This window comes from Eupeodes corollae, chromosome 1, assembly GCF_945859685.1.
Source record: "Eupeodes corollae chromosome 1, idEupCoro1.1, whole genome shotgun sequence".
Taxonomy (NCBI): Eukaryota; Metazoa; Arthropoda; class Insecta; order Diptera; family Syrphidae; genus Eupeodes; species Eupeodes corollae.
Genome location: NC_079147.1, coordinates 201432264 through 201560786, shown reverse-complemented (window position 1 = coordinate 201560786; position 128523 = coordinate 201432264). Strand labels below are relative to the sequence as shown.

General features: G+C 32.4%; 1 protein-coding gene across 1 annotated transcript; it reads left to right on the top strand.

Annotated features, from left to right (window-relative positions):
* Nucleotides 1–6926: 6926 nt before the first annotated feature.
* On the top strand, nt 6927–67915 carry LOC129948123 (protein madd-4-like). Its single transcript, XM_056058976.1, has 17 exons — nt 6927–7753; nt 34478–34512; nt 42934–43442; nt 43867–44056; nt 46559–46703; nt 50391–50520; nt 51206–51311; nt 51462–51560; nt 53492–53754; nt 54749–55917; nt 56182–56248; nt 56688–56799; nt 57340–57459; nt 66397–66702; nt 66817–67182; nt 67265–67415; nt 67555–67915. Exons 2-17 carry the CDS (start codon nt 34486–34488, stop codon nt 67578–67580), a joined length of 3786 nt encoding a protein of 1261 aa, XP_055914951.1. The 5' UTR covers nt 6927–7753; nt 34478–34485; the 3' UTR covers nt 67581–67915.
* The last annotated feature ends 60608 nt before the right edge of the window (nt 67916–128523 follow it).

Sequence of the window (128523 nt, the reverse complement as noted above, 5' to 3'; positions counted from 1 at the left end):
TTTTAAAAATAATATTTACATAGGTATGTATGTATGTATGTCATTATATCAATCATGATCAAAATTTTACCAGAAGTCCAAAGTGATACTTAATTTTGTGTCCAAAATTTTACGTCTTTGGTATCTCGTCACATTATATAAACTGGATTGAATTTAATTGAAGTCGCTAACATTATTTTTCGTGAGGTATTTGGGGTTAACCAAAATTTTCATTTTGTTTTAAGTTTGTAATTGGGAAATTACAATTTCAGTATCTATTGAAATTATTATCTTTAAAACAAATTCGGATTCGATATCTCTACTGGTTTTTGACATAGGGAAACGCTCACACAGATGGTTCTCTAAAAACCTTTAATTTTGATTTCATGGACCTAGAAATGTCAAAATTTCCAAATAGACAAATCGGGCCATTTACAATGGTCCTATGGGAAGGAAATAAATGAATCTACTAATAACACACCCAAAATCCATAATAAAAACGGTTTTTTGAAAGAAAGACCGAAGAAAAAAGGAGAAGATTCACTGCCTTCTAACAAAAGCCCAAGCATTTACAAGTGAGATGGTATCAACTTGATAGAGAACTAGCTATTGCAGTAAAATCGTGTGACTCTTAAGATAAAGACTGGTAAAGATTGTAGGTTGAGGACTTATTTGTGGCAAGTTGCAATTACTTTGTTCTTCTGCTACATTGATAGATGGCACCTAGCTTTCTTATAGGGGTAGGTCATTAAGGTTAAGACACCCACTCGTTGTTGGAAACCATGTATGTACCTACATAGATGGATACAATTTAAGCTTCAAAATCCATAGATATTCAGGCAAACAATCAGATCTAATTTTATCCGAACTATTGACGCAACCATATACATTCTATGACAACAATAAATTGAAATCGTCCGAAACCATTTTTGTTTAGAATATCAGTTCAAAGAGGGGGGTTTATCATCCCATGACTTGTCATCATAACAGTGGAGTAGTTACAGCTTCTTTGTCTAAAATGTCTTTTTCTTCTTTTCGCCCAACACAGCTTGCAAAGAATATGTTAAAAGGATTGTGCCATATTGTACAGAAATAGCAGTAGCATTAAGTCGATCCAAATTCAATTCATACGGTAAAACAAAGGATTTTCACTTTATTATGTTTCCCCAAAGTACAGTGAGGTGTTTGCCAAGAGGAACAAAGCTCTTTTAAGACGAACACACACAACAAAAACAACCAAAGCAAAAAAAAATAATCTTGAAAAATTTCAAAAACTGAGAAAAAAGACTCTCGTTGAAACAAATAAAAAAAAGTCTTGAAACTAGAAGGGCCAACTGAAGAGGCGAGACTGACGTTGAGTCAAGTCGAGACAATGAAAGTTACTTCTTGAGAATTTTTTTTCATTTTATTTATTTTAGTTTTTTTTTTTTTCATCGTAACTTAGAAATAGAATAAGAAGAAAGTAAGATGAAGAATAAGGTTTTACAACACTTTGTGATTGCGCGATGCTGATGTAACCATCAGGTTAGGTGTATAGGGGAGAAAAAGTTATAATATGGATCGCATGAATACTCCCGTGAGAGTTAATCTTTTTTGCACTGCCAATCATTAAGTTAACTATGTAGGACTCTGACGTTAACTTTGTTCTAAGTTTGCGAGATATGTATGGGGTCGGTCTCGGTATATTGGGTATAGTGATACAGCTATATAGATGCTAAAACAGGGAAAAATGTGGCCCAGTTGAAAATATTTCAAAAGAAAAAGTACTTTTAGGGAGGTTCTTTAAAACATTAAACATATACATACCAACTGTATTAAAAAGCTCAATTTTAAGTTTTGATTAAATATTTGTTTTCAAGAACCACTTCCTATTTATATGAAATCAGTCAAATTTTCTTAGAAACTTGCTGGTATAGGTATTAATTTATGGAATTGCTGGTTCATTCTGTTCATAAATATTTTAAGCTCAATAAATTATGTGATGGGTTTAATAATTTACACCAATTGATTATTTATTTCCTAAAATAGAAACACACAAGTAAATGAATACACACACTTAAAGATGTATCTACAAAAGCGATGAATTTAAATTCTAGGGATCTTGAAATTGTAAGAAATGTCAACAGTTTTAATTCGGTGAATACCGCATATTGCGTTATCATTAAATGGGAAGGTAGAAATAGAAATGTGTATTATAAAGTATACACTCAAGTTCATTGTATTTTTATCTGTAGTGTAGTGGCACGTATACAATAATTTAAACTCAAGCTAAAAAAGTTGAAGAGGTTTTAATCGATGGTTGCTCTTCTGGCTTAGCTATAACTGACACAAAACTTCAACTGAAAAAAGCGCTTTATCTCATCTTATTGTTTTACTCTTATTTCAAAATTTTATTCCTTCTAATAACACTTTCAGCAAAATTTACATTATTTTCTGTACCACAAACCAAACAATACTTTTTTAAACAATAAAGTTGACGTGAATTCAAGTTTCGCCTCATAATTGTTTTTAATCATATCAAGGTTTTGAAAATATTTCTCTTCAAACATTTTTTAGGACAACCAAAAACAGTGTTTTCAAGGCTGCGGTAAGACTTAACTAATAAATGAATTAAATAATAAATTGTATGATATTTTTGCAGAGTATAACACTTTGTGTTCTAAAAACGGTCTGAATCATTTTAGTATCTTCTACTTTATGAAAATTCTCTTTAGTTATCTATCATTCTTTATTTGACTCTTTATGATGTTTTGAGAAACCAATGCTGTGACTGTTTTAAAAAATACGGTTTGGAGTAAATGTTTAGTGTTAAACTGTTGCCTTAAATTTTAAAAATATCCCTTTTAACATTATTTTATATTTAAAAAATATTCAAATCATTTTGCCTTTGTAAGACAAATGAAGATTTTTCAAAAGTTTTTTAAAATCCAATAAGTATTTAAAGTGAATATTAAAGGTAGTAATCATATATTTGGAAATCCGTCACGAATTTTGTTGGAAAAAGAAACAAAAAAAAAAACAACTTAGATAACCTCAAAAAACCTAACGTATGTGTTTTTTAATTTTAAAAAGGGTTATCTGAAAAAAAAATTGACCTGATAGAGTGATTAAGGAATGAGTTTGAATTAAGAGCATCAAACCCAATCAGTAAAGAGCATGTGACAATGCAGTATTGAAAAAGTTCTTGACAACGATTAGTTAAAAGATGGAAATTGTTTTTTTAACTTAGCATGAGAGTTAATGTAATGGGTCTGATTTTAAAATTGAAAATGTTGACATTTCAAAAATGTCTGTGCGTGCGTGTGTACCTTAGATCGTACGTCCGTACATTTGCGACTTTTTTTTTCGTCGTCCAAGCTCAAGAACCAGGGTGTTTTTTTTACCATAGCAGTTTAAAAAAAAGGTGAACATTTGGGTTAACCCTTAATATCTTACGAACCAAAAATGCCAGAGATTTCAACGAAATTTTATATAATGAAAAAAATCCAACTAACGGTTTTTTTATAAACAAAAAAACTGAAAACAAATTGTCACCTCGAAAATTTTACGAATATAAAATGATTTTATCTCCAAAACAATTCTGTGCAACGGAAAATAACGTTTTGAACATTTGCTAAAATTTTGATAAAAATTGAATTGACATTTTTTTTTATAAAAATTAAAAACCTAAAAAAAACATTACTCAAAATTAGTAAAAAATGATTCTCGACTCAAATATCTTTTCAAAAATTTGAGAATATTGCTTTCAACTAATTTTAACTTATAAGAAATATTGTTTTCAACAATCAGAAAAATGTTGAGAAAAATCGAATTGACAGTGTTTTTAGAAAAAATAACCTAAACAATAAAAATAATAAAAGTTGGTAAAAATTGATTTTCGACTCAAATATCTTTTTAAAACTTTGAGATAATTTATTAAAACTACTTTTACCTTTTAAAAAATATTGTTGTTAACATTCAGTAAAATTTTGAGACAGTTTTTTCTACAAAAAATAAAAACTTAACAACAAACAAAAAACAATACTAAAACTTGGTTAAAATTTACTTTCGACTCAAATAGCTTTTCAAAAATTAAAAATATTATGTTCAAACTTTTTTATTTCATAGAAAATATTGTTTTCGATATTCAGTAGTTTTTTATTAAAATCCAACAATCCATTTTTTCATAAAAAATTAAATCTGCAAATTTGGAAAAATTGATGTTCGGTTCTTGATATCTCTTAAATTAATTTCATTCATTAAATTTGTAAAAAATTAAGAAATGCTAAATGCTAAAATTGATAAAAATTTGTTTTGGAACAAACTAAACTATTTCTTTGTAAGAAAAATATTGCTAGTTATTTTAAATTTTTTAAGAATAATTCAACTAACAACTTTTTTAACAAAACATGAAAACCTATAAACTTTTAAGCAAGGCAAATTGACAGAATGACTAGACATACTTGTAAAACGTTCTGAAAAAACTCCATAGTATCAAAAAACATAAGAATACCAGTTTTTAAACATCTAAAGAAATTAATCTCCTTAAGATGAGTACCCGTGGCATGATAATTAGTGCGTTGGACTATCGAGCGAGAGGTCTTGGTTTCGATCCCTGCCTGTGCACTGCCTCTTGCGAGGAATTAACAAATTCTCCAAGAATAATTCTTGTCATGAAAAAGTGCTTTCTCAAATACGCCGTTCGGATTTGGCATATAAACTGTAGGTCTCCTCCATCCCTGCAATTATCCGCAAACAGGAATGGTTGAGAGTTGCAAGTCAGTAGGCCCTAGTTCTCTACGGATTGTTGCTCCACCTATTTTATTTTTAAGATGAAATCATCGCTATTAACCTTAAACTTCTATATACTCATTTAACCTTAAAGTGTATCAGTTTTAATTCTTATCCATTTGATATTTAAAATGAATACCAAGTACCCAGGGCCGGATTTAGAGGTCTCGGGGCAATAAAGAAGCGGAGGCCTCCTCGCACCCATTTTTTTTTGTAAATAAAGTAAATCATTTTTTTTCACCCGAGTTTTTCAATAAATAATTTATTGTAAAACCAAGTAGATTCCTTTAGTATTGAACAAACACATACAAATATAAACGGAAAGAAGAATTATCTAAAATTAAATTTTAGGTTTAACGAACGGAACCATTCGTTGTATTTTTCCTTGGGTGACAGATTTACGTCTTGTGTTTTCCCGTAATCGAGCGGAGTCAACCTCACATTTCTCGTACTGGGTGCGGGTGTGTGATTGTACATATTCATTAGTATGGGATATTTTTTTGGGCTGCATCCTCGTATTTATCATAATCAATATGTTTGGATTCCACGAATAATTTCAATGATTCTAGTGCACGCATTGCCGATTGAAAAATCATTTTCGGGTCTTGTTGTATCGTTACAAAATGTTGCAAACAAAGCGGTTTCGACACCACTCATCTTCTGCAGAAGGTGCGTTGCTTCATTCCTCACGATGTCTTTTTGGTCTTTATTAGAAGATATGCTGGTAAGAGCTTCTTCGATTTCCGAATAGCCGTTGACTTAGGATTTCGTAGCTAAAGCTCGACAATTCCAACGAATGTCGCTGACCTTTTTCAAGACTAAAAACTGGCCGCTTTTCTTCTACGATAATTTCTCAATCGGAATTCGGTGCTGCTCTGTACTGGCTGTGAAAAACGTGAACAAATTCTGCACGAAGTCAAAGAATTGAACAGCCGATGGACTAATTACCAATTATACAATAATAATTGATTTTTCCAAGAATTGAAGAACACCGATAAACAGCAATTAATTTATATGTACATTGTACATACATATATATATATACATATGTATAAGAAACAAAATTTGGGACACGGAATCGAATACCCAACCTCCGAGGTTGCGGGCAAGTACCACCTAACTCAGCCGTTATGCGATTGGGATACTCCCTCAAGATGGGTAGTGAATTGGAGGTGCTTCTTATAAGGGAAATCTGAGATTTTGATATTTCAGATTGCCTGATTGGAGTGAACAAATAAAGATCAATGATTTCTGTTATTTAAGATTAATATAATTAAATAATCATGTACGAACAAAGTACTGTAGGCTGTAGGTAAAGGTAAAGAGCAAAAAAAAAAATATATATGAAAGGAAAAGATGTGTAGCTGTACTAGTGTTTATTAGTTCGAATTTTAAACAAAAAATTTCCGAAGTCTATTATGGGGGCCCCCGTTTGTGGAGGCCCGCCCGGTTGCCCTGACCTAAAGCCGGCCCAGCAAGTACCAACCATTAATACACAAACATTTAAAGCAACACAAAATAAAACTTAAATCTCGAATAGCCCTTGCGACACTCAAATTGACCACTCCTGCATGTTTTAGTGCATTTCTAATCACATTTCAACAAGACGTACATACGTAACCTTTCCTTACTAAATGCTTTTGTAGTCTAAGTTCTAAGAAGATTTTTGAACCAACAGTTTAAAAGTGACGATGAGAAATCCTTAATTTCTTCAGAAGATGGAAAAGTTTATAGGAGTGTAATTGAAAGATGTAGGACGTAGGTATTTAAGTGTTTCCTGATAAAATCAATTAAGACAAACTCTTTGATTGCGCCTGGCCAAGCAATATGTATCATCTTTTTGAAATTCAAAAAATTTTAAAGCTACACAACAATTGGATTCTTCATTTTTCATCCAGTTGACATAATATTCTAACTCAAAATGATTCTGGTATCAAATTTGAGTAAGTGAGAGCATATTTTTATTCAAATTGATTGTGGCCCAAAATTGTGGTGAGTAAGGTCAGTGAAACTCACTCACATAATTTAGCAACATGTTGCAAGAAACAAGTTGTGTTGATTTGTGTATTGAATCGCACTCAAAAAAATCTGTATTCACTCAGCAAAACCAACACTACACGGAACCGGCACGACGATATGTGTCGGAGAATTCATGTTCATTCTGCAACCGAGTTTTCGTTTGTAGACAAGTCTGGTTTGATTGTGGTGTTCTTTGGGAAAACCGATGTGTTTTTCCCATTATAAACGTGACGACCGTGGTGAATTTATTTGTAGTTATTATATTTGTATAAATACTTACCACCCACATACCTTGTACTTGAGTCGAAACTAGATAGGTGACTATACCGGCAGATTTGTCTGATTTTCCCCATTTTATTTTTGTTCGCGAAGTTTAAGCCATAAAGTGCGTATTGAGTGTTTGTCAGTGTTAAAAAGACTTTTAATCGGGTCGGGGCTGTCTTGTTGATTTTTACGGGTAAACGAGACTAAACTTAAACCGTTGTAGGATTTAAATATTGCATTTAATAAACTGAAAAAAAAAATACGACCTTCAATTTTTATAGTTCCACGCGTAACTGAACTTGAAACTAAATATTGGTCTTCAATTTATAAAATTTTAATATTCGAAAGTGACTTTAAACGTTATTGTTTATTTTTTTTGCATCCTATCCTCAATGTTATTCGTGTTGATGAAGAAGTCATTGAAAATCTAACAATTCTTATCGAAAACATATTGAAATATTGACAACAATTTTTTGTACGTAAGTTAGTTCTTAGCGTACAAAATTATTTGAGAAATAAGTTGTGGTTTTTGGGATCAAATGTGATAGAGTGTTGTAACATAGATTTAATTTGTTTTTAAAAAGTTATCTTATGAAATAATAGAGGAATATTTACTTTGTGGAAAAAACTGGCAACATTTATTTTTTCGATACAAGGATAATATTTAAATCTGGTTCTGCTGTACATATGGATACACAATTATTTTCAAGCCTACGATATTGTAAGTCTTTTTATTTAAATTTTTAATGTTAACTTTAATTACTTTTTTCTATCGACAAAACGATTCTGAATTGTATTTTAAAATTAGTGCTTAAGACGAAAAACCAGCAACACATTTCATTAAACATTTTAAATGTCCGTCATCGCAGTTCCTTCTGTGACATTGCTATAGGATGTCATTTTATCGCCATCATCGTCCTTGTTTATCATATTGAAGAACTAAAAATGTAGAATGCTCTTAGCTGAATGGCAAGGTAGGTTGCGCTACAAATGAAGGTCGTTTGCATCAGGAAAATATGATATGAAAGAAAATAAAAAAATATCAGGATACTCAAGCCTGATTGTTGCCTCTTGGTTTTTGCTTTGAGGCAAGAAGTGGATTTGGTATATGCGGAAACTTGAGCAAGCATAATATGCATGCGTTTTTGATCTGTGATCCATTACAACAGAGTGAATTGAGTGTTCATTAATTCCTACTTACACACTACAGTGACAACCTCTTTAAGAACTGTCAAAGTCAAAGGCAATTGAGAAATAATGTTTTTAGAAAGTATTTCCGATTACAGTTTTGAAATATTTTACAAGGCAATGAAAAAATCAAAAGATAGGCTGAAATCATAGTGATTAATTTAGATTTTTGCATATTTTGTACCAATTCATGTAATATAGCGCTTGAACATGTCTCTGGAGTGATCATCATGGATTGTAAAGTGAGCTTAATTTTTCGACATAAAAGAAAGACTTTGTCATTGTGGAACCATGCGAAATGATCAATTTTTTGATGGGGTGGTGCACTTTGAAATCCACTTTTTTATCGATGTTTCTATCTTTTTAAAACTTATTATTTGAAAACTGTTAAGGTTTTTAATACACAATCAAAATGTTCTGAAGGTTAATTTTGTGTTGAATAAAAGTTAAAATATAAATAAATACGGCACGAGTACGATAACTTTGGCGCCGAGATATAATAACGGTTTTTGGCAGAGGGGCTTAATACAAGCATTTTTTACTATGGGAGGGGGGGGTCTATCTCCCCCCGTTTAGGCGGTAGGGGCAATTTAAAAAAACATGTACTTTAAATGGAAAAAAAATAATTAAAAAATAACGGTAATACTTACAATTAAGTATTATACCTTTTTTTAAAGCCAACACTTGTGTCTAGTAGCTTGTTTTTAAATCAAGTCAAAACTATGCATAGTTTGCGAAAAACACTGTTTTAAACTCAAAATTTGGTAAAAAAAAAAAGTTAAAAATATGGTTTAGAGTGTAATATTTCGAAACTTTTAGATTATCTACAATTTTTTTTTTTAGAATACATTGCCCTTATTTATTTTTGATCGAAAACTGAAAACTAGATGATTTTATGTCTTTTAGTTTTTGAGAAAATTGAAAATAACCACAACTACTATTTTAATTTAATTCTTTTTTTTTGCTTCAAAAATCTTATTTTGATAGTAACAATGGTAGGTGCAAGTTTGGTTGTATGCAACAGTGGGATCCGTAACCCCCCTGCTTGGGCTCACTATAGGATTTGGGGTGGGTGCAAGTTGGAGTGCGTGCAAAGTGAGGAGGGAGCAAGGTTCGGTGAGTGCAAGATGAGGTGCATTCAAAGTTTCAAAGTATTTATATTTATAGTATATTTTTCAAAGTAGGTATATACGAAATTTCTAATGCAAACAGTAAGATGCCTAAGGGGGGGCATGCTGCCCCCCTGCTTGGGCTCACTATAGGATTTGGGGTGGGTGCGAGTTAGGGTGGGTGCAAGGTGGAGAGGGTGAAAGGTTCGGTGAGTGCATGCAAAATTTCATATGCATCTAAATAAACTGGATATAAAAAAAGTAATTTAATTGAAATATTTTGTTTTGGTAATTTTCAATTTTCTCAAAAACTAGAAGACATAGAAACATCTAGTTTTCAGTTTTCGTTAAAAAATAAATAAGGGCAATGTATTCTAAAAAAAAAAATTGTAGATAATCTAAAAGTTTCGAAATATTACACTCTAAACCATATTTTTCACTTTTTTTTGACCAAATTTTGAGTTTAAAACAGTGTTTTTCGCAAACTATGCATAGTTTTGACTTGATTTAAAAACAAGCTACTAGACACAAGTGTTGGCTTTAAAAAAAGGTATAATACTTAATTGTAAGTATTACCGTTATTTTTTAATTATTTTTTTTCCATTTAAAGTACATGTTTTTTTAAATTGCCCCTACCGCCTAAACGGGGGGAGATAGACCCCCCCCTCCCATAGTAAAAAATGCTTGTATTAAGCCCCTCTACCAAAAACCGTTATTATATCTCGGCGCCAAAGTTATCGTACTCTCCCCATAAATACCATAGAATTTCTACCGAAATTTCAGTTATTCTTAGACTCCATAATATTCTTTGTCGAGAAAACTTAAACCTTCTATGTTTCACCATAATACAACCAATTCGATACAATTTACTGTCTCTCCTCAATGAACTGTAAGACTTCATTATGTCAATATATGCATGTATCAGACGCAAGACGACCCAAAAAACCTCTTTAATTGTGTACATTCTGCAAGGATGTAGATGCCTTGAAGCTTCCAACTGTACTTCTATAAAGTATCACCACCACCACCGCCGTGGCTAACATAAACCCAACCCATGCACTAAATATCCTTCCCATACGATGTCATTATAGGAATGCAGACACAAAGTTACGAGCATATATGGAATGTAGTCAAAACTAAACGCACGAACAAACGAAAGTGTCTCTCAATCTCAGTTCCTCAGCCATGACAAAAGTTTCCGGTCATGTTTACACTTTAAGACGATAAGCTTTAGCATCTACATTTATAACAATATATAACAGAATAAAGCACAAGGACGACCAGAGGGAAGACCAAACTGTCTTACCTTTCTTTTGTGGGTGTACGGTTTTTGTGGACTACACTTTGCAAGCCTTTTGTGTTGAAAAATGTATCGGTTTCAGGGTAATTCCATTAGACTGAGATTCATAGATTTGAAGATCAGTTTTCAGTTGTGAAGAATACAACATTTTTCAAAAAAAAAAATCAAATCAAATGGGGTGGCGCAACAGTCCGTTGTGAACCAGGGCCTAGTGACTTACAACTCTCAACCATTCCTGTGTGCGAGTACTGTTGTCAGGAATGGAAGGGACCTACAATTTAATGCCGAATCCGAACGGCTAATTTGAGAAAGCACTTTTTCATGACAAGAATTACTCTTGAAGGAATTGTCAATTCCTCGCAAGAGGCAGTACCCGCGAAAATTAATTTTTTTTAAATTAAGGTGGCACAGGCAGGGATTGAACCCAAGACCCCTTGCATGACAGTCCAACGCACTAACCATCATGCCACGGGTACTACAACATTTTTATTGTTTATAAATGCTGATGGAAAATTGAATACATTTGTATTTATTCTATTGGTCATCCTTGTTAAGTTGGTTTAGCCCTGTATAAACTCTTTTCAGTCAGGATTTATATGTAAGTAGATGAAAGGTTGCATCTAGTAGACTTAACAACTTTTAATTTGTTTTAAAATATACATTGGGGAGAGGTAAATCTAAACATAAAGCTGTGTAAGCTATACCCAGTTGCCAGATATCCATGAGGACAACACTAAACAACTAAAGACAAACTTTTAACTTCAAAACTTCCGAATAAAGTTTTTCAATTAAATTTGTTCACAAATTAAATTCTCCTATAAACTCCTGCTAGGAAGGTTTTTCTCCATGATCGCACACACAACAAAACGTGTACTTAGCTCAAGTGCACTCTCTGTTTATCTTGTAGATTAATATATTATTTATCTGCAGGGTAAATCTAAGTTTCGAATAAAACATTGACTTGATTAATTAGGATCATGAAATGGGATAGAGCGAATGATGATGGAAACAGCGTTTACTTTCTTCAGAAGAAACATTCCCACAACAAGTCAAGTGTGTTGGCTGTAGACGAACTTAATGGAAAATAATAAAAAATAGGTAAAATCAATTGATCATAAAATAACGTGTGGTTTTATTCATACGAAGAGTAAGACAAACATAGGCTAGGCAGTCAAGTTCTGTTTCTAGGGCAAAAATAAAGGCAGAACTTTTTTCATATTAAATTTCTACACCCGTACAGGCGTACACTAAGCATAGGTATACCTCTTATACCCACTTTGAATTTTTAACAAGGAAAACATTTTCTCTCTCGTTTCCATTAAATAATTTGTTTTTCTTTTTTACGAGATGTAGGATGTGGCATGGATGTCCTAGAAGCTAGAAGCTTTTGCCCACACACAAATTAGTTTTGTTTTTCTTCATTTCCATACATATTCATAATGCGTACTTTCTACCTGTAAAAATAGTCTTTGGATGTGATTAGAATATTATTCAGTTTTTTGCTTTTATTTCGTGTTTTTGTTCTGATGATTACTTGAAGAAATATTCGTGCTTATAAAGGGTTTTTCAATAAGAGCGGGTAAATACTGAAATAAAATAAAACAAGCAAAACAAAATTATTTTTTTATTTAAAGTCGCATGTATGCCATTAAGTGTGGAATATGACATCATTCAAATGCCCGTCTCGGATTCTTAGAGCCCGTTCACACGATCCCGAATCGGGGGTTGTGCCATATCGACGATTTTACCGTACAAGCCAGTGTCAATATAATTTAAACGAGTATATTCAGATGATACGGAATTTAACAGTATACGGTAAAATTACCGATTAGGTCGGTTTTGTCTCTGCAAATCGTTGTCGGTAGTACAGTAAACAAAATTTCGGCTTATCGTAGCAATGTATTTATGGACAATGCGTTCAGACGATTCGATATTTTGACCGATAGTGCGTTATTTTTCGTCTGGGCTACTGTCGAACAATTTATTGCTAGTATATAGTCGTTTTTGTGTACGAGTACGAGTAGGATGTAGGGTTGAGAACGGTGTACGGTTAAATTACCGTACCGTCTGAACACTCCAACCGAAAGATACCGAATCGAGATCTGAATTTGGGCGATGGAATGTGTTATGTTCACCTTTAGGGCATCAGTCGCTTGTGGTTTATTTGCATAGACCTGCAACTTCAAGAAACCACACAGGGAAAAATCTAGTGGGGTCAAATCGCATGTCCTTGATGGTCAATTCACGTCATCATTGCGAGAGATAACGTTAAGATATAATATGATGAATCTTAACTTTTGGGTGGCATTCTTAATGGAATGCCAATACGTTAACTTGCATTATCCCCTGGTTAACCTGAGTGGGTCGGTGTCGTCCCATAAACGGCAATTTAGCTTGCTAACACTGCCATTCATCTGAAAATGCGCCTCGTCACTAAAGATGATTTTTCGGCCAAAATCCCCAGTCAGCGAACAAACGGCCGGCTTTGTCTAAGTTCATGAACTTTGAGGTCCTGGGTCAGTTGGATCTTGTACGGATAACGGCCAAAGTCACGACGTGAAATTCGCCAGTTTGAAGCATGTGAAAGGCTTAGTTCTTGTGCACGACATAGAATAGACAGTCTCGGGTTCTGCTGTACACTATCACGGACCGCGGCGATGTGCGTTCCTTGAACGTGCGGGTGTTGGCTGATTGTTTACTGAACCCGTCGTCTCAAATATGGTCACCAAACGTTGAAGAGTCGACTGTGAAGGGACACTCATTTTGATAATACAGTTTTATCATTTGTCATGATGATTTGGCATAAGAAACTGAATAATAAACAAAGGATTTGACGGATGTCACCACAACAAAACGGCCGCCATGGGGCGCCAAAATCTACCCGCGCCAATTTGTAAAACCCTTTACAACAAAGAAATACCGAGTTAGTATTCTTTAATAGTGGATTAAAAGTGGATTACAAATCTATAAAAACTGAGAGACAAATTATAATTTAACAACAGTCAGGGTATTATCTTTTTATAATTTCCAACTATAATGAATGAAAATTATTCTCTTAACAAACAAAAAAAATAGAAACAAGAAAAATATATGTTCTTGAAAATTGTGTCCATTTGATCTACAGCTTTTTCGTTCTTTTGAATAAATTATTTAATAATGTCCTGCGCATATAAATATCTAAAACACATAATTGAAACATACAAAATGCATGTTACAAGTTTACTTGCATTAATATAAGATAGGTATGTGTCAGAACAAAGACACAGCCATGGCTAAAATAACAGGAACACACCCTAATTTTGAGTACAACTTTCTTTGCACTTAAATTAAGGTAACAGGTCAACAAAACTGTATTGCACTGTAAAATGTGTCGCCAATATATTCAACGACAAATTTATGAGTAAGAAGTAGTTTGTTGTTATTTACTTTTAAACTGTTAAAAAAGTAGGTTTAATTAAAAAAAAATCAATATTCTTGCGTGGTTTAAAAGTCAAATTTGTGGTTAGAGTTTTTCATCTACTGGATTAATACTAACATCAAGTAGTTTTGACATTGAATTATAGATAATCATAATCATAACCATACTTAATTGGTTAAAGTAGTCCTTAGTTCTGTAAGAATGTTACACAAATAAAGTGCACGACTGAATCACACGAACTTGCTTGTGTATCCAAATGCTTAACAAATACTTATATTTAAATTTAATTTGCCATTCTATTTAAAGAAAATCATAATTTATCAATATTGTTTTTCGAAAATCTTTGTAGCAGTCCCTATTCAGTGATTTTGTGTTTATACATTTTTTTAGTATACAGTAATTAAGAGCCTATTAATATACGTTTTACACTTGATTTTCGTTCATTTTCGAGATATTGAGTTTTGAAAAAATAATAATAATTTTTAAAGAACAATAACATTTCTGGTTACTATAAAAACTTGTGCAAAAAAAAAATTGTTCAAATCGGTTAGCTGGTTCTTGAGAAAACTTAAGAACAAAATAATGGTCCTATATGGGGACTGCTGTTTTTTAAGTCCTAAGAAAAAAATCAAAAAACGTCTTGCACAAATCTGCTTAAAACCTTAATTTCCAAGTTTGAACTCAATTGAGCCAATTGTTTGGGCCTTAGGTTCGAAACAAAACAGACAAACAAAATACGCAATCGTTGGTTTAAAATTTAAGTAGTTTGTTATTATTATGTTGGTCACAACTGTAAGTGCCCAAAATAACGCTAGTCTTAATCTTCAATAACCATCGCAATGAAGAAATCAATTGGGTGGACGCGTTAATTATATTCTATCCATATACAAACCTACCCAACGTAAATACATGCGAACTCGAAAAACAACCCCTTCTAACTGCATTCTGTAACAGTTTTTGCAAACCACACTACACTACATCACCCTTATTCCACCCCCTTACAACCACATGTGTCAACATTTTCCTTAAGCCATTATTTTAAATTTACGCCGATATATTTCCATGATTTTCTTATAGAAGCTTCGAGTTCGGCTTTTGATTAAATCCAGGGAGTTTGTCTTGTGTTGTAATTGGCCTGTGAAGGTGAGTAGGATTTCAAATACCTTCTTCACTCTTTTGTCAGTCCTGAACCTTGATCAAATACGAACAATGAGTACTTTGCTGTAATAAGCCATTGTGTATGGTGGTGTTCTCATAATATGCAGTTCAAAGGACTTCACTTCAACTGAAGGCAACATTTATCGCAACTTAAGGTCCATCCCAGTGTGTCTCTAAACGACCAACTTTAACCCACATTTCTTTCACTCCATGCTCCCATTCGTTGTCATCATTATCGTTTACATTGTGCAAACATTTACTTCTCTTTATTGTATTTTTTTTCATTCAAGATGTACAAAAGAGAGAAAAAAGGAAAAAAGTTAAAATGTTTCTTTTCCCTTTTGACACATCTCCATTATTTCCCAAGTCTCCCATAAATCGACCGCATCATCATCATTATCATCATCAAGACCTCCTTGAGCCTTCACTCGGATCGTTTATGTTGCGGGTGTGTAATTTGATTACAAGCATTTTGCTATCAATGCAAATAATTATTAATATCAAAATACGAAAAGGGAATCCAATTAGTATACCAATGAAGTTAAAAAAGCGGAGGAAAAACTGAGATGAATAAAAATGAACGAGCGAAAAAAATCCCCCCCAAAAAAAAGAGGGTTTTCTTTTTTTTTAAGAAAATCAGCTTAATGATAAACGTGATGTTTTTTAGCTTTTTAACGAACATTTGAATGAGGTTGAGGCAGAGGTTATACAAAAGGTGTTGGTCTTTTGACAGCTTTCAATTAGCACCTCTCTTGTAACATAAAATTGAATGACTGAAAATTTTCAATTTTTGAAAGAAATTTGCTGTAATTATGGACTTGAATCGGAAAATCAACACACTGCTGCGCTTTAATTTTTGTACTTACAAAGAAGTTTGACTCTATAATAGTGTATTAGCGTTAACTTTAATTAAAAAAATTAATTATCGGGAAAATAGATATAGAAAACTATATGAAAGGCTGTCCTATAATTAACAAGTTTTTCATCGAATTTGTATTATTTGCTTCGAATAGGAAGTTATTGTAATCGGTCGAATCGAAAATTTTGACATTTCTCGACATTTCAAGGTCCATAGTGTCGAAATAAATTTTTTTTAGAGAGATGCCTGTGCGTGCGTATGTACTTGCGTTTATACGTCCTTACGTTCTCGACTTTTCTTCCGTCGTTAGCTCAAGAACCAGTAGATATCAAATACATTTTATTATACAGATATTAATGAGAAAGGACTATTAACAAAATTGAGTGGGTGGTTTATTTACCAAAGCAAGTTAAAAAAGAATAAAATATGATTTTATCTCAAAGACAATTTTACGCAACGAAAAATAACGTTTTTAACATTTGAGAAAAATCGAATTGACAATTTTTTTTTTAGAAAAAATTATTAATCTAAAAAAAAGTTAACAAAAGTTGGTAAAAATTAGTACGCAATTGCTACTTAAGCTACTAAAATACATTTTGAAATCAAACTATTTTATCATAAACAAAATATTGTTAGTTATTTTTAACTTTTTTTAACAAAACACGAAAACGTACAAACTTTTAAGCAAAATAAGTCAACAGACGGGATGGGAAGTTATCAGTGTGGGTCGCATGCCACCCATTTTTGAAATGTTGCTTGAAATTACTTTACTTTTGTATGTATATGTGCATACATATGTATATGCGATATTACGATCCAACTTCTCAAGCTCTGATAAGTTTCAGCTGTTTATGTACTGCAATTTTTTAGGCCTGCAAAAAATGTCAACGTTAAACTGGGATTGAACTTGTAAAAACATCACCATATTGCACAGCCTTTCTTTTATCATTATGTCCCGTTCAAAAACTAAAAATGAAAAGTCACTGTAATGAGAGCGTCTATATAAATTTACGTTACAGAAAGATCAATGCAAAAGTGTGGGTCCCTTTACTAATAAGCAACTATTCTATTGACTTTTAGATATTTACTCAATCAAGGCATCAGATAGCATTAAGAACAGAGATGTCTCTTTGTCTGATTAGAATGTGAGTTTTTTAATTATTATTCTTATAATTCTGGGTTCGTTTGTGTTTCATATATTTTTAACTTCCCATAGGAAGTTATTGTAATGGGTCCGATTTGTCAAATTGAAAATTTTGACATTTCTCGACGTTTCAAGGTCCTTAGAGTCGAAATAAAAGATTTTTAGAAAGATGTCTGTGCGTGCGTGTGTACGTACGTTCGTACGTCCGTACGTCTGTACGTCCGTACGTCCGTACGTTCGCGACGTTTTTTTCGTCGTCCATAGCTCAAGAACCAGAAGAGATATCGACTTCAAATAAATTTTGTTATACAGATAATAAGGCAGAAAGATGCAGAAAGGGCTCTCAAGAAAATTGCGTGGGTGGTTTTTTTACCATAGCAGTTTGAAAAAAAGGAGAAAATTTTGGTTAACCCTAAATATCTTACGAACCAAAAACGCTAGAGACTTGAATTAAATTTTATATAATATATTGTAACGTGATACCAAACAAATATATTTTTTGAAAAAAAATAATATAACGGCTTTTTTGATAAATCAATAAAACTGAAAAAAAAAAATTGTCACCTCCAAAATTTTACGACTGAAATATGATTTCATCTCCAAAACAATTTTGTGCAACGAAGAATAATGTTTTTGATATCTGATAAAATTTTGAGAAAAATCTAATTGACAGTTTTTTTTATAAAAAATAAAAATCTAAAAAAAAACATTACTCAAAGTTGGTAAAAATTGAATATCGATTCAAATATCTTTTCAAAAACTTAAAATTTAGGATTCAAACTTATTTTATGTTATGAGGAATATTGTTTTCAACATTTTGAAAAATTTTGAGCAAAATCGAATTGACAGTTTTTTTACAAAAAATAAAAACCTAAAAAAAGAATATATAAAAGTTGGTAAAAATTGATTTTCGACTCAAATATCTTTTCAAAACTTTAAGATATTGGCTTTAATTTACTTTAATCTTTCAAAAAATATAGTTGTCAACATTCAGTTAAAGTTTGAAAAAAATTGAATTAACAGTTTTTTTTACAAAAAATAAAAACCTAAACAAAATTTATAAAAGTTGGTAAAAATTGATTTTCGACTCAAATATCTTTTCAAATCTTTGAGATAATAGCTTTTAATTAATTTTTACTTATAAGAAATATTGTTTTGAACATTAGGACAAATTTTGAGAAACATCGAATTTACTGTTTTTTTTACAAAAAATGTATAAAAGTTGGTAAAAATTGATTTTCGACTCAAATATTTTTCCGAAAATTGTAGATATTGGCTTTTAACAACTTTTATCTTTCAACAAATATTGTTGTCAACATTCAATAAAATTTTGAAAAAAATCGAATTGACAGTTTTTGTGCAAAAAATTAAAAACCTAATAAAAATTTACCAAAAGTTGGTGAAATATCTCAAACTCAAATATCTTTTCAAAAACTTGAAATATTTTCTTCAAACTAATTTTATCTTATAAGAAATATTGTTTTCAATATTCGATAAAATTTTGAAAAAAATCGAATTGACAGTTTTTTTTACAAAAAATAAAACTCTAAAAAAAAACAATTCTAATACTTGGTAAAAATTTACTTTCAATTTAAATAGCTTTTCAAAAATTAAAAATATTGGCTTCAAACTTGTTTTATTTCACAGAAAATATTGTTTTCGATATTCAGTAATTTGTATATAAAAATCCAACAGTCCGTTTTTTCATTAAAAAAAATCTACAAAAAATAGTACGCAAATTTGGTAAAAATTGGTACGAGTACATTTATAGACAAACTTAGAAGCAAGACAAATCGACAGACGGGATGGGAAGTTATCAGTGTGGGTCGCATCCCAGCCTCTTTTTGTATCTCAAATCAAAGCATTAGAACGTATGAACGTATCTCTTTGAGTAGGTGTAAACATTAGATGTATGTTTATGACGGAAAATCTTTAAGAGGCAATCACTTTAATTGATTTAATAGCAAAATGCTTATTCATCAAATATTCCATATTATTCATTTATGCATATTCAGTATTCACATATCTTTTCTTTATCTATTATTCATTTATGCATATTCATTATGCACATATCTACACACGTAAGTTATAAGGGGTCGTAAGGTTTTTGTAGTTATCTTTCTGTCTATTAATAAATATTGAAACTTATAAAAGAAAAGCAAATTCATATAAATATATCAAACATACATACATCTGTATATTAAAATACAATTTCCTTAAATTTTGCTCTGATGTACAGTTGCAATGAATTTCATAATAAAAGAATCCTCAGGGAAGAAAGCCAACGTTTTACCCACAAATCGACTATTTTCTATATTTGTGTTTATATGGTCACTAGCTATGGTGACCATTTTATATACATTTTTGTAGGAGAATATAATTTTAGCCAAAAATGGAGTCATTTTTTAACTTGTAGCTTTAAAAACTTCAAGTTATTAGCTTTCTATATGTTGAGCTTTTAACAGGAAAAAATATGGAACTCAATCATTTTTACTAATGAAAGTACACGGAAAGAAGTGTAGAGTATTTATGACAATGCTTGTATGCCCTGGAGACCCATACTAAAAAAGTATCTGTGGAATTCCTAAACTTTCTTGCAACAACTCCTATAAGTATGGGACTATGTACTATACTGAATGGCCTCTTTCACACGAGACGGTTTCGTCCGTACGGTTAAAATTTGTACGGTTTTTATACGTGAGCCATTAATAGTAAACTAATAAAATTAACTACAGCTTTCACACTGGACGGAAATGGGTTTTTTCCGTACGGACGATTTAAAACAGCCGTCTCAACGACTGAAATATACGGCGACCGTGCCGTCGCGCTCCTTCTTATCATTGGCGTACGTGACTACGTAAACGCATTCACAAAAGACGATTTTTATTCGTCTGCCGTCCGTTTTTATGTTAACTTGTACTAAAGCCTTTTAATTTAAAATATAACCAAACGAAGACGTTTCACGCGAAAAATACGTTTTTGTGTGAAAACAAAGTCCGTACGGACGAAACCGTCTCGTGTGAAAGAGGTCTATGGTACCACAATCTTTGCTTGTAACACATGGGCGCATAGTACGTTTCACGAGACAGCATTACCTGCAGCCCCATACTGTATCGGAGATGTCGCAATGCTACTAGTTTTTACAGCAATAATTTATGGCGTGATAATCGATACCCTTATTGGATAAATGTCAATAGCGTATGGGTATAACTACTGTATCGATATATTTCTACAATTATAAGGGATATAACAATAATGGATAGACTTTTCCTGCTAAGAGCGTTGTACATGTCGCAAGCATGGGCCTGACTGTCATACTGACATTGATGTATCGGCTATAGCTATTGTCGACGTTATTATTCTCAGTATGGCCTAATTAACTATGCTTACAACTTTTTAGCCAATGGAAATCTTCTAAGCCATACAGTTGCGTTCACACCCATACAGACGTTGTAACAATCGCAATGTATTTCTTTCCGTGTACCCTAATGAATTGAGGAATATTTACTATTTTCAGAATTGTTAGGTTTCACAAACAGTACTTCTTCGAATGATTAATATGTCCTTTATTTATTCTATCATATGAGGTTTATAAAATATGCTCCTTCAAAATGTTACAACAAGACAGGGATTTCTTAAGTCAAAGTCAAAAATCAAAATATCCCTTAACAATAAATTGTTTTATGGTATTAAGTATCCCAAATCTTTCTCTTCTAAACATACAATTTAGATCATTTTAGTATCCAACTTAGTTTCTGAAAAATTTCATATTTGACTCTAAATGAAGTTTTAAGAGAAACTGAATTGAATTTTTGTCTTAATTTTTAGTGTTGGTTTTGAATCCAAACTTTTATTCTATCTATTTGCTTAAGTTGTAAAAATGCATTTTTTCAACATTATTTTTGTTTTTTGTTTTAACACACATATTTCAGAAAATTAATATGATAAGATCGCTTAGTAAATACTGATACGTTACCAAAAAAAAAAACTTATTTTTAAAGTGTTTTGCCCTTTTCTGTTGAAAACCTTTTAAGTGTTTTTACTTTTTACTTTAAAAATTTAGATAGCCTTAAAAAGACATATGTGTACGGTTTTCTCGAATTTTAAAAATGATTATCTCAAGATCCTGATGCATTAATTTTTAAGTGTAATTAGGAATTTGTGTATGCAAAATGTTCTGGAAATGTAGAAAGTTCCCCAAATTTAAAATAAGATTTCTGGTGAGCAGATAAATAGAAGTTTTGAAACGTAAATTTCAATAATAGAACTCGTCTTTTCCCATAGACACATTTCTTTCCCATATTATTTGGCCTAAACAAAAAATATGGTCAACCTATGGTTACGAAACTACTATACGTTATTGCAACTTATTTGCCGAAAATAGAAGAAAACTTTGAGGGTTTTCATTTTATTGTACTTTTGTTTATTTGTTTGCTTCCCCACAGAAAAAAGTTTTATCGACTGAGATAGACAGCACTTTTGTATATATGTATGTATGTACCTTACCTAAATGTATATAGAAAAGTGTTTGTTTTATAGATGATTTCAATTGATTGAATAAGCTGCCTAATTAGAGTAAAATGAACTTAATATAAAAGGATATCGCTTAGGTGTTTTACTATACAAGCTTATTGTAGTTAGTAATCCTATGTATAAACGAACCTAATATTAGGAAAATTAAAGTTGAGTATGAGATCAATAGTAAATACAGGAAGCCAAAGGATTTTCCGTCGACAATAGCTCAATAATGTTTGATCTTTTTGAAATGGCCTATTAATTGGAGAAATTAGCTTAGCATTTTCTTTCTTTTTATATTGTGCACACACAGAGCTATTAGGAAAGGAGGGTATTATTAGAAAGGAAAAAACTTAAGTTTTGAATGTCTGCACATTGTAAAGAGAGGGAAATATTGAGCCTAGTAAAGCATTGTAGTGCTGCTAAAGAAAGAATCTCTGTACTTAACAGTACGTCCGAAATTAGGCTCAAGAGTAAACTGATAGGCATTCCTATAGCAGCACGGGTAGTACGGTTAAATTGTTTAAGGGGAGGAATGCAACTGGCTATTTCAATGAAGCATTATTTATAAAAATAACGATAAAATAATGACAGATATAAGACCTTGCGGCAGTGTTCTTGAACTTTGAAGCAAATGTCTCGGTAAGAGAACGATCTCCAATCATTTTTAGAGCTTTTTTTTCAATTCTATCCAGAAGGCTCAAGTACGTTATTGGAGCACTAGATATATGAGTTATATTCAAGTTTGGGCTCAGCAAACTGTGCTGCAAGCAAATTGGCTTTATTAATCGAGCTTACAAAAGGAGTGTCATTGGAAACAAGCGTAGAAACTGACGATGAGGTAGTGTTGCACACATTTTTTACAAATGACCAGAAATTTGTACTACCTTTGGGACATATTATTATTTTGGCCGTAATTTCTGGTCATGCGAAAATTCAATACGTCGTATATGTCCGTTATAAGTCTTTTTAAATCCGGAAACTTATTATCTCTTTACAGCTCGAATCAAAACATGAGTTTTATTTAGGTTTGATAGATTTACACAACGAATTAAGTTTGTAACCATACCTGCGCTGGAATCCACGTCATGCCATGAATGTTACTGTCTTAACAGCATTTTAGCTTTGAGGGATGAATATTTTTTCAATATTCACGTTAACAGTTTGTTGGCCCTTATTTTTAGAGTTCTGTATTTTTTATTTCCAGAGTTTTATTTTGAAGTATACAAAAATCTTAAACAAGAGAGGGAGAGAGTAAACTTGAAATATGCAAGCGTCTTAAAAGCATTTTTATTAAAAGTGTGTGTATCGCTAATAACAATGAGATTGATATGAATGGAATTTTAATTTTTAATCTGCCATTGCCTTTAACCGACTACAACTGGACATATCTACACACGTAAACTCATAACACAAAGCCAAAACTACATTCACCCATTTTTCATTTTACTTTTTTACCTTCCACTATTTTTCAAATTTTAGTTCCTCGTTCAAATTTTGATATGGAATGACATGAAAACTTTTATATTATACCCAGACGATAAAAAATTGACAAATGACAGTTTTTATAGTTTCACTAGATTCTCCCGCACTTTATGCTGACGTAAATGTCACAGAAAACTTCACCCATGCAAAATCAATTTTTTAGTTTCCTTTTGTCATTAATAGAGTCAGAGTTAACATTGAACTAAACCTCACGATGTACAATCATATAAATACTTGGACGAAGCAGAGGCGACATCATTCGTTGTTTACGACTAACTTTTGTCAGAAATAGTATAAGGAAAAAAAATAATATATTTAGCAAAGGCCCAACCAGTCAATGTCATAATTTGTCTCCACAATGTCATGTTAATAAATTGAAAGTAACATAATCGTATAAACGTATCACTTTGGTGAATAAGCGTCTGCAAAGAAGACAAAAAGGAAGATATATTTCCCAATTGAATGAGTACATGTGGAATGTAGCATAAATCAACTTTAACCAATCTTCAAATGGGACGAAGAGATTGAAGAAAAACATTCTAAGATCTTATGCAACGAATTAAAAAAATAGCTAATTTATTTTTAATTATTTTTTGGAATTTATCGTATTCATCCCCTAAATCAAGCTGAAAAATTTTAAAGAAAAACAACGAAATGTTGATTCACATTATAAAGTCATCCTAAATTCAACAACCTAATTAATTATGGACCTACAAATCAAAATATGCTTCCCACTTTATGTATATTAAGTAAGGGTGGAGATATAAAAGAAAACTAAGCAGCGCTGTACACTTGCGTCATTTTAACGCGCTTTTGTTGTGAAGAGTGTTTTTCAACGCTGGCAACAAAACTGTGTAAGCTCTTCCATATCTCCTATTCTACAGGTCCGATCAGATGGAAAACATTATTTGTCCAGCCTGTCCCTAAAAAAGGCGAATACTTCTCACCCTCTAACTTTAACCTAAGTGTACTTACGTCCCTTCTCTTCTGATAACATTGATCAATTTTCATAGTAAGAAATATATTGAAGAACAAAAACTTCTTAATGATCGGCAGTGTGGCTGGTGATCTCATGGTTTATCTCATCAAATATTGGAACAAATCTTAACATCGTTTTCAGAAAGTAAAATTATTAAACTTGATGTTTCAAAGGCATTTCATAGAGTTTGGCATTAAACTCTTTTTTCAAAAATGTCGGACCGTTCAATTCAAGTAGTATTGAACGGGTTCTAGGCAGGTGCTCCAATAACCCACTTTAGTCTCTTGGACAGAATTCAAAAGATAGTTAAAAATCATAGTTGAACAATTCAACCATAATACCCGTACTGCTGGCAATTAAAGTCCGATTCGGGCACATTGTGAAATACAGAAATTCTTTTTTTAGTTGGACTAAACGGATATGGAATGCTTTACCACACTCAATAATTTTTACCATGTGCAGACATTCAAAATCAATGCACATCGATATCTCCTTTCCAATGCTATCCTACTTTCTTAATTGCTTGCACAATATAGGGTATAATATCAACTTGAGTGGGCGTTTAAATTAAAAAAAAATTCCAGGTTTGAAGTTTTGAGTTGTAACAAATACATTCAATATTTAAATTCGAACACTTTGCTAGGACATAATCTTTTGTGGCCTCATATTTTAGATCCAAAGGTACCAAATTTAGGACACGAATTTAGCACATTGAAAAGAGTACAAGTATTTTTCTACTTTTAATTCTTTATTACTAGCAAGTAACGGTTCATTTTTATGTTGTTACTATGACTACCTTATACGGTAATAAAACTGTGTAATTGATTGAAAAGTAAATTACCGTTTTGCGAAAAATGAAGATTGTTTGTGATTTGCGTTGTTTTTAGCTGGACATAAATTTAGCCCGTTTTGCAATCAAAGAGTGTATTTTTAATTTTCGTGTTTTTTTAAATGAAAATAATAATTTTTGAAGTACATAATTAAATATTCCTTTAATGATCTATATTTATAAAATAAAAAAAATGAATTAGTCATGGCAAAAGAAAAATAGTGCTTAAAGAAAAAACGGAGGCTGATCTTGAAAATGAAATCAAAAGGGTGGACGGTAACAGACATTTCTTAGTTGTTAGAATGCTCCAGGAAGCCGGTTTATAATGTCCTTCGTTATTTCAAAAAGTTTGGAGTGATTGTAAACGTTAAACAAAACCCCCGGGCCAGAAAGACAACTACAAATGAAGATAGAATTATTTATAGGTTATCGACCAAGGATTTGTTTAATACCTCCAGTGCCATTTGAAGCGACCTTTCAACGAACTATGGAGTAAATGTTTCCTCAAGGACCATAAGACGGCGATTAAATGAAAATGATTTACGTGGGTGCGCTGCTCAGAGAAAACCGCTTGTATCAAAAAAAATCTGAAATCTAGGTTACAGTTTGCCAAAGCTCACCCAGACAAACCAATTAGTTTTTGTAAAAACGTGTTCTGGAGCGATGAATCCAAATTCTGCCGGTTCGGATCGGATGGGAAAAATATGTATGTCGTCCAAAAAACAGGGAATATGATCCAAGGCACACCAATAAGACGGTGAAACACGGTGGAGGCAACTTTATGGTCTGGGATGCTTTTTCATGGCACGGCCGGCGGCGTTGGCCACATCGTAAAAATTGACTCCAAAATGGACCAGAACGATTACAGAGATATCCTGTTGGATCATATGATACCCTACGCAGAAGACCATTTGCCGTTATTATGGCGCTTCATGCACGACAACGACCCTAAACACACTTCAAAGTTAGTGAAGTGTGCCTTAGCGGTTTGAAGTGGCCAGCACAATCACCCGATCTTAACCCGATCGAGAATTTGTGGTATGATGTTGAACATCATCTTGAGCAAAAAAACACAACCAATTTAACAAAATTGTGGTACGAGTTTCAAAATGCTTGGTATGTAATTCCAAAGTCACGATGTGAGGCTTTGGTTGAAAGTTTGTCAAGAAGAATTGCTTCTGTACTGCAAAATAAAAGGTTCCCTATCAAATACTAAGAAAAATTGATAACGGCAATTAAAATTTTATAAAGGAATTGTTGAATGTGCTTAATTCGTGTCCAGGCAAAAAATTGATGTTTCTACATTCCATATTTTTTTCTTCTTACAGATGTTAAACATATTTGATGAAGTACTATGAAAACATAGTGCTATGTATATGTTATGTAAATAAAATATAATTAATTTCATAATAAGAAAACAAATTGAAAATTAAACGGTTTTTATTTTCTTTAACAAATGTGCTAAATTCTTGTCCACCACTGTATATTCAAAACAAAAATTGATTTTTCGAATTTTCTGGTGTGGCTTAAGGCCTTGAGAAAGTTTAAAAAGTGAATGAATTGTATTTCCCGTTTATGATTCTCGTACATATTTTTAACCATTTAATTTTAAAAATTGTAAATTTTTTTTGAATTTCGGCCCTTTCTTTTGAAATTTTTTACATAAAGGTTTACAAATTTGCAAATGTTCAACACAACAAACCTGGAACCACTTTCAATCAATGGAATTTTAAAGAAATGTTTTCAAGGGTCTAAAATATTTAAGAATGAAATGATTCTTGTCTTTCTTCGAACTTGTAATAAATAAAATCAAAATCAGCTATGAATTGTATATCGTGTTATTCTTGTATATTGGAATGGAAAGCAGAGAATATCTTTGTAAAAGTGTTAAACTATACATCGACATTCTTCATCTTCAAACCCTCAACAGTAATGTTCCAGTTAAATTTAATTTTTTTACCAGTCAAAATTAAATTCATTGTCATTAAACCAACGTCATTAACTAGGTTCTCAAACTTAAGAATACCGGTGTAGTTTGAAAATTGAAAGACATGACAACTACTCGCACTAAAGACAGAAGACATACTTTTTTTTGCTTTTAATTTAGTTGTTATTTCGAAATTGCGTGTAAGCTCTTACCGTGCGTCAAATAAATTAAATAAAAACAAAAAATGGAATTAGGGTTTTAGAGGAATGGGAGTTTTAATTTTACATGCGGAAAATAAATATAACGTGTTTTTAGGAAATGTTTTCTTTGTGAAAAGGAACTTCACAAAATATGATAAGGAGATAATTTAAGGTTTAAGAAGTTCCCACAAATTCTTAAAGGTTGAAAAATATCATTTCACCAATTATGAAAAGTATTTTTGACCATTTTTGTACGTAGAGGCTAATGTTAGTGGCTAACAAAATAAATATTTAAATATGTATGTATTTTAGAAAAAAAAATAGTGCAAGGATTTCGAAAAATTATTATACTGACATTTATCTTATAGTCAAAAAACAAATATGAACCAAAACATGGACTGCTTTTCATATACTAAATATACCAGCAATGTATCACTTGACGTGAACATGAACCGTCTTTTGCATAACTTTCTAACAAGCTGCTTTCCAGTGTTGGATACCTATGAAGTACGAAAGAATTACAACAAGTAACATCAAAAGACAATATTCTTCCTCATAAGCACTCTTCCCAACTGTTCCTTATGTGATTCCTTGTCATTCTCAAGAATAATGGCGTTTCCATATTTATACCTTTTTAGATATGGTTCTATGGACCATGCATGAAGAAACTTGGGTTGTCATTTATTCAAGTATATGGTACTTCTTATGGCTTTGTCTTCTCATTACATAGATACGTAAGTTTTTCTTTCATGCTAATATGTTTTAAGAATATGAGGGACATAATGTTTAAACCGTTCTTATAAATTCAAATAATTCAAAAGAGGCAACACTTTAACAAGAATATTTTTTATATGATTTTCTATATGTACAAATTATACGCTCCCAAACATCGTCATTACCAACAAATTCCCAATCCAAAGACGAAAAATAAAACATGAGTCATTAGAGAAAAATTGCAAAATGTTGTTTGTTTGTCTTTTGTAATTTTAATAAGTGAGAATTGACGACAAAAAAACTAATGTTTAACTAATAACTAGCCAAAGGATGTTATTGTAAACGGTCTCATTTTTCGAATTGAAATGTTTGACTTTTCTTACCGTTTAAAGGTTTCTACAATCTAAATCAAAGATTTTTAGAGAGATTAATGTGTGGGAAAGTACATTCGGGATTTTATTTTTCGGTAACCATATCTCAAGAACCAGAAGGGATATCGACTTAAATAAATTATGTCTTACAGATAATAATGTCGAAACATGCAAAAAGGACTTTCAAAGAAAATGAGTGGGTATTTTTGTATTTATTATTATTATTATTATTATTATTATTTATATTTATTAGTAAGAAAGTGAAAATGTTGCCTTCAAATTGTATCGTATACCAAATATTATTGAAAATGTATAGAAATATTTTGTTGTCAGATTTCTTATCAAAAATAAGAATCTGCAAAAAAAACTACGCAAAATTTGTAGGAACTAAGATGATGGTATTGACTTTAAAATATGAAGTTTCATTCTATGCAAAATTTTGTTTTTAAGAAAAATCCAAACAATGTTTTTTTTTTTTATAAGAAATACGAAATTTCAAAAAATTCTGATAAAATTTATAAACATTTTTAGTTTTTGAATAAAAATGTTGGGAACAAGGGCAAATATTGAAACCAAATTTATTTTATCATATAGAAAATATTGTTGCTTACTTTTAGTCACTGACTAGAACTGGTTTTCCAAGTATCATGAGAACAAAGAATGATTTATGTATCTCACACAAACATTGTAATTAATGTTTTGTTTAATCTTTAGGCAAATCAAAAGACCGGAACGGATGGGAAGTTATCAGTGTGGGTCACATCCCACCTTCTTTTTTAATTTTTTTCTTACGTCATATTATGTTATATTAATCCTTTGGTTGTAAATATTTAATTAATATAGTCAAAATAAAGTACTTGAGGAAACATTTTCCAAGTTGATTATATTCATTGAAACATTTAATTTTGAGCGATTAACTTAGAAATTTTAAGCGAAAATGAGTGAAAATTTATTGAAAAAAAAATTATTAAGTAAAAAAGATTTAAGCTGGACTTCAGATATTTGTAATAAGTTTTAATATTCTTGGAATTCAATTAATAACTTAAATTTAACGGTTTCCGAGAAAATCATAAATAAAGGCCAAAAAGAACGAATTAATGTTTACTCGTTTTAGGCTTATATCTTCTAAGTTCTTCGAATTTTCTCAACAACGAACCGATAGATTTTCATTAATTTTTTTGTAAAATGTTTTTTCTTCCCTTGGTACCCCCATAGAACCATTATTTTATTTTAAAGTTTTCTCAATAACTTATAAGCCGATTTCATTATTTCTTTTTCTGCATTGATATTTTTTGATTTCGAAGAAAATATTTAACTATTTATCTTTTCGATATCTCGAAAACAGGTAAACATTTTTAATCGAAATTTCAATGAAAAAATTATATTTATTAGCACAATAAAACTACTTAACAAAAATATTTTTAAAAAAGAATTGGAAAATTTTGTACGTACAAAAATTATTTGCAAAAGACGCACTCAAGATTTTCGAAAAAAAAAAAATAATTTTTTTTTGATTAATTAAATGGCAATTATATATTTGAAGAATAAATATTTGTATGTGTACATTTTTAAATTTTAGAATAGAACTATTTGTAAACAGTCTCTTTGGATACGAGAACAAGTTCGTGTGACCAAGTCGTGTATTTTATTTTAATTAATCCTACCCTCGTCTCCTAAGTATCAGGTGCTTCAACTAATGGTTTCCATCCTTTTTTGTTCTCATTTATTTAATATGTCTTACTGTTAATCATACTTTGGCTTGGCAAACAAAACTTTAGAAAAACAGAAGTATGACGAATTCAAACCTTTGTTTAAGGTAATTAAACCAAGAAGAAAGGTTTTGAAACAATGTCTACACTCAGCCCAAATTTGTGTACACACTAATTGTGAAAAGCAGTGAGAGATGAATTTAATTTATTTTAACCTGAATAGTATTTACCAACAAAATTATTATCGCATGAGTGCAGACAATAGTTGACAACTGTAAAACTAGACAGAAAAAAACATACATATACAAATTAAATTTGAGAAGCAAATCTATATGTATGTATGTATGTATGTGATTACTTAATGTGATTACGACTTTAAAATAAAAAAAGAGCCTAGAATGCGACCCACACTGATAAGTTCCCATCTCGTCTGTCGATTTGTCTTTCTTTAAAGGTTTGTAGATTTTCGTATTTTGTTAAAAAAATATTCTCCATAGTGATGAAATAGTTGGATATCAAAATCTGTTTTTGTGACGCCGGTCTAACGGACTGGGTTCTGCAACTGAAGATTTCTCGAAATGTGTTACTAATAGTTGTTTTTTTTTCAAATTCAAATCTTACAAAAAACAATAACGGAGAAGAAATTTATTCGAAACTTTTCGCACACCCTGTCTCACAGACCTGTAGGTCATCGTTGGCGAGAAAAGGAGATTTTTAGTCGAAAACCAATTTCTACCAATTTTTGAAGCAATTCTAAAGTCTAGTCTAGTCTAGTCTAGTCTAGTCTAGTCTAGTCTAGTCTAGTCTAGTCTAGTCTAGTCTAGTCTAGTCTAGTCTAGTCTAGTCTAGTCTAGTCTAGTCTAGTCTAGTCTAGTCTAGTCTAGTCTAGTCTAGTCTAGTCTAGTCTAGTCTAGTCTAGTCTAGTCTAGTCTAGTCTAGTCTAGTCTAGTCTAGTCTAGTCTAGTCTAGTCTAGTCTAGTCTAGTCTAGTCTAGTCTAGTCTAGTCTAGTCTAGTCTAGTCTAGTCTAGTCTAGTCTAGTCTAGTCTAGTCTAGTCTAGTCTAGTCTAGTCTAGTCTAGTCTAGTCTAGTCTAGTCTAGTCTAGTCTAGTCTAGTCTAGTCTAGTCTAGTCTAGTCTAGTCTAGTCTAGTCTAGTCTAGTCTAGTCTAGTCTAGTCTAGTCTAGTCTAGTCTAGTCTAGTCTAGTCTAGTCTAGTCTAGTCTAGTCTAGTCTAGTCTAGTCTAGTCTAGTCTAGTCTAGTCTAGTCTAGTCTAGTCTAGTCTAGTCTAGTCTAGTCTAGTCTAGTCTAGTCTAGTCTAGTCTAGTCTAGTCTAGTCTAGTCTAGTTAGTCTAGTCTAGTCTAGTCTAGTCTAGTCTAGTCTAGTCTAGTTAGTCTAGTCTAGTCTAGTCTAGTCTAGTCTAGTCTAGTCTAGTCTAGTCTAGTCTAGTCTAGTCTAGTCTAGTCTAGTCTAGTCTAGTCTAGTTAGTCTAGTCTTGTCTAGTCTTGTCTAGTCTTGTCTAGTCTTGTCTAGTCTTGTCTAGTCTTGTCTAGTCTTGTCTAGTCTTGTCTAGTCTTGTCTAGTCTTGTCTAGTCTTGTCTAGTCTTGTCTAGTCTTGTCTAGTCTTGTCTAGTCTTGTCTAGTCTTGTCTAGTCTTGTCTAGTCTTGTCTAGTCTTGTCTAGTCTTGTCTAGTCTTGTCTAGTCTTGTCTAGTCTTGTCTAGTCTTGTCTAGTCTTGTCTAGTCTTGTCTAGTCTTGTCTAATCTTGTCTAATCTTGTCTAATCTTGTCTAGTCTTAACTAGTCTTGTCTGGTTTGTTCTGGGTTTTGAATATTTTTTAATTTTTAACTGTGTTTTCGTTGTTTAAATTGGTCTGTTTAGATTTTTAGTAAGCATTTATAAAATTGCCAGTCTAGAGACACTTTCTTTCATAGTAAAAAATGCTATTATTAAATCCCTGGAGATCAAATTTGCTTCCGAAAATTTTGAAGTTATTCAAAAATTAAATATCCCCAATTTATTGAAAATATTACCATTGATATTAACAGAAAACGGTCCAAATTTTGAAATAGTGAACTATGAATTATATAGCCTACATTAAAGTTAATAATAAAACCAATATAAGTTGAAGTTAATAAATCCCTATCGCCCCTAACAATACAATTTTAATTAAGAATAATATAACGTAAAATAGCTTACCTTCCATTCTTTGACCTGCAATTTTTCTCCTTCTTGAATAACTGTGCCAAAAAATCACTTTATTGTATGTATAACACTAAACATAAACACTACACTTTTTACCGAGTACGAATGCAAAAACAAACAAACAAAAACACAAACACTTTATTATATTTTTAGAATTTTTAACTTTATCATTTAATTAAGATTTTTATATTTTTAATGTCGCGCACTTTATGTTAATATTTCTAACGATCCGAACGAAACAAACTCACTTTATGAACTGGACAAAGATCATGTTTAATCTTGCTTAAATTGCAATTGCAAACCAAAAACACTCTATTATTATTAGAGTGTTTTTTTTTCAAACAGTATCCCTTTCCTTATCCACCTGTTTGAATCTGTTGCCTTTCGCATTCGCACTGTTTCGTTTTTCTCTCTCTTTGTCAGTATTGGACATTGGTATCGATGGAATAGGATATGTTAAATGTACATAAGAATTCACTCATAACTCTTTTCTCGTCAACTAAAATTTTCAGAGTGGCGGAGAAGACGGAACGTTATGTTTATTTGGGTTCGGGTCAGGTGGGTGGTAAAATGGAATGGGGAATGCATTTCTTTTTTGAGTGGATTCTAGATCTTTTTTCTCTTCTTAAACCAATACCCAGCAAGTAAACTTCGGCGGGAATATTCAAATTCAAATTAAAACGAACTACTATTTTTTTTTGAGAATATGATCTCTGAAGGATACATATATGTACATATGTATGTAAAACTTACAGAGTTTAATTATCTTAGAATTAATATTAATATAATTTGGATCGACGAAATTTTGATCTTATCATATTTTTAAACTTGAAAAAATTAACATTACAGTTCTGTATAACTGCAACATTGTAAATTCTTAAAATGATATAAAGGGTTCTTAAATTTGCGGATTGAAAGGTAAACGTAAAAAAGAGGCTGAGATGCTTCTTCCCATCTAACTTCCCATACCGCCTGTAGATTTGTCTTTCTTACAAGGTTTGTAGGTTTTTCGTGTTTCGTTAAAAAAGGAGCCAGTTGAATTAGTTAAAAAAAAATTTTAAATTAACAACAATATTTTGCATATGATGAAATAGTTCGATTTCAAAATCCATTTTAGTTAACGAGATTTTAAGTCGAAAACCAATTTCTACCAATTTTAGTATCATTTCTTAAAAGTTCATATTTCCTTTATAAATAAATAAAAATTGGATGAAGGAAATTGATTTGAAGTCGATATCTTCTATTGTTCACGATACAGAGAATTTTTACGAAATTTGCATACTATTTTCTGTACATTTTATTTTTTATGAAAAAACTGACTTTTGGATTTTTATACAAAATTAAACAATATTCTCTGTGAGATAAAATAATTAAATAAAATTTGAAGTCGATATTTTTAATTTGTTGAAAAGATATTTGAGTCGAAAGTTAATTTTGATCAAGCTTTGGTATTGTTTGTTTTTAGTTTATAATTTTTTTTTTTAAATAAACAGTCTATTCGATTTTCTCAAAATTATACAGAATATTGAAAACAACATTTCTTATAAAATACAATCAGTTTGAAGCCAATATCTCAATGCTTTGGAAAGATATTTGAGTCGGAAATCTACTTTTACCAACTTTTTTTTGATATTTTATTTTTGGTAAAAAAAAATGTCAATTCGATGTAGCTCACAATTTTACTGAATGTTGAAAACAATATTTTTTGTAAGGTAAAAATTGCAATCATCTCAAATTTTTGAAAAGATATTTCAGTCGGAAAACAATTTTTACCAACTTTTATTATTTTAGTTTTTCTTTTTTTTGTAAAAAAAACTGTCAATTCGATTTTTCTCAAATTTTACCAGATGTCAAAAACGTTATTCTGCGTTGCACAAAATTATTTTGGAGAAAAAATCATTTTTTGTTCGTAAAATTTTCAAGATGACAAACATTTTTTTTCAGGTTTTTAAATTTAATTCAAGTCCCTAGTGTTATTGGTTCGTGAGATATTAAGTTTAACCTTTTTTTTAAATTGCTATAGTAAAAAAACACCCACGCAATTATTTTGAGGGTCCTTTCTGCATCTTTATGCATTATTATCTGTGGTATTGGAGACATCTCTCTAAAAATCTAACGTCGGAAAATGTCAACATTTTCAATTCGAAAAATATGACCGATTACAATTACTTCTTATGGAAAGTTAATAAAAAGGGAAACTTTTTGAAATTTTATTTGAAAACTGCAACAAATTCAAATTATTTAAATTTAGATTTTTCGTAGTATGCAATATTAAACAACATCTGTTTGTCACTTAAATTCTCTAAATCAATTTATTTTTTTAATATTTTCTTCCAGAGTAAATCATGATTCTCAGAACAGCGATCCTATTGGTAAGTCAAAACAAAACTAAACAAATTTTATTATGTAGTAAAGGTGGTTACTCAGCCCTATCATGAATTCCATCGTAATCGGAAATTTTTACGAATCCCGAAAAACTGTATCATGAAATCCGTTCGTAGTGGAAAATCTCATTCAATTATGCATTACGAACGGATTACATGATACAGTTTTTCGGGATTCGTAAAAATTTCCGATTACGATGGAATTCATGATAGGGCTGACTATAAACCTTTTAGAGTATAAATAATTAATTCGATGTACAACAATACAAAAATTGAGAAAGTTTGCTTAAGTGTGAAATTGTTTTTGCTTTGTGACGAAGATATAAAATTAATTATACGGTAAATACATAAAAGACTTAAGTTGATTTTTGAATAACAGCGGATTTTTATCGGATTGTTTATATTTTGAAGAGGAATTACGGTACCCTTATTATTGTGTACGCACTCACATCACAAAACATTCAAGTGCATACGCTCCGATTCGATTCGATCCGATTCTAATAAAGGCATTGACAGACTGTTCAACAATTAAACATGGTCGGACAAATTGAGGCACAACTATGATTATTGGCTGTTAACAAACTTGACGAATCCTTTTACGGACTGCACTCAAACAAACTACTTTCTTAGCCAAATCAACACATTTTTTTCAAATTAATAAAATAAGTCTGAAACGCAAGCTATATAACATTTTTATATACATGCATTAATAAAAGCAAGTGAAAAGGTTATAAACAAAAAAGACAATAAGTTTTTCATTTTTACTTGCGGCATAAAGCAACTATACGGCAACTATGGCATTCGTAAAAAATTTCGAACAAGGGATTTTTATCTTACATTGAGCTTGGTTTTGAACATATTTAGGACCTCAAACCTGTTAAGTTCGTTGGGAACCCCTTAAGTGACAAAGGGCCTCTACTACGCCTACGCGCCATCGTGTACGGTTTCGAGAGATGTGTTTCATTTCTCTCCAACTTTTGCCTAGCGACGCTGATTCCGCCTCGACTGTTCTGCGCCATGTGCTTCTCGGTCGTCCAGCTCTTCTTGATTCTTATGTGAGTGGATTCCACTGCATTGCTATTGGCTTGGCCAGCAAAGGAGTTGTTACCTTTTCGAAGCGTATGTCCAATCCATTGCCACTTACGTCTTCGGTTTATAAATTCTATAGGTTCCTGACCTGTCCTTCTATGAAGGACCTCATTTTAAATACGGTTTGGCCAGAAAATCCTTAGGATGTAACGAAGACATCTATTCACGAAGGCTTGCTGCTTTCTTGTAATGGCTGAAGTAACTTTCCAAATGCTGCACCCATTAAGAAGCACAGATTCGACATTTTGGCGAAACAGTCGTAGCTTTGTTTTTAAGCTAATGAAATTATTCATCCAAATTTTCGACAGCATACGGAACGCCGCTTTTGCTTTACGATGCGTCTTGTTTGGTTCTGCCTTCGGTGGAGATGATACTTCGAAGGTATTTAAAGCTCTCCACTTGTCGCACTTGTTGCTGGGAAATATTTAATTGAGAGGATGTTCTGGTTATAAGGCTGATCATTTTTGTTTTGCCGGAATTAATTTTCAGTCCCACAACTTCTGCTTCTTCCACACTTGTTGTCATTTGATGTTGATCCATGATTCTATGAGAGAGTAATCAAACATCGTCCGTGTAATCCAAGTGCTTTAAATAGGATGTCAAAGTCCATTGGATGCCTCCGCTACCTGACAAAGCTCAGCGCAGTACATCGCTTATCACCAACCAAAACAATATTGACTCCGCTACGGATTTCAAAATCATCATGACAACCTACCATCGCTTCGTGTAGAACGTGACACTTGGATCCATCGTATGTTGCTTTAATAATAGCAATTCGTTTTTTCTGGGATGCCTCTCCTCCGGAAAGCTAACAAGATATATTTCCTGTTAACGCTATCAAAGGCCTTCTCGAAGTCGATGAACATTAGGTGTAGTGATGATCGATATTTAACGCACTGTTCAATAATAATCCGCAGGGTGTTCATATCATCAATACAGGAGGATCCAGCGCCTCAAGTTGTTCTCTGATGCCTTCCAGTATGACTTTTGCTACTAATTTGGCAACGAAAATTCCTCTCTAGTTTTCGCACTTTGTAAGATCTCCTTTTTAAGGAGCTTGATGATAATTCCCACTCATCGGGGAAGCTTTCGGTGGTTCAGGCTTCTTTTATGAGCGGATGAAGCAGTTCGCGTTGGCTCTGCTTGTAAAAGCTCTGCGAGAATTCCATCAAGTCCTATTGATTTGTTTGTTCTTAAGTGATTTAATTGCGGCGACGATCTCATCTTTACTGGGAGGTGCTGTGCGGATTCGGGGATTAGTTTGTTCAGGCGCTTAGGATGGCCTTTTTTAAAATGAATCGGAGTTTATATACACAATTCATATAAGTCTTTCTGACACAACAAAACTCAAACACATTCACAAAATATTAAAGGTTGACGCATATATTTTTAACGTGAAAGCTTTTATGGCAATTGGACTATCACATTTGCTATACACTGTTTTTCTGACATAGGTACATAGAGGAAAGTATTATTCTGAACGTATTTCTTTCTCCTATGCTATCTGGTTCCATTCGTTAGCTAGCCCCCATTTCATCAACATCACTATCTATATTATTGACTATAGAAATTCAAACGGTATTTTGCTTAAAAGGTGTAAAGTTGGAAAAGAAACAGGGTTTGAAATAATGATATAGTGTCAAAGCGTGTTAGCCCGACAAAGAAGAGTAAAGAAGTATTTACCAGTAGTAAATGTCTACCAAACATTGGCATTTGTCACATAAACAATTTTTGGAAAGCCATGTGTATTCCAGGGAAGTTAGTGATTTAGTTTTAAACAATTTTCGAATAAACTCATCAAAGGGGGAGTAAAGAATTTTAAAGGCTAAGTTAAAAACAAATTTAATTATCTGTATGTGAAAAAAAAAGTTTGTATGCCTCAAGGAAAGCGTATTATGTTGATCATAAGTACATAAGAGATGGGCTTATTTTTAAATTTCGTCGCCTTGTTTAGTACCCCTGCAATTCATGTCATTACCTTTTCCGAGGTATTCAAACTCTTATTTTTAGGGAAGAATTTTGGTTGTGTAGATTGCAGAAGTATAAAGCTACTCTGTTTTAGGCCAGTGACAAATGCCAGGAGAGGCAATGAAAAGGACATTTTTAAATTAATATTTTGTTCCATATTCGCGTTATTGCTGACATACATATTTGCTGCTAAAAGAGGATTAAAATTGATCCTTTAGGCTGTAATTTATTCGAAATTGCCCAAATCATTTTCACAGATTAACTGCAAACCCTTATCTATATTAAATTCTAAATTCAAAGCCATATCATTAAATTGTATGCATTTTATTTGTTCCTGAAAACCACACATCTAAAAAAAAAGGCTTTATAATTATTATACATCTGCTTTGTAGTATTAGATTCATAAATATAGATAGGCACATAGATTTATTATTAAAAGGTTAAGTGCAGGCATATACATACATATTCATGAGATTCCAGACTTGTTTTTTTTTTTATAAATTACAGACAAAGTCAAGGATAAAGATTTTTCACTCCACACTTTCATATTTTCTTGTAAACGCTCATCCTTGAATACTATTTTTTGTGCTTAAATAAGCATCTACAGCATAAAATCGGATAAGAGTTGCATAATTCATTCAAGGTAGAAGAAAAAACGAGGATTCCAATTAAAGAACGATTATTTTTAATAAGAAGTATGTGTGTTTAGTATCAAGCTTAACAAAAATGCGACTTTAGTGTAATGTTTTTTTTTTTTGAAAGAATTAAGTTCTTAAGTCAATATTTATCTTTTGAAACGTGAAATTAATGTTCCTAAATGATAAATTTTGTATATTCATCTGACGGGTGAAAGAGACAATAGAAAAACCTTCTGAAATGTAAACTTTTAAGAAAGTTGAATTATCAGCGGTTTCAACCAAAATTATGATGATAGTTAAGATAACGAAGTTCAATTATTTAGCCAAAAAAAAATAAAGTAAATCAAATCAATTAATTTAGATTCGTGTTCGTTAAATTTGTCGTTGCGGTAAATTTTACCAAAACAAGTTTCACCTCCCTTTTTGCTAACCATACCTTTAACAAATTCTTACTGCGGCCCCAAAACTCTAGAAGAGTTTAGTAGAAACCTGGACCATCAGCCGGTGACCTGCTCTTCTTACTGTTTGGGAAAGCAAATTCCACACCAACGAACTGTGCGACGGTTGGTCAACATATTGGCCTAATAACATCGTCAAAGGCATACGCATTATACCCATGCCCAACAATGCGTGTAGGAAAGTCACGCCAACATAACTTAGTATGGCCGGAGGGTCCATCATGAAGTATTAACGATCACTCCAAGAATATTTTAATAACATTCATTTTAATTATAGGCTTGGCTATCGACTTTCTTCAACATGACACATGTAAGTAGTTTTTCCAAAACCAAAATCGAGCGCGTGTAGGTTCTCGGTAACGCGAGAAATTCCACACGATTTTCCAGAAAGTCTTGGCTGGTATGGGTTCGAAGGTAAAGAGTTGAACTCACTCACTGAGATACCTGGCTTCTCTTTTTCTTTTTGTTTGCCATACATTTATCAAGAATTGAACTTCTGTCAATCTCAATAATTCAATTTGTATCTTTCTTTTCTATAAAAGATTCTGGTTTTTAATCCCGGCTTCGGCCAAGGTTTTCCAGGCAATAAAACATTATTTAAAAATTCCTTTTGCAAAACAAAACCCTTCTTTTATTGCGTAACTTGATTTGAAGACTAATTATCAGCTCTTGGTTTTGGTAAACTTCCACTAAAAAGTTTCCTGGCCCATTGTAATCAATACGACTTGCCGAAATTCACCTCTTCGTATTTCGATATTATTTTCATATCAAATAATTGATCACTTCGATTAATAAAATTATTCACCTAATCAAAACCCCCCTTCCAATATTGCTTGAAATATATTCACATGAATTCAGTCGGGTTTTTTTTTAACTGCAATCATTCCTTCTGGGTTTCTGTATTTAAAACGAGGACATGTCTAAAAATGTAATAACTTTTTTGTTCACTCTGATGAGTGAAATGGAGTATGTTTTAAGTTGAGATTTTTAATAATGTGTTTTTTTCGTTGTATTCATATGATCCAGTGACGTGACAATCTTATTACATATAACAATCACATAAAACTTAAAGATAACGCTACTTGGGATTGTATACAAATTAAAACTTAACCATAAATAACGAAAACAAATAACCCTCTTTAAATGCCAAAAAAGAACAACCTTAAAATTATTTCCATTGTATATAGTGTCAAAAAATGACATGTCAACATTACAAGAAGTAAATGGTAATTGTAATTGACCACGTAAAGTTTCTTAAGGAATCAACAACACAACAAATCGTTCACCTACTATAAAACTCACCACTAAACTTATTTCAAGTCAAATCTTTATTTTTATATGTTTTCTTAAGTCACTCGTTAGCAATTAAACAAGAAACAATGGACGTTACCATAATAAAAGGTTGTTACAATACCCAATACAAAATATATCCATTAGTCTTACCAACTTAACCCATTTTTGATTAAAGGTGTTTCTTTCCAAAGTGACATGATTCCCATTACTCAGCGATAACAATTATCATCACAAAAATTCTGCTACCCTTCATGTACAAGAACAAGCTTAACTTTATTTTATCGCTATTCGTGCAGCTTCACGTCCTTAGAGAGTTTAGTATTTTCAAAAGTAAATATATCCCCTGTTTTGTGAACAATTTGATTCAACATTCAATTGACATTTATTTCAATTTCCTTGGAGCAAAACATAACGCCAGAACTTAATGACTCACAAACATGCAAAAGTTCGCTTCAAATAAATATTCATGCAAGGCAAGCCAACCGAAGAAACAAAATTGTTTATAGTTTTATCCAATCCTTGAACCGATTGAGCCAAATCGGTAAGATAATGTAGTTTGCATTGTTAAAGTAAGAAAGGAAATGTACAATATAGCTTAAATGGTTCCCGGGTGAAGTCTTCTTAGCATCAATGAGTATTAAAGAAATATAGAAGGAAAACCCCATGCTTAACATGTACCATTTATTTATGTGATATTGCGTAAAAGTACCGTTTAAATTTTTAGTGCCGATAGAAGGAATTTTATAATAAATTCGTAAAAGTTTATATTTTCGATTAAAAAGCGTTAACAAGCGAAAGAAAAAAGGTTTAAAAATATTAGAGATGAGTGATGGTGCAAATAAAAAAACCATCACCAACCATTAAAGCTGAACAGCTATTTCCGAGATTTTTGGTTTTATTTGCACACAGCATAGACGTGGATAGGGACTTACAATTTATAGAAAGAGGGGCCCTTAACATAAAGAGGAGTTTTTGGGGCACTGCTTAAAAATGTTTTATAAAGATGGCCGACAAAATAGAAATATCATAATATTTATCTTAAGGTAACATTTTTAGAGCACTGTCTTCGTGCCAGGTATGGTTTAACAATTTTTTAATTGGGACGACTCCCTACATATAAAAGCATTTCAAGATTCCAATAGTTTTACAACCATGCCCTACTTAAGAGTTAAAATACAATCAGTTCGAGATGTTTTGAATTCATTTCATGCAGAAATGTTGGAAGTTGTTGTGAAACGTAGCTTTTTTTCCAAAAAATTTATAATAAATGCCAAGAACGCTACTACATTTTATAAATGCAAAAGCAAGAAAATTTAAAATTTTACAAGAATCTTTTCCTGATAAAATAAAACAGAATTCAATACGAAAATTTTCTAGGTTTTTTGGTGTATTTTCTTCTGACGCAATTTCTTATTACTATCTTTTTCCGTCTGCTTACTCTTAAGTTGGAACTGATGCTAGGAGACAAATTCTAAAAAAATTACTGTTTTGTGTGAACGTTTTTCAAATATTTTGATTCAAAAGGAGTCAACAAAACTTTTAGAAAGAAAATATTCTTTTTTTTTTTAATTTGACGAAATAGGTGCATTTACGTAAACAATTTTTCTGAAAATTAAAAGCAAACATACTTACGTAACAAAATTGGGAAAGAAACAATAGTGTGGCACTTACAAAATACAGGTGGCAGAATTTCTCTTACTTCAATTCTCCATAGAGTCAAAGCTTTTATATTAAATTAATAGATATGAATCGTTTATTATGATTTTCATTAGCCATTAGTTTAGTGGAAATGTCTTTTTTGCTGTTAATGGGACATTTGCTTGAAATTCATGTTTGAATCTCAGTTCTAGGCATCCATTCTAGAGCATCCTCAAAAAGAAGTTATTTTGTGTGTTTATTAAGAACCTAAGAATATATTCTAACATGGGGGGGGGGATATAATGACTCCTACTACCCCACTATATAGGTTGGATTTGTTGAGGGGAAACTAGATCTTGATTTACACCTGTTTATCGTTCCAGAACTTTGGTCATAGCTTCAACTTCAGTTCTTAAAGAGGGTGAAGAATAAAAGTGGATGATAATGTGTTTTGATAACATTAAGCCGCTAGGCCTATATTTGCCTTAGCAGCTTGGCTATATGCATGTGTTCAAAATCATATAGATTAATGATAAAATAATGTCGGACCTGTTTTCATCCTCTATCGTAAGTAAATCATTTATTTCCTTATTCATTATTCTTGTCTAAGCGTCGGCTTTCACTATAGTATCCGCTGAACTTCAAAGAACCTTGCTTTATTTTTATAGTTGTAAAAAGTGAATTGTTGAAATGCTTTCATCTCATAAAAGAATACTTGGGGCAGGTATGCAGATTGGGGAGGATCTTTATTTTTTGCCTTGCGTACCAACAAAACCAGAATCCTTTCCTAACAGGATATTCAAGGCGAACAGACAAAAACACACGTTAAAGTTTTGACGATGTAGCATGCTGCTCATACTATGTCGTTTCTACGCGGGATGTACTAACATGTTGCTTTGACTTTAAGGTGATCTCATAGCTCTTTGTTTTAATTAACTTTTTTGGTCGGCCCCATATTCTTCACATATTTCGCCTACCTTGCTTTCGTATTCAAATAACACATTCATTTTTGATGAAATACCAGTGTGTTTCTATTAAAACAGAAGTTACTAACAACAATAGACATGAATCTCTTATTTAAATATTTTACTTAAAGAAAGTAAATATTTTAGAAGAAACACAGTGAGTGGTCGTATTTTTTTCTTGGACCATGTGCAAGAAGCGTGAAATTTAAAATCAAATCTGTTCAATAGCTAGCTTGGTGTTTAAGACAATCAATATATTTCTTGTATTCTCAATTTTTCATTTAACTCCATTTGATCCACTGCAAATTTACATTTCAGTTTATTAACATATCAATTTTATTCGTCATTTTAACTTTTCAGTTAGCAATCTTCCTCGAATACGGATCCATTGCAAAGAAACTCAAATCCAATAAAGCATTCAATAATACAGATGTCGAATTAGATCACGAACTAGAAGTAAGACGATGTCAGACATCATCATCGACGCCGAAGGTGATGACACCAACGCATCAACCTAAGGCTGTAGATAACTTTCAAACATCTGAAGATATATTAATCCAGTGTATGTTGCAGCAAAACCGTGAAAAAGGCAGTTCGGCGACAGGTGGCTGGTCCAATTGGTCAGATTGGTCAACTTGTTCAAGGACGTGCGATGGAGGAGTGGCTCAGCAAATCCGAAGATGTAACAATCGAAATAGATGCAAGGGTGATACGATCCGTTTTAGAATATGCAATATGCAACCATGTCCCGAACAGCAGGACTTTAGAGCGCATCAGTGCGCCGCTTACAATGATGTGCCCTACGATGGAACATTGTATATGTGGACAACGCACTACGATTATATGGATCCTTGTGCTTTAACATGCAGGTAAGTAATTGAAAACAAAATTGTGTGCATATTACAAAACTGCAGACTTACAAAGGCATACAAAGTGCGGTAATAGTATTGTTGTGAGTTTGTCTTTAAAGGGGACATTAGGTGGTTCCGCGGACTATTCCCATCTATGCGGGGAATATAAGTCGTCAACAACATAATCACTTAACAATGCACAAAAGGACGAAGCCCACTGTTTATTGTGCAAACCTTTTGGAACTTTTCATTGTTCGTGCCCCGCTCGTTCAGTGTCCTGGTTTTGTTTTATTGCATGTTGTACGATTATTTACAGCTATACACTGTTTAGCTCGTTAACTGAATGGCTATATTCATTTAATATAAAATAGGATTGCTTGTTTTTTTCTCTTTTCTTTCTTCTCCGTCTGATGCCGTGATGTTGAAAAAATCAAATCAACAGGGGAAGACCCTCACATCTTTCTCATGACGTTTCACAACCAGAGGTTGATGTTGGTGGCGTTATCTTTGACCCAGATGAGTCGGACCACTACGATGAGCCAAGTGTGATTGTCCAATTGTCAAGCAGAGTACAAGATGGAACTCGGTGTCGTGCCGGAAGTCTTGATATGTGCATCCAGGGTAAATGCCAGGTGAGTAAGAAAAACATTGTGTTTTTGTTTTTTAATTTATTTTTAGGCTTTGTACTTCATTTTAAAAATACAAGTTGATTGAGGTTGTAAAAATAGTGGAGGAAAAATTAAGGTTTTACTTCGATATCCTTTTTATGTCCAACAAATCTACTTACATGTCTAGGTGCTTTTTTGAACTCGAGACTTTAATCAAATATGACAAAGTTGGTAAGGAAAAACAAGACGCTCGAACAATTTTCGAAAAAAGATATATGTATGTATGTATGTCAAAGATTCTTTGAGAAACCAAAACACACGAATGGCAAGTCAATAGGCCATGGTTTTATTCGAACTTTTGCTCAAGTATACTTGAAAGTTTGAAATTTCTATTATTATTTTGAATTGAGTGATCATAGTCTCAGAAAACACACCCTCAAACTATAAAGATGTTATATTTCTAAATAACCAAAAAATCATAAAACACCCTTTAAAAACAAAACAACGCATGATAGGACATTTAAAGAGAAAAATAAATGGTGGATTACTTAGCTATTATCTTTTAGGGAACACTGGTTTAAACAGCTGACGAACGCTTCGAGTTCTGTTTCACTGTCAAACAATTTCAGTTTGGCTTATAACTTAACATATGAACAACACTTACAAGTTATTGAATTTTATTATCAAAATGCGTGCTCTGTTAAGAAAGTTCATCGTGCACTTCTTTTATTCTCTTATCGAAAAATTGTATTCAGTGACGAAGCTCATTTTGTCTCAATGGGTACGTAAATAAGCAGAATTGTCGATGTTGGAGTGAATATCAGTCTGAAGCACTGCAAGGGCTACCAATGCATCCAGAAAAGTCACAGTTTGGTGTGGCGTATGGCCTGGTTCCACCATTGAACCGTACTTCTTCCAAGATGATAATCGTTACGTAACTGTGAATGGTGAGCGCTACCGTGAGATGATATCCAACTTTTTTTTTGCCCAAAATGCAAGAGCTTGACTTGCATGGCAAGTGGTTTCAACAAAGCAGTGAAAGATGACACATGCCACAAAGCACGCGCATCACTGGACTAATTGAGAGGCGAGTTCTGTGAACATTTTATTTCACGTTCGGGACCGGTCAATTGGTCGCCTAGATCGTGCGATTTAACGCCTTTAGACTATTTTTTGTGGGGCTATGTTAAATCTAATGTCTATACAGATAAGCCCGCTTCAATTGACAATTGGAAGACAACATTGAAGCATTTATTCATAAGATACCGGCCGAAATGTTGAAAAGAGTATGCTAAAATGGAGTAAGTCAAGATCCACATTTTCATAAAATAATCTTCAATTAATAAATTATATGGACCCTTCTATCTATAAAAACAAAGATTTCATGCATTTTTTGTTTGAAAAACTTTCCTAAAGCTTTAAAAAATACTTTTTATAAGTTTAACTCCTTAACAATTCTAATATTCTTAGAAGATTCTCATATCGCAAACAATTTTCATTCTTCATTTGTTCAACAAAAATGTAGGAAGTAGAACAAAACTTCTCCCGGAATTTTGATACACAATCATTAACATCTCCCTAAAGGGGCTAACCACAAAAAAAAAATCACGAACAAAATAAGTATTCTTCCCTCTGAAGTTCCGTAGAACAAGAAATAAAAATGATGTCGTGATTAGGCCCCCTTTATTTCAGGGAGTTTTTACAACTTTTTTCCTGTTAAGGCTGCGAAGCATGAACAAACAAACAATACTCACTTTCATCCCTAGTTACAAGGTTAAGTTAAGTTAGGTGAGCTATACATATCAATCGATTGGTATTTGCATTCCTACACCTATGCCAAAGGTAAATCGAGGACTACACAAGAAACCAACAGGGTTGTGCAAAATGAGTCGCAATTTGCCAAATAATTCGGCAAAAGTTATTCATTACATCGAACAGGAATTTCAATAATCACAACATGTATCCGGGAAGCACAAGCCACTTTAGTAAAAACTGGCGCCCTACAAAGGCCTCTGCCTTATTCACTTGACATAGAGAGAGATTGTTGGTTCGCCTTTTTCTTTCTGTTTACTTACAGAATTTTGTTGTTCTTAATATCAGTATAAATTTAGCCACCCACAGTCAACCTCATGCAAAAGGTAAGTCATCTATTCCATATTCGGCAGCGAATCATTTTGCAGTTAGATATTATTGTGATAAATTATTTGTTACTGAAATCGAGGGAATCAGATACGCATTTGGAAAAGCAAAATGTAAGAAATTCTAACTAAAGACGCTTTATTTATTCAAAACAAAACCAAATGTTAGGTCTGATTTATTTGCATAATGTATATCGTGGTATCGTTGCTTCAAGTTCGCCTGAAAAAACAAAAAAAATTGTAATGTTCCACATACATAATTTTATTTTTTGAAGTGTTATCCTTCATCATTTTTCGATATTTATTCCAATCTTATATTTATTTTTTTTCACAGAATTTTCTTTTTGGGTTGGTTATAATATTTTATTCCTTTTTGTTCTTTTTCAAGCGAATTGGCTGTGACCTGAAGATTGGTTCAACGAAAAAGATCGACGGGTGTGGAGTATGTGGGGGTGGTGGAAAATCATGTTCACAACCGCTCTATCATTGGGAGACGGCACCGATGTCTTTATGTTCAGTTACCTGCGGAGGGGGTAAGTAGCTTGCTTGATGATTACACGCAAACAACAATTGTATGCATATTTTTGGTGTTGCTGGTGGGAGATGGTGTTTATCTGTTATGGCAAAGTTCAAACAAATATCTTAAAACGTTCGATTCTTGGGGGATTAGTGGTTATGTGGGCTGTCAAGAGTCAATAGTTTTATAACAAAGGACATTTCGTCATCAGAATTATTCTTTAAAAATCGTAGTTATGCGTGAATAGGGTTTAAGTAGGGTGTAAGTAGTGGTTATCTTTTGAAGGGTGAAGGTTTGCGATACAAGCTTTTGCTGTCATGGAAATTGTAATGAGATATTGAAATTCATAACAAGCTTCTTTTATCAAAATATTAAACATTATATTTTAATCTTGGTTCGCAAACATTCTGATCCAGTTTTATTTTAAAATCTAACTTGCTCCTGTTAAAAATTTCGAACTCGAGATTTTAATCAAACATGATATTACGATGGTAAGGAATTTGAAAAAAGTGGGTCCCACGATTCCGTCCGGTCTGTTTTGTCTGTCTGTCCACGCACCTACAGCCTAAACCATTGGGTTGATTGAGTTCAAACTTTAAAGTTAAGGTTTTGAGCAGATTCGAGTTAGGCGTTTTTTTCATTTTTTTTAAGATCAAAACTAACAGTAGACTCCATACATTTTTTTCGATCAAAAAAGGAAAATTCGAATTTTCTCAAAAATAAACCGATAGATTTTTTTTTAAATTTTCTCTAAAATTATATTTTTTAACTTGGCTTCTTTTAATAAGAAAAAGGTATTTTTGTATTGCTTAGGAAATGTATCGCTCATAGAACCGTTATTTAGTTTTTTGATTTTCTCAACAACTCATCAACCGATTTTAATATTTTTTTTTGAATAAGCTTTTATATTGCCTTAAGAATATTTGATTATCAAAAATGCAATTTTTTATTGTTTGGATTTTTAAAAAAATATTCATTTTTTTTTTCAAAATTCGATATCTCGAAAACGGGTCAGCATTTTTTAATTCAAAATTTAAATTAAATTACCTTAAGTGTGCCAACAGGTTTCGAAAAATTCGAATACAAGCTTAAAATTATGATAAAAAAAATAAAAAATGTAAGGTCAGGCCCATTTTTTATTCGAAATTGTGATCAAAGCCAGTAATAAACTTACTTAAGTTATTTGATAGCCTAATAATTCTTACTCAAAAATATTGAAACCATCGTGTTATCTAATTTTGTGGGAGTTTATGTAAGGAACTTTCTATTGAATATTTATAAATGTTATTTTTTCAAAAAAAAAAGAGTGTATTAATTGTTGAATACATCATATAATTATGATGGTTCGAAAATGTAAAAAAATATTGAGAAGACATTTGCTAAAAAATTCATGCAGGAAATACTAATATTAATAAAAAATGTTGTTCTTCCATTAAATGCCTATGTGGTTGTATTAATTAATTCATCCATAAATTCTTTAACTCGAAATCATGCAAAAGGACAATTATTTAAACAAATCAAGCATCCCTAGTAAAATCAATCAATTTTTACCAAACTTTCAAGTCATTACAAACATTTTTTTCAGATGTTCTATTGGTATCTCTTCTTCCTGAAAACCTTTGTACAAGTATTAGTCTTGTGTATACATTTTATGACATAGAAAATGTATTGAACTTTTTAACTTATTCTTATTTCGGATTTGTCATACTATTTCAAAAGTCCATTGTTAATTTAAATTTAAAAGTATTTATATGAAATGAAAAAGCATTAAAGCATTTAAGACTCGAAATACCTTTGTAAATACATCTTGATTCATTTAAGAAAAAACAACTTTAAAATGGATAACCAATTTGAAACAATGAAAAGGATTCTTTTCTAAAAATCTTTAATTATGCTCTTGAGTAAAACATAAATTTACTGTAAAAAAAAGATTATTTATACCTACGTTTTTCTCTTTAAGATCCACCTAGGTAGGTGTGTGTACGCCACGCATTGGTTTCATTTGCCACACTTTCTTACAATCATTTCTTAATTTCAACAAATTTGCTAAAATATAGGGTCCGCCAAAAAAAAAACTCCCGTATTTTTAGATGTTTATATTTAAGACTATTTATAGATAATATGGTATTACGGGTATAGAAAGATAGAGGTCTACGTGCCGTTTTTAGTAATCATAATGGCGTGGCCCTTATGTGATAGTTGGGTGTGCTGTTGCTGAATTTGGTGTGTTAGGTCCGTATTTTTCCGAAGAAAATTTTAAATCCTTAACCTATTCTTTCATTTTATATTGAAAAGGGTGGTTTTATTTTTTCGATTTAATTTTCTTCTAACCCCTGAACAATGAACTTTCTGTTGGGTACTCGTATATAAAAATAGAAATATGAAGAATTAATAATTTGATTGTCTTAATCTCATTTTGTCTTATTTTTTCAAATTCCTTCGTCCGTTTGTCATTCTCAGTGGTTTCGGTATAGTTTTGCACACTTTTGGTAGTCCTGGAACAGCATGCCATCAAATTTTCAAGTAAATATTTTTTTTTTTGATTTTGTTTTATTATTCTTGAAACCTAGTAGTTGTATTAGCTATCGGTTCAATATATATGTAGATAGTATGTTTATAGGAACGGAATCTATCATAGACAAAACTCCCTCACTGCTAATAGATTAAATATGTGTTGTGTCTCGCAATAAAAACAAGAAATGAAAATATTAAGAGAATATAAAAGTGGAATGAGTCAAAAAAGAATATCGGAAAAATATCACATTCCAAAATCAGTGATTTGCCGATTAATATAATCTTACAAATCTACAAAGTCATTCCAAATGGTTCCTCGAGGTGGCAGAACAAGAAAAACAACAAAACGAGAAGATTCTGCAATAGTAAATTCAATAAAAAAGACCCTTTATCCGAACCCAATTCGACCTGACCGTAAGCTCGAGAACAATTCGGAGACAAGTTGATGGTTGACTAAAATGTTTCAAAGCTGTAAAAAAGCTTTTTATTTCAACCAAAAATTAAGCTGGTGGAATTAAAAACTTCCCATGACCACATAACCTGTACCATTAGAAAATGGAGGAACATACTCTTTTCGGACGAGTCCAAATTCAATTTCAAGAGTCCCGATGGTTTCCGTCGTTTTCGTAGACCAGCCAAAAAGGCACTAAATCCACTATTCACTAAACCTACTGTGAAACACAGATGAGTTAACGTAATGGTGTGGGGATGTTTTCCAGGGCGTGGATAATGGATCGTTTTAGGTAACGTGACATTTTGCAATAATAATGCTACCAGCAGGACAACAACCCAAGCACACATCTAATACGGTTAAGATATGGTTTCAAGAAAAGTGGATTGATGTCTTACAATGGCCAGCACAGCTCAACATCATAAAAAATCTATGGGAAATTGTAAATTGATGATCAAACTAGATTACCTTGAGAAAGTATCCATGCTTCGAAGATGCGCTGAAGTGATTAAAAATAATGGCTTTGCTTTCAAATACTAGCAATATTTCAGTATGACTAAAAAAAATGTAAAAGTGCTTTTTGTTTTGACCAGCCTAATATTGAACTAATAAAAGAATATTCCATACCCATTGCATTTATATTTTTTTATACAAAAAAGATGTGAAACTAATAATGTCTAATTTTTTTTTTAATTCTGCAATTTTCTTTTTTTTATTTCATTTTGTGAACAAAACAAGGATTCAAGATGTCCCGGCCAACATGCAGAAATCGTGTAACCGATGTCGAAGTCGAGGACTCCCTATGCAGTGCAACTGATCGACCTGATCCATCTATGGTAACCTGCAACACTCATGCCTGTCCTCCTAAGTAAGTGTCCTTTCTAGAAAAAAAAAACAGTATGTTTGACAAGGATCTATCTTACATCAATTCTACTTCATTTTTTAAATAACTAGCTTCTTTGATTCACTATATCGACTTAAAAGTAGTATTTTGTTCCTTTGCAATATTGACGTAAAATAAAATGCGTCAATAGAGTTTAAACTTCCCTAATTAAAACATTTTACAAACGACTTCGCAATATAAAGTCTTTCAAAAAACTACTTAAGCAAAAACTTTGAAAAAGATAAGATGAACAAACTTGAAAAATTAGTTCCAAATAAGTTTTTAAAAATATTTAATTTTAATTGAATATTTCTGAATCACATGCATAATTCAAAATGGAACACAAACTTCGTTTCAAACATAATATCGCACGAGGGTTTGCTTAACTTGTACTGAATACAGTATTCAAAATTTGAACTTGTTTAAATAATAGAAGCAGACAAACCAAACATTTTTTAACCATGGCAATATGTTCCACTCTTGTCAAACAGAATGTGTTTGGCAATAGTTACTCTTTTTATCTCACAGTCATCTCTTCTAGTCATTTTAGATGATTTACATAATTTCTATGACATTTTATTAGTTCTTACAACATCCTCTTTCATTTTTGTTTTCCTTCGACATTTCTGCCTTTACTTTGACATTGTCTTGCTTCGTTGTCGTCATAAAGGTGGATAGCTGAAGATATATGGGGACCATGCAGTCGTCTATGTGGACCTGGTTATCGGGAAAGAATTGTTGCCTGCGTAGAAGAAACAAATGGTATTAGAACAAGGGTAAGTTGTATATTATATCCTGTATCCATTATCCTTTTTTCTGCATATCCTAGCTTCTCCATGTATAAACAACATACTAGTTATCTCTTATTTACTTAATTGCAGTATGCATTCTCACATGTCATTGTCATTTCATCTTATCTCCAACAGGTCCCAGACATCCTATGCCGGTTACAAAAGCCCCCAACTCAAGAATCTTGCATGGTGCAGGAGTGCCCCAAGTCGAAGGAGGTCGAGGAATGGTCTGGGGTAAGCATCTTCTTCTATTTTTTCCCCGAATGTGTGTTTTATAGTTTTTGTTGGTTGCTAAAAAGTGTTTGCACACGCTTGTGGATAATGGAAGAGCATGATAGCCACTGCATGCCTGCACATGCACATCTTTCTGCCATAAAGTGGAATCAGTGCAGAAAGAACTTCTTTGTTAAATAACAATTCCTTGAGTGCACGCGCGTTCAAGAAAACTATATTAATGTTTCTTGAATTGCTATTACTCGCCTTCCTTTAAATCTTTAAAGGGCCAGAATCGGGCTAGAGACGAATAGGATTTGAATTTTGGTTCCACTCACTGGCAACCAAACTGATGTAGTTCTGTCATCCTAGCATTATTGAACATAAAAGCAACCGACTCGAGGAAATAAAATCCAGCAGCATGTACCTAGTAAGAACGCTTACGAGATTGAAATTAGTTGGTGGGGTGGTCGGGGAAGTGGAAGGAATGTGTTAAAGTACCTTAATTGGGAGGGGATTTTAAAAAAGGCAGTTTTTATTTCAAATTGCACAAAACGTGATTTTAATTTTGTTAAGTTCTGATTTATGTTTTCTTTAAATGTTTGGAGGTTTTACTGGTTCAATTATTATTTGTTGTTACCTGCGGCTTTGCATTAGTGGCAAGCTTTCCACAATCAAAAGAAACAAAGACCAACTATTTATTTTTAAAGTGATGGGACACGACTTTTCTAAGTTCCCTAAAGTTGGTTTGTATTCAAAAAAAAATTATTTGACAGTTTTAATGTAAGAAGGAACGAGAACAAGAACTGAATCTGGCAAAAACCCGTTTATATGAGAGCTGACTTAAATTAAAATCAAGTTGCACATATCAGACATTGATCTACATGCAGCTAATTTCTTTAGTGAAATTCGAATAGAAATAGTTTAGAAACGAGTTTTCGAGATTATTTTCACTGCAGTTTCTGTTTAAGCACGGAGTTGTAAACTTGTGTTTATTTTATTGCATTATCTGGAGAAATTCATGAATTTCTTAAGAAAATTAGACCATTTCTTAACTGAGTTGAAACTATTTGAAAAACTTTGGATTTTAATACAAATGCCATTGTATTTAAACAAACAAGCTTAACTTATTTGTACAAGTAAAATGAACAGAAAGAAAAAAAAGGAAAACGTATACGCCCTAGTGTACTTTTTTAATTAAGTCGCTTTCAGTAATGATTTTATTTTTGTTTAATTTAAATCTAAACAAGTTGAGTCCGACAATGATGTTATACATTCTTAAAATTAAAAAATAAATGTATTAACTTTTTATGTTGGTTGTTCTTTTAACAAAGTCGAAGAAAAAACATCAAACAATATTTCAATGTGCACAATTCAAAGTAAAAGAAAAGACTTTTAATTACATTTCATACGAGCTTCCTTTTTTCCAAACTTCCAAACCTACCACTTATAACATCACTGGTTGTCCTAGCTCCATATTTTTCAAAATATAATAAGATAGGAATCTATGTAGAATGTATTTACAGCAGTAGGAACGCTATATTGTAGAATCTCCGCTTCTAGAATAAGAATGACTCTTCGATTATCGGCAACGGCCTAGTCACTTCTTCTTTATGTCCCCTCGAAAGTATTGTTTGTTATATACACATGAGACAGCCCACTGTTTTATAAGTCACCGTAATAGTTTTTTTGGGCGGTTTTATGCTTTCGTTTTTTGGATATTTCTATCATTATGTGTGGTCGCTAATTTGTTGAAATGGAATTTCAAAGCTTGGTGTTTAATGCAAGTCTTTGGAGGGTAGTTTAAGAATGAAGTGTGATCCATAATTTAAACCAATAGGAGCTCAGAAGTGTTCAACTAGTTGTTCTTGTAAAGTTATTAAAAAATGGACATGACTTTTTTCTTCTTTAAATATAACAAAAAACATATTTTCTTCTTCAAATTCAAACAGGAACAAGATGCAGATGAAGTACGCAAAAAGAACGAAGACAATAAAGATGAAGCTGATGAAGGAGAAGTCATCCCAGTCAAGGCTAGGAAGGAAGTCGTTGATGTAGATGACTCTGAACAGGTACCATACAACGATCAACCAATTTACGGCCACCAACAATCGAATCAATTTCATCTCGAAGAACTTCCCCCAAGGACACAGTATTTGATTGGAGGTGGGGGTAGTGAAAGGAGTGAGTCACAACATCCCTTATTGGATCCAACGTAAGTGTATAATGAAAATCATTCGCCTTTTTTACTTTTCATAAATTTTGTTCTGGTCATTGTTTTATCTTTAGACATACATAGAAGAAATAGGGAAATACTAAACTGAATAGTTAATGCATTTACAGACTGATTACATTGGGTAAATCTCTTAAGGATCTTATTACATTCGACGCATTAACGGATTAGAGCAAAATTCTAAATTATAACCTTTTCACATTTAAGCTTCTATGATGGCTGAATATTTGGTAGAACTTCTACGCATATCCTTGTTTCAACCGTCTAACATTGCAAAAGTTAGCTTTTTGTCTATCAGGAAACTTACAAATGTTGTGATTGAGCCAGGAGCCAGGAAGAATATTTAAACAGCGTTTCTCAATAAGTTGATCCAAAGGGTTGATTTTATTCACCTTACTAGGTGAAACATTAACATTGTATGTCATCTATTTTAACTTTTGATTGGCAGCTTCTTAAGATGGAATAAATTCCTTTAGTTTAAACTAATTCGGAAATATAATGGTTTAAGTTTGTTTGTTTCTTTAAAAATACGGCAAAAATCGATAAAGCCGAAGAGTAATAAAAACTTCAATAATATCTACAGCTACCTGCCTTTTGCACAAAATCAAAAAGAAGAAATGGACACGTTTCATTTTAGCTTACATACCGATTCTACGTGCCTCAAATATGCTTTGCCAATATTCAATTTTAAATATGGTTCAGTGAATATGATGATAAATCGCATATATTGCTTTCAATTTTGATTGAATGTTCAAAAACAACTTGAAAAATGTCTCCTTCCCGGCGACAATCGATATAAATTGGATTACTAGAAATGTATCACATAAAACCCAAAAATGCATTCATACTCACATCACACTCAAACCAATTTATAGGCAAAACTTCTTCAAAAAATAAAAATACCTCAAACTATTTTCAACAGTTATGTGCCCTTGTATCACTTTGTCAATGTCTACTTTTATACTCCCTGTTGTAGATTCATCAAGGACAGAGAATGGTCAGCATGTAGCGTAACCTGCGGCGAAGGCATTCGTCGTCGCCCCCACAAATGCAAGATTTTCCTCGAGTACAGCCGAAGTATTGCCACTGTTAATGACAGCCTATGCGAAGGACCAAAACCACACGATGAAGTGGAGAGATGCGCCGAGGAGCCATGCATTCTACCCTCACACGGCTATGACGAACAATACCCCAGGGAATCGATAAAAGTTGGGGTAGCAGACCCAGGCAAAACATATGTTTGGCGTGAACAGGGCTACACTAGCTGTAGTGCCTCCTGCCTTGGTGGTGTCGAGGAGCTTATCATTAATTGCGTCCGAGAAGATAACGGACGGGTGGTGTCGCCGTTCCTATGCTCACCCGAAATAAAACCAGAAGCCCGGGTGCGAACATGCAACGATCGTCCCTGCCCACCGCGCTGGAACTACTCCGACTACACACCCTGCTCCAAGTCATGTGGCATCGGCATCAAGACCCGAGAAGTCCAATGCATTCACGAAGTGACACGAGGTGGCGAGAACGCAATGGTCGTGCCGAACAGTATGTGTCCCCAGCCTCCGCCCGCAGACCGTCAGTATTGCAATGTTCTTGATTGTCCTGTGCAATGGGAGGTGGGTGAGTGGGCAAAGTGTTCACACACATGCGGCTACGGCGTCAAGGAACGCAAGGTTGAGTGCAAGCAAATAATGGCGCAGGAACACAAAATCGAGCGCCCTGAAACAATGTGTCCGAGTGCCAAGCCGGCCGATAAAAAGCCATGTAACGTTAAGCCGTGTCCTCCCGATGACCCAAAGCCCAACATATCTATCTACAATAGCACACACATCCAGCACGATCCGAAAAAGAGCAAAATAACTTTGAAAGTGGGCGGTGCGGCGGTGGTATTTTTTGGGATACAAGTGAAAATCAAGTGCCCCGTAAAGAGATTCAATCAAACAAAAATACGCTGGACCAAAGACCACAAGCCATTGACCAATTCGAGGAAGTTTAAAGTCTCGAAGAAAGGAACCCTCCGGGTGTTAGACATAACATTCAGAGATGCTGGAGTCTATTCATGTCATGCGGGACTGAGCACTGCTGAGATTAATATCGATGTTAAAATGAAGCCTGGAACCCAGTTGGAGGACTATGAGAAACACAAATCAGGTAGGTAAGATAGTTAGTGGATATGTGCGGTGTTCTCTTGATTACATTTGAGGTTGTAATTCTTGGATTTTTGGAGAGATTTTATCGTGCGTTCGCAATAGGATGGGGAGGGACATCTAAACTAAAATTGAGAACTTTGATATCATTTTAAATTTTGAACACCCGTTTCCTCTTGAAAAACTTTTAATGACCGCCTTTGATTCTTGTTGCAAAAGATGTGCACTTTTCATCTTTTCTAATTTCTACACTATTTGTTCTTTGCAGATCGTCTAGTGCGGGAAAGAAGTGGTACCGAACCACTTACCTCTGCAGATAAGGCATCTGACGTGAGGTAAGTTTAGCTACAGATACCTTATTTAATAACATTATAGCATCATTACCTATAGAGCAGACAGCGGAACATGAAAGACATAATTCGGAATAGAAGAGAGATGGCGTGTCCGTAATTTTTGTTGGCTTAATCCAACTTAGGAGTTTAAATATTCTTGTTTTTTTATTTTTTAAAGTTTATTTTTGATTATATTTCATTTCAAAATGTGATTATTTTGAATGTGTTTCATTGTATATAAGTAGATACATACAAATACAAAGGGTCATGGGTTATTCATTACCAAGAAAACGTTTTTCTTAGATTTAAACTACACCTTTTGGCTCAATATTCCTAATATTATGTACATTTCTATAGTTCTTGAATAACTTTTAATTCTTAATAAAAGTTGATATTTTTAAAGAAAGATTAAGAATTATTATTTATTGTTTCCTTTACTTAGTTCACAAAATATGCAAATAAAACTAAAATTAGAAGCCAATGGTAAAGAAAGAAGCCGTAACCAAAAATCCGATAGAGTACATTATACTGACAGTAGTATATTGGAAGATGAGGTAAGTTTTGTTTGTGTTTGTAGATGCATGAAATATGCAATCATATGCCATAGGTACATGTGAAATACACTGCTTTAAGAAAGTTTAAAATTTTTGAAAACTCTTGAAGGCCACAACTTTATCTATCAAAGTTGAATTCGGAATTAGATGGCATGGAAAGCTTAAAAAAAGATAACGTTCCGTAGATTTTGGATTTCCTGCTGATGTCTAATTAAGTTGATGGATTCAAAACTAAAAACAATTATGGTAAAAGCATTCAAATTTGTGAACACTACTTTTAGGTCGTTTTCCTATTTTTGCTTACATGAACTTTTTCAAGATCAATAATGGGTCTTTTGTATTGAAAGGAAAAAATGTTACCAAAGCTGTCGATTAATTTATTAAGGGCAGTGTATTTTTCAAATTTCTTTGTTATAATTTTAATTATTTTATGATTATAGGGTTAAGTTGTCATAAATTAATTTTCCTTTAAAAATACGTACATTTTATGTTTGAGACTTTTATTTTTTGGTTCATATCCGATTGATTTTATAATTACAGAACCGTCTTATTCAACAGACACAGGATGGTGTGCCACAAATGGCAGCTAGCAGCTCTGGTAATCGAGCGATGACATTTTTATCAATGCCTTATTTTCATGCTTTGTTATACTATCTGCAGGTGAGGGGTAGTTTACGAAATGACTTATGTTATTGTTTGTATACATATTACAATTTTCGGTGAAGTATTATTTTCGTTAGTAATTTTATGAATTTTTATAATGGAAGTATGCAATTTTTTTAAAATTATTCTTTTATTCTAATATTTTTCGAACATTTAGTTTGGATCTTCATTAAACAATAACAACGTATACCAGATAAATGTTGATGTTGTTTTGTCCCTTATTTTCTGTTTCCTTTTGTAAATTTGTAAGACTTTAAGTTAATATTAAAATTTCAAAGTTTTTAGATCGCATTTTGTTAGAACGAAATTAAAACTTTTGATAATTTTGATTTATGAATTTTTATAAAACCTCAAGTTGCAAATGAAGATTTTGACGGAAAAATTAAAACATCTTTTTTAATAGTTTTATAAAATTGAGTTCTGAGTTGTCTATTTATAATTTCTAAGAACTTATTCTATATACTAAATAGAATATAGAATAGAAAAATTCAAGTTGGTTGAATATAAAGGGTGGTTATATTTTAAGTGCTGATGTTGAATGTAAACAACACCTAATTTGAAAACACTAGTACATGCTCGTACAGGTTCTGGAGAAAATATGTTGCAGTTTGATATACTGTGCTTGAAGACTCGTCCACCCCAACTCGTCGTCGTGTATCTAAAACAATTGCATCTCTTACGGTCGTCCTTGGTGAACATTATGCATAAGGACTTGCACTGACACTATGGGCTATGACACCATGACATTATGGGCAGGTGAGAAGCCACATCATCGAGACATATTTTTTCAAAACTAGGCCGGTCAATAAATGGTGTTCGCTAGCGTAAGATGATAACGAACTTTTTCAAAAGTACGGTTCCACTGCCACACAGCTAACGATATAGTGCTTTTTACTCCCGACAAATTCAATGGCCGTATTATCTCATGTGGTGGTGATGTGAATTGACCGCCAAGATACCGTTGGTATTCTTTTGTTGAGGTTGTTTGAGAGAAAAGGCGAACGTCGATTAACCAGCAATAATTAAAGAACTGAAGAATGCGACATTAACGGGATGTAATAATTATGCTACAGGGTCATCGAAAATTTAGGCTGTCCAAGCCGCGCCGCGATGTTCAAATGGTAGACATGTGCATTCAAGAGGACAAAAGCGTCCACAGGTTTTTCTCAAAACCCACCTCTGTCTATCAACTCCTACTCTCACCTCCCCGCGGTGAACATCGGGTGCCTAGTACCTCAACTGGAGATTGGGTTCCAACCCCAGTGGAAAGTTGTTGGGGGCAGCAAACGATAGAGGGGGGGAGAGGTGTTTCCACTAAGGCACCTCTCCTTATCCAGGCGGCAGCGGACGAATTCTCGAGATAGAATCAACGGTGGCGTCTACAGTTCCAGTAAGGTCGAACTACTTAGTGAACACCTTATAGGGCTTCTTCAACATATTCGGAGCCCAGGTCTATTAGGAGCGGTTCATCCGGCTCCCCTTCCTTGGAGTTATACTAAGGATCTGGCCCTCCAGGTTGGGGGTTGTGCCGTCGGGGTGACTTCCTGGCCACGTAAAAACATCATAGTTTCGAAGCAACAACAAGCCTCGGATACGGACGGATTCACTGTTGACAACCCACGCAAACGAAATAAGGACAACGAACTTCGGATATGTACGTGGAATGTTAGGTCCCTTAACAGACCACGTGCAGCCGAACAATTAGCGGAAGCCCTAAACTGCTGCAAGGCAGATATTACAGCCATATAAGAAGTGCGATGGGATGGACCGGGTAAACGCAAACTAAAAGACTGCGATATCTACTACGGCGACTGCTACCGAGAACAAAGACAGCGTCTATTTGGGTGTGGATTTGTTGTTGGAACTAGGCTCAGGCAAAAAGTCTTGAGTTGCAACAGTGTGAGCGAGCGCATCACGACAATCCGCATCAAGGCTAAATTCGCCAACATAAGCCTAATATGCGCGCATGCCCCAACAGAGGAGAAAGATGAAGACACCAAAGATATGTTCTTCGAGCTCTTGGACAAGACATATGAGCAGTGCCCTGGCTATGACATTAAAATTGTCTTAGGAGATTTTAATGCCAAGCTAGGAAGAGAAGACATCTTTGGTGGCATAATCGGGAGATACAGCCTGCACGACTACACCTCCGACAACGGATTCAGGCTGGTCGATTTCGCTGCGGGGCGAGACGTTCTGGTAGCTAGTACGCAGTTCACGCATCTTAATATCCACAAGGGGACATGGAAATCTCCTGATCAATCAACCGTCAACCAGATTGACCACATTGCGATCGACGCACGACACTTCTCCAGTATCCAGGATATCCGAACATTCCGAGAGGCCAACATTGACTCGGACCACTACCTCGTTGTAGCCAAGGTACGGCTACGGATATCCCGATCCAAGCCAAAACAAGGAGGTACTGTGAGAAGATTCGACGTTAGACGGCTACAATCGCAAGAGACTGCCATGTCCTTTTCCGATCGAGTCTCTAGTAACCTCCTAAGGAGTCCTATGCTTCCTGCATTAAGCATTGAAAACCAGTGGCAACATTGCCTTGCAGCCATCAGAGATGCCGCCTCTGAAGTGCTAGGTTTCACACGGCCACCACAGCGAAACCCCTGGTTTGACGACGAATGCCGGCAAGCGCACGCAGCGAAACAAGAGGCATACAAAACGTCGCTGCACAAAAGGACTAGAGCTGCTCGCGAGCTCTACGAGCAGAAGAGGAGAGAGGAGCACCGGCTTCTTAGACGGAAAAAAAGAGAGCATGAGAAGCGCGCGATCGAGGAGATAGAGGGATGTCACAACAGGAATGAGGTTCGTAAATTTTACCAAAAGGTAAAAAAAACCTCCCAAGGGTACCAGCCACGAACCGAAGCCTGTAAAGACGATCAAGGGAACATCGTAGTAGAACCACAGTCGATGCTGAGAATATGGAAAGATCACTTCTCCAAATTATATAACGGCGATGACGAACCGAACTCCGCTGTAAGGGAGATAGAACCACTCAACCTCGGCGACGCAGATCAACAATTCCGCCTACCCGACCTTGACGAAGTGAAGATAGCTATATCTAAACTTAAGTCAAACAAATCTGCTGGAGCTGACGGCATCACCGCCGAACTATTCAAAGCAGCAGGCGATGACTTGGTAGGGAGCATGCACCAACTCATCTGCAAAATTTGGTCGGAAGAAAGCATGCCCGATGAGTGGAATCTCAGCATAGTGTGCCCGATACATAAGAAAGGAGACCCTCTAAACTGCGCCAACTACAGAGGCATCAGTCTCCTTAACATTGCGTATAAGATCCTCTCTGCCGTATTATGTGAACGTCTGAAGCCATTCGTCAACAACCTGATTGGTCCTTATCAGTGTGGCTTCAGACCAGGAAAGTCCACTATCGACCAAATATTCACACTACGGCAGATCTTGGAAAAAACCCAGGAGCTTCAAATCGATACCCACCATCTCTTTATCGATTTTAAAGCCGCGTATGACAGCATCTATAGGGAAGAGCTCTACCGAGCAATGTCTAGTTTTGGCATCCCTGTCAAACTTATCCGTTTGTGCAGAATGACGATGGAGAATGCACGCTGCTCTATCAAGGTCGGAAAAGATCTTACCGATGCATTTGATGTCAAAAAAGGTTTTAGACAAGGCGATGCACTGTCATGCGACTTCTTCAACATCGTTCTGGAAAGAATTGTGCAAAACTCAACCGTAAACACTAGAGGCACAATCTTCCAAAGATCCATCCAATTACTCGGATACGCAGATGATATTGACATAATTGGAAGATCAAAGCGTGATGTCAGTGGAGCGTTTTTGAGCATTGCGAAGGAAGCGAAGAAGATGGGTTTAGTGGTCAATGAGGGCAAGACCAAGTATATGCTGTCATCAAAAAAGGACACTGAACGACGACGTCTTGGACAAAACGTCACCATGGACAGCTATAACTTTGAGGTAGTTAAGGACTTTCTCTACCTAGGCACCGCTATTAATGCAGACAACGACACCAGCGCTGAAATCAAACGAAGAATAACTCTTGCAAATTGCTGCTTCTTTGGACTTAGAAGGCAATTGAGAAGTAAAGTCCTCTCTCGAGCATGTAAAATCACCATCTATAAGACACTCATCATCCCGGTTCTCATTTATGGCGCTGAGGCCTGGACCCTGTCAAAGAAAGATGAGAGCGTCTTAGGATGCTTCGAGAGAAAAATTCTTCGGGCGATTTTTGGTCCCGTACGCATAGATGGAGAATGGAGGAGAAGATATAACGACGAGCTGTACGGGCTGTACAGCGACACTGACCTAGTTAGCAGAATCAAAGTCCAACGGCTTAGATGGCTAGGTCATGTAGAGCGGATGGACATCAACGCTCCAGCCCGGAAGGTCTTCGAATCCAATCCCGAGGGACGGCGCAGTAGAGGAAGACCGCGACTCAGGTGGCGCACCCAGGTGGGAGAGGACCTCAACCAACTTGGCGTGCGAAACTGGAGACAGCTAGCTAGGGACCGAGCTGGCTGGAGACGCTTGTTGGTTGAGGCCCAGGTCCGACCCGGACTGTAGCGCCACCTTAAGTAAGTAAGTAAGCCGCGCCGCCGTGGCATTCATTTTGTTCCACACATACATATGTAGTCATACAAAGAACAATATAATAAAAGAATGACAAAAATTTTCTGAACAATTTTTGTTTATTCGAAATGAACATAAAATTTGACCACATTTTACAAAAGAAAATATTGCAGGTGCAAAAATGAAAAAGAATAAAAACATTTCACAGTCTTTTCATTGTTATTTATTTGATTGGATATTGTTAGAATGCAATCATTTCTTGATTACTTTGCTGTATGAAATCCCAAGCCAAAAACTTTGACTTTACAAATTTTGCAGTGTAATATGCATACACAAAAAGAGGCTGGGATGCGACCCACAATGATAACTTTCTATCCCGTCTGTCGATTTATCTCGCTTAAAAGTTTGTAGGTTCTTAAAAATTTTGAAACAACGTTGAGAACAATCTGGAACAATTTTCAAAAAACCGAATATGGAAAAAGGGTGCGTTAGGTCAAAACAGTTTTTCGGGTCTAAGACCCCCATTTTTGAGTGTTTAAAAAAAAAAAAATTGGAATAATGCGGAACAAACCGAAACAACTTTCCAAAATAGAAAAAAGAGGTGGCTAATTTCACGCACTCAATTAATTGCATTAATTGCGTTACATTTTCGAATACCCTTGTTTTATGCCTGGACTCACTGTGTCAAGTTAGCACTACATAACTCCTTTTTTTTAAATTTTAGTAAAGAATTTACTTATTTACAACAAATAATTGTGAACTTAGCTTTAACAAAATCAAAAAGTGTAGTGCTAACTTGACATCAACCACTACAATACATACCACTATTTTTAAAAATCTTCCAGCTCCAATTTTTTTGTCCATAACTAATGTACAACAAAAAAGCTACAATTAACTGCATACTCAGTTTTTTTTTAAATTTCGAAAAATGTAGTGCAGTCTTGACAGTCTCAAAAATCCAGTTCATCGGAACCAGTCAATCGAGTTACATAAGAAGTTGGTATTAAATGTTTTAAGCGAAGATCATGGTTTATGTTCCGGAATTTCAATTTTGACAAAGAATGCAATGCCACATAATTTCATTATTTCTGTCTGTTTTTTACAATACATTTGGTGCAGTAGTTGGCTCTAGAAATGTTTCTTTGATAAAATAAATCAAGTGCATTAAGATTTCAAGGACTCAAACAAATACAAGGGCTTGCAAAGAATGCAAAAGAAAGTAAATTAATTCAAATAAATGGGTGACGTCTCAAATAATAAGTAAAAAAAGAATGCAGTCAAAGGTCAAATGATTGATGTTTGAAAAATGTTAAATATCTAGAAAAACTTCAAATTGAAGTTATAAAAGATTGCATTGGAAAACGACCACATTTCCCTTCAAGCTTGCTCTGGTTTATTTGTAAATTACCATTTTTCGACCTCTTTACCAAGTGAAAATATGTTCAAATTGAAACAGTGAAAAATTTGGCCAATAAAAGCTGTTGTTGATTTGTGGACATCAAATTGGTTTCGATACTTTTTGAAATTAGTATACATATCGTCGTCGTTCTATTAAAAATCCCTAAGTCAATTTTTTGTGTTTTGCGATATTTGCATTAAAAGTTTGAAATCAACATGCAAATAAATAGATTTTGGGAGTTTTAATTCTTTATAATTTAAAAATGGTGCATCGTTAAGTTTAGGGAGTTTAGAAAAAGTATAAATTTTGTCATTTGCATGAACTTAGCGCATTTATTTCATTTTTGCGGAAAATGGACTTAGGAAGTTTTCATAGAACGACGACGATATATAAAATATGCAACACATTAAAGACTAGATTCGGTTTAAGGAAAAACGGTCTTAATTTTGAAAATGTTCTCTTTTTCTCATTTAAATTTGAGACATCCTGTTGATCCTGTATTAATTTCAAAAATACACATAATGTATATACACACATATGCACATATCTAATTGTGACCTACGAGTATGTACATATAAATTACATGGCCTAAATTCAATGTTTCAATAAAACTGAGTTTGGTTAGACTTAATAAATTCTTATCACTCCCAAAAATACAAATTTTATTTAAAATAATGTATGAAAAATTACTTACCCTTCATCTTTCAACATGCAATTCTGCTCCTGAATAACGGTGCCAAAAAACTCACTTTATTGTATAACACTTAACACAACCCTTTTTAACGCGACAAAACAAACAAACACTTTAAACATTTTACTATTTTTGTAGAACTTTAAACTTTATCGTTTAATTAAAATTTTTATATTTTTCTTATAGCGATTTTACTTTAATATTTAAAATTAAATTATTTAAAACGATCCGACCGAAGCGAACTTACTTTGTGAACTAGAGAAAGATCATGTTTAATCTTGCTCACTTGAAATTGCAAACAGTATTCTTTTCCTTATCCACCTGTTTGATTCTGTTACTTGCCTTTCGCATTCGCACTGCTTTTTTTTTCTTTCTCTTTGTCAATATTGGTATCAATACAATATGAAGTACATAAGAATTTTCTCCACCAAAATGTTGAGTGAAGGAGAAATAGGAACGATATGTTTATTTCAATTTGTATGTCAAGTGGGTGCCTGGGTGGTAAAATGGGATGGAGAATATTTTCTCCTTTTTGTATGTGTTCTACGAAATCTATTTTTTAACCCAATAAACAGCAAGTACGTTTCGGCGGGAATATTCAAATTCAAATTAAAACGAAATATTATTTAATTTTGAGAATATGAATTCTAAAGGATTCTTGAACCATACAAAGAGTTTAGTTATCTTAGAATTATTAATTATGCGCCGCCTGCAACTCCATTGGCACATTATGCTTGTTTTCATTTTATTATATGGGGTAGGTGCGAGATTGACATTCTTCTACCCAAACTATTTTCAAACGCTCAAATATAAGTATTCTAAGATTTTCATATTACAAGAACTATTGTATAGCCTCAACATATTTTTATAATTTCTTAAAATTTGTGTCTTACATTTACATACTACCTACACACATGCACTCCGTTTCAGCGCACAAACATTTCTAAAAATACTTTCTACAATATTTTCAAAATATTGCCGGTTTTTGTGCCATCTGTTGATGCTAACTTCTCCCGATGTTAAGAAAAAGCAAAAGTTTTTTTTTGAATCAACTAAAAAGGAATACCGGAAATTTAATTGCTGTTTATGAGCGTTTTTAAATACTGGATAGATTAAACAAACCAATCTCACTTTAATTGTTTCTTAGTGAAATCCAATTTTCGATCAAAATATTTAAGACCAATGGTAAAATTTTTAGGAGCTTAAGTTGCATTTTGAAAAAAGGGATATTTCTTCTGGTTCTTTGTGACAGCACATGACCGCGGACATCCTTCATTTTATAAGTGTCCACTTTTTTTAAGACCATAAGTAAAAAATTTGTTTGGTAATAAAGTTATTCCAGCAAAAAACAAATTCTTTCATAGCCAAAGTTGGCTCAATCAAACAGTATTTTTCACAAAAGGCCCCCCTTTACAACACCCACATTTTAAAAATATTTGTAGATGCATAATCACTCAGATCAAATTGTTCCAAAGTTTTATTCAATATTGTTCAAAAACAAAGATATTAAGTCCAAATAAATCCGTTAACTATATTCTGTTAACTATATTCTGGCCCCCCTTTTCCGATTTTTTTTTTAACATTACATTACACACTACTTAGCACATAAATGTACAGAATAGAGAACACAGCACCTTTAGCTACTAGACTATGTAATGTGATAACAACACAAGACATTAATACAAGACAGAAGAGAAAGAACAGACAGAAATTCTTTCCGAATTTTTTTTTCCAGTTAAAGTAGATAGGTATAATGTACCTTAAAGGCTTTTAAGAGACATTATGGTGATGATGGTCCTATAGTTCCTTTCCATACTTAAAGATGTTGAATAACATTCGCGGATTTCAGTAAACAAAGCGAAAAGTTAATTATCCTTCAATAAATTTCAATAAAACCTTTTGCTTTGATGATGGGTGGATGAAAATTAAGAAATGATTGTGTTTTCCTTGTTGATAAACATGAAGAAAATTCGCCTCGTATTGAAAACCTCTTTTGAATAAAAGGAGTTTTCTAAAGAAATAAAATACGATCTCTTGTCTCTTATAGTTTTAGTTATTTTCACCTCTTCCAATTTTAACTTTCTTATTTGCTACGGAAATGAAATGACTTCTCTAAGAAATTATATTAAAAAAAAAACAGCTTATCAGATTGCAGTTTTAAAATCAAAACTTATTATTTCATGTTTATTTCAAATGTTCACAGATGTTGACTTTCAAATTCTCAAAATAAAATTTGTATTTGTTATATTTTTTCTAAACTTAGTTTCTGTGGCCATTTAACAATTCAAAAAGAAATCGTTTGTTGATAGAAAAAGGTCTTAAATTGAAACCATTCCAAGAGAACATACCAACTAAGCCATCAGAGAGGATTGCGAAAGAGTTGATTTTCCGCAGGAAAACTGATTTTGATTATGACAGCGATAATAACGACAGCATCAATCATGGTTTTTACCTAATTTTTTGGCAAAGGGAATATGAAAAGAAGCAACGAAGAAATACCCACAAAATCACGCTAAAGAGTTATTGGTCAGAGTGCTTTGGATATGGTAGTTCAGGAACTGCATTTAAGGTGAGTGTGAATTTGCATACGTATTTTGGTATTAATATAGATTCGAAACAACGCCAACGCAAGTTACTATTAAATCAAAAGAATTTTTGACCAATACAAATTTTAACTTGATAGAATCGCTTTGCAACTTGCTTAAAAATCACACCTGACGTAAGAACATTGCATACAATTTCGACAACAATAATGTCTGAAATTGTTAAGAACGTTCAATGTGAAGATGACGGTTTAAATATTCCCGATGCATTTGAGACTTGTGGCAATGATGGATTCCCCCAATGTCAAGTTGCAGGTGAATGGACAATATGTGAAAGGTTTAGATGTTTCAGCAGACACACAGCTATTCAGAAACAAGAAGTCATTTGTAAGTTCATCAACGATACTCTAAGTGACAAATGTAACAAAGAAGATAAGACTACTGGTCAACGGGAATGCTACAAAAAAGTATACAAAGGGATCTGGAGAGTAGAGCCGTGGTCAGAGGTAAGGGCAGACGTTGACACATTCAAACTAATGTGCATACGTTTAAATGTGATTTAATGTGACTTAATTGGCCTTTATACAGTGTGATTCATTGTGTGTTCACCAAGTCCTCAAATGTAAAAAAGTTCAGTGCGTTTGCTATGGCACTCGGCAACTCTCAAGAAATATAAGCAAACATCAATCAAATCCAGCGGAAGTGAAGTTGTGTAAACGATCTCCATGTTCTACAAAGGGTATGATTGTGCATTGTAGATATATTTTTCGGATTGACATTTGCCATATTAAAAAATTATGAGTTTAAAATGTTTTTCTTATACAATTTAAACCAGCTGGCTTGGGAGTTTCTTTTTTATTTTTTTTCTTTCTTTTTAGCGAACAATCGTGGAATCATTACCTAAACTGTTAGTTTTTTGAACTGCAGATTGACAAAAATGATGGAGAATTCTCAAGCGAATAATGCAAGGAACTCTATTGATTCCAGTGGTAAGGAATGTCGTCCTGATGATTAAGAGAAATTAAATCCTCATCTCACAGTTTTAAGGCAGTGAAACTTCAAGTAGATAATTTAACTGGCTGTTAAAATGTTTACCACAAGTTCACTTAGCCGACCAATTGCACCATTAAATGAAATGCTGTATTTCTTAAAAACTGGTGTTAGGAAAGAACCAAAAATGCTCAGGGCTTTCATAGACTTCTATAAAAACGAATAAATAAAAATAAATGATGATATTATTTGTTTGTGTATTATTAAGTTCCATCAACAGATTTTCAAATGCATATAACTGCCCTGAAAATTGGAAATTGTTTAACGATCACAATAATATTATTATTTTGGAGACCTTACAAATAATTAATATTTAATTTAAGCTGGTTTAAGTAGCAAGTCGAAGGAATCGAACATTATACAAAAACCGTGTTTGTTGATATAATTTTACTTCGAAATATGTAAATAATAAGAAATATCATATCAGAAAAGAACAATAAATACAGATGAAACTATTTTGGAGCTTTCAAAAATGAACAGTCTTGAAAATTTTCGAAAAATTGTTTTTATCCATTTTAATAAATGTTATTATAATGTTCAAAAATGTTGAAATATTAATGAGAACTTTATCGAAAGGATAAATGCATAGTAAATTTGATATTCAAAATTTTAATTCATCGAACCATGAAACGAGATTTTTTTCTTCATAATATCTAAACTAAAAGTTCAAGAAAAATAAGCTCATAGAGAACGAATCAATCTGTAAGTGAGTTATATCTCTATTAATAGTAAGTACTCATAGCCTTATGTCAAAATAGTACAGCAGTAATATATTGCCCTTGGTGCGCTGCAAAAACTTAAGATATGATGTTATCCTTTTAAATTTTATTAATATGCAAACTGAAACAATGGCCACTATACAGTATACAATATGTACACTATCACTGCGTCTTTCGGTATCGTAAGGTCCTGTATGTTTTTTGTTTTTATTGTTGGGTAATATTTATCTAACTTAAATCTTCTGAGAGCGACAAGTATATTATGTATGTATATATCATGTATAGAACGTACATAAAATAAGATGGGTTTTTGAAAAAATGGGAACCAAGTTCAATAGGTAGGCTTTTAATTTTATTTTCAAATCGAAAACAAAGTCACAAGCCTTTTATTTATTATCATGTTACAAAGAAATCTATATCAACAATAGTATCACAGACATACATAAGTATGCACAGAGGGGTAAAATCATTTTGTTTAAATAAATGGATGCTTAATAATGATACGAGCAAATATTATTCTTCTTAGATTAAGAAGAAACAACTTAAATTAAAAAGTCAAACAACATCTTCGTAGGCCGTTTATTTTCTCTCAAACAACTAGTTTTGTGTTGCTTGAAGTTTATGCGAACAAGTGCTGTGTATTGTACAATAGTACTAAATAGATTCAAAATCACAATGGTAGAATGATTCGACTCTAGAGAAGGTGTATGTACTTATACCTACAGGATAAAAACCGACTTTACAAAAAAACCTTGGGTACACAGGTTGTAGGGATTATTCAAAATACAAAACATCTACGCTCATAAAAATGTTAGCTCATATTTTTGTTGCTCACTTATAGGTTGTAAGTCAAATGAAAACTACTAAAAAACATATAGCAACCTTAGTATTTAAGAGGATTTTTCTTAAAAAAGAGGGTTGGAAATGGAGCAAGATTTTTGAGGTGAAATGCTTGAATTGGAATTCCAAAATGAGTGTATACATTTTCTAGGCAACTACTCATTATTTCCTTTATATTATGTTAAAAAAAAACATCAAATTAAGTTGAAAATTGAGACATTTACCAACTTATAATGACGCGTTGTTCATTAAAAGAGCACTTGTGATTATTGTAAACAGGTAAGTTTTATAAATACTAAAAAAAAAAAAATATCTTTCTTTCCTTAAATTGCCAATTGACACGTGTCGTACATACATAAATGAATGAAAGTACATATTTATTCAGAAAAAGCATAAATAAAAAAAGTGAAGTTCGATTTTTCAAACTTAAGTTGTTCATTTTCTATACTAGGCTCGCTACATTTAGGTTAACAAAATCAAACTCCATTGTTCTTAAGAGATAATAGTATATCTTTTTTCATCATTTTTTCAATTTTAAGAATGACAAGTGATATTGACTTTAAAAATATTCTATGTTACGTTACACAAAGTTTAAAATAGGATATTTTTAGTGAAATAAGAATATGAAATTATTATGATTTAGTACTAATAATATGGAAAGAATATCAAAACACAATATATATGATAGATAAAGATATTCAAAACTAACACTTTGTAAATTTGTTATTAGCAGATCGATAAGCTTTGAAAGCGTCGTTAAGGATTGCTTGAAAATGAAACAAAAACAATAAATAATTTTCGTCTAGAGAAAAGTGAAACGATGAGAATTGGGGCATTCTCATCGTAGCTTTTCTAGAAGCAAGTCCTTGTGATTGGAATACGACACAGACATTTTAATAGCCCTTTTAATTATACATAATTTATTATAAAAGTCCTTCTTGGCCCTTTCATCAGAAGTGGGATACATTCTAAGCCAGAAGAAGAATTTTTATTATTGGGATCCTAAAGAAAATTCAAGACAGAATTGTTGCTGAGGAAAAATTTCGAGATATTTCTAAAGAAATAATTGGAAGATAAGTCCAGGTATTTGGAGTTTAAAAATGAAAAAAAGAAGAAGAACATTTTTTTCAAGATAGAAAAGATAAGTAATTTTTTATTTTGTTCTTATATTTTTATTTATCCAGTCCAGTCCTGTCCAGTTCTGTGTTTAAAAATAAATAAAACAAAATGAATACAGACATTAATGAAAGTCGGGAGAATGGCGTTGAGGAAGTTGCTATTCAGAACGATCAGCAAAATTTAATCAATTTAAAAGCAGTAGGAGATATTATTCGATTAGTCAAAGATAATGATAGACAAAAAATAATAACTGGGTTTCCTGTCTACGACCCTGATCGTTCTCGTGTAGATATTAAGAAATGGTGTGAAGATGTGGATTTGAGGGTTAAACGAGACAGTTTAGAAGATATTGATATTATACCACGAATTCAATCTGCATTATTGGGAAGAGCTTAAACCTGGTTTGAAAAAATGGGTTTCAGCATTATCAATGGGTAGACGTTCGTCGTTGATCCATACCTTTCCAAGTGGTATGAATGTTGTCGCAGTTTTGAAGAAGGTGGCGAATTTTGAAAGTTATGAAGCCATCTCATGCAACGATTTTATCATGGAAAAAAATTGCTCTAATTCACCAGTTACCATTTGAAATTCCTGAAGATATGATAGTTCGAATTGTTATTGGTTGTATAACTGATTTAAGTTTGAGAAATTCGTTAACTTTTGTTATGCGTTATTGATCATTTATCCTCAATAAGTCATTCTCCAAGGCATATTGAAACTATAAATACATCTAGTTTTCAAAAAACTAAAAATCAATTTTCACATGCGTCACTCGAACGATCTGCGGATTCTTACGCATCTACAAGTAAACGTATCAAAATTGAAAAACATTGTTTTGCTTGCGGTAAACTAGGCCACATTCGGATAACCATAATAAATAATGAACATTATGGTTGTCTTTTTAATACTGGTTCGGATAGTTCTCTCATAAATGAGAGAATTGCTTTAAAATTTGAAAAATTTATGGAACCATGTAGCCAATACATCCAAGGAATAAGTCAAAATTCTATTAATCTTTCAAAAAAGTTGACATTGCTTGTAGATTTCAAGGACATTAAATTTGAGGTGACCTTTTACGTTGTTGGAAAAGAATATTTAGATGTTGACTTAATTATTTGAAGAGAAGTACTCAAGGATAGTTCTTTAGAAATAGTAGCAGATTCTAAAGGATCAGCTTTAAGAAAAAAAACATATCGTGGATTGCCTCTTAAAAATAGATTCATCCACTTTGGCTAAATTATCAGTTAATGAAAGTGAAAGTTTGAACAAAATTTTAAGTAAATATTCTCGTTATATGATAGAGGGCTTCCCGGACAAAAAAAGTTAAAACATGTTGCCTTAATATTCGCCTGATGAAGGATACAGTGATAAATTATCGTCCATATAAAATGGAAATATCAGAAAAAAAATAGTATCGGACATAATTTCGGATTTAAAGAAACATAATATTATAAGAGATAGTTACTCGCCTTTTGTGTGGATTTTCGTGCATTAAATAATATAACAATTAAAGACCGTTATCCATTGCCAAGAATAGATGACCATTTAGGAATAAATATTTTTCGTCCTTGGACATGGCATCGGGATTTTATCAGATTCCTATAGCTGAAGATTCAATTGAAGAAAGGGCATTTGTGACTCCTGACGGGCATTTTGAATTCTTAAGAATGCCTTTTGGATTAGCTAATGCTCCTGCAGTTTTTCAGCGAGCAATTGATAACGCCTTAAGGAATGAAATACAAAGTAAAATTGCACTGGTTTATATGGATGATGTAGTCATTCCATCAACAAGTGTTGAAGAAGGCATAAAGCGAATTGATATTGTATTGAAAGCTTTGACTGAATGTGGATTTTCATTGAATATTGAAAAATGCGAATTTCTTCAGTTACAAATTGAATATCTTGGCAGAGAAGTATCTGTTGAAGATATAAGACCGAGCTCCAAATAAATAGATGCACTTAAGTTAGCCCCATCTCCAACAAATGTGAGATAAGTCAGACAGTTTATAGGTTAGATTTGATAGAAACAAAACTAAGCCAACACGGCTAGAAATAAGAACGAAAGTTGTTTATAAAAGCAATCAGATTCGAAAGTCCAAGCTAGATGTTCAATACCAAGGTGTATTTGAAGTGTTAGGAATATTTCCTCTTGACCGGTATAAGTTTAAGCGAGGAAATTCAAATACTGTAATTACTGCATCACGAGAATCTCTTAGGCCTATTGTTGTTCAAGATAAGGTTGATCAATAGATTCAAGGTAAATTTATTTAAATGCCAATTTTAGAAATGTGTGGTCTGTTTGAGTTATAATATGTTTTATTTGAAAGTTTTTGTTTAAATTACGCAATAGACAAGCTTAAGGTTGCCTCTAAACTATTGCAAGGATTTAAAGTTTAATTGGTTTATTTGTGAAAAACCACTTTTAAAGTTGTTGGTACAATAGACAAGCTTAAGATTGCCTCTGAGCTATTGTTGTTAATATCGTAAATTAACATTATTAAATTACATAGTTAACATAATAGACAAGCTTAAAGTTGCCTCTGAGCTAATGTAAAAGTAAATTGTAGTTGTTCTCAATGGTGAATATGTTTAAGCTTTTGTAATAAACCTTGATTGTGTTTTCTTTATTTTGTTAATAAAAATAAAATGTTGTTATTGCATAATAACTAAATTGGTTTTGTTTTAGATTCTGAAACAATTTAAAAACAAACTGGGAATGCGAATCATTGTGATGATCATACCTGAACTCAATTTAATTTATTTTTATTGATTAAAATTGCTGAAAAATTATAATTGTTACTTTTTTTTTATTGTTAAATGTTAATTTTTTTTTTGTCATAAAATGATGTTTAAAATTGCATATTATCCTAAATGTTGATTCAATATAACTGTTTGATATATTAAATCGAAATCAAAATAAATAATTATTAATTTATAAATTTGAAATGATTAGTTTTGTGTATACTAACCAAAACTTATAAAATGCATCGAGAGCGCTGCATATTGCAGGATGGCCGTGATAGAAAAAGATATTTACAAACTAAAACTTTGTAAATTTATTATTAGCAGATCGATAAGCTTTGAAAACGTCGTTAAGGATTGTTTGAAAATGAAACAAAAACAATAAATAATTTTCGTCTAGTTAAAAGTGAAACGATGAGAATTGGGGCATTCTCATCGTAGCTTTTCTAGGAGCAAGCCGTTGTGATTCAAATACGACCTAGACATTTTTAACAGCCCTTTTGATTATAATTTATTATAAAGGTCTTTCTAGTGCCTTTCATATATATCTCAAATATCTTAAGAAGAAATAATAAAAAATATGCTTTCCAACCTATGTACATATAAACATTTTTTTTTTAATTCGAAAAAAGGCTGGGATGCGACCAACACTGATAACTTCAAATTCCGTCTGTCGATTTTTCTTGCTTAAAAGCTTGTAGGTTTTCATTTTTTGTTAAAAAAGTTGTCAGTTGAATTAGTCTTAAAAATTGAAAAATTACCAATAATATTTTGCACTTAATAAAAAGTTTGATTTTGAAATCTATTTTTTGAAAAGATATTTGAGTCTTTGTAAGATATTTAAAAATTTTACGAGTATACACAGTTTTAAAACTACTTTTTATAATAAAATTTAATACAAATTAGTTAAAATCTCTTAGGAATTAATACTGATCACTTAGTAACAATTAAAATAATTATTAATATGTAATGCTGGGAGAAAAAACTAAATCAATTTTCAAAACAGGCTCATAATTTATCGCTACATTTATCGTCAGAGTAATCAACAAACAATATAAACAAAATTTATAAATGTTCCTCTTTAAAGTACTAACGTTCATGAAATCAAGAACAATAACAAGATACCTGACACAGGACTGACGCAATAGGACTGACGAAAAGGAAGAAATTAATAATCAGAACTAATTTTTTTTTTGTAATTTCAAATATGAACAAACTACATTTTAACAAATCAAAGTCTAATATGAATAAATAGAAATAAACTTAAGATTAACAAAAAAATAACGACTCACCATATGACTGACGTGTTGACTGGAATAGCACACTTGTATAGATAACAAACATAGCCCAAACTCTGGTACAGTTATGGTGGCCGTCATATTGTGCGACCCGCAACTAACTTTATTACCAACATTAAAATTCAAAGTGGGAGTTGACGTTGAGTCGGCGATATTCCACTCGAATTTTAAATTTAAATAACACACAACAAATCAAATCAAACAGGGTGGTGCAACAGTCCGTTGTGAACCAGGGCCTAGTGACTTACAACTCTCAACCATTCCTGTGTGCGAGTACTGTTGTCAGGAATGCAGGGACTGACCTACAGTTTAAAGCCGAATCCGAACGGCTAATTTGAGAAAGCACTTTTCATGACAAGAATTACTTTTGGAGAATTTTTCAATTCCTTGGAAGAGTCAATACCCAGTGGCAATACCGGTGCGCATTGGTCTTAAAGTTCTGAACATCAAAATGGGAGGGAAAAACAGAGTTGGCTAAAGCATTCCACATTCTCGATGTGCGATTTATAAAAAGAATCTCTATACTTGACATTACGCCCGAAATTGAGCTCAAGGGTAAACTGATGGGCATTCCTAGAAGTGCGAGTATTACGCCTGAATTGTTTAAGGGGTTATATGCAACTGCCTAATTCGACAGAACATTGTTTGTAAAAATTTCTATAAAACAACGAAAGGCATGAAACATTGCGGCGTTGTTCTAGCCATGTAAATGTTTCTATTATAGTTCTGTCGCCTATCATTTTTAAAGCCCTTTTTTGAAGAGATTTAAATTTGTTTCCTTGAACGGATAAAAGTTTTGTAGATTATAGTCAGATCAGAAGGAGTGAAACAATTTCTTGCATCGTCGGAGAAATCCTAAGCACCTGGTAGCATTTTTGGCGATATCGAATATGTGATCATTTCATAAGAGGTGATCTGAACTACACATACTGAGTACTGATAGTTGATTGGTTTCCTGGATGCAAGTGCCACTCAAAGAAAGTGGCATCGGGTTTGCGTTACGCTTTAACGACAGGAGACAATTTAATGAGCTTATCATACGCTGCCGTTGAAATCCGAAGGACAACGATGTGAATCTACAAACAAATATGAAAAGCTGATTGTACTGTCGTCGGCGAAAGAGTTTAATGGATTAGAAGTGACAAAAGATCGTGTATAATTATAAGGAAGATAGTCGGAGACGAAACGGAGCCCTGGGGGACGCCAGCATTTATTTTATGAATTTCAGACTTAAAATCATCCAATACAACTTGTATTGAACGGTTAGAAAGGTAATTTCTAATCCAACGAAGAAGAGATTCATCAAAACCAAAAGCACGCATTTTCGATAAGAGAGCTTGGTGCCAAACTCTTTAAAATGCTTTTGAAATATCAAGTGCCATAATCTTACTTTCTCCAAAACGATGTAAAGATTTGTTCCACTGTTCGGTGAGATGAACCATGAGATCACCAGTGGACCTATTGCTACGAAAGCTATACTGTCGGTCATTAAGAAGCTTCCGTTCTTCAAGATATTTCTTAAGCAAAAAATTAATCAGCGTTTCCATGACCTTAGAGAGAAGGGACTTAAGTGCAATTGGACGATAGTTTGAGTTAGAGGAGGATTCGCCTTTTTTAGGGACAGGCTGGACAAAGGCAGTTTTCCATCCACTCGGGAAGAGACCTGTAGAATAGGACAGATGGAAAAGCTTTCGCAGTGGTTTTCCCAACGTTGAAGAACACCTCTTCAAAACAATAGGGGGAATAATATCCGGACCAGCGTGTACGTCAAGGTCTTTCAGTACTCTTTCGACTTTACGAGTGCGCAAGAAGATTCGTCCCATAGAATGATTTAAGCACTCAAGAACAGGAGGACTCATGACACTATCCGGTAGCGTCGAATTAACAGCAAAATGTGCTGCAAGCAAATTGGCTTTATCAATCGAGCTTACATAGGGAGTGGCATTGTGGACGAGCGTTGGAACCGAGGATGACGTGGTGTTTCGTACGTTTTTTACAAATGACCGGAAATTTTTACTACCTTTGAGACATTGTAGTATTTTTTGCCTTAATTTCTGATCATGCAAAAATTTGGTTCGTCGAATATGACCATTACAGGTCTTTCTAGCTTGTTTAAACTTATTCTGGTTTTCCTCAGTCGGGTTGGCTTTATAACAACGGAAACTTACATCTCTGAACCTAATAACCTCTTTACAGCTCGAATCAAACCATGAGTTCTCTTTGGGTTTGATAGATTTTACCCTATTCGGGATAAAATTTCTCATTCCACAAAGAATTAAATTTGTTACCATTTCTGCACTGGAATCCACTTCACTATCGAGAAAGCATAGTGACCATGACCAGTTTAAGTTCCTGAAGAATTCATTGAGACCGTCCCAGTTGGCTTTCTTATATTGGCAAACGGTTCTCATAGGAGTTTTTTTCTTTAACTGGGTTTTTCGACATGGAATTTTGCAGATACGATACAATGGTCTGATGTGCCTAAAGGCGGTAATACACTGATTGTGTATTTATAAGGGTCAGAGGTAAGAAACAGGTGTTGGCGGATTGATGAGTTGGCTCATTGAAAATGTCGGAGAGTTTCATAATTTTGATAATCGTTCAATCAGTATGTCATTGTGGTTAGTCGTGATAAAATATAAACAATAGGTCTTGTTAAAAGAGTTCTTGTTTTGTCTATCACATATTAATTCGTTAAATTTTTCCATTCGATTCGTTTTCATTAAAGTTTCGGTGCGGCTATGTGTTTTTCACAGGGCCTATTCATCACTCACATTTTTTTGGATACAATTTAAATATGGAAATCGCATTGCTGCACCCTATCAAGCTATCCTCTGGTTCTTCTGTCTTCTTCGTCTCCTGTAGAATTCTACATCTTAACTCATTGTAGTTAACTTAAACAAGAGGAACTGGTCTATGTGTTTTTGACTTGGGTTTTTCATAAAAAGGTCAACAAATTATAAACGAATATCGTTTTGAGGATAAAAATTCCTTTTTTATTACATTTTAAGCCCTTAACAAAGCCAAAAGGACATTTCTAAATATATCTCCTGTGTGTGAGTTTAATCTTCTGTTTAAAATGTATGTTTGTTGTTGAATATGTATCTGTAGGCTCGTCCTTTTTTCTATCTTTTTCCTATTTTTTTTCATTTCAATTCTGATGATGAAATTGAGTTGTTCGTCTAAATTCATCCATGCATATGTGATTTTTGTTTGAATGATGGGAGATGTATGACCTATTTTCTTATGATCTTTGTTTGCGTGTATTTGTGACACAATGTGATGTTATTTGTTTTCTGTGTAAGTAACGGGCCTTAGCTTTTGGATTTAGCGTTTCTATTCCGTGTCTACTTTTTGGTTTTATCATTTATATAGACACATTGTGTTTATATAATGGTGACTGCGGTGAGGGTTGGTAAAACGCGTTTTCAGAAATGACTGAATGAGAGAAGTTTTGCGTAATTAGCATCCAATGAATATTTTATTAGTTATTTTCTTCCATCAAATACTATGGATCTATGTTTTGTAGCAAAGGCTACAACAGCAGCCTATTTTTTCCGAACTTCTTTAGCATCTTTAGCATGACTCATCCATATATTATAGATGTACTCGTAAAATATTACAATTATTACAACTTGCCATGGTGAGCTGATTGAAGCTTCTTTATTGTAAGACTTGATTAATATGGAGGGTGAATTAGTAATTTGATGTAGAACGAAAAGTTCAAAAAATCTTATTTTGTTCACAGAAAATACCATAGTTTTAACCCTAATTTTTAGCTCTACGTGAAGGACATTTGTTCTTTCAAATAGCAGTAACCATTATATCATATGGTCCTATAAATAAATAAAGTGTGCTTATTACTTTAATGAATATTAAACAAAAATGTAATACATACGTATGAATATTTATACATTCATATCAAGAATCGAATCATTTGAATAGGAGGGAATTAAAAATGATTTTAATATAAGACTTCTAAGACCGTTGTTAAAAGACAAATGGAGTATTTTCATTTTAGAAGTTTTTTTATTACAGTGTCACTTCAGATGGTCTACCTATGTATATCTTTTCATCTTAATTTCTGTTTCGAAAAAGCGCCTAATGTGTCAGAGTAGATTTAGGAGATTGTCAGGATGATAGATTGATGCATGTTTCCATTCATATTTTCATCTTATGGTACTCGCACTCACTTGCAGTAAAATAAAGCAATAAATTGTCTTCTTTGATTTTTTCTTCCAAATGTGTTTATTTATTACAAAGCTTTCTATTATTCCATGCAACTTCACAAATACATGTGTACGGACGATCTCAGATAGGATGCAACTAAATTTCAGAAAAGTCAAATATTAAAGGAGATTGAAAATATTTGTATAGGAGTAAACGACTTGGTTTAACATGCTATTGTTTTATTCAGTTTTTTTTTAAGAAGCGAAAACAGCCTTTTTAGCAAAAAAATGTGTTTTGTAATCAACTTTTCATGATGACAATATATTGAGAATGACTTTTAAAGTATTTGATCACGTTTTTACCAAAGTATGTTAAAAGCTCTTCGAAATAAATGTATTTGATGTCGTTGAACATTGTATATACTTAATTTGGCTGACCATGCACTTTGAAAAAAAATTCTTTAATAAAGAGCCATTAAAGTACAATAAACAAACTTTTGAATTTTCCTTAAAAGCGTGCTTTACTGAAAAGTCTTCTACTTGTTTTGAACTTTTTAAGCTTATGTTTGTGGGAAAACATGGTGAGACAACCAAAGCCAAGACACAACACAATTGCCTTAGGGTAAAAAAAGAAAGTTTTAAAGAAGCTAAAGATTGGCCCTTGGAAAGTCTATATTTTTAACCCTAAGTTTATTTTTATGGAAGATTTCGTACAAGAATTTTTAAACTCTTAAGATAGAGTTAACAAAAGCAGTGTTAAAAATATCAACAGAAGCAGAGCGTGCCACTTTAGTTTGATGGCCAGTCATTTCGAGTAAAACTATTTATTTAGTTGAATATTATAAGTAATAAATAAAACAACAATTTATAGAGAATATTATATATTCTTATCCTATGCTATTTTATATTTCTAACATAACTTGTGACACTACTACGTAATTAGAAGAACTCCAGCGTGAAGGCGATGGGGATTTTGTGAGTATTGAGGCAGAGGCGGAAAAAATGGTTTTAACGATTAAGGAGAGGAAAACAAAGTACATAATCAAGTTTGGACTTACAACACCGCATCTCGGTTAAAACGTCACCATCCACAGACGTAACAGCTGTTTATTGATGCTAAGAAAGCAATTGAGTGGTAACGTCCTTTCCTGTGCGACCAAAGTGTCGCTATACAAGACCTAAGACCCTCATCATTCTCGTTCTACTATACGGATCCTGCTTTCATAAGCGGATGAAAGCACCGGCCGTTTCGAGAGAAAATTTCATAGCGTGAATGCATAAAAGGGGAGTGGAGGAGAAGATGGAACGAAAGGCTGTACAGCGACGAAGACTTATCCAGAAGGGTAAAAGTCCAACGACAAGATGGAAGCTTCAAAATTATACAGAAAAAGTGATCTAGAAACCAATCTTTCTTTGAAGCAAAAAAAGACACAAACTCTGTTGTTATTCTAAAACTATCCCTTAAAATATAAAAATATAAATTCAAGTTGGTAAAAGTTTTTTTTTGTTTCGTTTAAAAAAAAAAGTTGTTAAGGGTATTACCAGGTATTGTGAAAGAATTGTCAAGTGAGACTACGATAACGACATTAATTTTTTTGTTCTATGAGGTTTAAATCAATTAAACTTTTTTAGAACAATTCAGTCAAATACTTCTTCTACCTTTGCTTTTAACCTTATAACTACAGCACACAATTATCTTCCATTCCAATTGAGATGAACTAAATTAACTGACAAAAAAAAGACATCACTATTAAGATTCCATTTTTTGTTTCTCTTAAGGCTATATCCACCCATAGTTCCGGTTAAAAGGAGGCAAAAAATATTTCCTTTTGTAAAAAAATAACAAGCACTAATGTTTGCAACCTGAAAGCAATTAACGAGCCAGTAATTGACTAAAATGGAAACAAACAAAAGATGCCAAGTTAAAAAAAGTACCACGTACGCTTACAACCAGCATTATTCTCGTCGCTGAGGTTTGGGGGAGTACAAGGCTCACAATTCTCGTTGAAAAACTTTTGTTAGAGAACAGAAATGGAAACGGGATCAAGTGTAGCCACAAGGAACACTCCTAGATGCTCTTCGTCTTGAATGTATGAGCACACGCTGTGTGATTCTTAGATGGATGAAAAACCCAGCTCCAGCATATTCTTCTTCCACTGCTAGACTGCTATGCTTGTGCCATTGTACCGCATACACCACGTGCTCTTGCTCTCTATATTATTGACTTTTAGTGGAACCGTAAGGACACACATTTCCAATGTAAAAAAAAATCAAATTCGTACTTCATCATTTAGCAAATATTTTTGTTTCCTGAGGACTTGAAGGCTTGTTGACTTTTATTTCTGTGTTTTCATTTATATTGTAGGTTGAATTTGTAAACCTTCGAAATCAAATATGGTGGTATAGTGGCTAAGGCTATGTTTAAACAACTCCTGTCGTTTATTTATTTAGGCGAACGAATGTAATAATGTCCATTACTTCTAGGTTCATCATCATCTTCACTATATTGTAAAATCCCAAGTAATAATGTTTATCATCTACTCGAGAAGTCTTTTCTAGAGTATCAATTAATGAAAGGACATTGCATTTTTAATTGTTACTTGGATTCTTTCTCATTAAATCCATTTGTCACCGAAATTGAAATTTACTTTCGTTCCATAGAAATAGAAGTTGTATTAGTAAATATGAAAAAATTGGTGTTTGTAGCCCTGGCTTTGAACCCGAATATTGTCTTAAGCTAAGTATACACGAATAGAAGAACGAACTTGCAAAAGTCTTCCAATAGCATCCAATGTGCTCATAAGTGGAATTTTTCTATGTGAAACTTGTCGATCGTTTTCGATTTTCTTTTTGTTAGACCTTTTTCTGCGATATTTTGACGAACGGAAACTTCGCTTTATTTATTTCCGCATGAAAATACGGTTGATAGAAAATTAGTGAAAATTTGTTGTGAAAACTCGGCCAAAACCTTTCGTATTATTATAATTAAACATCTTTTTCCTAAGCTGAAAAGAAGAACCAGGAATCAAGCAATAATTAAACTATTTTAATCACCAAGCGAATAACATGAAAATCCCCTTGGCATTTTCCACTACATTCAAGTTACTTACTTTGCTAAAGTGTCATCTCTGCCAAGACAATTTAGTAAGTAAGTAGAGGAACTTTTGGTCATCTCACGGAGCTTTACAAAATTCATTAGAATTAATTTTACGGTTGAATAAACTAACAGTTGCTTATATTCTAAGTTTGATATAACAAATAAGAAATAGGTCTCATGACCTTCGTCTTAGAATAAAAAAAAATTTAATGACCTCCTTTTCGTTTTCCTGTTCTTTTTTCTACGTGCTTTCAAAGGACAAAACCAATGTTTATAAATTTTTCTCTGACCGGTATAAAAATACACAACACTAACCTTTTTAGTCTCCTTTTGAATGTAATCAAAGTAATGAGTATCATGAAATGTCCATTCCGATTTTCGTTTATCATTGAACTACTGCTATCATTTCTTCTTGACGGTTGCCTGGATGGCTTAAGGAACAAAATAGTTAGAGTGCTCTATGCTCTCACCGCAATTAATCTTAGGTTAGAGTATTAAAGTCCTAAATCAATATCATGACTCCGTTATAACATGCAAAAGGCTTCCTTGTTGCTAAATTAAAACGTAGAAAGGAAAACATTGTTATCTATTTGGTTTTCTGTCACTTTCAATGCGGAAACATTATTTGCATTATGTCGCTCTCACTAGCTCAGCCTTGTGAGTCTAATTTTTTCTTACATTAGAGATTTTAATTCATATAATCAATGTAAGCCTTACAAAGCTCTAAATTGAGAATAATTGACATTTATTGGAAAGCCGAATGGTTTCGACATAATCACACAAAACCATTAACATTATCATTTTTCACAGACTTAGTTTTTGCTCATTTTGACACGTTCTAACTGCTCACTTTCTCTTACATTTTGGACATTGGTTAAGTCTTTTGGTTGTTTCGTCTTTTAGTTGCTTGAATTATTTAGCTGTTCTTTTGCAAACCGAAAGAAAATAAGATGATTTTCGAATTATCAATTTGTAGTTAGTAAGAAATAGGTACATATAGGGTAATTGCGTGAGAGATGCCACGTTGGAAGATATGATTCATTCAACAAAATTTCTGCTTCTGGTCAAAAACTTTCTTACGTTTGGTAGTTCAGTATTCAACCAAGAAAAATTTTCAGTTTGTTGTTAAAAGTCGATGGGAGAAGAAAAAGCCTATGATGTTTTCCCTATTTACAGAGTCTTGTGTGGTAAATATGTATTATAAAAACAAATTTATGTATTTTTTTCTTTATTTCTTTTTTCTTAAGTTTCAAAATATGTCTATTTTTGACAAGTTGTCGCACGTTTAATTTGTCTTAATTAAAAATGAGAACATCTATTTAAAGTTTGGTTCAGCCAACTTAGAATTTCAATAAAATTAAATAATTCAAAAAAAAAAAAACAACAAAATATGATCCAATACACAAAATGTCGAAAACTTTATTAGGTATCAACATTTCAATGCACCTTTTTGCACAGAAGATGGATATAATTAAAAACGACTAAAAAATATTAGACACTAAAATTAAATATTTTAATCCATGGATGTAATATGCGGTATCTGTCTAACACGTGCAGGAAGAGATGGCACTTGTTGTCAAGTATTTTAGTATTTAGTAGATTAAAAACGTAGTGTTGATTTTATTGCAAAATAATGTGTTTATGCAAAAATTTACATTGCATTTTCAAAATTAACGGCATTTCTCCCGCAATTACCTTATAAACATTTGGGATTTTTAAAGCCGGAAAAACTATTATTTTAAGGTAAGCAACCTTCAGAAAATAGGTTATGTTAATGCTTGACTACAATTAATTCAAAAAATTATTATATTAAATACATTATTATTAACTTCCCATAGGAAGTTATTATAATGGGTCCGATTTGTCAAATTGAAAATTTTGACATTTCTCGACGTTTCAAGGTCCCTAGAGTCGAAATAAAAGATTTTTAGAAAGATGTCTGTGCGTGCGTGTGTACGTACGTTTGTACGTCCGTACGTCCGTACGTCCGTACGTCCGTACGTTCGCGACGTTTTTTTCGTCGTCCATAGCTCAAGAACCAGAAGAGATATCGACTACAAATAAATTTTGTTATGCAGATAATAAGGCAGAAAAATGCAGAAAGGGCTCGTAAAAAAATTGCTCTTAAAAAAATACCATAGCAGTTTGAAAAAAAGGTGAAAATTTTGGTTAACCCTAAATATCTTACGAACCAAAAACGCTAGAGACTTGAATTAAATTTTATATAGTATATTGTAACGTGATACTAAACAGGTATATTTTTTGAAAAAAACCAATATAACGGTTTTTTTATAAATCAATAAAACTGAAAAAAAAATTGTCACCTCCAAAATTATACGACTGAAATATGATTTCATCTCGAAAACAATTTTGTGCAACGAAGAATAATGTTTTCGACATCTGATAAAATTTTGAAAAAAATCGAATTGACAGTTTTTTTACTAAAAATAAAAACCTAAACAAACAATTTATAAAAGTTGGTAAAAATTGATTTTCGACTCGAATATCTTTTCAAAACTTTGAGATATTGGCTTTAATTTACTTTTATCTTTCAAAAAATCTTGTTGTCAACATGCAGTTAAAGTTTGAAAAAAATCGAATTGACAGTTTTTTTACAAAAAATAAAAACCTAAAAAAAAAATTATAAGAGTTGGTAAAAATTGATTTTCGACTCAAATATCTTTTCAAAACTTTGAGATATTGGCTTTCATTTACTTTAATCTTTCAAAAAATCTTGTTGTCAACATTCAGTTAAAGTTTGAAAAAATCGAACTGACACTTTTTTTACAAAAAATAAAAACCTAAAAAAAATGTATAAGAGTTGGTAAAAATTAATTTTCGACTCAAATAACTTTTCAAAACTTTGAGATATTGGCTTTACTTTACTTTAATCTTTCAAAACACTTTGTTGTCAACATTTAGTAAAATTTTGAAAAAATTCGAATTGATAGTTTTTGTAAAAAAAAAATAAAAATATTTGCTAAAAAATTATTTTATTTTACAGAAAATATTGTTTTCGATATTCAGTGATTTTTATATAAAAATCCAACAGTCCGTTTTTTCATAAAAAACAAAATCTACAAAAAATAGTATACCTACGCAAATTTGGTAAAATTGATACGAGCACATATAAACAAACTTTGAAGCAAGACAAATCCACATACGGGATGGGAAGTTATCAGTGTGGGTCGCATCCCAGCCTCTTTTTATATTAGATATGGACAATAAAATAGACACAAAGACAGTTGCTAGGAGTAAAACCAAATAAAAACAACAACATGCATTAGAAGTAAATTTAATCGTTATCAAAAAAAGTTAGACTCTTTCATACAAAATAACATGGGTTTTATTTATTTTTGTTGCTTGTTCATTGTTTGGAGATGAACCGTTCCGTAGACATAAAAATAGAAACACATTGAAGCACAGATCTTAATACCTAACAATATTTTGTTTTACTTTTATAAAACAATAAGTTCACTTAAGGAATTAAATTTAAATTATTTTAAAACCATTACAATTAATTCTAAGGAAAACATGGGTGGCGGTAAGCATTGTTAACAAAAAGGGTAAGCTGTCATTTTAATTCTACGAAGTGAGGAAAAATCTTTATGGGAAATAGCCAGAATAATGAGCAGATCTCTCAAAAAGCAATTGCAAAAGCAATTTGACCGCTGTGAACCAAAAAAACAGCTGGGAAAACCAATCAAAACCCCAAGAGAAGACTGAAAGATCATTTGTGCCTCAGAAAAAGATCCTTACAAGTCTTAAAGCGAAATAAAAAACAAACTGCAACTTTCAATAACTTCCAGAACTGTTCGTATAAGACTTGTTGAAGCTAATTTGCTCAGAAGGATCGAAAGAATAGCGCCCTTTCTAAAGAAAACAAATTATAACAACACGGTTTAAATTCGCCCACGATTATTTTGATTGGAGTGGGATAGAAGGAAGAAAAAAGGGGAGGCATGTTTTGTGGATGGACGAAACAAAGATTCGGAAGTAATGGCAGACAAACCGTTGGAATGGTTAATTTGAAAGAACTGAATCCCAAAAACATCCAGAAAACGGTAAGGAATGGTGGCGGCAGTATCATACTTCGGGATAATTTGCTTTGTATGGCGTTGGATACATTTGATTGAGGGTAAAATAGATCATGAAGGTGAATATCATACGATGCTGCATTATGCGGACGGGAACCTGCCTCTGAATTGTGTTCTACAGCAGGAAAACGACCCTTACCATACATCCAAATCTGCTCAAAAGTATTTTAAAGACCGAAAAATCAGCTTATTGAATTGGACATCCCAATCGCCTGACATGAATCCCATAGAACATTTTGCGGGAGATTAAAAATGCGCGATCCGGAAATATTTAACAAAAAAATAAAGCAGATCTGTAGAGTATGGTTGAAAGGAGTGGTAAAATATTTCAATTGACAGACGACACCGATTATTTGACTCAATGTCCAACAGATGTGACAATGTAATTAGAGCAAAGGCCCATGCTACCAGATATTTAAATGATTTTTAAATCCAGCATAGCTTTGCTTTTTTTTTTTTTTTTTAAATCTGTTTAAATCTGTGTATCTATTTTAATGTCCAAATTTGTTCTTTTTTAAATTATGAATTTAAAATATTTTATGTTTTCATTTTACTACAAATAATTGGTTGTGTAAGTTTGAAAAAAAAAAATAAGAAACTGAAGACCAAAAATCTTTTTAAGTCAATTAAAAATTTAATTTTTAAAACTCTGTTTAGTGTTTCTATTTTAATGTCCATATATGTACATATATCATCAGAATTAAGTTCCTCTTTCGTTTTTAATTCTTAAACTGACATAACATTAAGTTCAAAATTTAAATGGCATTAATTCCGATTCTACCCACGTAAAATTAAATTAAAAAAGTTTTGAAAAATTAAATAGGTTTATAATTTTGAGTTAATAACACTGAACATAGATTTTAAATCCTTTAAATTCAATGTAACTTATGTAAGAATGATAGGAAAATTGAGGCTCTGCTTTCGAAGAACTACTCAAAACAATAGGTAAGAGTATATATATATCATGTTCAAATACGCCTTTTTATAATTATTATTGACACTTTTACTAACTCAAATTTGAAAAGGAGCGTTTTTAAAATCACAAGACCATAAATATCCATTAGAAGACAATTAATATAATTTCAAGGAAATTCTTATGCCTACATGCATATAGCTTTGGTGGGATTGAATTAAAATAACCAAAGTTCTCGAAACACAAATATTTTTGCTTCAAAATGATCCTTAAATATTTAAGATTTTTATAATAAAATTTAAATTCTTAACATCCCTCGTTAAAGTTCAGAAGCCAGCAAAAATTAAGTATGGTATAGATTAGATACATTTACATTATAATGGTTCAAATTTAAACTGTTCTGAAGGTTGAAAAAGCTTATAAATTATTCGATTGTGGCGATATTCTGTAAGGTGTAGACTAAATTTAAATCATCTTGTTTAAAATATATTGAAAGAGAAGTTAATTAACACAAGCTTTGACATAAATTTAAGAAATTTAAAGGACATTTTAGGCATTATAAAAATTTTATAAAATGTACGTTGATTGAAGGTAAATTTCAACTAAAGTCTTTGTAGTCTACATGATTAATGTGTAGATAAATGCCCTTATGATAGAAAGGATGTTTTTTTTGCAACAATGTAAAAAATACAGTAACATTACAATCACATACCTATATAGACAGAGAAACAATTTAAATTAAACTCTTGTCGAACGACATCAGAAACGTATTTTTCCTCCTCTATAGAGAAATGGTCTGTATCCTATGTGGCACTTGGTACGAGTGCATTTGGAATGCAATCGGTACCTAGACTTTTGAATACTGGACATGAACTGTGATTTGTTGAAGTGGAGAATGACAATTCGTTTTCAGATTTCATGAAGATAGGAAATTAATAGTTTAAAACGGGTATTTTTTCTTGGATATATTGAAATTTAAGTTGGCAACATTATTTTAACAAGTGTTCATTTTGTCAGCTGTTATAGTTGTTCAAAAAAGGCAAAATTATTGGTCATACGCCAGATATTATATTTGAAATATCTTTCGGAAAAAGTAAATTTCAAGTCAATTTAAAAAGAGAAAAACAAATTTGTTTTATTCCATTTCAAAGTTTAATACCTCTGAGAAAAACAACCCTTATTTCAGTAAGCCGGCAAGAGTGAATAAAGGATATGGTCTTTCTGTAACGTGAAATGTACAAGGCAAACTGTGCCAATAAATATTAATTAGAATTGAAAGGAAGTAGTTTGTAAAAGGTATACTATTAAATGGGAGGCGTAAAATAAAGCCAATCAAAATAAAACCCAACTTTCAAAAATTGATTTTTTAAGTTCCTTTGAGTGCCTGTAATTCCAATAAATTTTAACATGTGCCTTCAATAAGGAAAATTAGTTTAAGCTAAAATTCTTTTAGACATTCTAAAAAAATGAATAGTAATGAAATACAAAATGGAACCTCAAGCAGTAAAAAAAGTAGCTAAAGTCTGTTGCTTGCAAATATCCTTACACAATAAATGAAAGCTCCCAGCTCCCAAACATAGATATGCTTTGAAATATTCAACAACGATAAAAAAACGAGCGAGCGAATTTATAAACACGTCCATTTATAGGTACCTAGCAGCTTTTCAGCTGTGCTACCAGTCTATCATGTAAATTTAACAGGGACACTGTCGGCTCGACATGCGTTCAGAGTTCGTGGTTCCACCATGGTACAATTCTTTTGAAAGTTATTGGAGATGTTAGGATAGGCAAAGAAATGTAAAGGGAATGATCCCTAGATCACAATCCTGAAATTTCAGCCATCTAGGTGGTCTAAATCGAGAAATATTGACCTTTAAAAATTGCTTTTTGGGAGCAGACTTTTGACCATCTAGCACGCATATTAAGCGAGATATTTGCATTTTAAGTTTGAACTTGGATTTTTGCCCTTAACTTGCTGTAAAATTAGTCTTATTCAAAGATACGCACAGCAATTGAAAGGGAATGATTCCTAGATCACAATCCTGGAATTTCAGCCATCTAGGTGGCCTAGATCGAGAATATTGGCCTTCAAAAATTGCCCTCTGTTAGCAGAACTTTGAAGCTGAAGGACGCATATTAAGCGAGATATTCGCATTTTAAGTTTGAACTTGGATTTTTGCCCATAGCTTGTTGTAAAATTTGATTTATTCAAAGAAAGGCACAGCAATGGAAAGGAAATGATTCCTAGATGACAATCCTGAAATTTCAGCCATCTAGGGGGTCTAGATCGAGAAATATTGGCCTTCAAAAATTGCCATCTGGAAGCAGAATTATGACCCTGTAGGACGCATATTAAGCGAGATATTCGCTTTTTAAGTTTGAACTTGGATTTTTGCCCATAGCTTGTTGTAAAATTGGTCTTATTCAAAGATAGGAATTTTGACCCTGAAGGACGCAGTATTAAGCGGACACAGCAATGGAAAGGAAATAATTCCTAGAGCACAATCCTGAAATTTCAGCCATCTAGGTGGTCTAGATCGAGAAATATTGGACTTCAGAAATTACCCTCAATTTAGTTTATTCAACATAGTTTGATCGTTGTGATCACATTTTCCAAAAAAAAAACGTAAACTGATGGTCCTTCCTAGGATTACAGGTATATACATGTGAATGGTAACTCTCAGCCGCTCATGCCTGATTTGACAGTTAATTAGTATACGCTTGAAGATGCCAAAGATCCCATGTTCTGAGCCAATACAGTGAGAAGCAAAAGTCTTGATACCCAAATTTGTTTTGTCTTTGGAGCAAGGAATTTTTTTAATTAAAACTTTTCGGCAAATATATTAGTTTTCAAAAAATGTTTTTATTTATACTTTTTTCAAATTCAACAAAAAAAATAAAAAATTTTCACTTAAATAAAATATAAAATTAAAAATGTTACGCTGCAATGAAGAAAAGGGCAGCAAAAGTGTTGATACCTTTAATGAAATTGAGAAAAAACTGTAGATGTACCTTAAGTTTACAGAAATAACACTTATACCTAATATTTGGTTGGCCAGCCTTTCAATCTTTTCACTTCTTTTAAGGGGTCAGGCATGGAATGGGTCAACTTTTTCAAATATTCTTTTGATATTTCTTGCCATTCCTTTAGAAGTAAGGCTTTAAGCTGAGACTTGGATTTTATATCATGCTTTCGCAAACGTTTATCCAAATGATCCCAAAGGTGCTCTATTACTATTGGGTTCAAATCTGGGCTTTGTGGAGGTGCTGAAACCAAGTGAGGGATTCTGTGAACCAACCACATCTTCTCAATGTGAGCGACATGTTTGGGATCGTTATCCTGTTGAAAGTAAAAATCTTTCAAGATCCCCATTTTTTTAGCACTTTGTAGCAAATTGTCTTGCAAAATATTTAGGTAAACTTCTTTGGTCATAATCTCATCAATTATCACCAAGTTACCAACACCTTTAGTGGACATACAGCTCCACACCATACCACCACTACAACCGTGTTTCACTGTTTTCCGAGTGTTTTTTGGATTCAGAGCTTCATTTGGTTTTCTCCATACCTTTGTTCACCCAGCCGAGCCAAAAATATTGAATTTTGACTCGTCTGAAAAAATTACCTTATAACAGAAGTCGAAATCCTTATTTTTATATTCATCGGCAAATTTTAATCTTTTCTTTTTATTTATTTCACTGATTAATGGCTTCTTTCTAGCCACACAAGATTTAAAACAACCTCGTTTGATGCATCTGCGAACAGTGTCTGCCGAAACGGATGTATTCAAAGACTCTTCTAACGTTGCAGCGATCTTTGGTGCGCTTTCAAACGGATCTTTTTTAATAATACCGTTAATCATTCGTTCATCCCTGGCTGATAACTTCCGAGGACGTCCATATCTTGGCTTATTTTTAATACGTTTCTCCGTTTTAACTCTATTTATCACTTTTTGAATTGTTGCTTTGCTTCTTCCAACTAACTGACCAATTTGTGAATATGACATTCCATCCTCATGGCACTTTACTATTACCTTTCTTTCTTCTAAAGTTAATTCTTTTCTTCCCATTTTGCAAAACTTTTTCTGATGCCCACGTCGTTGATATGATTTTGTTCAGACTAACTCAATTACATGTTGCTTACATTGACCAAGGCTACATAATAACCTTAGTCAATGCTATTAAGAAAATATTCTTTGACTCTTTAAAAATGAACCCATATCTTGCAGAGAAAACATGCATAATAGAAAGAGTTCAACACTTTTGCAGTGTTCATTTTCATTCGTGCGTGACATTTTGCGTGATATATTTGTTTGTGTGTGAATTGTTCTCAATTTTGACATTGTATTAAATAAAACACAAATAAACAAACATTAACAAACAAAAATATTAGTACTAAAAGCTTTTACTTACGCAGTTTCTTGACCTAAGTAAAAAACAAGTTGGCGTATCAAGACTTTTGCTGCTCACTACATATGCAATTACAAATCAGGGTTTGATTTTTGAAAAAAGATTTAAAATATCAAGTGAGGTCTTGCAAGCCCAAGGGAGGTCTGCAAATATCAACGGAGGTCTGTAGACTTCAATGGAGGTCTAGAAAAATTAAGGTAGGTTGGGAAATATCAAGGGACTTCTGAAAATATTAAGGGAGGTCTGCAGATTTCAAAGTAGGTCTAGAAAAATCAAGGGAGTCCAGGAAATTGCAAGGGAGGTCTGGAGGTTTCAAGGGAGGTCTAGAAAAATCAATGGATGTCTAGAGATTAAAAGGTAGGCCTAGAAAAATGAAGGGAGGTATGAAAATATCAACTGAGGTCTGGAAATTTTATAGCAGGTCTAGAAAAATCAAGGGAGTTCTGGAAATATCAAGAGATGTCTGGAGATTCCTAGGGAAGTCTGGAGATTGCAAGAGAAGTCTGGAGAGTTCAAGGAAGGTCTCGAAAAATCAAGGGAGGTCTGGAGATTTCAAGGAAGGTCTAGAAAAATCAAGGGAGGTCTGAAAATATCAAGGGAGGTCTAAGTATTGCAAAAAAAGATTTAAACACAAGTTTTGCAATTAATCTTCTGGCGATTTATATAAATCAAAATTTTACATTAGGCTAAGCCAATAACTCCTTCATAGACTATCTTAAGTGTTTGTTTGTATTTCAACTTGAGTCAAGTTCATTAGCTTAGCTGAATAATTACAAAAGACCCTCTCCCTTCTCTGCCATCACCGTGCAATAATACTCATTCATCTAAATCGCACTTCTTATTCAGGTAAGAAGAACTTGTTATAGAATTTTGAATGAATTTTGAGAATAAATTAATGATTAGTTTTTGTACTTAAAAATATAATATCATGACAAAGTCGGTCTTTATTATGATCGCTAAATCTAATGAAAAAGTAATTTTAATGTTTCCTTTTCTAGGTTTAAAAGAATTTCAGGATTTTATTGAATTTGAACATTGGAGCTTGATTTTAACCAAATAATTGTAATGATGATGTTATATATAAAAAAAACTCCAATAATACTTAACTTTATTAGGGAAGAAAATTGTTAATAAAAAAAATCAAAAGTTCTTCAAAAAAGGCAAAAAACAGTAGAGCAGGGAATTTCCAATCTTGATGTCTAAAAGTTTTGTAATAGCTGTTGTTCCCAATTTATTTTTAAACTAGTTTTAGAAATAGAAAACCTGGTGAGGCGAGACTACAATTTAGTTTGTTTGTTATACGCCAGAGACACAGTATGATCATTAGAAAAAAGGGAAGGGTTAGAAAATAAGTGACAATGTACCTACATTGGTTTTTAATTTTGGAATTTAAAATTTGTGCAGTGAGAAACAGCGATGATGTGCGATAAACATTAAGAAGTCAATTATTTTATTGTAAACAATTTTAAAAGCTCTTTTATTATTACTTTTCAAGACACTCAATTAAGTTTTTATCAGCCCAGGTATGGCAGTTACACTTTATCTTCGGACGTATATTGGATGTGTAGATGGTAACCAAATCGGAAGTAGCGCAAAACTTCTGGCATCTTCTCAGGGAACATAAACTCTCGCAACAAATTTGGTGGGCAGCAAAAATTTTCCAAGGCATTAAATTCAATGCGGTTAGAATGTTATGAGCCAATTATATTTTGTCGTTTCAGTTCTAGATTCGAAGAGAAGAGACATGATTTAAAAAACCAATAATATTCTATTGAGAGAGATAGTTTTGAGATGTCAAAATGGATGCCTGGAAATCCAATAGAGTAGATTTATATACACAAGTATGAGGTTGATTTTTACAGATATGGTTTAGTCTTTTTTCAATTGACCCTGTGGCTGTGTCTCTATTCATCGATTGTAATTCAAGTGGTTATTCGTTAACTGCAATTTACTTCTAATCAATTTAACTAGAATAGTTCAACTTGATGCTAAATCTTTTCAATAGCCCATGCTGTGTTATTGACATAAGAGTACATCTAAGTGCCTCTTCAATACTCTCATCTGTCAGAAATAAATAGTCCATAAGGGGAGTAGACTAGGTATGGAATCTGCCAATGACGATTGTCATTGCCCACCAAAAAACCCACCTGTGAGCACATCAGAGGAAAATATGCAGAAATGGAAATCAATATAAAAAAAAAAACGAAAACAATTATGAATATGTTGACCAAAATTATTGACTGTATGACGGACGGTATGTATTTGTGTTTATGTTTGAGTTAAAAGCAGAACATAATCCTAAAACATTCAACTAATTAATTAGCTTCCTAATTCTATTTCGCTTAAACTCATAACCTCAATTGCTTGCCAGGGCGAGTTTAACAATAACATCAAAAGCAAACGAAATTATTTTAGTTAGAAAACGTCAGACACATTTTCCCTAAGAGAGGTCATCGTTTTTTGCGCATAAGATGCTGTAGTAGTTTTTTTGTTTTGTTGAGTATCTAGCTTTTCTTATTCAGCGTCTTTGCCTTCAACCGTTTTATCCTTGGTTATTTTTATGTGTAGATTTCTCATCCCTGAATTGTTTGTTTGCTATTATAATAGTTGAATGGTTTTGTGGCTTCAAAGAAATACGCTTAAGTGAGGTCATATCCAATTTGGAAAAGATATCAATCTTTACCTAAGTTGGACAACAATTTTATTTATTTGTCTGTGTTGTATCTGACTACTTTTGATTGAAAAAAATGTGTAAGTTTATGCCTTCTTTGAAGGGTTACCCCTATTCATAACATATTTTTATTTCACGATTCTTATTTTCTTAAAATGTAATAATTTCTAAAATCTTTACAAAAAAATGTTCCATTCATTAAAAAGATTGCTTATTTCTTCATCAATATGGTGAAATACAAAAATTTGGTAAAATCATTTGGAAGATAGTTTTAAACATGAAACGAAAGTCGATTCTTATGTCTCTGTCTGAATGCTCACAGAAGTCAAATTAAAATCACGCTGAGTTTATCCAATCATTATGAATATAGAAGGTTTATGCTTATAATTAGATATTTTTTCAAGGACGAAGTTAATGCTTCCTTGTTTTAAGCCTTTCTTGATATCAAAAGGTTCGGCAAAGCCTAACTTTATAATGCATGGCGAGTTTTCCATAGATATTCTGAACAAACGGATGAGTTTGGAAAAGATGCAGGTAGATGTTGTCATTTGCGGCTGTGAAATCGATTAAAAAATTTTGGGTTTCGATTTAAGGTTCACATGATTTTTAAAGGATCTGCCGTAATACTCAACAGCAACGCTGATAGGTATTGGTTACATTTACGAGAATGAAGAATTTGTAAGCGATGTCAATGAGGCTGATTAATCTATAATTAGTGCAATTCAGAGGGTGTCCTTTTTTAAATACCAGTAAACAATACTGAATCTTCATTGATTTTGCTTGTTTTCCTAGACCATTTTGTGCAGGTATAAGTTGCTGCTTGCTTCTAAACAAATCAGCTCCATCTGCATTGAAAAGCTCCACTTTCCAAGATTTCAGCTTAGATATTATAATCTTTACTTCGTATAAGACGAATAAACAGCATAAATAAATGGGACTTTAAGCCAAATTTGCAAATGATATGTCTGGCAAGCCTGTTCCGTCATAATTCTATATATTTCTATTATACAGTATAGTTTTTCTATTCCTATTTGGTCCTTTTTTAACATTTTATGCATAGAGAGATAAATGAAAAATTGATTTCCATTATATGCTTTTGATTTTTTTTTTTCAATATAGGAATTTATTAATATCTTCGAATTCCTACACCCACATTATATTCCTAATATGAGCTCATTTTTGTCTTCGTTTTGTGTTGAAATCCCTTGAGATAAGAAACTTTGTAAGAAAAGTTTGCAGCAATCTACTTATATTTACTTGTAAATTTGCTTATGTTTTTTTGTAGGATTTCTTTTGAAAGAAGGAAATAAATAAACTTCTGTTTGTATATAGAAAATAAGGAAAACGAAATTTGCACTTTTTTATTTCTAATTTGTCACTTTTGAATAATCTCCAAGGAAATTACAAAAAAAAGATTCAAGTTTTTGTTTTGTAATTCAATTTAAAATATGTATGATAATAAGTTTTAGTATTTTAAACTAATTGATACTTTAATGTTGAACCTGCTCTCAAAAAAAGCTGAATATAAGTTACATTTATATGGTGTAAAATATTGGTAAAAACATTTTTATTTGGTACTACGAACAAAACAGATTTATTTTGTTAAATATTTCGAACGCACTTTGGTTCATTTGTTATTGAAAATAATGGAATCTGTTTAATTGAATTGAATTCATTCATTAATCCTTTCTTTTGTTTTCCTTTTTGGAGAACATACTCACTAAAACTATCTTCTTCTAATCAACTTCAAAGTGGAATTCTCTCGGAATTCAAATTTATCATGCTTTTAATTAAATTTCAAAGAAAATCAGAGCGTGTTCAATATTATTCAATATTGCAAGAGGTATTTTCCGTATAAATTACAAATTTAATTAATTAAAATTTATTTTCACACATTCAAATTCAGATATAGACCTCTCGCTGACTTAGATTGAGATTCAAATCAGATTGATTGAAAATTCATCTCTGCATCAAGCCAAAGATTTACATTTCAATCGATCAAAATTCATATCGCCTACAATATTGTAGTCGTCCTTCGTTCGCTGTATTGTTGGTCGGTAGTTTTGGTTATCTCTTTAGTTCTGGGCCACAAAATTTTGTGAAATTTATTCCCATGGAGTACCACTAATCTAGTTTCAGTTTGTGTTCGGAAAGTTTGTATGAACTGGACATCACGAAAGAGGAAGAATAATTCACAAAACTTCATTTTCAACTGCTAAAATTGTGATTTGATTTTGAACTTGAACACGTTTTTCACCTGAATTTTCTAAGGAATTTCTTTTTAAATTTTCTTTCTTCAGACAGGGAATAAAGGAAAGCAGCATTCCTAGTTTTTTTTTTTATTTGGAGGATGCGATAATGGAAAGAACACAAATAAGAAAGCTTATTGAAGATAGCAAAACAACAAAGAGAGTAAATTTGTGTGGTTGCAGTTTTACCAACCAGCAAATCGCAATAAAACGTGAGTGGATAAACGCGATTTTAACTATCAGAAGCTTTTGAATATTCTTCACCTCGTGCGTTGCGTTTGTGCAACTTATTGTGATGGTAGCTAATTAAAGAAGAGCACTTTTTGTAAACTAAAGCTAAATTCATATCCAAAGCTGTGATATTTATTACATTAGGACGAACTTTTGCAATAAATCGGGGTCATATAGTGGGCATTCTTGTGCATGAAAGAGTCTACAGTCCATACCTGATAGACGGACCAAATAGTTTTGTATATAACGCGAAATTAATATTAGGGCCATAAAATTCTTTAACAAATCCCCTCATGGAGTTCTATTTACTAACGATCGTATTAATTTGCTCCTTTAAATCAAGACTACTATTCCACAATATATTTAAGGTGGTTTGAAAAAGGAGTACTAAAAGTCTAAAGCAAATAGATTGGGTTAAGACAAGAAAATAAGAGTAAGGGAGAACATGGAAATTTTCTAAAAAAATGACTTAACAGATAATAAATATAAAAATAATAGTAACACCAAAAATCCATTCTTTGATTTTATTTTTGAATAAAGAACACATTTTGAACAGAAAACCGGATGATAAAATGTACATATCTTAGTTTTTGAGAAACTAAACAATTTTAAATGTACTTTTTTCTAAGTTTGATCTCGGTTCAAGCTAATTTTTAAATTAGTTTCAAGACTAAGTCTTTTGCATTTTTTGTTGTTTGAGAATGTATACAAAAAATTAAAGCAAATTGGTAACTTTTAATTATTTTCGTATAAAGGCACTTTGTTGATTACGTACAATATTTTTGCAGTTAAATTAGAAATTATTGCAAATCTTCTTTTAACAGAACTTGAGAATACAGAACAGTAAACAGATTGGTGTGTAATTACTAATGCATGTAACCCTCCCAAATGTTCATCTGTTTCTATTTTAATTTAAGATAAAAAATGCTTGCTGAATAATAATAAATTAGCAAGTGTGTTATAATTTTTAGGAGTACAGATTTCCTTTTTGTTTTAACGATTTGTCAAAACTTTTGGGAAAGCTTAAGAGAACTGTTTTAGGAAAGTCAACTCTTCAAATAGGTTTTTTATGACATTTCGAAAAGTTGTTTTAAATTTAAGGCAGACCAAGAATCACAATAGCTCAGAAGAACATATACAGGATGTTCCGTAAAGGTTGGTCCAAAATGATTATTAATATAGGTCATGTCATGAACTATAATAATCTTGTAATTGCAACTTGTTTATACCGATTTATAATGGTGTTCGAGAAACGGATGTTGTAATGAAATTTTGAAGAACACATTCCTTTATCGGTTTTTCAAATACTTCGTTAAATGATTATTGTTTTTGTCAATTTAAACTAAAGACATTTTGAGACATTATTTTTAGTAAAACAATATTGATTTATCTAAAAACTAATTAATACAAAGTAATTTAAATCGAATAAATTTTTAAGAGCAAATCTTAAGTCATACACAGTTGAAACCTTGCAGACATGGTTTTAACTCAATTAAAAACAAACTTAATAGAAAATAAGAAAAAAGGGGAAAGAGAACGGTCAGCAAGATAGACAAGTAGGTATTGACATGTATTAGAAACATGTGCACTCAAATCGCAGGGATTTCAAACCAATGCATGGACTTAAAAAGAAGATTGCAGAAGAAAATAAAGAGCGGTGTTTTTAACCCTAAAACCGTGCACAGGGTGATGTATCACCCTTTTGTAACTGGTGCAAAACACCCATCTGTGGGGAACCTTAAATCAAAATGTGTGCTCAATGGTTAAAAAGACGTTTTATTAAAAGTTTATTGTTATTCTATTTAAATACTATTAAAAGTAAACAAAATAAATTTTAAAAAGGTAAAAAGACTTTTAATTAATAAAATACCTTGAAATAAAAAATAGGGTACACTCGGGGTAGAAAAAGTCCACTCCGAATATGAATAGGGTTCTAGGGTTAAGGTCATGATTGCTGATTGCAAAATCTTGCATCCCAAAACGTTTACATTGCCTGACAAGCCCGACTTGGTTTATCCGTGAATTTTTTAATATAAAAACTCAGTACAAGATGTGATATAAATGTTTGTTAATAATATTAAGGTCCATTTTTTAAATAAAATCAATACCGATAGACAATTTGATTCAATGTTCTAGTTTTCAAATTAAACAATTTTGAAATAAATTTTTACGCAACAAAGGGAAAATACCTTTAAATTGAAACAGCGACAAAATATTGAAACGATTGAAAATAAACTTATGTAAACATGTCTAATACACCCCGTTATTGTTTTGTTGAGAACAAATTGCTTTCGAAAAATCAAAATTGGAAAAATAGGTATGTACATATTAATTCAAACACCTCTCCTTGATTAACGTTAAGATTTAATTAACTTTTTCGACAACCTGTATGTATTAGGAATTTATTTGGTGAAAACCAAAACATTTGTAACTCTGGGCTATTAATAACATTAACATCGCTACATTGAATGGTATATAATAAAAAAAAAAAGAGTCCAAAAATTCAAACTTAATTTTAAATAATGTATTAAAAAATTTCTTACATACCATTATTCAACATGTAATTCTCCTTCCTGAATAACGGTGTCAAAAATGATTGTATGTATACGTTGATAATTCTTTTTGCTTCTTACACTACACTACCCGTTTTCCGAGACCCGAGAACCGAGACCGACTGCAAATTATTTTATTTTTGGAACAAAAAGGAACAAAAACACTTAAAACTTATTGAATCGTTTTTTATTTTTCTAAAACTTTAAACTTTATCATTTAATTAAGATTTTAAATATTTCTTTTTATTGCACATTTATTTTACTTTAATATTTTTAATTTTGTATATTTTTAACGATCCGAACGAAGCGAAGCGAACTCACTTTATGAACTAGAGAAAGATCATGTTTAATCATGCAATTGCAACACACTATTACATATCCACCTGTTTGATTCTGTGACCAAAAACACTGTATATGCATATATTTGATTCTGTGACCAAAAACACTGTATGTATATGCATATATTTTAGTGTTTTCGCCTGTGACTGTGTCTTGCTTTTCATTTTTGCTTTAGAAATACCAAATATGTTTTCCTTTTGCATTCTCTGTGTTTCATTTTTTTTTCTGTTTGCCAATACAATTGATGAAGTACATAAGAATTCTCGGTTAACACTTTCTTTCTTTTCCAAAATTTTGAGTGAAAGAGAAGATACACATTTAAATGTTTATTGGGGTAGGTGTGATTTGGGTAATAAAATTAGATGGAGAAGGTTTTTCTGTTTCAATGTGGGTTCTAGGAAACTTATCTATTTGTTTCTTTTTTAAACCGATACCCACCAAACAAGTTTTGGCGGGAATATTCAAATTCAAATTTAAATTATATTCAAATTAAAATTGAATATCAAATGTTTTTGAGAATATGAACTCTGAAGGATACATTAAGATTAATGAGGGTTTACCTATCTCGGAATAATTGTGATAGGAATAACTACATACCCTTCACCCTGACTGCCACCCTCTACCAGTGTACATTTTATTATTTAGGTAGGTGTGAGATTGGATAAAAACAAAGTTTCTTTTTATTTTTAATTGCTAAAATGTGTACACATACTATCCAGATTTTAAAAATGTATTATTTTATTTAAGTCATAATTTTGCATCCGTTCTTATTTTTAAAATATGTTCTTTTTCAAGAAATTATTTGAAATTGAAAGTTTTTTATGTAAGCACAGATCTTTATTTAAAAATTTGGTATGAAACATTTCGAAAATTTTGCAGAAACAATTCAGAAATATTTCTGATTTGATTTTTAATGTGGACGTTTTGCGAAACAATTCTGAAACGTTCTGAGCACATTTTCCATTTTTACTTGCGACACATATTAACTATATTTTCCAATATTACTTTTTTTTTAATTTGAAAGCGGGTCAACATCAACGAAAATCAAAAATACAATGTATATTTATGCATATGTACATATATATTTTAAATAACTGCATAACAAAAATATTTGTTGGCGAACACTAAAAAGTTGTATGTTATGTAATTTAAAAAAAAAAAAACTGAAACACAATTTTCAAAAAAACAACTGAAAAATTAAAATGGTTTAAGAAATTAAATGACATTTGAATGTTTAAAGAAAATATTCAAACCTAAATTTAAATTTACTATTTTTGAGTAGTCCAGTGCGTAAAATTGGACATTTAAGAAAGTTGCACTGATAGTGTTGTGTTTTATCATCATGATTTTTTTTCTACTTCTTTTACAATTTATATTTTTGAAAATTTAAGACAAAATATTTACTTTTTTGCTTTTATTTTTAAAATTCAAATGCGTCAAGTTGACTTCACAAAACCTTTTTTATTTTATACCCTCTTTAGCACTTACGCATTTGATGTTTCTTACTTGGAAATTTTTCACGAGCGTCCAGATCAAAATAAACATTTCAGAAATGTTTCTTAAATTCTGAAATATTTTTAAATGATTCTGAAATGTTTCAGAAATTTTTCTAAACACATCTTTTAAAAACTTGATAGTATACAAGAGATGTTCAAGGATTATTCATGGCCGCCAAAATAAGCGGCTAATACCATCAGCTATGAATAAGAATCAACCTAAGTTTGATATATTACTATTACTTTATTTAAAAAGGCATTGACCCTAGGAAAAGTTTTAAAGAAATCCCATTAACCCATAGGAAATTGTAACCATCTGTAGAGAACATTAAATCAAAATGTTTGCCAAGTGTATTAAATACACGTTTTAATAAAAGTTTTTAGAGTTATTCTATTCAAATACCATAAACAAAATACATTTTCAAAAAGTAAAATGACTTTTAAATATTAAAATATCTGAAAATAAAAAATAGGGTTCTCTAAGGTTAGGAAAAAGTTCACTCCGAACATAAATGGGGTTCTAGGGTTAAGGGCATATGATTGCTGATTTCAAAACTGTAAGTCTCAGTCTCCTAGGTGATTTCCATAAATAAATTACACATTTTAAATTGAAGTTACTCGTGTAAAAGATTGCATTCCAAAATTTTTACATTGCCTTGCAAGCCTGACTTGGTTTAGTCCCAAATTAACTTTATTATTTCGGACCCTATTTTCTTACAACCGTTTGCTAGAACATCTCGTTTATGTTTTAATGTAAAAACTCAGTTCAGGATGTGATATAATTTTTGTAAAAAATAGTGAAGGTTTGTATTTCAAATAAAACTCAATGCTATAGTTTTCATATGTAAGAAATTAAAAGTTAACTTTTACAAAACAAAGGTAAATCATGTTCAAATTAAAACATTGACAAAATTTAAAGGGATTGAAAATTAACATGAATATGCCCAATAAAAGCCGTTGTGTTTTGTGGAGATCTGAAAAATAAAATTTGGCACTATAATTCAAAACCTCTTCCTTATTCCATTTTTCACTCCTCTCCTTGATTAGATTTCATCATTGTGGACTTTATATTACATGGCTAAATTAAATGCTATAGCAAAATTGATTTTAATTTGTCTTAATAAATTCCTATTTCCTATAGCTCCCAAAACCAAAAACATAATTAAAAATAATGTATTATTAAATTACGTACCTTCACTATTCAACGTGAAATTCTCCGTCTTGAATATACGTTGATAATTCTTTTTACTTCTTACACTACACCACCCGTTTTCCGAGGCCCGAGACCGACTGCAAATTATTTAATTTTTGGAACAAAAACACTTTAAATTTATTGAATCGTTTTTTATTTTTCTAAAACTTTAAACTTTATCATTTAATTAAGATTTTAAATATTTATTTTACTTTAATATTTTTAATTTGGTATATTTTTAACGATCCGAACAAAGCGAACTCACTTTATGAACTAGAGAAAGATCATGTTTAATCATGCAATTGCAACACACTATTACATATCCACCTGTTTTATTCTGTGACCAAAAGCACTGTATATGTAAATATTTAGGTGTTTTTGCCTGCGACTGTGTCTTGCTTTTCATTTTTGCATTAGAAACACCATATATGTTTTTCTTTTGCATTCTGACTGTGTTTCACTTTTTTTTGCCAATACTATTGATGAAGTACATAAGAATTCTCGGTTAACACTTTCTTTCTTTTCCAAATTTTTGAGTGAAGGAGAAGATATATGATTATTGGGGTAAGTGTGATATGAGTAATAAAATTAGATGGAGAAGGTTTTTCCGTTTGAGTGTGAGTTCTAGGAAACTCATTGAGTTGTTTATTTTTTAAACCAAATAAGTTTCGGCGGGAATATTTAAATTCAAATTCAATTTTAAAATGAGTATAAAATGTTTTGTAGAATATGAACTCCTAAGGATACATACTCGTAAAACATAATGAGAGTTTAATTATCTCAATATAATTACACAGCCAACTGCCACCCTCTCCCAGCACACATTTTATTGTTTGGGTAGGTAAGAGATTGGGTAAATGCAAACTTTCTTTTATATTTGATTAAGAAATGTTGTTATCCTATTGACATGTACATAATGTAGGTACATAAATGTGAACGTACAATTTTAAAATTTTTAGACATAAAAATGTAATGCAATATAAAAAATTAACATAACAGGCACTAAAACTTTTTAGTGTTCGATTAAGAATTCATAAGGCTTTCAGAATTCCCTTTACAAATTTGTAGGTTAAAAATCAAAAATTCGTATTTTCTCAAGAGAGATTTTTTTTTAATTAAATTTTCTGTACATTTAGTTTCTTTCTTTCTGACAGATGTTCAAGGATTATTTATGGCCGCCATAACAAGCAACCAATACCTTCAGCCATGATTAGATTCAATATAAGTTTGAGATATTTCTATCACTTTATCAAAAAAGGCATTGATTCGAAGAAAAGTTTTTAAGAAATACCACTAACCCATTCTTTAAAAAAACCACTACGAACAATTTGTATTTTGCAACCTCTGATATGACTTCCATTTGTTGACCAAACCCCTTTCCTATTACCTTACACCAAACAAAAGCCCACTCGAAATGTCACATGCATTACTAAATGTCAAACAGTTTTCCCAGAAGAATTTACCTCTTTCTGACTACACAAACCAAAGCCCGAATCCGCACACTTAAACCGCAATCTAAACTCAAACTCTTAACCAAAGCCGAAACTAGCGACGACTATGACCGACCCATAGCCCACAAACAGAAATTGAGGCGATACGGCGATCTGAGTATGAGAAATGATAAAATAATTACACAATTACGCAAATGAATTTCACCTCCTATAAATGGTTGTGGCTTTTACTTAAATGGTTTCTGTTTGGCTGCAGTCAGAACAGAATGTACCAAAAGTGTGAGTAATCACAAAACAGAAAACTTTGCATTGTTGTCGGTTTTTCATGTTAGTGACTTGCAGTAGTACCCGTGGCATGATGGTTAGTGCGTTGGACTGTCATGCAAGGGGTCTTGGGTTCAATCCCTGCCTGTGCCACCTTAATTTAAAAAAAATTAATTTTCGCGGGTACTGCCTCTTGCGAGGAATTGACAAATTCTCCAAGAGTAATTCTTGTCATGAAAAAGTGCTTTCTCAAACTAGCCGTTCGGATTCGGCCTTAAATTGTAGGTCCCTTCCATTCCTGACAACAGTACTCGCACACAGGAATGGTTGAGAGTTGTAAGTCACTAGGCCCTGGTTCACAACGGACTGTTGCGCCACCCCATTTGATTTTTGACTTGCAGTTTGACAATCCTGGGCATCTATCTTCTCCCTCTACCCCTGGAAAATGACTTAGTCCTTCTTTTTCCATCAGTATGCCAGTATAATATAATCCAGAATCCATACCCTTCCTATTCTTTTTATGTAACAGAAGGAAGTAATGTTAAATGACGACCAAAAGAGGAGGAGTGAGTAATTAAAATTAGAAAAAGCTTTAATATTGCCTGTCAAGTCGACCAGAGTCAAGTTGTGGTCAGAACGGAAGGATGTTGTGGAATGCTGCTAATAGAATAATTCTCATATGCATGTGTCTTCAAACTGTCCATCCCCTGATTGAAATCGGGAATACAAAATAAGATGATACTTAATTATTGTCTGGCAACACAAATTCCCAAAATTGACCCTAAGTTATTCCCATCTTCATGAGAGGGATGACAAGCCCCACTTTATAACTTCATACACAAATAACAACAACGGAATATAGATGTATCAAGATATTAAATATAATTTTTGTTGGAAAATACTCAAAAGCCTTTATTATCCTTGTACAGATAATACGACCATACAAGGATTGCTTTAATAAGACCTCAAGCAATATTCATATAAATCTAGACGCAAACCAAAACAGACTTCGTATAAAGCAAATACTTTAAGCAGGGACGTAGAAAGGTAAATATTTTAATTATTTCCAGTCCCAAATCAACACCCTAGCCTGACTACGTGGACTGGTGCGTTTAACAATCTCCTGGCTTTCCATAAAAGGACTCAAGGGATGAGTATCAACTTTACGAAAAATCGGGTGCTACAGCTTTATTTGATTTTATTTTTTAAAGGTGGGGTAGATGACGATTATAATTTAAAAACGCCACAATTAGCTAGATCTCAGAAAGAAGAGACAAATTCTGTGTGAAATAATTTGGGTGGTAGTGTTGTGGGTCCGTCCTTATAGGAGTTGAATGGGACATTAAAATGTATAGACGCAATTGATAATAAATACAAATGTTTGACTGTAGACATTGATGTTGAAGGACTTTCTCCGTTAGATGGGCTAAAACATTTGACTTTTATTTGCATCAGTTTACGAAGTACGTCTGGTCGGGTAGGCGGTTATGGGTTGCCAGTGGCTGTTAATTTCTATTAAGGGTGTTTTTAGAATACATACAATTTCATTAACCTCATTTCAATACAAGTAGAAAGCTTTAAAATCTACAACAAAATCTTGGTTGGATGGATGCAAAAATGTTGATTGATTTTTGTTTACGTACTAGAAAAACGTTTTTGGATAATATAATTTTCTGACTCCTCCATTGTTGTGCAAGAATACAAAATTGCTCTCATGTTTTCAAGTCTGGTGCCATCAATGAGCTTATGCGTATTATAGTCGTTTTTTTTTTTATATATTTTTGTTTCTTCTAAGTTGAGTTTTAAAAAAAGCTAACAAGGCCTAGAAAATTTTTCCCAGCTTTATTAAAAGTTCCATTGATATAAGTGGTGTATAAAGGATAGTCAAAATTGTTGATAGGTATACATCAAATTTCAATCCAATATTCAATTTAAAGAACTCAAAAGTTACAGACTTATGATATGATTAAAATTCAGTTTGTACCTTGCTCTCAATTCTTCCTTAAATAGAAGGGTGGTTAATGTTGAATGTAAACTACACCTTACATTACCTGCATTTCATTTGACATTTCTCAATTTCAAACTAGATCAAATTTAACCACGATACGGTACACAATCGAGTGACTGTTTGGTGCGGTTTCCAAAATGAAGCCGGTCAGGCAGTTCCTGTGAATGGTGTTCGCTATCGTAAGAAAATAACGAACTTTTTATGGCCCGAATGAATGTGGACGATATGTCATTTTAACAGGAGGCACACAGTTAATGAAACTATGTATATATCTGTTAAGCTCTAAAAATTGAATGGCCGTGTTATCTTAAGTAGTATCGATGTCAATTGGCCGACAAGATCATCTGATTTGTTACCGTTGGACTTCTTTTCTTGAGGTTTTTTAATAAATAGGATAAGTCAGTTAGTTAAAAATAATTTAAGAGCTAAAGGATGAGATAATTCGGCACATTAACGACATAGAGCCTCCATTATGCTTCAGAACCAATTAATGGAGATGAGCCGCAAAGGTCGCGGCGGGTAATTGGCCGATATTTTTGTCCTTATATACATAATTTAACCATATCGAAATTAATCTAATAAAAAGAAATGACAATCATTTCCTAAATAATTTCAAAATCAACATCGGCCCTTAAGATTGAGACCAAGGCCTTAGATAATCTCAAGACTATAACCACAATTGCCTTATTTCATTTAATGCATCAAGTAGACTTTCGTTTTATGCTCGTATACCTTAACCATAATAGACTTTTAAGCAATATTGTTGTGATAGGGCATTTTTAAAAACTTCCAGGATCATATAATAAAGCCTCATGAAGCTATCCGACAATAGAACGAAAAACGAATAATTTCTCAAAAAGAAAACCTTAAATTTAGTTCCTTTAGAATATGAAATAAGTATCCTCTATTAAGAGTCAAATATTAATATTTGTTCGTCTTTCATCAAGTGTCAAGATTCATGGAAGATCCAGATTTTTATAGACCGCCCTTGTCCAAATGCACACAATACTCAAAACATTTTTCGTTGCATTTTACACTCCTTAACGTCTTTAAAGCCCTCATATTTCTTCGTTCATAGTGCAGGAGACTAGCAACCTTCCATAGAATATACCATTTGTATGTGAATAGATAGCATAGTCAAAAGTTGTAATTTTGTGGGTGTGCTGTTATATAAAATTGGTAACCCACAAAATGGATGCTAAATGAAAATTTAGTAGTTGCTTTTTTTCAGTATATCTTCTTTGTACAATCTCTGTTGTGTATTTCAATTCTGTCGTTAAGGGAATTACAAAATAAGTAATTTTTTCCAACTCCCATCTGATTTGGGAGAGAACATGCATTCGCAAAAATTGACACTTGAAAATCTAAGCAAGAATTTGAACAAAACCATTCCTATTTACTTTGAGTGTATTATTTCGTCATCAGCTATCTGGGTTTGATATCCCGTAACCCAGTAACTATGCGGCAGTATCATTCTTGTAAGTCTGCATTTCACAATGAATTGAATGAACCTTAAGTCCAAAAAACCATAAGCCCCCTTCATTGTCCAAAATTTTATAGAATAAGGGAATAAAAATGTGGCAGAACATAGCTACAAAATAAGTCTGTGAAAAAAAAATAGTTAAAGATTTCTGTGATGATGTTGAAACCATTCCGATGTCCAATAAATGTCAATTAGTTTCAATTTGCAGCTTTGCAGGGATTAAATTCATACTATACGTTAAAATCTTTAAGAGGAAAAAGAGTAACTTAGACTGAGTGAGCGCCCGAGAACGTAGAATAAAACACAGTTATGATATAATGACGTATCGGCATTAAGATCCTAGAATCCTTCCTTCCTCGTTTTAATAAAGCACAAAGAATAAAATAACAGTGATGAAAAGTTTAAGACTTTAACTCTTATTAACGTTGAAATGTGACTAGAGCATTTTCATAAATTGTTCATTAAGCCAACGAATATATAATTATTATAATAAAACTGTTTTTTTTTTTTCTGGCATGAAAATTGCACTTTTCCAATTTAATCATGACTTTAAAATTGATGATCAGGTTCTTAAGATATTAATTTTTTAATTTCGAAAAAAAACACGTATAAAAGGCTTTTTGAAGCTATCTAAATGTATACGGCTTTTGTTTTCAATATAATCCTTGATGGTTTTCCAAACCCCTACCTTCAATACTCAATTGAAATATTTATACTATTTCATTTGATATTCGAAAATGATATTCGAATGGATAAACAGGATTTGAATATCAAACTACTAAGTGAAATAGTCGCTTTTAAAAAACAATAATGGACAGAACACTTAAAATCGCTGCATGGAATGCAAACGGTCTTATACAACATTCATCTGAATTAAAAATCTTTTTCGATCTAGAACACATCGATATTTGCCTGGTGTCCGAAACTCATTTCTCCAATGGGCATAGTCTAGATAATGTAATAGAAAACTATTCATGTTACCACGATCCACATTAAGCTGAGAAGGCAAGAGGTAGATCGGCAATTCTTATAAAAGAAAGCTTAAAACAGTATGAAGTAGCCAAGTTTACTAGTGAAAATATGCAAGTAACAACTAGTAGTATTGGTATGAAAAAGAAAGAGTTTAAGATAGCAGCTTTATACTGCCTACTAAGGCGCTCCCCGACAGAAGATGACTATACAGACCTATTTAATCTTCTTGGGCATAGCTTTCTTGTTGGAGGAGACTTCAATGCGAAACACACCGATTGACGTTCAAGATTTATATCAACAAAAGGCAAAAGACTTTTCCGTAATCAATCTTAAGTCCGTAAATTTGCACAATTGCGAATTCTATTCCTCCAGGTCCTTTCATCAAATCATACTCCAGTGATTCTGTCACTAAGTGAATCGGAAGTACTAGAAAAAAGTAATCCAAAGCTTGTAAATAAGAAAACAAACTGGAATAATTTTAGAGAAAGGCTTTTACGTTTTATAAATTTAAAATATTCCATGGATACAAACGAGCAAATTGACCATGAAGTGGAACAATTTATTGCTTATGTGCAACAGTACATTCCTAAGGAATTTAACGACTGATGCTTTAACCGATTTTTTCGCTATGGAAAGCAGCCAAGCGCCTCAAAAGACCGCAGTTACAAAACTCGCCCTTAAAATCTCAAGATGGAAAATAGATCAGTAACCCGAAAGAAAAAGCTAACCTTTTAGCTGAACATCTTGCGAATGTTTCTAAGCCATACTCATCAAACGCGGCTGAAAATAACTTACAGTTTGTTGATATGATAGATGAAAGTGAAATACCAATTGTAAGACTTAAAGAAATAAAAGGTATGTGTTTACATCAACAACCAAATAAGAAATCACCAGGTTACGATCTAATTACTGCTCAGGTTATAAAAGAAATGCCATTGAAAGCCTTCATAAAACCCCAATATATAATAAATGCATGCCTTAAGCACCGGTATGTCCCGCACCATGGGAAAATTGCTGAAGTAATTGTCATACCAAAACAAGGTAAACCACCTACAGAAGTGACGGCTTACAGACCAATATCGCTTATACCAATTATGGCAAAAGTTTTTGAAAAACTGCTTCTGAAGAGACTTAGCAAAATCATAGAAGAAGAAGGTTAATCCCAAACCATCAGTTTGGCTTTAGATATAAACATTCCACGATAGACCGAGTTCATAGAATATCGGATGTAATAGGAAAAGCATTAGAAGAAAAACAAGTATGTTCAGTACTTTCTTAGATGTTGCTCAGGCTATTGACAAGGTTTGGCATGAGGAGCTTGAGTACAAATCTTCTCAGACCGATTGTTTAGAGTAAGGTACTATCAAGAATACTCGGAATTGAAGAAAATAGAAGCCGGTGTACCACAAGGAAGTGTCCTAGGTCCTACCCTGTATTTACTATACACAAGATATATTGCAATTTTGGTACCCGACAAATGTGTCTTTAAGGCAGCAGTAAAACTACAAAACGCCGTCGACACAGTGAGAGCTTTGACCGAAAAATGGCGTATCAAACTCAATGAAACAAAATCTTCACATATAAACTTTACAAAATAAAAAGATAAACAATATTATAATAATCATTAATAATCAAGCTGTACCTTACGCCAATACGGCCAGATACCTTGGCATGACTTTGGATGCAAAGCTTAAGTGAAAAGAGCACATCAAAAAGAAAACTTGAAATATAGAAAAATGTAGAGGTTGCTTGGTAACAACTCTGATTTATCAATCCAAACCAAAAGAATGCTGTATAATCAAGTACTAAAGCCTGTTTGGACCTATAGAATCCAATTATGGGTCTGTACAAAGAAAAATTTCATGCCAGAGGTCTTGGGTTCGATCCCTGCCTATGCCATCCAAAGTCTTTTCACGGGTACTGCCTCTTGCGAGGAATTGACAAATTCTCCAAGAGTAACTATTGTCATGAAAAAGTGCTTTCTCAAAATTAGCCGTTCGGAGTCGGCATATAAACTGTAGGTCCCCTCTATTCCTGACAACATTACTCGCACACAGGAATGGTTGAGAGTTGTAAGTCACTAGGCCTTGGTTCTCAACGGACTGTCGCGCCACCCAATTTATTTATTTTAAGCCTCATGAGCTTATAGTCTAAAAAAAAAACATGGGAAAGCAATAAAAGTTTAAACTTCCCCCAAAGTGATTGTACAAAATTAAGAAAGAAAAATCGGAAGTCGATCCTTCAACATTGGTCCTGATGAAGAGGTGGTTTTAGTGGTTAAAAGTCCCACACTACTTGGTGTCGAATGAAGATGTCCTAATTTTTCAATCTAAAAAACTCCTTTGTTGGTTGTTTGTAGCATTTTTGAAGGGAAATACTTAAAAAATCTAATGTTTAAAAAAGTATTGTTTTGTTTCAAAGCGAAACAGAAAAAAAACTTAATTTTGTCGACCAATGTAATTAATAAGATAAGAAAGAAACAACTGTAGCAGTGAAGTGAAATAATTGATGTATGGGGAATGGACATTTTTGTTACTCTTTACTTTAATTAAATTAAAAAGCAAGCAGTGTTTTGTATTGTTTATTAACTTCATGCCATTGAAAAAGAGACGTAATAAATCTCCTTTTTTGTATTTAGAATAAAATTAGAAAAAAAGGAAACAGAAAAACAAAATGTTAAGTTTTGTGTTGTTAGATGAAGGTCAAAAGTCCCATTTTCTTATTTTTTATAATCTACAAAGAATATAAGTATAAGAAACCGTAAGTTTATTCATCCGTAAAATTACTTTTAACGAATTTGACCAAGATTTTCACCTTACCAAGTTTTCTTTGCAGAGATGACAATTTGGCGGAATACCAAACATTCATTTAGTGGAAAACTGTGATAGGCATTTTCATGATATGCCCCTCGTGGAAAAAAAACTTCTTGTACCGTTTTTAATTAGAATACTTTTTATACTAAGATTGTTGGGTGACGAAATCTACGAGTATGTTCACATATATGTATGTACATTATGTAGGTATGATAACCTGTGTCTACGAAAACTGATGTTAAGATCTTATAGCAGCAAAGCCAATCATATTTTTAACAATTATCGTTTGTCAAGCCAGTGTACATCAAGTAATTCATTGATCAATGTTTTGAAAAACCTTTAACTGAGAATATGAATTTCGCCGCAATCAAAGTGATGGAAATTTATGAGCACACCTTTCTGCACATAACAGGTGTTTTTTTTTTGCGGTATTGTTTTCAATGTGCCAACACATTTTCTTTTGAGATGTTCTTTTGACAGCTGTCACTTGATTAATGCTTAGTTGGATTATCATTTGCAAATTTTGGAAATGTATTACCAAAATAATGGTTCCATTTGCGTGACGGATTCATTTACTGAAGAAAAGCTTGGTGAGCGCATTTACTTACGTCGTTGGCATGTGGTATGGCCTGTGGGTTATGAGAAGGCTTTTGTCTTCGTAAATAATTACGAGATGATTGAAGCCTTGAAAAAAGACTATTAGGCTAGTAATTGCTGACAAAGTTCCCTTACAAAGTAGAAAGTAGTCGGAAATAAGGGAAAACCCTTGTATTTGTAATTAAGCTAAATTCTTAGCCATAATATTAAAAAAATGTTCGTTTTGTTTCATCTTGAAAAACACCTTTTTTATCAAAAATATCTAATAAACCGACGACGATGTGTATTTGCAGTTGTGCTTTTAAATTAAAAAAAAAACTTGGTTTAAGGTGTGCTAAAAGGCTGGAGCAATTAGAAAGGGCTAAGACAAGAAAAAAAAAATAATTGGAGGGGGGACCCTGTTTCCTTTTTTTGCATTAAACCTGCATATAATTTTGGCTTTATAGAAAATGACACAAGTAATTTCAGTCTTTTTCTGTTGATTAAAAAAAAAGGATGAGCTGAATCTAAGCAATACACAGTGTGTGTTAACATACTCGAGAAGAAGAGCATAGAGGTGTATTCCTTGTGGCTACAATTGTACAAAAGTTTTTTGACTAAAATTGTTAGCCTTGTACTTCCCCAAATCTAAGCGATGAGAAAAATGCTGGTAGTAAGCGTACGTCGTCCTTTTTTCAACTTGGCATCGTTTGTTTGTTTGCTTTTTTGTCAATTACTGTCTTGTTAATTGCTTTCAGGATCCAAACATTATAGTGCTAGATATTTTTCTACAACAATGATATCGTTTTTTTTCCTGTTTTTATTCGGAACTATGGGTTGATATATGAAAGTGTAGGGGAACGATAGTATAATTTTATCAGTTAATTTATTTCACCTCATCCGAAATGGTTTAAACTTAATTATGAGCTTGAGAAGGAAAGGACTAGAATATTGCTATTTCGTGAAATGATAATGTCTCCGTTTAAATGCCAACAGTTCACCTCACTAGGATTTGAATAAATTATAGGTAAGCATGCATAAAGCTTCTCAACCCAGGTGCCATACGACAATTTTCTGATGAGAGAAAGCAATATAATAGGTTGCATCACTATGTGATGTTGCTATACGCAGAAAAGATCAATTTTTTTGTTTTAAACAAAAGAAGAAAAAAACTTTTGAAAACTTAATTTATGATGTTTAAAGAGACAAGTTTTGAATAACAATATGGTTTAAGGATTTTAGGACTTAGATGCCTCATCAAAGTATGCACAAAGTCATACAATTCTTTTTTTTTTGTTTCTATATCATAAAGACTTTGTTGTATAATATCGATATTTATCGAATGGAAATTATAATTGTATGTCCATACAGGGTGATAAAAAAGGCCTGTTTTTGGCACTGTATCTTTTACTTACCAGCAAAATCAATGGTAGAGAGAAACTTTGGTAAATCCTTATTAGGAGCAATTTGTAAAGTACGTACTTGCAAATACCTTTTATGTTGAACTTTTCCCACGAAGTACAAATTTTGTTTACATTAATGCAAACAAATATTGGGACATCAACAGGAAAAAACGTGACTCAAATTAGGTATAAGTATTGAAAATATCCAATTTGGTAGCATAAAAAAAACGAAATTTTTAAGGAAGGAATAACGAAAAAAAGGTATTTTCTGGGATTTTTATCAATTCTTTTGGACTGTTAAAGTATTTTTGTAGAAAAGTTTGAAAACAGTGTTTTGTCCTGGTTGCACTTAATATTTTGGAAATTTCCCATTTCCATAATGAAGCCATTTGCAGATGGTGCCATACATATTGATAACATTTTACTATACAACAAATGAGGAAATAACTACAAATGCAAAAAAAGTTCTTCAATAGAGGGCTCCTAGTGACTAGAAGGTAAAATGCTAATGTAGTCCAAGAGCATGGTCATACTTTTATTTAACGCATTGTCAGCTTGATTTGTTACACAGCTCAAAAGTTATAATTTTTAAAAGGGTGGAAGATGGTCAGAGAAGGACATCATCACGGGTTGCAGCCCCAGATGGTGAGAAAGAATGAAGGAAATTACTTCGGAGAAGACGTGAGAAAAGTTCAAAGCAAAGTGAAATATCAATAAGAAAGCTAAGTTACAGAAGTGTGATTAACGTCCTTGACAGTCAAGGATTCCTTGAAGATGCATTTTATTAGTAATGTCAAAGGGTGTGATTCCTTTCTTTGGTAGTTTTTTTGTGTATGTTTGTTTATTAATTTTGTTTTTCTATATAAACCATATAAAACTTTATTCGGTTAACTTAATTGATTGACTGATTCGATTGCGTCTTATCTTAAACAAACATCAATCAGAATCAATTCCGCGAAGTATCAGAAGTTGACACTTGAATGTGTGTTTTTTTAAACAGATGTTATGATGAAAAGCAAAAAGAATTGTTAATATTTTACAGGTAGCGTACACTTAACCTGTAACAGAGCAATGAGCTTCCTTTAAAGAAGACCTGAATAAAATAGAATCACTCTAAATAAACTTTAAAAATTCTGAAAGCTGCCAAAATCTTTTAAATTTGGAGGACCTTTACGCCAAGATATAAGTTACTCGGTATTACATTGCCATAGACAGATGGTAGGTAGGGCTTTACTTTCTTAATTCAACAGCGATGTGAAGCTATTCAACGACAAAAATGATTTCATTTTGTTCTTTAAATTTGTGTATGATGTGATAGTTATAAATTTAAAAAAAGTATAGCAATTTAAGTTGTAATAAGTTCCATAGCAGCATATATACATGCACATAATATATTCGTGTTAGAATTATAAGGACACCTTTTTTATTTGTGTATGTACCAACAATTTAACAGTCACATTCATTTAAACCTCAAATTTAATGTGCGCCTTCATCAGGGTTAAAATAATGTCCTGTGTTATTTCTCTAAACAATGATTTTGTTTGCATCTCTCACTTCACATCATATTAACTGCTAATTCAGCCTCCATATTCATCAAATCTCACTTTTCACATATAAAGACGTCAAACAGTTCACCATAGCAATTTACACCATTTAACACACATTCTATGTTGATGGGGATGAGGATGTTCGCAGTAAGGTTCCACAGACACGGAGTCAATGTAAAGATGTGGGTAGATACATTCTACATTAAGTTTGTAAAAGATGGGACATTATTACAAAGATGGGTGCCATTGCCACAAAACCATGATCCTTAAATAGGTACTTTTACAATGATGGAGAAAGACACCTAATAAAATATTCATTGGATGCTATTTACGCAAAACTTCTCTCCTTCAATCGTTTCTGGAAACACATTTTGCCACTCCGCGTCGCGTCTCCCGGCCGATGACGCCACCTAGCGCTGAAATTTATTATAAACAATTTGGGCTCAATCCAAAAGCTAAAGCTCGTTACTAATGGAAAGCCAAATAACACATTATAACCTACATCTACGCAAACAAACTCAAGAAAATAGGCCATACCTCTCTCATCATTTCAAAAAATTCTCAATTTCATCATCAAAATAAAGGAAAAAGGAAGGAGAAAAGCACAAAGATGGAAAAAAGGACGAAAACAAAAAATTGTATTCATATAACAACAAAAATATTTTTAAAGAGAAGAGAAATCTGACACACATGTGATATAAGAAAATGTCCTTTTTTATTTGTTATGGACTTAGATACCTCAACATTATATTTGTTTATGTTTTGTTCACCTTTTGATGTAAAAGGCAAGTTGTAAACGTTTATTTCAGTAGGTGCCTACAATAGATTCAGAAGTAGGATTCTATTTGAGAAAAACGAGACGAGAAATAATTTCACGCCATAAAAGGTCAAGATGTACCATAATACTGCACATTGGTAGATGTTTCTTATTAATCGGAAAATTTTCCAAATATAATGGTAACTTGGGTTTTTTTCATTTTATTTTGTAAGACGAAACTTTGAACTAAATTTTAAAGTCATGGGAAAAATTTAGACAAGAGCAAATGGCAACTGTACCAAAAGTACGATAATGATTTAGTAAAGTTTACCGAAAGTTATAAAACTTATAAGCTTATTAAGCATATTTTTGTGCACTGTGTCCAAATTGGGACATTAATTTTATTTCCTTTTTTCTCTGTTTGAATAAATAATGCATACATACATGAATGAATAATGTATACAGGCTTTAGTTCTTTGTCTTCCTGCATCGAGTTCCCCTTACAGATTTATGAACACAATAAAGACCCTGCTTCAAAAGAAAATATTGGCTCTGGAAATAATCATTTGATTATGAAGAAAATGAATTAATCGTTATGATATAATAACAAGGGATAATTTCTTATGTACAATTTTCACAAGAAATTGTTAAAAAATCCCTTTTTTTAAGAATATGGACCTCATCAACATTTGCTAAAGAACTCTGATTCGAATGTATTGGAAACAATTCGCCTATGCTAACGAAAAATTTCACCTAACTACCATATTTCATCGTCACCATTGGGCTTTCAGCCCAACATTCAAAACTTCTTAATATCAGAGAACTCTACTATTATTTACGATGCCAAAAAACATTACTTTTCCAAAAATGAGAACTTAACTGTAATTTTTTAATTTTTTTTCTTTCTTGCAAAGGTTGAGAGGTTTTATATTTTAAGTCCAGGTATGTAGATATTTAGTTGTTGAAATTTTAATTAGCTTTTGACTTAAAATTGCATACATAATTCAATTCAGACGAATAGTTAAGTTCTTTGGTTTGTTGTGAGTATTCAAATATTTTTCTATGAGTGTATAATGTTATGTTAGCATACTACAGAGTGTCCTGGTTGAATATCAATATAAAATACGAAAGGAAGAAACTGGTGAAGAAAATCTGTTTTAGATTTAGAGAAAGAGAATTTTTATTTTGGAAAATAAAATTTGAGACATAGTTATCTTTGTTAAATTAACATGAATATGTTGGTGAGGAAAGGAACACTTGCAGTTTAGTTTCATCTTTGATTTTTATGCAACACATTCTGAAGTAAAAGTCTCAATTTTTAATTGTAAATAAAATAAATACCTGTTTTTTTATTATAAACTTTAACATAACACCCTGTATGTATGTAAATGCATGCATGTTCATATTATGTACATATACAATATATACATACGTGAGTGGTCTTTTTTCATGCAGATCTTTGGAAGTAAAAAGTACTTAAAGAGGCATGGAGGAACAAGTCAAAACTGTATTTTAATGGGAATCTTTCAATACATTTTAGCTGGCCCTTTAAAATTCACAAATATTAAATTGAAATTAATGAAAGGAATAAGTTGTCTTCTAAATTTAATAAGTGGAAAACCTGGACATTTTTTATCATTAAATATTGTTTAGGCAATATTATGAGCTAGTGCAGAAAAATAATTATTAAAATCGGTTTACGAGTTTCTGAGAAAATGTAAAACATAACAACGATTATACTTTTAGAGCAATTAAAAACGTATATGTTAAGATAAAAAATAAAAGAACACACAAATCATATCAGTTAGTTTTTGAGTAAATTTGAATATGCATTGTTGGACCAACAAATTTGTATGGACACTACTGTTTTTATCTTAAAATTATACAGAAAACACTACGCAAATCTGCATAAAACTTTAACGTTTAAGTTGAATTAAATCGACCTGGCTTATAGGCTTTTCACACCAAGTCCAAAACCCAATTTTAGGGAAATTATCGGTTTTGGCCGAAAACCTACATCGAAAACTCAAGTTTTCCCATACATTTTTGGTAAACCACAAGTTTTCGTAAACCACAAGTTTTATATAAAACCTCTCGAAACATTCAGCGCTCAAATTAATGTAAACAAAACAGGTGATGGCTGCTGTTAAAAAAAAATTGTTTTGAAATAAATTTGGTAAGTAATATTATTTATACAATTTAATTGCAAAATAAGAATTATTGCTTTTTTTTAATTTACAGAATATGGAAGAGAAAAAAAAGGAAACTTTAAGAGAAATGCGTGGCAACAAAAAAACGTCGAGAATAAAAGGCCGGTGATTATTTGCGGCACTGGCGGTTCTTTTATGATCCTCCAGAGTGACGTTTCCAAGGGATGCGTCGCCACAAATATGTTCGACGCTTATACTTTCCTGGGGAAAGACTTTTCGGTAACTTCGTTTAATTACAAGGGTTTGGGAGACATGAGAAAGGCGATATGTAAGTTTATTTGTGAAGGAGAATATATATAAAAGAAAATCTCTGGTGGAGGCAATGTGGAAATCGTTGTTCCAGTAAATAAATCCACAACAGTGGGCTATCGCCCCTTGATGGAAAGCGATGCCAACATCAAGAAGATCCACAGTCCTTTGGACAAGCCAGGGGAGTCATCAAAGGAAGAAACCAAAGAGATTGTCATGGAGAAATTGCAGCCCATCATAACAGCTTCAGTGATCGCTCTGGATGAGTGTGATTTTGGTACGAATCTGGAACTAGGAATTAAGCTTTTCTGCTCCGGCCATAATGACCTAACGAAATCGTTCAGAATCCTCTCAACCCCGCATATAAGTTGCTTGGACGGCCAAGATATATGGCGATAGGGACATTCGGCCAGCAGAAGCAATAGTTATAAGATTATTTTGGATTGAATCTGTTGTGAAAGAAGAAGAAAATGATAAAATCCTATTTGGTAAAACCCTAATTGCTGCTCATTTTTCTTGATTCTCTCAAACAAATACTCGTACTAAGCTTTCAAAATAATCAGAGTATCCTTTTATCTGATTTAAAACAGAAATGAGACAAAAAACAGGTACTTTTTATGATCTTCTTTAGGAAAACTGCAATAAAACTTTATCAACTTAACCCATTTTTTTTGCAATATACTCGTAAACTTAATACTCACCTCATTCAATCCATACCTGGGTTTTCTATACGAAACCTTAGGGTTCCTATTCATGTCCATTTAAGTGCATATTGTCCTTCTGAAAATATTTTGACAGGAAATATTTTGACAGGAAATATATAGACAACTGACGAACTACGAATTCGATACCAATTATGAGAGAAGCCTGGGTTGTTAACAGCGTTAATTGACTTTTTGTTAATTAAAAATTTGTTTTGAAAAATGCCACATTTTTTAAATTATTATGTTAAGTAAAGACATTTTTAGTGTCAACTTAATTTTTTCCAAATTTTATATTTATTTTATCTACAATAACTCCGTCTTTGTAATCTAGCTGTTATAGTAGACTCCTGCGTATTACTCAAAGCTTAAAGAAGAAATAACGTATACTTTATAGAGACCATTGTTTCAATTTGCATACTAATCAATAGTGTTCCATTCTAGTGATTCACTAATAGGAAAGACCAATTTCAAAGAACGTCATATCTTCAAAGGTGCAGCTCACCAAAGAGCTACATAGATATATGTATGTATTACTCGTTTTCTACTGAACCTATGCACCTACTCGTTATCAGGACATGGTCCGGATGCAGGTTGATTCATTCTCTTTGGGTTAATAGCTAATTCTTCTCACACTTTTGGTCATCACAAGGATAATAACGAAGCAGTGCAAGACAAAACACTGAATTCTGTAACTTCTTTGTACTGCTTTCCCTTCTCTATTTCTCGCTGCAAAGGTTCGATTAAAAATTCTGAAATTCAAATTTACTACAATGTGCCTCTATGTATCTACTCCATGAAGGGTATATGTACATGACTGTCATATACTCTTTGTAATGCATGATTTAGTGTGGTCAAAGTGGATATTTTTGCCATAACAATGCAATTTGTGTTAAGAAATCATTTCGAGTCCTTTTTCCCCAGTGGGTCAAGACTTATGACGAAATACGGCTTTAGGATGGAAGGCAATATAATTCTTTATTTCCTTTTAATAAATTATTTTAAAAAAGAGGCTGGGATGCGAATCACACTTGTTTTGCTTAAAACTTGTACAAAATGTTCATAACAATATTTTTTGTGAGATAAATAATATGAAGTCAATATTTTTCTTTGTTCTCTTAATGATGATGATGGTTAGTGCGTTGGAGAGATGTCTTGGGTTCGATCCCTGCCTTTTCTACCTTAAGTTTTATTTACGGGCAGTGCCTCTTGCGAGTAATTGACAAATTATCCTAGAGTAATTCTTTCCATGAAAAAGTGCTTTCTTAAATTAGCCGTTCGGATTCAGCATATAAACTGTAGGTCCCCCAAATCTCAGTAATTACTCGCACACAGAAATGGTTGAAAGTTGTAAGTCACTAGGTCCTGGTTTTCTACGGGCTGTTGGGCCACATCATTTATTTCAAAAAAGAAAAAGACTGAGAGAACAACAGAGCGAACCCCCTTGATGAGCAAACTAAATAAAGCTTCACGTTGAATTTTCAATAAGTCCTCACAAATATTCTAACTTCGAAAACTGCAATTTTGATCTCAATATTGATTCATTTTGTGCGTTCTAAATTTACAAGTGTAAGAAACATAACTAATTTCTTACCATTAATGTTGTTCTAAGAACTATCATAGTTTCGCATGGCTTAAACAAGTTAAAACTTTGCCTTTAAGAACCAACAAAGACTTTCACGCTTTGAACTTAATTTAGTCCTGTTGAAAAGTTTTAATTTGTTTAACCAGTATTATTTACGTGGTAAATAAGTGTAAATTAATTTTAAACCTAAACGTACAAACATGTTATGATTAAATAAAATTCATTTAATAAATCGGTGAAAGTACGATAAATTCTGCGACGGTTCTTGGTAAAGGAACTCAATTCAAGCAAATTTGAATATACATTTATTGTTCCCATTCATTAAGTGATTTATTATAATACATTCTTTAATTTTTATTATTATATCAATTATTTAAATGTATTCACTGAAAAAACGAGTGGGCTAGTATTTATTTTTCCAATTATTTCATCCATAAAATAATAATTAATTATCATAACTGAATTTATTTATGACTAATTTCCATCTCTTAACAACCACGACCAGCATAAGTAGGTTAAACCTGGGACTGTTTTTCCCACTACGTTAGTAGTTATAGTTGGTATGGTATGATATGGTCTATTCATATACATAGAATAGACTTAATTAGTTTAAAAACAATCAATTCACTGTGCCTTTGAATAATTTAAATGTATGACTAAATAAGATGATCAGTGAATTAAAATACAACACTCATTGTCCTCATAACAATGATAAAACAATAAATTAAACAGATTATTCCAATATTCTGTTGGCTCACCTTTAAGACCAAGTGGAACAAGTGAGATTTGTTGATTATGCTAGTAATTATAGTTATAATTAAAATAATTGTCGAGGCTTTTTAAAATTATCTTTGCTGGATGTGTTAAAACAAATCTTGAAGATTGACTTCAAAAGAAATTGCGGATAGACGCAAGTTTGAAGGAGAAGCACGCATTTTAGTTTATATTAAAAAATTAAAGCTTGGAAATACGTCAACGTTATGCCTTCCTAAAGAGTTTCTCATCAGTTTGTATTTTTCCTTGGAAAGCTAAAATCAACCATAACTAATTTTGTGATGTCGGCTTATATTTTTTCGTGATCTTTGTTTCCATTATTTTCCTCTTTTTAATATATTCTGATGATCTACTTGGCATCTTCTCGGATACTAAATTTTCCGTTGAAAAATATTTCATTCTTCAGAAACAATCTTGTTTTTACTCTACCGCACTCCAATTTGTTTTAAACTTATGATTATTTTATTTTTGGCCTTTTCATCATCGCTTATATTTTTATATTGGGTTTGAAACAAAGTAAAGAATTTTTTAACATTTATAAAATGTTCAAAAAAGACATAATTTTGTTTGAAGTTCAAAAATTGCACCTGTCTTGTGTCAAATCTTTTAAAACCTAATACAATGATTTCATCTTCAATAGTTTATACATACATATAGTGCAGTGATTATTTTACCTGGCACTTAATTTACCCCTTTATTAATATTAACGACAGATCATAAAAGATACTGCCTCTTGTTTTATTGCAACATAGAATAATTATCCATAATTACAAATTTTCGTTCATTATATTCGTCTCGAAACAAAAATTTCACATTCTTAGCTTTTTTGAGAAACGAAATACCTCCAACATTCCAAAAGTAAATTTTCATTTAAGGCCAAAATACTAGTACCGTATTGGCAACAACCAATTGCATTATGTTAAAATGTTGCAGCAAAATTTTAAATATGGTTTAACAATTGATATGTAATAAAGCAAAACTGATTTTTTTTTATTTTTTGTATTGTAAAACAAAATTGCATAACTCTTTGAAATGCTCTACACACAAAACCACGTTGTTTTTATAGTTCCGTTAACATTACTATTAGAAATTAAAAAAAAATCGGATTTTGCATTTCTGCCAGGAATTTTGGCTTTTCGGACCACAGTGGCTGCCGAAAAATAAAAGCTTAACCGAAACGGTTTTTGTTTAATATAAGTATTTCATATAAGGCTTTTAATTTTAAAGTCTTATGCTCTATACCATTTTAATTAAATTATTATATTTATACAATTCAAAGTATGTAGATCCCTATCCTACCTTCCATTCCATTAATTTAAAAGGTGCCTTAATTTATACCTATTAAAAGTGCACAAATTAAAGACAGGTGTTGTGTTCTTGCTAAATCAAAGCTATACCAAAGGCGCCCTAGGGAGCTAGTTAACTATTAAAAGTATGCTCAAAGTGCCATTATATTTACACTCCTAATTAGCTATTCCCATCAGATTGTTACGATAGGCAAAAGAAGAAATATGGGTTTGAACCACTCTCAGTGTGGGCGTTTTTGTACTCAGCTAACTACACACTTTTGTAAAGGACGAATGGTAGCATTTTCACAAAAAACCCACCTGGGAGTAATTTAATTATGCAAAAGTATGTTGTGTAGTTTTTCTTTTGTAGATGTTTTTGTTGAAATTATTTATAAAATCAAATTTTGTTAAAATTTAATGAACGGCTATTTCTTATCCAGTGATATTTTTTTTTGGGGAATTTGAATTTCTACCTGCAATTTGGGATCAGGGTCAGGGATACATAAAAAAGAACTACCATTTTTTGAAACTTCGTCTCAATTAAATAAATAAATGATAAAAAATATAAAGTATTCGCTACCAGACCAGATGCTAATAGACACAAGTTATCCCATAAGCAACGTGAAAATACAAGCAACAATCTTCTTAATATCCAAATGATTTAATATGCGTACTTCAAGGTAATTATTGTGTATTATCCGTTTATTTATCGTTATCGTTGAGCTAAACATTTTATTTGCCACCACTAATTTACAACAAAAAGCTGTAATTAACTACATACTAAGTTTTTAAATTTCGAGAAATGTAGTGCTAACTTGAGAGTCGTAGTTTCGGAATCACTGCTGAGATTGAGAGAGTTTCAAAACAGTCCGACACAGAAAATATGGCTTCTGAGCTTTATACATGCCCATATTATCTGATCATACCACTTATAGGCAAAATCAGTCTTCATCTCAGCTTAAAGTCGATGCCACTACGGACCTCTTTTATGGAAGCTGTAAAACAATTTTTATTTAAAAACAGATGCAGTACAGACGTTGTTATTAAGCAGCAAGAAAAACGTAAGAAATATATTGGTGTGATTACAAAACAGCAATGGATTGCGAAATACAAAAAACAGAAAATGAAGAAACACGAAGATACAACAAAATACAAGAGCGTTTGCAAACAAAGAATTGAAATTAACTTAAAAAGAAAGAAGAAAGGCTATATCACAACTACCTGGATAAGATTATAATATCAAAAAGAAATAGTAATAATAGAATTGAAATGCTGTGAAAGATTAAAAAAAATGATTTCTTTTTTGGTTCCTATTGAATTAAAAAAAGTTTGTATTTTGAATAAATTTTATGTTTTATAAATTTTTCTATACAAATGTGTGGCGAATATTGTTTTGAATCACACATTAAATCTAAATCTGGTCAAGTGGGAGGTCGAGGAATAGTCTGAGGTAAGTTTCTTAAATCTCACATTCGTCTTCCTTTCGATTCCAGATAAAGCATTATTGCAATACTTGCTTACTCACCGAGCTTTGTGCCCTAGAGTGGGATCAGGGTTATGTACTCCGGAGGAAACGATTTGTACCCTCATTTTTGGAAAACTAATAGGAAGAACTTCTGTGTTCCAAAGAACAATCATATCGCTTAAACACATGTTCGCTAGCGCGTTCTTAAAAAATTGGTGCTTCTAGGAATTTTACCATATTCTTTCCTTAAAAACCTTTTGACAGCCGAAGCCGGTTTAAAGATGGTTAGGTATTTAGGTTTCACACTCTAGAATTATGGAACATAGAAGCAACATACAATTTACCTGAAAGTGCCACGAAAGATTCTTATGAGATTGAAAGTTAGTGCTCAGATGATGGGAGTAGCAGAAGAAATTTCTATGCACCGCGTATCTGGGTTGAAATTCGTTTGGTAAAACAAGAAAAGAAATCTTTGGAAATTCGTTATTACATCGAGTGCTGCAAGTTATTTTTCAGAACCTAGTTTAGCATTAAATTATTTTTGTATGCATAGTTCCTTTTTGTATCCTTTTTTATTTTAGATTTAAGTTGTTCTGTTTAATGTAGGTGTAAAGGTTTACAGGATACACTTATTCACAAGTGAGTGTCACAAGTATAACATTTCACAAAATGATTCCATACATTTTCTATGGGATTGACGTCAAGAGATTGCAAAGGAGTTTAAAGTTGCACACATTAAGAAGACAGTGTGCTTAAACCAAGTTCAATACTGTCATTTATATTAGTACACAAAATGTCAATGTACATGTTGGCTGTCTTATGGCTTTCAATAAAAGTTCAGTTGCCTACACTATTTGCCGCCATACACCACCAAACCAAAACGCTTTTTTGATTTTAAATTCATAAATGAATAAAAAACACTTGATGACATTTTTTAATTGAGTTGAAACTATTCAAGCTGGTCTTTTTTCGTCCAGTATCCACAATTACCATTGAATACAAGATATTTAAAATAATGACATAATCCCTTCACGACTAAGCTCAATTTGTCGTCCTTCAAAAATATTGTTCATTACATTTTTAAAATTACTTAAAATGTTCCTTGAACGATCGATATTCTTACTTTGCACATATTGATGTTACACATCATTTTCAAAAACTTAAAATACATACATAGGTATGTATTTATGTATAGATATGCATTTATTTTGTATTTTTTTTATTTCCTTTACAATGTAGGACACAAACTGCAAAAATAAATCCAATGTGCGCAAAAGGAAGTAAAAGGAACAGACTTAAAATTACATTTTATAGGAAATTCCTTTCTACTTCTGTAACCCCGACCAGTTGCATCAGTTGTTGTCCTTACTCCACATTTTTCAAAAGACAAGAGAAAGTACGTTGTATAATAAAATCTGCGCTTCTAGGATAAAAACAATATTCCTACAGCAATATCATGATGTTATTTTGGGAAATTTTCAAAACGTCCGTTGACGTAATTTCCAACCACAAGTTCCTTTTTTCTGGCGGTTTATACTTTGCTAAAAAGAGTTAGAGGGTTGGGTGTTGAGTTTTTCCAAACAAATATTGGAGGTTTGTGATGTATTCTGTCTTTTGTATTTATTTACAAACATGTGGAATTGAGAAGAAATGCAGACTCCTTGTTATGTTATTTCAAGCATATCTTTTATGCTCCTCAAAAGTATGCATCGCCTTTAAGTTTTTCTTCTATTTGTTGTTCCTACACACATTTTCTTCTTCAAGTTTCTGTATTCATTTTTGAATATTATTCTTCTTTCGTCGGTAACTTGAGGACATGGAATTCGAATGAGTGGTGTTGAATCTAAATGTAGGTAGTATTAAAGTAGGAATTGTGATCCACATAAAAAGCCACCAGAAGCTCAGCAGATTAGAGCTGGATTATCATGTAACTCAGAAATTGATTTGAGCACTTCTTTTCTTCAAATTTAAACTTCTTAATTCTACTGTAACAGTTTTTGGTTTGTTTTTCAAAATAAAGTATCATCTATGTTTTCCTTAACTGTAGCTGCCTTTTATTGAAAAAAAAAATTGTTTCTTAAATATGAAAACAAATTCTAATTGGCAAAATGTGTACAAACAGAAAATTAAATGAAATGTGACGAACTATGACACCCCATTTAATTGAATCAAATTGCTGTTAACACAAACACATGTTATGATTACTTTATTCGTTACACTATTAAAAATATAAAAAATTTAATCAATACAAATAAAATGCAAATGTACAAACAGTTAATGTATGACCACTCAAGTAGACAGCTTAATTCAATCTGAATCTTAAAACTATGTAGGGACGCCAAAGAAGTTGGCGTCTTGCAAATTCATATTACAGTATGCAAGATACAAGATATAAACAGTGCATAAAAAGAATCTGTTGAATGGACCAAAATTATAGAATTATAGAGTGTAGGTGTGAAGTTTATTAGAATTTGATGAGTTTTGTTACATAACACACACAACAGGAACAAGGTACAGATAAAGTTATGTAAAGAAAAGACTTTATTTGGTCCTACGCAATGTGTCTACACAAAATTGTCTTTTTATTTGTATAAATAAAAAAAAAAATTATTGAATACACGAAATACAGTCCACAATTTTAGTAAGCATGTAATAAGTATACGATAGTTCGAGATTAAAATAATAAAGACTTTCGAAGTAATTTATTGTCTTTTTAGGTTTTTAATTCTCGACCTAACATTAAATGTTTTGAGACAAGTATTAAATGAATTAAAGCAAATTTCCTAAAGAAATGTCTAACAAAGAAAAATATACAATTAATGCAACATTACAATTATTTTTTCCTTGTTATTCCTTATAAACATAACTTAACAACGCTTCTGTAATAGTTGATTGAAAGTCTCACTCTAATAGTGTCAAAATCATAAAATGTTCGTAATACCACTTTTGGGAAGTGGTAGAAGGACTGGTAAGAGGCTTAAGAAATACTCTTTTCAATGGACAAAGATAAATTCTTCAACAACACAAATGTGCCTGTCCTAGAGTCAAATACATATCTTTCACCTAAATGTGTACATTCTAAAAATATAGTTAACTGAAGCTACCCTAATCATAGTTGAGGTTAAACTTAGCCACGTCTAAAAAGTAGACGGAGGTTGGCGTTTAGGGAAATCATATAAGACTACAATTTTGCAGTTAGAGTATTAATATAGGAACTGCTGGAGAGTTCATGGTTTTCTCATAGTGAAAGTAGTGCTACAGCGTCCGATATAATAATGAATTACACCTCAATACCCATAGTAAATCATAAAAATTGTTAAAACTCAACATATTTGTAAGTTGAAAAAAAATAAAAACACCTTTAATGTTCAGACCTCATATACCTCACACCATTCTTAGACCGCCTTCTATTGTTATTAATGTAATAGCTTAAGTAAAAATCCCAACAACCAAACTTTTGATTTCGATTAATATACTTTTGTACACTTTGAGGTACACTTAGGGTTGGCAGCTAATTATAATCGAACTGAATTTGTTATTTTTTGTTAGCTGATTTTAGTTTGTTTATTTCTCTCCACAAAATGCTTTATGATGAATAGGACACATTATAGAAAGAAGGATATTGATTAAGTGCCTCTGTTTTTGTAAATGGTTTTTGTTATGAATAATTCAGTTGCCTGTGGCTAAAGCCAACATTTAAAAATATGAAATTTCGTCGATCCAAATTATATTGATATTAATTCTAAGATAATTAAACTCTATTAGTTTAACTTAGTATGTATCCTTCAGAGATCATATTCTCAAAAAAAATAGCTCGTTTTAATTTGAATTTGAATATTCCCGCCGAAGTTTACTTGTTGGGTATTGGTTTAAAAATAGGAACACAGATCTAGAAACTAGAACCCACTCAAAAAAGCAATCTCCATTCCATTTTACCACCCACTTGGACTTGACACAAACCCAAATAAACATACCGTTCCACCTTCTCCACCACTCAGAGGAAAAAAGAGTGATGAGTGAATTTATTCTTATGTACCTTATATAACAAATCCTACTCTTTTGATACCAATACTGCCAAAGAGAAAGAAAAACGAAACAGTGGGAATGCGAAAGGCAACAGAATCAAACAGGTGGAGAAGGAAAGGGATACTGTTTACAAAAAAAACACTCTAATAATAATAGAGTGTTTTTGGTTTGCAATTGCAATTTAAGCAAGATTACAAATGATCTTTGTCTAGTTCATAAAGTGAGTTTGTTTCGTTCGGATCGTTAGAAATATACGCAATTAAAAATATTAAAACAAAGTTTAAAGTTATACAAAAATAATAAAGTGTTTGTTTGTGTGTTTTTGCATTCGGTCTCGGTAAAATCGGTAGTGTTTAGTGAATTAGTTATTAGGAAGGAGAATTGCATGTTCAACAATGGAAGGTAAGTTATTTTACGTTATATTATTCTTAATTAAAATTAAATTGTTTATTATAATATACAACCTTCATGCAGGCTATGTATTTCATAGTTTACAGTTACTTGCATATGAGTTGGGTTTCAAATTAAGAAATTGGAATGAGGAAAAGATTACAATTTAAAAATTTGGACCGTTTTCTGTTAATCTCTTTGGTAATATTTTTGAAAATATTGGGGATATTTAATATTTCGTCCATTTTAAAATTTTTGAAATCTAATTTGATCACCACAAATCCACAACAACCAGACAAGACCAGACAAGACCAGACAAGACCAGACAAGACCAGACAAAACCAGACAAGACCAGACAAAACCAGACAAGACCAGACAAGACCAGACAAGACCAGACAAGACCAGACAAGACCAGACAAGACACTGGACAAGACACTAGACAAGACACTAGACAAGACACTAGACAAGACACTAGACAAGACACTAGACAAGACACTAGACAAGACACTAGACAAGACACTAGACAAGACACTAGACAAGACACTAGACAAGACACTAGACAAGACACTAGACAAGACACTAGACAAGACACTAGACAAGACACTAAACAAGACACTAGACAAGACACTAGACAAGACACTAGACAAGACACTAGACAAGACACTAGACAAGACACTAGACAAGACACTAGACAAGACACT

Coding starts and splice junctions, on each gene's coding strand:
- LOC129948123 (XM_056058976.1), top strand. CDS start 34,486: ATGATTCTCAGAACAGCGATCCTATTG. Junction 34,513..42,933: donor TCAGAACAGCGATCCTATTG/GTAAGTCAAAAC, acceptor TTAACTTTTCAG/TTAGCAATCTTCCTCGAATA. Junction 51,561..53,491: donor AGGTCGAGGAATGGTCTGGG/GTAAGCATCTTC, acceptor AAATTCAAACAG/GAACAAGATGCAGATGAAGT.